Raw genomic sequence first — 144,179 nt, forward strand, 5'->3', positions numbered from 1 at the left:
CTCCAAGAACTGTGAAGAAAACACCAGTTCCAGAGCTTCCTTTACTGGATCTCTCCTAGCACTTCCTGAGGAAAGTCTGAGTGACTCACAGGATTCCTTTCCACACCACCAGCCCTGTGCCCTTCACCAGGCCCATCTGGTTTCCCAGAGCCAAAATAGCATCTTGGGGTGGTTGTCACTGAATGTACCAAAAAAAAAAAAAAATACTGAGAGTGCTGGTGGCTTTCCAGAACAGAAAAATACTTTTTTCTGTATTAGAATCCCTTCTTCGACCTTTGGACTAAAGCAGGCTCCACTCCATCCATCTGCTGGCTGTTAAGTCTTTCCCGTTACAAGATTGCCAGCAACTATGAACTCCACCTTGTCTCCATTGCTCAAGAGCTTCCCGTGTTCATTAGCTGCCCCTCTCCAAAGTTCAGTGGATTGCTGAGTGCAACTGGAGGAAGGGTTCCTCCCATCCGTGCAGCACACTCCATTAACTTCAAGTGCCATTTTGCTCCTTCACAGTAGAAGTTACGTTGGGACATCAGGGTCTTCTCTACCCAGTCAATTGATCCCACAGCTCACACAAAACTCGGGTGCTAAGGACAACCTCAGTCAATGAAACCTTACCCTTGACTAACCTTGGTTGCCCCAACATTTTAAATCTGGACTGACCCTGAGCCCGTGCCAAAGGGATTCTAAGTTATTACTTACCTGGTTCTCCAAAAGTGTCCTTGAATTCAATCCTTTTTTTCTTTTATTACTTCTTAGAGAATTTCATACACTGCACTCTGATCATATTCACTCTCCTCCCCCCAACTCCTTCTTGATCACCTCTTTTCCTTACCCACCCAATTTTGTATTCTTAAACAAAAAATAAAAACAAACAAACAAAAAAAAAACCCTATCAAGTACAATTTGTACTGACCATATACTTTTGGGTCTGTGGTTCCCACTAGAGCCTGGTTGACCTACCCATATCCTTCAAGAATACTGGCTCTCCCTTGTGGGACTCTCAGAGCACCCTGATTGTCACTGTGAGTCTCCCTACTAACACCAAAGAAGGGCTGCCATCCCTGACATTTTCTGGTACATTCCACAGTTTACTGAAGTGCCTGCTTTGTCCTTTTACAAAAATGCAGAGATTAAATGACAACATAGCCAAGTGAGGAGGAATTTTTTCTTTCTATTGTTTTCAGAAAGACCAGAAGTTAATATTGGCCAGCAGGAGTGTGCAGCCTGGCAATCTCTAAGCTGTCCTGGGAAAGCCATCACAAGACAGCTGCTAGAATGGCTCTCAGATGTGACAAATGGAAGAAGCAAGGCGTTCTGTCCTTTCAGAAATGGGAGTCTTTTTGAAGCCCCCAAACTTAGCATTTCTGAGGGGGCAGGTGCTTTTTCTCAGAATGAAAATACTGCTAAGATAATTGTAGATTCCGATGCACAGATAAACAATGGTCAGTAGAAGTTAGTGTACTAACCAATAATTACTTTATCAATAATTAATTACTAACCAAGAACTTTTAAAAATAATTTTATAAGAAATATATGTTTTGTATATTTATACATATTTACTATATTGTATTGATATGTATTATATATTTGTTTATGTATTTTATTATATATTTATATGTAATATATAATAAAAATAAGAATAATTACATTTTAATTTTATTAATATTCTACCTAATTCCCCCAAGTCTACATTTTTCAAAACTAGAGTATAATATGATAGCCAGTATACAATCTCTTTATCTTATTCAGATTTCTTCAGTTCTAGTAACTGTTCTCTGGGTGTGAGTGTGATATGTAGGGGGTGGTGTTTTCGTATATTTATCAACTCATATATTCCTGTCTTCATCTTAACAGTTAAAATACTGAACATCACCACACACTATAGGCTCTCTCCCTTGCTAAGTACACCCTCCCCTTCTCAAATCCTCCCCATCCCAAGCCAAGCATGGCAGTCACCCTACTCCACTCTTGAAATTTTGCCACACTACATAAATGAATGTGCAAATGTTTTACAAATATTATAGAAGCATCATATAGATGTTCTATTGCTTCTCATGATTGGTTCTGCTGATGTTGTTTGCATTAAGAATATTTCTTTACAGAGTCATACAACTTCCCACAAGGCTTTGCAAGCATCAGTAGTGCACACTTTGGGGTTTCCCATTGGTTTCTGTGTATCACCTCAGAATGTTTAACTATCACCGGCTGAAGTGCATCTGGAGTGATTTGGGGACTGACTATTAACCTGCCATGAGCATTTGAGTGGCTAATACTTTTAGAGCCAATAGTTGGCTCTATGCTAGCCATGCTACCTTGCTAGCTCTAGGTCCCACGTGGCAGACTTGTTCTTCAGGTCCTGTATCCAGTTTCTAATAGTTTTCGAATATTGAGTTGTGGGAATTCTTTACAGTGTTTGGATACTAATTCATCTTTAGCTATGTGGTTTGCAAGTGTTCCTGTGGGCCTATAGCTGATATTGCTATATTCCCCATCTAGATTTTCACAGACTACGTCTTTGTTTTGATGATGGGCAGTGTGCCAATTTTTCTTTGATGAGTTGTGCTTCTGATAACAAATCTAAAAATTGCTTGTATAACCCTAGACTCCAATAATTGCATAAAACTTTTGACAGAAGTTTAACATTTTTAATAATTCTAGGTTAAATTTTAATATTTTGATTCCCCAACACCATTGTAAAGCTTTCTTTTATCGAATCGTTTGTTGAAAGACACTCAGACAGGATGGTGTGGGTCTGTCTCCATTCACCTGTGGCTGTGCCCTTCCACCAATAGCACCTGGGTTTGATTACTTCCTGCATGCGAAGATTGGCTGTCAGACCCTCTTTGTCCTCATTTGTCAAGGTTGTTTTACCTATCTTAAGGACTGCTCTCTCTGTTTATTTAATTTTATAACAATCTATTTCTATTAAAATGTTGCCTTGCTAATTTTGACCAAGATACCATTAAAACTGTAGGCCCCATTGGGGAGGATGAGAGTGTCTGGTGGCTTTTGACAGTTTTCTCTCTTTGCCTTCAGTTTTCAAAGTTTCAAGAGAGGGTAATCTAAATACATTATGTACATGTATGGAAGTGTCATGATGAAGCCCATTATAGAATATTATCAAGATATGCTAATAAATATTAAGGTCACAAGTAGTGTGGCATAGATTTCTTTTACTGTTCGAGGCTTTCTCCTTATTTTGGATCCATGACTTAGTATATTTGGGGAGATTTTCAGCCGTTATTCCCTCAAATACTCTCTTTGACCACACAATTTCTCTTCTTGTATTCAGTGATGCCACTGTTGACTCTTTCCTTGTTGTCCAACAGATCCCCCACCTACCCACCCCCACACACTCACTCTTTCCCCTCCATTCTTGTTTTCCCTCTGTGATCAATACTGGGTGATTCCTAGAATCCTGGCTTCGTGGTAACTGTTTCTAGCCCCTGTTGACTGAGCACTCCCCCTGGTGGCCTATTGTTGTTAAGACTCCTCTCCTCCTTGCTCGCCTTTGTGATACATCTGATAAAGTCAGAGCATCTCTGGTTCAACTTGAGGGAGCAATGAGCCTCCCTGGGCTACCTCCTCTTGCTGGGCTGGGGATTGGGAAATGCCAGGACATCAGTTGGGAGGCAACCTGAAATTCCTCTGCCTTTGTTGCCCCACCTCCCTGTCCCTCTAAATCCCTCTTCTCTCTTTCAGTGTACTCCTGTGCTGTTTCCAGAGTTTGTGGCTCTGTTTAAGTGATGAAGAAGAAAGAGAAAATGGTTCTACGTCATCTTATCCATGTTTTGTTTTGTTTTGGTTTTTGGTTTTTTGAGACAGGGTTTCTCTGTGTAGCTTTGGAGCCTATCCTCGCTCTGGAGACCAAGCTGGCCTCAAACTCACAGAGATCCGCCTGCCTCTGCCTCCTGAGTGCTGGGATTAAAGGTGTGCACCACCAATGTCCAGCTCATCTGTGTTTTTTGAGCGCATACAAGTGCTCAGCATAAGGAAAGAGATGCCTCTAGGTGCTGGGAGTCCTTCCCCATCAGCCTACAATAAGGCCTGTGGGTCTGAAAAGTCACATATTTGTGGCATGATCAGTTGCACCCATACTTGAATGGTTGGACATACAAAGCAATTAAAAGTGATCCAGTAGCCAAAAAGTACTGATTGATGGGTTACAATTACAGATTTAGAAGAAAACAGTGGGTGAACTTTAGTAGAATACAGCAGGGGGAAATGCCACATTTATAGAATTATGAACTTTGACAACTCTAGCTGTACTGTTTGCCATTTCCAAACAAGGAAAGGTGGCCATTGAGACCAGCTACAGCCTCTAAGATGCAGATCTTGGCTTGAAGCCCATTCTTCATGACTCTAGAAACCCACTTTTCGCTGACATCTCCTTGGCTTTTCTGAACAAACCCATACTGCCTTTGAGTTCCATTGGAGGTGGGCACACTTACGGAAAGCACAGCTACATTGGCCTGTGATCTCACTTTCAGGGTCTTCTCCCTTGTTCAACTTTGTGAAACAGCGAAGAGGATGACCCAGGAGCAAAGTGGAGGATGGTCTTTTCCTGTTCTAGAAGGAAGGACTGAGAACATAGCTGTCTCCTCCCTATCTGACCACTGCACTCACAGCTCTAGAGTTGCACCAGCACCATGAGCTTCTCCTCCCAGGCCCTGCCAGCTCCACACTCTCAGAAAGGATGCCCCCACCTTTGGTGAAAGCAGAGGAAAATGAGTGAGCTTGGGATTCAGAGAGCATTGCATGGGTGGAAGTTCTCAGAAGTTGATGAAGCATCATAGATGGGGCCTGGGGAAGAGTGAGGGAAAGACTAAGAGTGTTCCTTGTTGCTAGACACTGGGAAAAGCTTGACACGTGGAGACAAAATATCTTCCAATTCTGATCTCCACTAAACCCAAATTGAGACATTTATTAAAACTGAATTTAATTTTTTGGGAAGAAAAAAAGTCACGTACTGCTGGTACACCCTATGCTGATGGCTCTGAGCAGCTTGGATGCAGTATGGCTCAGCTGCCCTCATCTCTGCAGTCTCAGCTTTGCAATACAGAATGCAGGTCTGAGCAGTGACTACACAGCTCAAACCCAAGGCCACCTCCGGTCACTTCCTCTCTTGTGTCTTTGCCTGCAATGTTCCGTGGGTGTCAACTTTTGGAAGAAATGTGGCATTTTAAAACTCAGTTCTTCCATGCTAGGCTATAAATCTTTTATGGAAATTAAAGATGAAAAATACATTTCTTTTTCATTGGTCTCATTTGTCTAATAAATGCCTTAGGGACTCACAGCTCAATCAATGCTTCCAATCTCCTGGAATTAAATTATCCTCCTTCCATGAGCTGGATAAAAATGACTTAAGTAGGTGGAATAATTTTGCTCTTATCTTGGTGTTATTGAGTGAATAGCATTATCATCAGTGTTTTTCATTGCATGTAATGTTTATTTCAAGCACACTGCAGTGTTTGTGTACAGAAAGACCTCGGGACAAAGAGACAGAGATTATTTCAGTAAGTATGTCTCCAAAATATTTGTTTCAGTAAACAGAAGGTCTCCTATTTACTCTTCAGAGAAGGCCACAGACCCACATCAAGTGAAAATAGATTTACTGCCCCCCAATCAGAGATTCACAGTACATTTACAGTATTTTTACATGAGATAAGATGAACATACAAATTAGAATTACAAAAGAAATAGCATATAGATTTCTATATCCCCTGATAAGAATAGTTTATCTTAAGATGGATATGGTGGTTCATACATGTAGCCTGAGCATGTGGAAAGTAGAGACTGGAGGGTCAGGAATTCAAGATAAGCTCCAGCTACATAGAAAGTTTAAGGCCAGCCTGGGCTACATGAGATCCTATATCAAAAAAAAAAAAAACAATAAGAGTGGCCTTTGTGCATTTCACTTACATGATTTTTTTTGTATACCTATTTACCTGACAACTGAAATGTAGTGGACTCACATTCTGGCTCTATGGTTATGAGTACAGATAATAAGGGAGCCTAGAATTCACACAGTTCACAAATGGAGAGATACACACATAAATATGTAATTTGACACAGTCCAAGAAGCTCTGGTTGAGATGAATAACTGGGTGCTAGATGAAAAGGGTTGCAGATAGGGGTCCACCAAGGTGACATGGATTCTAAAGCATCATTCTCCAGTGATGGAAATGGTCAGATTTGAACATCGTAGAGTGAAGACCACATAGTCATAGAGCTCTAGACACTGCTCATTGTGTTTCCTTTCATTTGCTTTGGTGGCGGTACTGCTCTGTTTTGGACCTTCATGTTCTGACTCATAGGTGGAGGACAAAGCCTAAGATTTGGCATCCCCATAAGGTCCAGGTGATGCTGATGGTATTGGTCCACAGATCACATTAGAGAAAGTATTGCCCTTGGTCAGCGTGAGATTGGTATGTGCCTTTCACCATGGATAGACTTCCTAGGCAGTTCCTTCAGAGCCCCTGCTAATACTCATGTGTGATATGACATAGCCAAGGACACTTAGGGAAGGTGAACTGAGCTCAATTCTCCTGCCTAAGTGGGGTATGCTTTGGTTTATAGAGTCACTCTGTCTATAGTTCTGACACAGGAAATGGTCCCAAGGATTCTCCCACCCACCCACTGTTGACCTTTTGACACTGACTAGAAAGTTTAGAGCTAGGATTGTCTCACAGGTCTCTACCTCACCAGACTTCAGCAGCATGTGTGCACGGGAGTAGACTGAGGTTTGAACGGGAGCTGTGGGAAGTATTTCCAGAGAACAGATGTTTATCCTTGTAAGTGGGGTATAGTTCTTGCAGGCATCTAGTCACACTGGAAGTCTATCAGAAATATACCTGATGATTCTAAGAACTCAATCACAAGCAAACACTATTTTTGTTCCTTTTGTATAAAGACAATGGAATAAGTACATATGTATATAAAATCTAAGGGAAAAATAGAGCTGAAAATTAGCATAATATAATCAGAAGCCATAAGTGTGCAGTTCAATAAGTAGAAAACATTTATGTATTGAAAAGTAAGTTTTAGGGAGAGAGAGAGAGAGAGAGAGAGAGAGAGAGAGAGAGAGAGAGAGAGAGGGAGAGAGAGAGAGAGAGAAGGAAGGAAGAAAGGAAGGAAGGAATCTTTTTAAAAGGTTTTTTTTTTTCCAAAAGTGGTGCTAAGCAAAATAAGACATTTGGAGGGAAGTAAAGACCAGGCTTTGGGGGTCACATGATACTTCCTTAATGAAGAATGCATCCCATAAACAAAATGGGGGGAGAATGACTGAGGATCTGGCACCAAGCAGTGACAGCAGTGGTGATAACCTAGATAATGCCAGAGGGTCTTGGTGACAGAACAGCTGCTCAGTGTTACCAGCTCAATGGCATTTCAGACATTAACAAGCATCTAAGAAAGTTTATAATCCTTATGAATAAAACTCAAAGGATATAGGCTTGAGTTTCACCAGAATCCAAAACCTTAATAACTAGCTGGGAAACTAAAAGATCCTTTTTGTAAGTCATTAATAATAATAATAATAATAATAATAATAATAATAATAATAATTCAATTCGATCAGTAACACAGTAAAACTGAATTGTCTATCTAAACCTTACCTGAGCATATACTACAAGACTAATAACTGAAGAATCAGAAGCCATAAAGAGACCCAGATGGCAAAAATATAGGCAAAACAAGATTGCTGAGTGAATGAAATATGATTTTTATGTATTTTGCAATATTACCAGGACTTGATGGTGTTTTAAATATAATTTTTAAGGTTAATAATATATTACTATCAGTTTAAATATTTATTGTTCTTGTACTTTTGTGCTTTATTTTACCCAAGAAAGCTCATAAGCTGTAACATTCCAGGCTCCACCTAACATGGGCTTGCCTTGCCCATCCCCAAATGATTGTGGAGCAAATTGAAATAAAGCTTCTACAAACAAAATGAACTTAGGAGATTCTTTATTCACTATGGCGCCTCAGTGCCCAACACACACATGGGTTCAATAAAAACTCATTACAGAATAAATGGCCAGCAAAGCCCATATTCAAATAGTATCAAGCAATTATCTGAGCTGAGCTATAGGCATCAGGAGAGAGATGAGGGGTGTATCCGGGAGAGCACTCTCCTTCCACACCCCATTTTCTCTCTCCTAATTAACCCAAATGTGTTGGTCCTGGGAACGCTCTGATGATTCTGAAGTCTCAAGCTGAAAGTGACAGTCCTTCAATTCAATGAATTCTAACCCAGGGACAGAGAAGAATGACTATGACACAGAGCACAAGTTTTATTAAGCACTGAGCAACGAGGCTGGTACCACAGAGGAGAGAGAACACCATGCCTGGTGCCCTTGGGGAGGGCTCATGGAAACTGCAGCAGAGAAGAGAAAAATAGGAAGAAGAACCATCAGGATGAGGGGCAGACACTCACGTGCCCTACTGTGAAAGGGGAAGAGAATGAAAGCCACATGCTGTAGACTGGGTGACCTGGGTGAGCCACTACTTTGGAGCAATCAGCTCTAAGCTGTGAGTGCCAGAACAAGAAGTATAGCAGCCCCTTGAGTAGAGGAAAACATTCAGAGGGAATGGGAAGACAATGAGGCTCGGAGACATTATGGAGTGGGGTACAGAGCACCTTGTCTTGGTGATTCAGAAGGTGACTTTGAAAGAGAGAAGCTAGGCCAGTGGTTCTCAACCTATGGGCTGCAACCCCTTTGGGGGTTGAATGGCCCTTTCACGGGGGTTGCCTAAGACCATCAGAAACCACAGATGCTTATATTACAATTCATAATATTAGCAAAATTACAGTTATGAAGTAGCTACGAAAATAATTTTATGGTTGGGGATCACCACAATGTGAAGAACTGTATTAAAGGGTGGCAATATTAGGAAGGTTGAGAAGCACTGAGCTAGGCAGAGAGACCATCCTGGAAGCTAATTTGCCGCTCAGATGCAAAGTCACACAGCCCAGAACTGAAAAGAAAGCACAGAGAACATAAAAGGGATGGAGCCAAAAACCCAGGGTGGTGGTGCTGGTGGTGGTGGGGGGGTGTATATAGTGTGGGGTGTGTGTGTGTATGTGTGTGTGTGTGTGAGTGTGCGTGCGTGCGTGCGTGCGTGCGTGCGTGCGTGCCTGCGTGTGTGTGTGTGTGTGTGTCTAACATTGCAGAATTCTGAGTCTGAAAGTACATACCTTCTTAAGGACTACTTCAGGCCACTTTCAGACAACACTGGGAAAACAAAGGGGTTCATCTTCACAACACACATCGACACTAAGGCTTTGAGAAAGGAAGATATCCACCTCTGGGTACTAGGCTTCCTTCAGAGGTTCCCCACAGGCCATATCACCACAAGCCCCTTCTCTCTCTACACAGCACACTCATTACATAATCAGAGTCAGGAAAACAAGAGCAAAAGGTCCACCAGAGCAGACAAAACACAACTGCTCTGCTCCTACGGCTATCTTCCAGCACTCTTTCAATGCAGCACTTCTCATGCAGATGGGTAGGGCTCCCTCCATGTACCAATCAAGCAAGTCTCCAGTGAGCACCGGACTGTCTCACCTGGAGACAGACCAAAGGTTGAGGCCTTAATCTCAAAGACCATGTCCTCCACCAAAAGCTCTCATTGTGTACTGTCCTTCTGATGCACTGGCTCTAAATCAGAAAGCTCACAATACCCTCCTTGAGTGCTGTTACTGTGCAGGTCAAGGTACTTGGAGAGACATATTTACCCATTTGTTCTGGAAGATGTTAGAAAGTCTACAGATGAGCAATCAGAAACAAGAGATGTGTAGGCAATGGTAGGGAACACGGGATTTCCATGTCTGTTCCTTTTGTGTGCCACCCTCCAGAAACTTCTACAAGACCAGTTATCCAGAGGATAGCATCTTCAAACTTGGCCTTGACTTTTGATGATACCAATTGGCCATTGGTGATCCACTTTCCTTCAGCTCCTTTTTTTTCTCCAGAGTGAAAAGTTGAGAATAAAAGTACCCATCTTACTCCCGTGTTGATCTTGCTGGTAAGATTAAACTAAACCATTTATCAGCCATCCTGAAAATACCCAGAGGTGTCCAGCCTTCAGTTATCCACTTTCCTAGAAAACACTCACCACCCCTAAGGTTCCTAGGGTTTAAGGAGCTGTGTGTAAGGAAACAGAGATGAGGACCAGCTCTCTATTTTACAGCATCACAGGTAGAAAGAGGAATGACCCCTTTAAAGGGAATCTTTTGGAGACCGCAAGTTCTCCTTCGACAGCTGGAGTCCAGATTCTTTCTCCTTGTTCTCCCAGGCAGACAAGTAATTTGAGGCCTGGGACTTTGAAAAAATCACTCCCCAGCTGTCTGTGACATTTTGATTTCTGTTTCCAGTTTGAACGAAGCGGTGCCTTCAGTTCTTACATGTGAAGGCTATTCCTTAAAGGTTACAGGAAACTGTTTGTTTCAGCTTTTCATTCCTTATTGCAACTGATTTTCTAGGCAAAAATACTCAATAGAAACAGGCTTCCACTGTCTCTGGGGAGGGCAAGTCCAGGAGACAGAATGCAAAGCCATCAAAGAGGTGACAGGCTCATGTCAGAACTTCCACAAAGAATTGGCCACTGTCTTTCTCTCCAAAAGACTGTCATGGTCATATCTAGTGTTGAACTATTAATGTACAAGCAACTCCTTCTGGATGTGTCATCCACTTCCTCCAAGTATCTGGACAGCCATCTTTGGAGAAGGTTCAAACCCTGACTATGCATAGAAAAGAAGCACTTTTATTCTAAGAAGAAAATATGTTTTCTTTTCCACATCTTGTATTTTAGCTTATACGTGTTAGTTTATTTCAGTGTTTTCTGATGTAGTGGTTTTAACTTCTTACATCTGTTAAAGACAACTCGCCACAGCTGGGGACTGTTAAAGACAACTTGCCATCAGCATCCTTCCACAAAATCAAAGAAAACTGGCCACTGCATTTTCCTCTCTCCATGAAAAGTGTTAAAGACAAATCAAAAAGGATGATATTGAAACAGGAAGTTGACTTTTGAAGCTCCTGGGCATGTTATTTAAGGTTTGAGGAAGTAACATTTAAAATGAGAGTGGCAATCTCTACTTGGCACCAAGTTGAGTTCTATTTTGGGATTTTCTTTTCAAGTCGCACAAGTGCTAACTGGATTACTGTGAAAGATGAGGATACTGGGTGCCCCATGGCGGTTACTCTGCACTGTGGGAGCACCAGAAAGATGGACCCCAGGGCATGTCAGGCAGGGTATTTCTAGAAATGCTTGACTGAGGAGGGAAGACCCCTCACAAGCATGGATGGCACTATCCCATGGGCTGGTGTTCTGGGCTAAACAAAAAGAAAAAAGTGAGCTAAGCGCTAGCGTTTGTCTCTCTGCTTCCTGCTTGAAGACACAGTATGACCAACCACTGCGTGCACCTGCTGTTAAGCCTTGCCCACCAGGATGCACTGGGTCTCTGCAAACTGTGAAGCAAAAATAAACATCTCTATCCTTAAACTGCTTTGTCATGTATTGGTCACAGCAAAGTAAAAAAGAACTAACCTATATGCTCTTTTCACTGCATGTCACAGAACATCAAATTGTGAAGAACGTAGATAGAGAGAAAGATGACAGATAGATAGATAGATAGATAGATAGATAGATAGATAGATAGATAGATTTATAAATAGATTTAAGCATAAAATATATGCATTATGAATATAATCCTTGGATAATAAAATTCAAGATACTGCCTGGTGTCCCTTTTGGCTCTACGCTCCCATAAACTGGCCCAAGTGTCATCACTCCAGTCAATATCTTTTTGAGATGATTTGCAGTGTGTCTGAAAAGTCTGCCTATAGATATAAAGATGTATAGAAAACACAATTATCAGACCTGAGCAGGGAAGAAAAGTAAAGAAAACAATGCAGATGAAAGAGTGAGTTTGCCAGCTGTGCTGAGTATACTGAGAAAACATCTATCTTGGGACTTTTATACTCTCTTTTCTGTCATCACAGAAACAGTCACAGCCAAGCAGCGCTAGCTGTGGCAGAGGCAGGAGGATCTCTGTGATTTCAAGGCAGCCTGGTCTACAGAGCAAGTTCATGGTCAGCTGCAGCTACACAGAGAAACCCTGGCTTGAAAAACAAAAACAATTCGTCATAGTAGTTTGGATTTTCCTTTCCACTGTCATTTTTTGTAAAACAAATTTGACTTCTTTTTTTTCAACAGTTTTTGATATATAATTTAGTAACAATGATTAAGACCTTCCCAGAATTCTTTTCCTACCACAAATAGAAGCTTAATGTTAATGTGACCATGAAACAACTCCCCATTCCTCCCCTTTTAAGCCTCTAGTAGCCATAGCTTTAATTTCTGTTTCCACAAATTTGCCTATCCTAGGTACTTGTGCTGGCTAGTTTTATGTCACCTTGACAAAGCTGGAGCCATTTTGGAAGAGTAAACTTCAATAGAGAAAATGCTCCCATCAGATTGGCTTATAGTACATTTTCTTGATTGATGGCTGATGTGGGAGGGTCCAACTCACTGTGGACAGTGCCACCACTGGGACTGTGGTCCTGGTTCTATAATGTGTGCAATTGAATAAAGAACCAAAGCATAAGTGGGAATGCACTATTTCAAGTTCCTTGTGGATGCATACTGTCATGCCTAAGGAAGCAGTACCCAATAAAAATGCAATGTTAATCGTGAATGCAAGTTATATAGGACTTCATATTTTCTGGCAGAGATGTTAAAAGCATAAAAGAAATAGCTAAAAATAATTTTAGCATAATATTTTCCTTAGCCCAGTATGTCCAAGACGTTACCATCCCAACGTGTAATCCATGTGAACCAAATCACTATTGAAATACTTTATAGTCTGTTCAGATGAATTCTTTAAAAGTTGTAGTGTGGTAAAGCCAGAGGTTACCCTATCTCAGTTCCTTTAGGTCACATTTCAATTTCTAACATGATTTATGGCTATTCCATGGAACAGCACCACAACAGCTGAAAATGCCAATCAAGAAGTATAGCTAAGAATACAATAAGAAAATAATGGGGTGTAGTGTTTAATATTAACTGCCAACTTCACAACATCTGGAATCACCTGGGAGATGGGCCTCTAAGCTTGCCTTTGGGAATTATCCCGATTATGTTCATTGAAGTGGGAAGACTTCCCAACGGGAGTGGTACCATTCCCTGACTGGGACTCTAGAGTTTCCAAATGGAGAAAGGGAACTGAACACTGGCCTCCTTTCATTCCCTGATCTCCGTTTCTAGCCAGAGGTACCATATGACCAGCTGTTCCTGGCTCCTACTGGCCCGATTTCCCTGCCAGGATACAGACAAGAGTCCTGAACTGGGAGCTGAAATGAACCCCTTTCTCTCAGGTTGCTTTTATTGGGACATTTCTTATCACAGCAAGAAGAAAAGAAACTAGGACAGGGATAAAAATGAAATATTTCAGAAATAAAATGTAAATATAGAAGGCTGGGAAGAAAAATAAGCAAAGAACAGATAGGAGAAATAGAATGTATAAGTGTGGTCCACTAATCTTTCATCATCTCTAGCTGGAATAGGAATAGATAAAAGTTGGATATGAAGGCTGGAGTAGCCAGTTCTGTGGGGTGGGGGGAAAACTGAATCTAATATTTCCCCCCACCTTTATTCCTTTCCATGTAGCTCATCTGTTTGTTTATTCATTCACTTGGAAAAAGAGAAGGTGACGGGCACACCTTTGAAGCTAAGTGTGGAGACTCAACCTGTAATGCCAGCACTTGGGAGGCTGAATTGGATGGACTGATGCAAATTTGACACTAATCTGGGCTTCATAGTGAGTTCCATTCAGCCTGTGCTACAGAGTGAGACTCTTCTTCAGGGAAAAAAAAATGGTTTGGATATTATCCCGAGGTTTGAATCTTAGTTCTGCCATTAGGAGACCTTGGTCAAATGACTTCATTCTCTCAACTTCCATTTCCTAGCTGTAGCAAAGGTATTACACAATACCCATATCAAAGCCATGTGAAAATGGGCATTTGTGGTTTGTTACTGTTGTTCAATTAGCTACCTCTAAGGACCATGAACTACAATTCAGACACCATCAAGAACACACTTTGCCTCTGCTGGGAAGCCACATACATGATAGCTGGTTGTCTAACTAAATGGCTATTTTGACGATGCTGCAAGAGCCAAAACTGTAGGGGGCATCAGGGGAAAATAAAAATGTTGCTACATAAGCTTTTATATTGCAATGTGAAATCTTTCCTCTTTGGAAAAACACAGCAAGAATCTTGAATAAAACCACAAACATAGATCTGACCCAGGCATTGTATCACAAAATGTGTAGATTTTTACTCTGAGAATGAATGGGGAATATATTATCTTTATCTGACTCAGGAAAACTTTTTCACATTTTTATCAAGAAACCCAAGCCTTTCAAACCTGTCCAGCCCTGACAATGGGTAGACTTCTGTTGATATTTTTTTTCTCACTGTTACTCTTTTTTAATGCGTTTACTCAATGCCCAGCCCCTAATTCACCAAGTAAGCATTTTTCTCTAATGACCGCATTTTTTATCCCAGCCACAGCAAACAAAAGCAAGACAGAGCCATCAGTTTTCTCATTGCTGTGACCAACAGCTGACAGAAGCAACTTAAGCAGGTAAAGGTTGGTTTGGCTTTTAGTTTAAGAAGGAATACAGCATTCATAATAGGGATAGCAGGGCGGCAAGAATGAGAAGCAGCTAAACACATTGTGGTCCAGAAACGGGAGGCAGACCGGGAGTGGGATGGGCTATAAAACCTCAACGTCCATCCCCAGAAACCTACTTCCTCCAGTGAAAGTACCGCTTTCTAAAGGTTCCACAGCCTCTCAAAACAAAACCACCAGGTAAAACCCAATTGTTCAAACACATGAACCTCATGGTGCCATTTCACATTCAAACTGCAACAAAGGGCTACCAGGATTTTAGTGCCAAATAGCCAACAAATACTCTCCATACACTTGACTCAAACCTGAAAGCTGTACAACGAAGTTTCACATTGCAGACAGTAGTCTGTGCCTTACCCAGGTCACACAGCAGTCAGGAGTGGGACCTGAAGCCACACACGTCTCACTCCACCACCTTTGCAACCTCTTCCTTATAAGCATCCCTCTTCTTGAGGCTTTTTGGGGGGGAGGGGAGCAATTGTTGAACAATAGTGTTACTGTTTGTTCAAGAAGAACAATGTGGTCACGTGTCTCCAGTGTCTCTTAGCAAACATCCAGAGGTTCGGAGAGACCAAGCACTGCATGCTTCTATGGAAGTGTTTCCTAGTCAACAAAACCATGCTCACCAACAAGAGCAGCAGCTGGAGCAACGTTGCTGAAGAAGTCAACTGTCCCATACAACTTCTCAGTTAATCATGTTCCAATAGAGGGGTTGACCCAAGAAAACACAGCATCTCACCTCCAGAATTCTTATTTTTTATGTATGATAAGCACTGTGTGTTTTATGGACAGCTGGCGTTGTCCTCCACATAAACTTGAGTCTCAAAGAAATCCCTGCAGATTTTCTGTGGTCACACCAGACCACAGCACTTTATCAGGATGAGGAGTACTGTGCAGGAAGTAGGGCTATAATGCTCATTGATGGCATTCTTGTGATGGCCTAAATTCCGAACTTTCATTTCTCTCATTTGAACTTAACATAAGAGGAAAAAATAGTCAATGATGATGCACAAGAATTTACAAAGGCAGAAATACAAATAAATGACCAGCACAGCATGGTGAAAAGGTATTCACTTGTGTTATTGCTGAAAGAGACATGTAAATAGACATAAGGAGGCACTAATGTTTGTCTACTGAACTAAAATGGCCAAAAAGAAATCAATAATAATGCACAACTTCTAAGGGGATTTTTAAATTGCTGAGTGTTCTTGGGCAAAAATATGATTATATGTGTCAAAAGCCTTAAAACATCTGTAATTCTTTTCACCAAAAAATTCTGAGTAATTTACTCTGAAGAAATAATCATGGTTAAATTCAAACAAAATAAAGAAATTCCCCTCAGCATTAGCTTCTGTTATTTTTCCTATTGATAGCTAGCCAAGTGTCCAACATATAAACAGATGGAGCCCACACAGCAGCAGAACACAGTCATTAAGATTGTCTAATGGAAGGAGGCAGATAGTCAATGTAAGTTGTGCAGTACAATTATGTGTGTGAGCATATTCAAATGAATTTTTCCAAGTCTCAGTGATGGAGATTATTGGATGTTGAGGTTATTGGTGTTTCCTTTCCCCCTTTCTTTGGCTTCCCTGCCTGAAAAGTTCTTCAGCTAAAATGCACAAAAAAAAAAAAAATGAGAAAAAAGAAACTGACCTACTTTTAGAAAAAGATGGTGCTGCACTTTGTTAATTTCTTGGGGTATTACAGACTCTTTGAAGAGGAGAAGCCCATTGTCTTGTCTTTTTTGTGATTGCCAATTGAATCTGGACATCCAGAAGCTTTGGCCAAAAGAAAAGCTTGTTGAGCCACACTACCTTGGAATTTCATCCACTCCATCTAAAATGTTTTATTGACTACATAATGTGCACTAGGCAATGAGCATACAATCATGAGAAGAAGAAACAGAAAGTAGCAGAATATATGAATGAGTAAAGATTTGTGGTGGCTAATTTTTTGTCAACTTGATGTGAACTAGGATCATCTGGGAAAAGGGAACTTCAGATAAGGAAATGTCTCCATCACATTGGCCTCTAGGCAAAGCTATATAGCATCTATTGATTAATAATTGATGTGAGAAAGCAGAGTCCATTGTAAGCAGTGTTATGTCTAGGCAAGTGGCCATGGGAGATAAGAAAGGTAGCTGAACATGAGACTAAAGAACAATCCAGTAAGCAGCATTCCTCCATGGCCTCTGCTTCAGTTCCTGCCTTGGGTTCCTGCCCTGACTTCTCTCAGTGATGGATTTCCCTCTTCTTCATCAAGTCTTAAGTCCAATTACAGAGTTGTTGGTTACTACCAAGGTGTTTGTGCCACCACTATAGCTTAGATTTATAGTACTATGTTATCCATTGCTGTGGTTCATTGTTGTTTCTCTCCTTTTGATGCTTTCATGGAACCTTCTGGTACCATGAAAACCAGTCCTCAGGGAGGAAGCTTTCAGGTTAATTCTAGTCCAGGGGTCTCTGGGTCCTGTGTCTGAAATGTATAGTGTTTTCAGCAATAGGGACTTACCTCCTACCTTTGTGGGGCAGCCAAGGGCAATACCAATAGCTATAATGTTTGGGGAGACTCTTGGACAACCCTGGCAAGCAACTCGAAAGAGAGCTTCTCATGCCTGATGTTGGGGTTTATTCTAGCTACCGTCTTCCAGTCCAACATCATATATAGGCAGACAGTTGACTTAAATGTGGTAAGCACACATCCTATAGTGGTATCTAGAAGTTCTGAAGCTACCCAGAGTTGGCACATACAGAAGTCAAAGCATCATTGCTTTAGCTGCTATACCTGCCATGTAAGAACCATCCCCCCCACCATTTGCCCTGTATCAGCTATCTCCCTGCTCTTTATGATGCTTTTAGTATCCCCCTGAGTTTCTCCTCGGACTTACTGTAATTCTTTCAGTCTTATCAGGATGAAACCTTAAAGCATTCTCAATTTGTGGGGTAGAGTTTTAGCTACATGTTGCTAATTTATCCCATGTTATGGAGTACAATAATTATCAGTCTTTTCAAATGAGACCTCCATGCCCTGTACCTCGGAGTAATTTCTTCTGTTTTAATCAGATGCTGCTGCAGTGTGTTGTCCTTTAAATCACTGGGAAATTGATCTAGCTGATGTACCTCTTCCCTTGAATAGCAAATGTATTCCTCAAACAAAATTCATTTCTGTTTAGAGTTTGTTATAGAATTTATAGATTCATTTAGAAACAAAATACTTTACATTTTATGTCCCTGGAGTAATTAAACATAAATAATGATAATGAATGTAGCAACAATAACAAAATGAGAAGAGACTGACATTTCATAGAAGCCTGCTATGGTTAATCCATTAGAGAAAATAGTTAATGGAAAAAATGAGCTACTGGCTGGGAAAATTTAATAGTTTGTTGTGTATATGCAGCAGCAGATATACGTGAAATAATTCAGAAAGTTCAGTCAAAGAATTCTTCGTTAGTCTTCAAATGTCTTTTTCATCTAGGAATGGCAGTTCATGCCTGCAATCCCAGCGCTTGGGAGGCTGAGGCAAGAGAACGGCTGTGAGTTCAAGGCTAGCCCAGGATCCATTGTGAATTGCCATAATGGATACAGAGTAAGAGTCTACCAAAAATAAGATAGCCAGACAGGGCCAGTGAGGTGATTCATCAACTAAAGGTGATTAGAACTAAGCCTGACAAGCTAAGTCTGACCCCTAGGAGCCATACGGTGGGAGAGAACTGACTACCACTGGTTTTCTTCTGACCTCCATAAGGGTGGGACTTTGGAATGGCTTCTATATACACAGGTACATAAACACACACACACACACACACACACACACACACACACACACACACACACACAGACACATACACACACACACACACACACACACACACACAATCAATCAATTCATGTAAATTTTTAAAATGCCTTTTTTTCTCTATTAAGCAAATTTGAACAAAACAAATAAGTAATTGTTACTTCCACTAAGTAGTGGAAGTACTAAAAATAAAAGGCCATATTTTGCTGTATTCTTGGTGCTTGGAGCTGGACCTGATACTGTGGAGATGCTTAGCAAACATTTGTTAAATAAATTATCAAGTGGATAGAAAGCAAGTTGACAAATCGGGAATTTTCTCCCACATTGTTTCTGAACTTTCTGTTGAATATATACATCTATGGCATCAAGAGTCTAAGGGAGTCATTCTGTACCTTCCTTTGAGACAAACTAGGATGGTATCAATTCTTCATGATAGTAAATGGTGTTACATAGGAAATAAGGTGGCCCCTAGACCTTTACATGAGAGCAGTTTACATTTTTCATTCAATCTAGAAGTCTAAAAAGCCTGTCTCTTCCCACTATTGTGTGACAGAAACTGAGAGACAGGGCACAGGGAAAAGGTGTCAGGGTCAAAAAAAAGTTAAGCATTTTGCTTGGTATCCAGTCATGGACACTTAGCAATGGGACATGCTCTGAGGAACATGTCATAGGGAACACTGGGCCACTGTGTGAACATCACAGGGGACATTACATAGATCTGGATGGCACTGAAGATTCATTCCTTTACATGGAGGATCTACCATTTCCAAAACTCCTTCCAAAATGCCTTGACATTGGCCTCCAGACTCTGCTCACCCGGCAAAGTCCTTCCAATCTTGGAAGCCACACGGAAACGAGAGTAAACTCAAATCTGCATTGAGTCCAGGCTTTTATTGCAACACTGAAAACAAGCTTCTTGTTTTGACCATGACTGCCATAGTGACAGGATAAATGCATGTTTGGCCTTCCATCCCAATCTCTGGATGCTCCTCCATATCTAAGATAGACCCTCTTTACATTTCTGTGAACCCCATTGCTTTAGTAAAACAGATCTTTCAATGGCTTCCTTTTATTTTATTCTTAAATCTCACACCCATGGTGCAATGGCACCTGACGAAGTAGCAATGACCACTGTCTTTCTACGTCTGTAGTCCTTAATCACTTTGAATTTGCTTTCTAGGCCAGGTGCTTCATGTAGTCTTTTACTGGCAATATTAGCAATGGATTTGTAAGGCCCTAGTGAGCGAGGCAACTTAAGATTAAATTAGCACAGAAAAAAAACAATGCAAACAAGAGTTTCGATAAACACAAGATGTAAACGGCTGCTACCACTGGCCACCTTTGTAAATCTAGTCAATCGCTGACCAATACATTGTTGTGCAGTTCTGGACTGTAATAAGTATCCTATGCCAGTTAGATGTGGATGGGCACCATTGAATACAAATAAGAATGAAGACACTGCTGATGCCAGCCTTAGTGTTCAGAGCGGCATGTAAGAGGGAGATAAAACTGATCCAAACCACCTTCCTTGTCCTGAGGAAGCACTGAAACGGAATGACTTTCTCAAGGGGTTGGATTCCCATGGCATTAGCCTCTAATTTCACAGTAAGCGGATGCAAAGGTGAACATCTTCCCTTTAAACACACATAGAGGGGGGTATGAATTTCTGGGTAAGTAAGTTCATCTGGAGGGGCTCTCACACTGCACAGCAAACAAATTAGAACATGTTCTGTTATTGTTTGTTTGGGGAGCATTATTGTTTTGAGAAAGGATATTATTATGTAGCTCAGGCTAGGCTCAAAGTCATAATCCTCCTGCAACAGCTCTTAAGGGCTTAGACTCTGTTCTTAGATATCTTTGGCTCTTCCCACCCATAGACAGGATGCTTCAGCCCACTCAGCAGCCACCCTTTCCCAGCTCACCTTGCCTCCCTTTCTCCTTCCACTCTTTGCTGTTTCCTCTCTGTCATTAGGCAGTCTTATTTTCACCCTGCAGGAAAAGGAGGGCATCACTCCCAATGTGACCACTATGAAAGGAGCAGAGTGGGAGACGGAGGGAAGGACTGTCAAAAAGCAGAGGAGGAATACAGACAGGAGCAGGCACACAGCCTTTTTAGCCGCCACTTGCTAAAGGGGGAGATGATACCAGAGCCTGGCAGAATGTTCGGTTACCATTTACATATACGTAACCATATTTTAAATAGCTATTATAAGATGATTCGAATCTTATTCTATAGTAAGGAACAGGACGTTCTCAAAAGAATTTCTGTTGTCTTTATAAAGTTTCTAGTTTAAAAACTTGTCTTTTTTGTCTTAGTCACTGTTCTATTGCTGTGAAGAAACACAGTGACTGAGGCAACTCATAAAAGAAAGCATTTAATTGGGGGCTTGCTTAGAGTTTCGGAGGTTTAGTCCATTATCATCACAGCAGAGAGCACAGTGGCAAGCAGGTGTGATGCTAGAGAAGTAGCTGAGAACTACATCCTGATACACAGGAGAGAGAGAGAGAGAGAGAGAGAGAGAGAGAGAGAGAGAGAGAGAGAGAGGGAGGGAAGGAGGGAGGGAGGGAAGAAGAGAGGAAGAGAGGGAGACAGAGACTAGGCCTGGCATGGGCTTTTAAAACCTCAAAGCCCACCCCCAGTGACACACTTCTTCCAACAAGGCCACATGTCCTAATCCTTCTAATCTTTTCAAACATTTTCATTCTGTGACTAAGCAGTCAAATGTTTGCGCCTATAGGGGCTGTTCTTATTCAAATCACCACACTTGTGTTAGCTTTTCGTCACTTTGACAGCGTGCCTAACACATATGAAGGGGAGAAAAGTGTGTTTTGCTTCGTGGCTTCAAAGGTTTGAAGTTCCATTGTTTGTGGATTGCAGTGGAGCATGCTATGGTGGGCCTGAATGCAGAAGAAACCTGATCATCTACTGGCAACTCGGAAACAAAACAGAGAGAGGGAGAAGAAGGGTCAGAGTCCCAGGATCCACTTTCAGGGCCAATCCTTGATGATCTAACTTAAAGGTTCCACTACCTCTCGACAGTGCCACAGGCACTGGTGACCAAGCACTTAGCATGTGGAACTCTAGGAGACAATTAATACCCAAACCATAACAGGTTGATTTCTGAAACAGATGGGTCATCACCAGTGGTCAGAATCAAGTCCTGGTCCTCAGTGAACAAAACAAAGAATCATGACTCCTTGAAAGTTTACTTTTTTCTATAAGGAAAAAAATGCCATCTGTCATGCAAGAAGATAACATTTTATTGAGCAATCTTCTAAAAATATATTGTACATTCTCAATGGAATATATTTCATCTCTTCCTGCCATGGGAAACAGTGTTTCCTATTGCTCTGGAGCCCTGCTGGTCTTGGCCATGAATCTGGCGAACTATGTAGAGTGCGGGTGGGGCTGTGATTAAGAAAACTTACTGTTCTGAAGCAGAACAACCAGAGACCATGGAAGAAAGAATCTTGGCTGTGAGAAGTGACATCAATGATCCCACCAGAGAGGAACAGTAGAACTAGCCTTCAGGGAGACCAACAATAGAACTAGCCTTAAATGAGGCCTCGGGCCAATGAAATGACTCAGTAAGTAAAAGTACTTAACTCATTAGCCTGGTAACCTGAGTTCCATCCCCAGAACCTACAGTGAAAGGAGAGAATTGAGTCCCAGAAGTTGTCTTCTTACCTCCACAGGCACACACACATACAGAGAGAGAGGAGAGAGAGAGAGAGAGAGAGAGAGAGAGAGAGAGAGAGAGAGCACACTCAGACACTCCACAGGGCTCCCAGGGACAATGTACTACTGACTCCAAACCCCAACACCAGAGCCAAAGCCAGAGAAGAACCAATATAAATGAGGCAAATGCCTCATTCCAGATCCTAAATGCTAGCACACAACCCTCAAAATGCCAAATGTGCCTTCTGGCTTTACCCAGCTCTGAGTCTCACTTCAGGAGCCTTCAATGATGTGCATGCTGAGGGAAAACACATAGTGACCTGAGGCTCATCTCTCCAGAGTTTAAGGCTTCACTGGGGGATGAAGACCCTAAGAAAGGCTGTTCTGGAGAGCCATGCTGTACCTCTTCCTGCAAAAGCAGGAAGTCAACTTTCAACCTAGCTTACACCTACACACACACACACACACACACACACACACACACCACTCATACCCCTGTTTCAAGTGAATGAAGACCCTCTGGAACAGTATTCAAATGCCCCTCCCTGCTCTCTGCCTTTGGCCTCTCACATTGAATTCCCCAGAGCCTACTATTTGAGAAGTGAAACCGAGCATGCCACCCATCTCATGAGGGGGAGGAAGAGGCCTTTTTATTGGGCTTGTTTAGCATTGGTCACACACAGCCCCTCACCATGAACAGTGTTGCAGCTGCCCTCCTTGTCTGGATTCTGACTTCTCCCAGCAGTGACAGAGGGGACGCTTGGCCCACTCACATGGCCTGCAGCAGTGGGGGTTTGGAAGTCCTCTACCAGAGTTGCGGTAAGGTCTTGTGAAATGTTCGTTTGGGTTGACAGGGAAATTAAAGCCTGAGCACTAAGTTGGTTGGGTGAGGGATGAGGTGAGCAGCAGCCCAGTACGTTTTTCAGCTGCAGTGAGTCTTTGAGGGCCATGGGCAGCTCTTGGGAGCTGTGAGGAAGGAAGGAAGAGGGAGAGTGGGACAGCCTGCTGAAAAGAAAAAAAAGACAAAGATTAACAGTCTAGATATGGAGCCCGGTCTAAGGGCTCAGCTCCCCCAAGAACAAATGATCATTGATCTTCCCACAAGCTTTTCTTCCCAAATCCTGTACCTGGCCTGCCTTTCCAGGGCACCCATTTCATCCAGGGATGCAAACTGAGTACACATCAAGTCATTTTTGTCAAAAGATCTCTGTTCTTGAGCTGCCACCTCCAGAGTGCTTGTCGTGTATGCTATACCACCCATTAAAGCAGCAAGCACTTCGGAAGTAGCATCCAGTGCCAGGGTTTCCCTGGGAATCGAGGCGGTTGCTGTGGTCTGAGTGTGTCCTGAAGCATACATTAGAAACTTAGTCCCCAGTGTCACTGTTTGGAGAAGAGTTCAGCTGAGAGGGCTCTGCTATTGACACCACCTGCCAGAACTCAGGAGTGGGTTAGTTATACCATCTGAGTTTGGTGCCTCCCCTTGCCATTTTCCTTCTACGATGTTAAGACACCATGGGGAGAAAGTAGCCTCAGCATCCATTTTCAATGGCAAGTAGAAGAACTGGCTTGTGGAAAGGCAGGCTTTATGAAACCTGGGAGTCTACAGGGAGGAGGGGCAAATGTGGCTTGAGCTGAAGAATGTGGAAAGGAGACACTGAGCCCCCATGTTGGCCCCACCATAAGCTGGGAGTTGTGAGAGCAACTCTTAAGCAAGTAGCTCACCCTGACTTCTGACATCCAAGGACCTGATCTGAGAAACACAGATGGTCAGTTTAGTTTCTGGGGTAATTTGGTGGGTCTGTTTATTCCTTTAAAGGGGAACATTGAAGTGCATTTTAAAAATTAAAAATAAGAAAAAGAGAATGACCGGTTGGATGGTGAGGTGCTAACCTTGCCATGCTTGCTGTTCTCAGGGTAAATGAGAGCCAGGTGATAGCAAGACCTGACGTGAATGGACTAGTTGGGGTTTGATTCTCCAGATCACTCAGTCTCACGTATTTGGCTAGTCTGTGTCCCAGAAGCCACCTCAAACTGCAGCCAAGTCTCATGTGCCCTTTCACTCACCTGGATAAGAGGCATGAAAATTGGATCTGTCGAGGGAGGAACAGGGACATAGGGCTGCCTCACTGTCTGGGATGGTGCATCCATCTTAAGGTGGACCTTCTCCGAAGAGTAATTAAATCTCAGGGATAAACCCTGGGCACTTGGGACAGAGGAACAGAGGAGATGGAGTTTCCATCCAGGAATAGTGGGGTTACCATCCAATGAAACCAAAGGACCAATGTTTTGTGGAAGGGATGTCTCAGAGGCAGGTGTCAGGTGTCACAGGGGTCATGTGATTGGAAGAGAGAAAGCTTTGGAATATCTAACATAAATTTAAACTTGAAGAATGATAAATGTAGCTGGACAAAACCTCCTACTTGAAGGGTCTGCGCATGAGGGCACGTGTGTGTGTGTGTGTGTGTGTGTGTGTGTGTGTGTGTGTGTGGTGTGTGTGTGTGTGTGAAGGACCTTGCTTAGTGCTCCATTAACATGATCCTTGCTTCATAAGTTTACAAACACGGAGCCGGAGGTGCTAGGTAACTATGTAAAGGCTCTCCAGCTAATACTGTGGAAAGTATGCTCCAGGGACACAGAGAAGACAAAACATTGAGTAAACATTTATGGAATTAAAGCCCATCCATCACTGGCCTCTCTAAATCTAAAAGTCTTGCTCTCGGTAGCCCTGGTGTGCAGAGTTTGGTTGCCGTGCAGAGTAGCATAGAGGAGCATGAAGGAGACTTCAGAGAGAGAGTATCGTGTATAAAGACAAAAGAGGCCATGGCATGAACGGGTGGAGTTCAGTGAGCTGAGAAATGATGGGCAAGATGGAAGAAGTGCCCCAGACAAGGGGAGCTGCCTGTCTTTGGCTTTGAGGAACCTCTGCTTCAGAAAGATCCCTTGGGTAGTTACTAGGGACATGGGTATTGCGATCGAACCTATTTGTGGCTGGAAGTAGGGTTTGTAAGCTGGGAGTCATGACAGTTCAGGAAGAAAATCACGACCATCGTGAAAACCATTAGGCAGTCTTTAGACTGAGAGGACGTGGGTGCACTCTGGGGTCAGCAGGGAGGCAAGGTGAAGCCTAGGAGCTCCTGCAGGGTGACGCTGACTCTGTCTTCTGAAAGGCCAGGAGCTTTCGGAGGCTGACCGGCTGAATACTCCATGACACAGATAGTCTCCCCCTCTGCTCCTGGGTTTGCAGGACAGCAGCCTCAGTCAAAGGCTGCCTGGTATGACACTCTGGCCAATGTGGTTTTGAGGCAGTGTTAGCTTCTCAGGGACTTTTGAGGTCCAACTGTAAGCCCAGAAACAGATACTGTGGTTTTCTAGGGCCATGCTACATTTATCTCTTTTTGTCTCATTTGTGATTTTAGTTCCAAAAGAAGGAGACTTTAAACTAGAAATTGTTTTCTGGATCACAGAAAAAAAAAAGAGGGACCATCAGAAGTGGTTTCTGATGTTATGAAGCCAAGTGTGGTGGTTCATGTCTCAAATCCTAATACTTTGGAGGTAGAAGCTGGAGACTGTGCGAGTTCAAGGTCATCCTTGACGTCATAGTGACTTTGAGGCCAACACAGCTATATGAGACCTGGCCTCAAAAATACAATAATAATAGTTAAAAAAATAAAAAGTCTAAACAGAAAGTGAGAAAGCTTTTCTGAAAAGCAGAAGTCTGAACTTGTTCAAGTAAGAGAACTACAAAAAAAAAAAAAGAAGCCAGTGTTGTCAAATGAAGAACATGCAGAACACACAGAGATCTTCCTACATTAATTCATAAAATAATATTTTTAAAAAGCCTAGGGATGTGTCACCCATTCCTACTAGTGTATTTACTCATATGTAGCCTCTAGTACACAAAGAAACAATGTAGATTATAAAAATACTCATGGTAAGGAGAGAGCTCAATAGCAGTGGGAGACACAGGGCGAGTGAGAGAGTAGAAGACCACGCTATGGACAGAATGTGCCTCCCACCAAAAAGTTCATATGCTAAGAGCCAATGAGATGTCTGCAAGCTTGGTAAACTTCGCTGATTCCTGGAATCCACATTGTGGTGGAAGGAAAAACTGATTCCACTGAACTCATACACTGTACCATGGGTATTCCCACACTTATGTCCACATACACACACACACACACACACACACACACACACACACACACACACACACACACAATAATAACATCCTACTTCTAAGATGATGGTATTGGGAGGTGGGGCTTCTGTAAGGCAGTTAGGTCATGAAAGCAGAACCCACAGAAATGTTTCTTGTTGTTTTTTCAATAAAAGAGACACCCTACAGTCAGAAGCCCACACCAAGAACCCAGTCATGCTGGGCAGTCTGGTCTCAAACTTGTTAGTACTTGAGAACTCTGAAAATACAAATTTGTGGTTCAAGCAACCCTGTCTATGGTAACTTGTCACAGTAGCCTGAGCCAAGGGAAACAGAAGCAAGTAAGGTCAAACACATAATGGACAAGTCAGGTGAGAGACAAGGATTTAGGATTGATCTGAGTCAGCAAATTTCATTCAAACTGCTAGGGAAGACTCTAGGTCTCAGGCCCTTGTTGCTGAGGTATTTGTCCCAGGTCATGCTCCAAGTTTCACTCTACTGACTAAAATAGAATGTACCGGGGCTGAGGACATAGCTTAACTAGTGAAGTGCTTGTTATATGACCATGAAGACCTAAATCTAATCCTCAGAACTCACATAAACATGTGGAGTGTAGTAGTGTTTGCTCGTGATCCCAGCACTAGGGAGGGAGAGGCGGATATATCCCCGGAGCTCACTGGTAAGTCAGCCTAGTCCAGTTGTGTCAGTCAGCCTAGTCCAGTTGTGAGTGTCAATCAATCAGCCTAGCCCAGCTGTGGGTGTCAGTCAGCCTAGCCCAGTTGTGGGTGTCAGTCAGCCTACCCCAGTTTCAAGTGTCAAGCCAGATGAAAGACTGTCTCAATAATGAAGGTGGAGTGCACCTGGAGAACAACGCCTGAGGCTGACCCCTGTGAGGGTTGTTCGACTCCCAAAGGGGTTGTTACCCACAGAGTGAGAACCACTGCTCTGAGGCAACCACCCTCATTCACATCTGTCTAAATAGCATTTCTAAGTTGTTGAGGTTTGCTTCGGGGTGGGCAACTTACCTGACCTCCAAAATGTCCCTTCATTATGAAAGTCTAAATCTGGTCACGCACATGCACCTGCATAATCCATCAAGGTAGTCAAACAGAACAATTAATCAGGCTTTAAGAATGCTTAACAATGCTGGCAAAATCCCCCTAGAATAGAGGGCAAACTACAAATGACCTACCCCAGAATTCAATGAACAAGGCATATGGATAAGGTGTTCACCAGAAGGTTTTAAGGTGCCCTGAGGGGCAAAGAATAAGGAAGGGGGGCTGCTTTCCCCAGAATCTGAAAATTCTGAAGTAATTGAGTTACAAAACAAGTACCAAAGAAACAACATGATCACATCAGAAAGAATCACAGGCCATGGAATCATCTAGCAACACTTTCAAATCCTGCACATAAAGTAATCTCTCTTAGTTTATGCTGTTGTGCAACTAAGGAAACTATTGAGAGGTGGAGAGAGAAAAGGAGATGAGAGAGAGAGAGAGAGAGAGAGAGAGAGAGAGAGAGAGAGAGAGAGAGAGAGAGAAAGAATATGAATCCCATGGTGATGAGTTTGGCCATGCAGGATGCAGGCTGAACAGCAGACTACCTGGAACAAAGTTTAAAAGAGAAGTTGACTTAGAAAATAGAAGAGGTTTGGTAATGAGATAAAGGTTTTGTTTGTTTGCTTGTTTGTTTGTTTGTTTGAAAGCTAGTCAGAACAGATGCTAGAAGGGAAGTAATCCCTATAGGTAGTTCCTGGGAGCCTTGAGTGGTTCATTTAATGGAAACAACTTAGAAGCCAAGCTTTCAGGGTGGTGTGAATTCTGCTGCTCACATTAAAAAGGAGATGCTAAGTAACTCAGTGAACAAAGGGAAGAAAGCCAAGTCTGCGGTTCTAAAGAGGCCTCTTTAGTGGGCAGGAAATCAGTGTGTCCTAAAAGGGCTAGCCACTGCCCTTTCCAGCCATATGAAATACCCATAGACACCTGGCTCTGTTCATGTTTGGGGAGGAGACTCCTGGGAGAGGCTGAGATGGGGTAGCTGCGCTCCAGCTCAGCAGCTGGTTGTCACTGTCAGCACATCCCCAACACCACAGGCAGCCTGGTGTCCTGAGCATGGCTCCATTCAGGCCTGGGGGTGCAGTGCGGGACATGGGACACCAGAGTCTGAGAATGTGGCCTTCAATGAAAACCCCTTTGCAAGCTCAGTCTGTACAGTGATGAAGGAGCATGCAGCTGTCAGCCATTGTCTGGACTCTAGTCAGCAGCATCCGGGAGACAGAGCAACAGATGCCCCTTAAAGACACATGAAAGGGGGCAGGGCCTTGTATAGGAAGAGAAGGATGGGATGGGCTGCTCAGTGGTTTCATGCACTGTAGGTTGGTGGTACGCCTTTCCTAGATTCCTCCTAAGGTCAAACTCTGAATCTGTACCCAGTAACTTTGCACTAGGGAATTGGAAATAGCAAGCAGGTGCCGGAAGTGTGCTGCAGTCAACCAGGAAGCTAGTGTCCACACATTTATATGAGTGAGCAATGCACAGAGAACAATGTGCAGATTAGCATACAGCAGGGGTCCCTTTGCCTCTAAACCATGAGGACGGAGTGCCCAGAGCCACCTTTGTACGATGGCCACGAGTGCTGCCCCTTTCCCAATAGCTGAGGCCTTTCTTATCCAGAAGGCTTCTCTGCATGTTAGTGACAACTTAGTTCTTTTACTGTGTTTTAACACGTCCCTTTACTGACATTTTTCTCATTTAGCAAATTTTTACAGACATGCACATTATTCACAAATTTATCAATAAAATCTCACTATTTGGTAAAACACAAAATATTTTTTCCTGATTGCTTTAAAACATTGAGTAGCAGAGAAAGTGTATAGAACTATCACAAAATAAGTTTACTGCTATTTTTCTTAAACTTGTTTCAAAGCACTGACTCTATGGGCCTCTAAATCTTTTTTTTTTTTTTCATTTTTCATCTTTGCATTGACACTTATTTATTTTCTTCTCTTCCTTTTCTTTTTTAAATTTGGTATGAAGTCTCACTAATGCTGCCCAGGGTAACTACAATCTCTTGATCCTCCTGCCTCAGCTTCCTGAGCAACTGGTATTGTGGGTATAGACCGTGGCACCAACTTGATTACTCTTTTCTACAAGGCTTATACTTCCCTGCAGTTGTAAACGTATATGTCTGAGTATTTGTGTATCTAGCACATTTCAGCTCAAAGAATATATGATTTTGACTTACCAACCAGTTGATTCTGGGCTTGGTGGCTGGCCAGTCATCAGGTTGACTTCCCTTGGCATTAATGCTCACTGCCATGACCTGAAGACCCTTCTTCTCACAAAGCTCCTTCCACTTGGCCCGTTTCTCTTTGAAAAGCACACTGAGGTTTGCTCTGTCATTGTTTTGTGATTCTGTACCCTGCTGGTATCCTAAACCTAGAAGCTTATGTCTCCTATAGACGTCTCAACAATAACAACAACAACAAAACAAACAAAAAAAATCAGGGGTCATTTAGAGGAGAGGGCAGAGTTTCTCTGCATGGTTAAGGCTCATCTTTATGAAGCAGAGCTGACTTGTGGTTAGCATTGTGTTGTCTTTCCACTTGTATATTCTGTGATTGCTGGCAGTCCAACTTTCTGTTGACGTTGGGGAAGTGTGCACCAGGAAAAGAACCCAAAGCCTGTGTGTTCCAGCTTCTTGCCACCAGCTTTACCCTTAGCTCATCCGCTGGATTTTAGATGGGACCACTTGCGCTGATCCAGCCTTCTATTTTTTTCCAAGGCTGTCTGGCTCATTCACAACTCTTTGTCCTCACTCCTACTCATGTACAAAGATAGAGATAACTTCATAGTTCTCCCTGGTCTGTCCATATGGATAAAGACATTCTAAATTCCAAATAACTGAGAACAAGGCTTCATGCACATGAAGCACTTAGGATGTGACCCAGTTTCCTTCCCATTTTTGTTGTCACTCAAACATGCTTGCTAAGTAATCCCTAGAGACGGAACCCTGAGACACAAGATCTCAGCAAGATCAAAACAGCAGCGTCATATTTCATCCAGTCCCAACAATTGCCTTGTATCGTTAACACCACTTGCCACCCTCAGCAAAGGAAAAGTCACTGTACAGTGACTTCCTGACTGGTACTCTCTGTCTCTAATAGGCATTTCAGGTCATGCTAGGACACCTGAAATGCAGACATGCAGGGCATTGGTCTATTCCGTCATAATTGTAGTGGATAGGAGATGGAAACATGCCCCCACATGCTATGAAGTACCTGAGCAGCTTTTAGAGGTCAACTCAATGTCTCCAGAGGCAAAACTGTTGGTTTTGGCAGTCTGTCTGTGGCTGCTGGAGAAACACTGGAGTGTGGGAAAGTTGTCACTTGATGACTAATTTTCCCCAAAGTCTGACATTCTTCTGGGAAGGTTAGCCTCTTGTCAGGCCCTCTGATAGGCAAACCAAGTGGTCTCTTATGGACTGGAATAAGGGCAGTCCCTCTAGACACTTGGGGATGCAGTCTAAACTACCCCTTGTTGAAAAGAGGAACCTCTGAGCTAGAAGGCAGCATGTTCTAACTGTGGTCACAAAGCCAATCAATGGAAGAACCCAACAGGACCCTCCTGGGCAAGCTCAGCTTCCTCTTCAAACAGAAAGCCACCAAGAGAACTTGCCCAGTTTCAGATCTGAGATACCACACAAACCAAGACCAGAGCAGGGTCTCCAGAAAGCAGTTTCCTCTTTCCAGGCATCTCATCTTGTAAAACAGTTTGTCCTGATCCTTTCCTGCCTAAGACCCTATAAAATATGAAGCTTTACAGTTGCAAATGATCCATGCACTCAGCTCTAGGTGAGAGCACTATAACTGTGGACATTACATGGGAATAGCATGTATTATTCCCCTTTTATCCGTGAAGGACACATTCTAAGACCCTAAGTAGATGGTTGAAGTCATACAATGATGACCTTATATTTGACTTTTTTTTACATATACATACTCATGAGAAAGTTTAATTTATAAATAGTCCCAGTAAAAGTGGCAACAGGCAACTCATAGTAGAATAATTTTAACAGCACACCCTAATAAAATTGCTACCATCACTATGCTTACACGTTAGAGCCATTACAAAGTAGGATGACAGTCATTTGAACACAAAGCACTCTGATTTAATGACAACCAATCAGATAGCTGGGACAGCTACTAAGTGACTGACGTGTGAGTTCCATATATAGGGTGGATATGCTAGACACAGGTGGGACCAAGTGGGGTGGCATGGGAGTTCATTGTGCTGCTCAGAATAGTTTACAATTTACAGTTTAGAAATGGTTCGTTTCTGGAATTTCCCATTTTAATATTATTGGTTCATGTTGCTAACAAATTGTAAAACATAAAACTGCAGATGCTGAACAGCTACTGTATTTTTCATAGCATATCAGAAGGGGAAAAGCTTATTTAGAGTAAGGGCTGAACCTTCTGTGACAGAAACCTCCTTGGGGAACCTAACAACTTAAAGTAAACACATATGGCATCAGAGGAGGTCTGTAAAAGTTATTGCGGTGGCTTGGGCCCCTTGAGCCTGACAATTTGACACCAGAGCCTGCATCTTTGTTATTTTCTCTATATATGAAAGAACTAGCTATAGACAACCAACCTCAGCCATCAAACAAATACACCACCCGCTCCACTGGGGCCATCTGCCTTAGGTCTGAATCACCAGGTAGAGGGTTCTAAGAGGAAGACTAAGTTCTGGCCAGACCCACACTGACCCGTTCGGAATCCAAGCACAGAATGGGCAGGAAGGTCATTTTCAAGTGGTAACAATGGCTTTTCCACCTCACATGTGGATTGAATTTTGACTCCGTTAAAGGGTCTTCATGGATAAATAGTGTCGGTGTTTTCAGAACATGCCTGAAGAGAAGATTGTCAGTCACTCTTCATTTATGTGATCCAGTGGTTGAAGAGAGCACAGCTGGCAGGCAAGGATTAAGGGTCCTACCAAAACTGTGCCTGAGGTTTCAGAACCAGTCAGCAGAGGGGGAAGGAGGTGCCTGTGTGTTGTAGAGCATCATTCTCCTTTTTCCTGTGGACTGACTGGCAACTCACTGCTACCTCCCTTCATCTGGAAAAGGAGATCTCATCACATTATGTCTAGATCAGGAAAAAGGAGAATGATGCTCTACAATACACTCTGTTGCTAAGCCCAGGGTGTCAATAGGTTGGAGGTATTACATGCCTTTTCAACCTTTGATGAGTTTATAAGGCTCTGGTCCCATCATAAAAGGGGGTTCACCTATAACTAATGGAGAAGGCTAATTGTGATTGATAATGTGAAATCTCAGGCACTCACCTCATCCCCAATGGGACTCTGATGTTCGCCTCCACCTAAGAGCTATGTGTAACAGTGAAGTCTGTGATGTCCTATTTCCTAATTTTTCAAAAGAAACCAAGATCTAACCCTCAGAAGCAATGTCCTAATTCACATATATGGAAACTGGCCTGGTTTTGAGCACAATGAGGATCAACAAAACACCCCCAACAGCAACAAACAATATTGCGTGCCATTATTTGTAGCCTCTGCTAAAGAGGGAAGGGTCCAGTTCTATACCACTCTCTCCCTGCAACTCTCCTAACTCTGAGGTCTGCTCAACATCTCCAAGAGCACCTTGAGGTCAGTTTAACCATCACACCATCCTTTGTATCAAGCAGGCCTCCACATAAATCCACAAGGGATCCATACATAAAATAGTTATCCATCCCCTTGTTCAGTTAGCAAGAGTCTCACCAGTCCAATAGCCCAGTGTTCAAGTCTGCCGAGTTCATGCTAGTTCCATCCCATCTGGGTACCTGAAATTACCAGCTAAATTTAGTACTAATTTTGGCCCAAATATATTAAAATGCTTCTTGATGTTTACAAATCTCGTTAAATATTTTTCTTTCCTTTTGTTTTTAAAATTAATTTATTCTTTGGCAATTTCATGCATGTATATAATACACTCTGGTCACACTCAGCCACCTTCTCTTACCCCTGCCAATCTCCACAAACTCTCTCCTCCCACTAAGTCCCCATCCCATTTTCACATCTTTTTGTTTTTGCTTCATAACCCACTGGGTTTAGCCACAAACACACCCATAGGTACAGCTGTGAAGTTATCCACTGCAGCATGAATAATTCATGTAACGATCATTACTAAAGACAATGACTGTCTTTTTCCAGCAGGCTACAACTGCTAATTGCTCCCCTGTGTGGAGCTTTGTTCCCTGAGCTCATCCCCCAACTATGACTGAACATTTGAAGGCTCCATATTGTGCAGACCTTATGTAGGCAACTCCAGTTGTGAATTCATAAATTGTCAGAACCTTAACATCTCCACAAGACAGCATTTCCATTTAGCAAAACAAAAGTAGTAGGCCTTGGAATAGGTCTCCAGTGCCTATGCCTCCCCAGCCATAGGCCTTGGAATAGGTCTCCAGTACCTATGACCTCCCCAGCCATAGGCCTTGGAATAGGTCTCCAGTGTCTATGACCTCCACAGCCATAGATATTTGAATAGGTCTCCAGTTCCAGGCAAGAATTTTATCCTGTGGAGGGGGCCTCTACATCAATCAGAAATCTGTCAGTTTACTCCATAATCATGCTACTATTGCACCAATGGGTGCATCTTGCCTGGAAAGTTGAAATACATATATTTCTTAAAAAGAATAAAAAGTAAGAAAGCAACCGTAAATTACGCTAGAGGTGAACCGCATCTGACTTATTTTAGAACAAAATGCACAGCCTGTACTCAATATGAACTTGAATATTGTTGACGTTAAAGGTTTCTCTGGAAATGGCTGCTAACACAAGGCACCGAGTACAAGCTTGTTTGAGAAATGATCCCTAGGAAACCCCAGGATGAGAATGAAGAAGTGAGATATGAATGAAAATAAGGCCAATCCAAGTGACCACTGTGATAAACAAATCTCGATCCTATAGAGAACCTCAGGAAGACCCTGTGGATGATACCTCCAATGTATCATCCACATGATGTCACATCCAAACTGGAAGAGCTGGGGTAATGGTCAGCCAACTCCCAAGAGCGATTCCCAGAGGCACTTGCTCTCAGAACTTCCACTAAACTATGCTAATGAGACAGGATTACTCCTATGCCAAGAGATGTATAAGCAGAAAGTCCTAAGAGTCTACAGAAAGAAATCCTTGGTGGTATTAGATGCTATGTGCTTTAGTTCATTCAAACTACTAAAACAAAATGTCGCCGGGCATTGGTGGCGCACGCCTTTAATCCCAGCACTCAGGAGGCAGAGACAGGCAAATCTCTGTGAGTTTGAGGCCAGCCTGGTCTCAAGACCGAGTGCCAGGATAGGCTCCAAAGCTACACAGAGAAACCCTGTCTCGAAAAACAAAAAAAAAAAAAAAAAAAAAAAGTCTTAGATTGGGTTTATTATGGGCAATAGAATTTTAATGCTTGATTATAACTTATCTATTCAATTGTGCATGGACTCCTTTCTATGGATTGGGCATCAAATCTGATCAGAAATCAAATGGTTGCCCCCATCATTCATGCCATTTTTGTACAAATAGGCATATGTTTATTTTATTGAATTATATTGGTTAAGTAGATATGGTGGCTAAGAATCCAAGGTAAAGGTAAATTTATCATTTGGTAAGAATTTGATCTCGGATTCACAGATGCTGCCTTTTGAATTTGCCCTCACTGTGGAAGGTGGAAGAGGCACACAAGTTTTGTCGGGCACCTTTCAGGAAATATTAACTAATCTCACTCATGGAGGACTGACAACCTCCTAGAGTCTTTGCCTTCCAGTACCACCGCCTTGAAGGTTAGCATTTAGACTAGAGCACTCTCCTACAATGCCCTTGAACATTTTAACTGTACACTGAATTACTGAATACACATGAACATGTTGATGAACGGGACACTGGTAAAAGAGATATTATTACATCATTCACCAAAATGATGATCTACAGGGGGGAGCTGTGTGGAATGGACAATTTACTTTCTTGCTAGATATAAGGAACATAAATCATTTTCAATGCATAGCTGAGCTTGTATTGAAAGGTCTAGGGGAGGGCTTCTCCGGGAATAAGGTCTAATACAAAGCCAAAACAAAATATAAAACAATAAAAAAATTAAAAAGCAGAGTTAAGAGAGGCTACTGGCGTTTTGAGTATCCTCAGAGAATTGGGCACTTTCCACAAACTAGAACTGAGGTCTTAATGACTGTGCGGTAGTTTGCAAGAGTGACCTGCACTGTGCAAGACAGAAAGTTGACCCTTCATGAACATACAACCTTTGACATGCAGTAGCCAAAAATTTATTTTGAAGTGAGTAAAGACAAAGTACTACTAGATGAGGAAATATGTTTAGCTCTTCTAGGTGGCTAGGGAAAATATGTGAGCGGTTCAGATATGATAACACGCAGGCTTGGACACAAATGTCTGTGTACTATCTTTCTGGTGCAGGAAATCCCAGGCCCAGAAGTTAAAGTGGTTTTTGATTGGGAACATCTGGAGTGTATTGGCAGAGAAACAAACACCCTCAGTTTATGTTTCACTGGCATACTAAAGATTCCATGAGCTCAGAGTCCAAAATCTAAAAACAGAAGGAAATAAATTATAGTTGGCAGAAAACTCAAATGCGAGAGACATATCCTAAGAGGTACTAGAATTTGGAAATACAGACACATAATACAAATAATTATATAATTGTTTAAAGAATTAGAAGTGGAATTTCAGAGTACAAGAGAAGAAAAATACAGAATCAATAAACATCAGAGAGATTTGACAAAATAAAGCCCCTTGGCATGAAATATTTAATCGCTGAAATAAAGAATAATAGCTAAGTTAAAATGGAGCTTTAAAAATAGTTGAAGAGATGTTATCAGGCCAGGTTGGAGGTGTGTTACTGGATATACATCATGGAGGAATCAAGAGACTGAAAACACAAGCTACTAAAAAGGGAGCTAAGGAAAAGGCCATTTCTAAGCAAAAACCTGGTTTCTTTTCTAGAACTCTGAAAGGTATGCATTTTCAGGTTCAGCACACACAGCAATCCCCTCATAGATTCACAAGAGGGACTCCATAGCCTGCCAAAGGGAAATAAATTACCCAACAGTAAATTAGGATTAAGCTGAGAACAGACTTATTAATAGTATTATCAGCATCCCCAGAGAAGAAAGAAAAGAACCTCCAGCCTAGAATTTTCTGTATAGTTCAAATGACCCTCAGTAATGAAAGAGAAACAAAGATGATTTAAACAAACACAATCGAGAGCACAGCAATGATCCCAGTAGTCAGTTCTGAGTGGAACATAGATCATGAGAAATAAAAATTGACCAAATTAATCAGATTTCTAAAGAAAAAAGTACCCAAGAATACCAGATTGCCTTGTTAAAATGAGCTATCTGTCTTCCAAAGAAATCAATCTAAGCTACCACTCTGCGGTGGGCACATATTTAACGGCAGAACACAAACAGCTTTTTGTTGAAAAATGTTTTTTAAAAGGCAAAAGTGTCCACCGTCACCTCTATCCAACACCCCACTGATGGCCCCTTACCAGAACAGTGAGATGAAATATGTTATGCATTTGAGAGGCAAACAGAGCATATAAAAATTTTATAATGTGCCTCCAATATGACTGTCCACATAGAAAAATCTAGTTAACAAACCAGTGCAGTGAGTGAGAGTTGAATTGATGTCTCTTTGGAGACAACTGATTATACTCTTCCAGGGGACACCGGCCATGTGTCACCTGAGGTAATTCTTTCTCAGCTGCAGGATGTGTCATTACCTGCACAGACTACAACTGATCCCTCTTCTCTTGATTGTACATTTAGACTGCCCAAGCTGTTGTCCCTATAAACTGCTGTGAACATCAATGTTCTGTTCCTTTTTTATTGTTGTTTTCGTTTGAGACAGGGTCTTATATGGTCCAGGAATGCCTGAAACTCTTCATGTAGCCCAACCTTTCTTCAAACTTATGGTCCTTTGTCCTGTCTCTGTCTCCCAGGCTTCGTGGGAACGTGCTATTTGTGTCTATTATGTTAGAAAATGCTTCCTGACCCAGGAATTTGCTTTCTCCATGTTTTGTTTTTTCTTTTAAGCAGAAGCTGGGACAAAGGTATTTAGCTATAATGACCTAAGACTTGTCTAGTGATGTTCTACACATACTAACAGTTTCTAAGTTATGCCCTGAAAATGCTTGAACAGATGGCACAAGAAGGCTGAACAATATCCAGTTACGGAAAGGATGTTAAGGAAACAACAGGGTGTTGTCCAGCTTCTTGCAACTTAGCTGTGAAGCCAAATTCATCTCCAGCCCCTACTGTGTGATTAACTGGGTAGGGTGTCCAAATTGGTGGGGCTGGAGTCTGCAATCATTCAACGGGGCATGGTTCCCCTCGGTTCATCTGAGACTCAGATTCCCAGCTTCTTTCCTATGGCAGCTTTCTATCTTTCCATGTAATCCTTCATATGTATTTTCAGCAGAACCATTTTTTTTTATCCTATAAAGAGGAAGAGAGTGAATAAAGGTAGGACTTGTTGATTGGGGAGACAGAGGAATAAGTCTTCTACTTGGTTAAGAACTTGTTTTGCTGGCAGAGAAGCACAGCCTCCGGCAATTGTTCTTTTCCCCCTCCAGCACAGGCTCTTGTAATCCTCTGTAACTCCTGCCCCCGGGACCCTGTTCTCCATGTACTTTGTTACACCAATGGTAAGATGCAATCAACAAGGCTCATTTCCCAGGGAAGCATCTCTCCTCCCTGGAAGGAAGACAATGTGGCTGAGCCAGGCACCTGGTGGATTCAGTCTGACTTGTTTTCATTGAGGTAAGAGATGCAGGAAGCGTTCATTTCCCCTCACCACATCCTGAGAGGCGTTCCCAGTGGACATCTTTAACCCCTCCAGAAAGCTTCACTATAGCTGTAGGAAGCCTGGGAATCTATACCTGGGAGACATAGGGCTATTATCAGCTATGGATGTCTGTTGCTATGATTTTCCTTGAATCCAGTGTTTCTTGGTGGAGACACTCTTCTCTTAAATCAGAGGCTGCCATGTTCACAAGCAGCGTCCTCACTGGCCCTCTGAGGCATGCTAACACAGAAAAGGAGCCTCTCACTATGAGTCATCTCCATCAACAGGACTGCTTCCTGGAAAAGCTGTAAATTGATCTTTTTCCTCCTCTGGGTCAGCTGGGGGATTGGAGAAGGCAGTGAACAACTCATTACTGGACAAACAGAAAGAACTGAAAACACATCAGGCTGGTCCCATGATCCGAAGCATTTGGAAACACAGGCCTCCTCAGAGTGTGGCCAAAAGCATGTCAGGGCCCTGAATAGAGCCTTGCAAAGATTGGAGGTGGCTAAGCATGGGCGCCAGCTGCCACCAGCATCCTTGTTCTGTGCCCTGGGTGTTAGCAGCTCCACTCACTCCTGTGGCACCAGTGGCTTCTCAGAGGCAGTCTTGTGCTGGCTCTTCAAAAGTCAAGTGAGCATGGACATTTTCAAGAATATCTTGGACTGCAAGGCTCCTGTAATTTCTCCCTTGGGAGCCCACCTCTCTAGCAAGAGTTTCTTTCAAATGGACCCCACCTGTGGAACCCTGCTTCGAGGAGACCTTTAGGTGCACTGCCGCTGTGGAAAGCAGCTGGGCAGTTTCTAAGGGAATTGAACACACACTTGCCAGATGACCCAGAAATCCCACTCGTGGCCACTTATTCCAGAGAAATGAAAACCACAATACAAAAACCAATATGTGAGTTGGTGGTAGATTTATCAGTAGTAGACAAGAAGTGGCCAAGTGGCTTGGCCTCCAGAACTCCTTTGGGAACTTGATGGTCCCTGTGTATTGTAGATCGTTGTCCTCTAAGCACACCAGCCATCACCCTCTTCATCAGAGCAGCTGTGACTCATCACAAGAAACCCTCCAGATCAACGGAACGGACATTCTTTTGTAGTAGAAGTTGAGGAGGCTCGGTAGACCCTCACCTGAGAGTCAAGTCACTACTTTCCTACACTTCCTGCCTAGCGCTATGTAACTCTGCCTAAACTGCGTGTGACTTCATGGTCTTGGGAGGTGAGAGAGCACATGGTGTGGAAGGCTAAATGCCTTGAAGTTCGTGCTGCTATGAGGAAGTCATCATCTAGGCTGGAGTGAGACTTTCCGGAATGTGGTTGCTTTGGGGGTCACCTATGCTCCTGTGAGTAACCCTATAAATAAGGGCTACATGCTCTCTAGGTAAGAGCAATAAACTAATTAGTTCATCAAGCAGAACTTCAGCGAAATCACTCTAATAGTACGTCACTGGTGACCTATCTTGCCTAAGTTCACACAACAGTGAGTGTCTGTGGTGGCTGTTATTGGTTGACAACTTGATTACATCTGGAATGAAGTGGAGGGCACACCTGTGAGGTTTTTTGTTGTTGTTTTTTTGTTTTTGTTTTTGTTTTTGTTTTTGTTTGTTTGGTTTTTGGCTTGGTTTGAAGGGGGTGAATCCACTTCTAGTCCAGCCCTGTGAGGTAGGAGGAAGACACACGCCTTTCCCCGCCCCCATTTTTATTTAAATTAGAAAAGAGATTGTTTTACATGTCAATCCCAGTTCCCTCTCCCTCCCCTCCTTCCCTGCCTCTCCCCCCACTAACTCTCTATCCCATACCCTTTCTGCTCCCCAGGGAGGGTGAGGCCTTCCATGGGGGATCTTCGGAGTCTGTCATATCCTTTGGAGAAGGGCCTAGGCCCTGCTCCGTGTGACACACACCTTTTATCTGGATCTTGCGGCAGGAAGCCACCCCTTTATTCTGGACCATACCTTCTGCTGGAAGTCTGTATAAGGACATAGAAAAAGGAAGCTTCTGCTCTTGGCCTGCTTGCTCTGGGCTTGCTAGCACACCCCTTCCTTCACTGGCGTTGGAGCCTACTTCTCCCTTCAGGATTCTAGCATATACTGGAGACCAGCTGAGACATCCAGCTGGACTGAGCATCTTTTGGGTTCTTGAACTTTCCATTCTCAGCCAGCCATTGTTAGATTAGCTGGACTGCAGCCTGTAAGTCATTCGAAAGTGAAAGATTCACTCTATGGGTTCTGTTACTCTGGAGAACCCTGACTAATACATTGTCTAAGCAAACACTCCCTATAAGTTGTTGCTCTATACTCAGAGGCCTCGATGAGCTGTGAAAGTAACCCAGGACACTTGAAGGAGACCTAGGCCTCTCCAGTTTGGCTCTGCCAGCCCCCAAGCCTCCCACTCCCATTTGTCTAGAATTTTACTGCTCCTCCATTTTCTCTGCACTGGGAAGTTCTTACAGATATATCCCATGATTCATCACTCACCACCCTCCATTGAGTCTCATTATTTCTCGTTTTAATTCTGTCTTCTCCCTTCCTGGACCTCTCACGTTAAGCCTTTCTATGGCTAGTATGACACTGGTAGAAAGTGGATGCTCAGGAAGGAAAAAGAGAATCTTTACAAGAATTTCATGTAAGCAGAGCTGTGCCTTTCTCTGAAGAATTCTGGAGAGGCCACCTGGGTAATTGCTAGGGCCCCAGTGGCTTGTGTCTAGCCTGAGCTCCTAGACACTGAGACTAGAGGAAACACTTTCTCTAGAGACAGAGACAGGGAGCCAGGCACAGATAACCAGTGGTCCAGGTGGAAGGAATTCCCAGATGATGCTTCTCAAATCTTCATAAATTCTAACAAATCATGGAGAACGGCTTACAAAGAGTTACACGTTAGGGATCTATTACAGGGTTAACCCTTGAATCTGCTGTAAAGCATGCTATTTCTTAAGACCTATCTATATGATTAGACACCAAGGAGATTTGCAAAAAGACCCATTTGGCTTAAAACAGTGGTTTGCAAATGAAATAGGTAATTGGATCACCTGGGGGCTGTGAAAAATTTCAATGCTGAACACCCAGACACAGTAAGCCAGATGGCTGAATGGGACTCAGACATGGGCATATTCACAGTGATGCCCACTTGGTAGCCATCTTTGATGGGAGAGAGCATTCTGAACCTGAACCAGAATCCTGCCAATGCAGTCCTATTTGGTTTCCTCTTGTTAGGGAATGTGTTCTAGAATCGTCCAGTGGATGTGAAGCGATGGAGAGTGCTGATGCCGTGTACACATACTTGGTTCTTACATAGATCCTAGTCACGTCCTCAGCATGTGATTTGCTTTCTGTAGTAAGAACACCCATCTTTCCACATAGAAGTGGAAAGCTTCTTTACAGCTTTTCTATGGCAGGTCTGAATTTTTAGGATTATTACTCTTGTACTTTGAGATTATCATTAAGTCAAATAGGGGTTACTTGAACAGACTACAGTCCTGAGAAAGTAGTTTTTATAACTAAGATAGTTGCTAAGTGGTGGGTTGTGTATGCAACGTGGATACGCCAGACAAAGAGCCAAGTCACCTCCCAAAGGGAATGCTTTGACATTACATCACAGAACTCAGGATGGTATCAATTTGAAAATTACCTATTGTTCGCTTTGGGGCATTTTCCATTTAATAATTTTGGACAGTAAATAATGATAAATAATGACAATCACTAAAAAACGACAGTACAGGAAAGGAGGGACCACTATATACAACCATTCCCTCCCCTGCTGGGAGAACCAAACTTCAGTTATTCTGAGGGAATAGGTTCTAAAGTCAAAGGGGCTATATATATTCCTCCCCTTTTCTGTCATTAAAAGGCTGTTACTAATGGGGCCGGGTATTGGTGGCGCACACCTTTAATCCCAGCACTCACTCGGGAGGCAGACATATCTCTGTGAGTTCGAGGCCAGTCTGGTCTCCAGAGCGAGTGCCAGGATAGGCTCCAAAGCTACACAGAGAAACCCTGTCTTGAAAAAAAAAAGGCTATTACCAATGAATTTTGTTTATTTCACAACTGAAAGGAAACTAGCAAAGGTTCCAGAATTTTCCATTAGCAACCCAAACACACCTTGATACAAAAAGCACACTGGCAAGCATTGCCAAACAGCCTAGACAGTTTGGGAGTCCTTAAGCCCTCCATTCACTTACAGTGCACTCTGATGGTGCTAATGCTGTTTTTATTACATTTGATGCAAAGACTCTTATCTAAGCCTCTCATCTGCATATCTCAGTTGAAAATACAAGCAACTGCATTGGATGTACAACTTTGAATGAGTAGATTCCCTATGAGACACTGGGAAAGAGACTTGAATGGGAATAGAACTACTATTATTTGAAAGTGAACCACCGGAGCCTTGCTGTGCTAGTCTCTAGTAATGAGATTTGACAAGTGGGAAAAAAAAAAGATCAGGAAAACAGAGCTAGAATACGTCCACCCACACTATACTTACTTTTTATCCTATTGTGCATTGAAGTGGGGAAGGAAAAGGGGGGGTGCAGACAAGATAGTAACTTTACAAACAGAAAAGATGAAAGTTGGCTTTGAGTTGCTGTGGATGAATTCTGGCACTGGTATCTGACCCAAGCCTTATGCCATCACCGTCACTGATGAACCTACAGTGACCTTTGAATGATATCTTATGAAATGATATCTTAAGACCCCGGGTCAAAAACACAATACAAGAGAGGAAACTTTCAACACATACTAGATTGTAATCATAAACAGAAACATAGGCTTGGGGAATTGGCATCCAGCCAGCCTGAAGAACAATGTCTAAATAAGATCTGTTATTATCTGGGGAAAGAATGATCAAAGATGCATAGGGAAAGTTTGCTACATCTGACCTTGGACTAGTGGCTGCTTAAGCACTCCTAGAAACTCCATCTCAAGCACTGAAGTCAATATTCTCATTGTTCTCAAGAAAAGTTAATTTACTCAAAGCATTCTGGAAACAGGCAAAAGAGATAGCTGTCAGGGGCCTCACAACCAGGCCTCTCTTGTAATCACTAGCACCTATCGAAGCTAATGGAACAAAACACCTTCTGCTGTTGTCGAATTGCCTGACTTTCTTGTCTTTTCATCTACATACCCAACCAATGGTATTCTTAGCGTGCCCACTGGCATAGACACTGGTTATCTGAATATGTATAAATAAAACACATTTCCTAACCTGTCACAGCTTATGCCCTGAAAGTGAGTGTGTCCAACTTTTGAACATTGTGACCAAATTCATGTTTGAGAATGGTGCAGTTCAAGATGGGGATGGAGAGACCTGACCATGGAGAAACAGTGGAGAACAGATGGAAACAGATGGAGAAACAGTGGACCTGACCTACTGAGAGAATGGAGAACCTAGTCATAAAGCTGGGGAAACAGCATTGGACCAAACCAAACCCTCTGAATGTTGGTACCAGCTAGGAGTCCAAGACAATCTATGGGTCCTCTAACAGGGGAGCCAGTCTTTATCCCTAGAGCACAAATAGACTTTGGGAGCCCATTCCCTATGGAGGGATACTATTGCAGCCCAGATACAGAAAGGAGGGTCTAGACCTTCCCCCAAACAATATGACAGACTTTGAAGGTCCTTGGTAGAGGGCCTTACTATCCCTGGGGAGGAGTTGGGGGGTGGGTTGGGGTGGGTTTGGTGGGGAACATGGGAGGATGGGAGGGTGAGGGAATGGGGGGGTGGATATGTAAATATGAGTAATTAAAAATAATAATAAATAAATAAAATGCAAAGAGAGAGAGAGAGAATGATGCAGTTGAGTTACAAAACAATTCAAAAAAAATCCTAAGCTGCTTAAATAAATGTATGAGTTTTTATTGAGCCACTTCCATAGCGATCTATCCTGGGCCACAAGGAATATCCTTAACTTTGATGCTGATGAAGGATGCTAAAGGTGTGAGGAAGACATATACAACAGGCTGTGGGCAAAGTAGGGACCCTGAGGGCATTCTGGAGAGGTGTGGTTGAGCCAGGTAAGAAGTGCAGACCACAGGAGAGAGATAATCGAAGTTTTACTATGTAGGATATAAACCTTTCATACGTTTATTTACTGGAAATTAGCCAAGCACATTAGCATCCTTGGCCTTCACATTAGCATTCTCCTGGGTCAGCCTGTTTTCTGCTAACAGTGCATGCAGGAAGCAAAACCAGATCTTAAGGTAAGGCGAGAATGGACAGGAAGGTTAAATCCATTAGGGGGAAAGTTGGTGTTTCAGGCCTCAGAGTGCAGTCAAGCATAAATACTGGAGAGGGCATGTGGGGAAAAAGAGAAAGAGACAGAGAAAGGGAAATGGAGGAGGCCAGGGAGCAAAAAAAGAAAAAAGAAAGGAAGGGAGAAGAGAAAGGAGGGAGAGAGCAATTGCCTTCCCAGAGCAGATAGTACAGAAGCTTGAAGCTGGCTTTAGACACATCATGAGGAAAGTTGATGGAGGTAAGATAAGAGGGGTACTACCACTTATCGTAGTAACTTTTTTTCCAAGACAGAGTTTCTCTGTGACTTTTTAATAAAAATTTCCCCCTATGAGAAAAATTTGGCCAATTTCCAACAGGCTTTTAAATCTAAGCAATAAAACTGGATGTAAGGGATACACACACACACACACACACACACACACACACACACACACACACACACACACACACACACACACACCCCTACCTTAGAGTCACTAGGAAAAGGGTCTCTACTGAGGAATAATCTAGATTAGGCTAGCCTGTGGACATGTCTGTGAGCTATTGCCTTGGTTGCTGTGCTGGCTAAATTTATGTCAGCTTGACACAAGCTAGAGTCACTGGAGAGGAAGGGAGCCTTAACTGAGAAAATGCCTCAGTAAGATCAGTCTATAGGCCACATAGAACTTTTTCTTAATTAGTGATTGATGGGGGAGGGCCTAGCCCATTACGGTTAGGGCCATTCCTGGGCAAGTGGTCCTGGATTCTATAAGACAGCAGGCTGAGTGAGCACCATGGTGAGCAAGCCAGTAAGCAGCACCCCTCCATGGCCTCTGCATCAGCTCCTGCCTCCAGGTTCCTGCTCCATTTAATAGTGAATTCCTTTGATAATGAACAGTGATATGGAAATGTAAACTAAATAAATCCTTTTCTCCCCAAGTTGCTTTGGTCGTGGTGTTTCATCACAGCAAAAGTCACCCTGAGACAGTTATCAATTGATTTATCCCATGTGGGTGGCAGTTTCATGAGCCAAAACCTGAATTATATAAGAGTTAAGAAAGCAAGTTTTTCAGGACGTAGGCAAGTAAGGATCCATTTTGTTCCTTTTATTCGTGGCTGTAGATGAGATGTGACAGCTGCTGAGTTTCTGCCTTGACTTCCCCTCTGTGATGGGGGGGAAGTCTAGAATCTGGAACTGTAAGACAAATAAACCCCCCTTTTTTTTTCCTATGTTACTTTTGGCCAGAGTCTTTACCACAGTGACAGCATGAAACTAGAACACTGGAGAAATGTGAGTGAGTTCTGTGGACTAAAGCTAGCCAGCAGGAAACACAGAGGAGTATACAGAATCCAGGACTTGATGACACATCCATTGGACTGCCTGAGACAGAGCCAACCAGAAGCCCAGAGGGTTGCCCCTTACCAGCATCCTCAGCTAAAAAACTGCATTTCCAGAGTCACTTTTATTTCTTCCCACCTATTCCAGTTGAAAGCGCCATCTCCCCCAAACACACACTGGCCAGAAAGTACCAAGGCAAGGATGCCAGCTTCTGAGCCTAGTCAATCCCTAGTCAATCCGGCCCAAGAGATTCCAGAATATAAGGCATGAGAAAGACTCTGGAGCTGGAATTCATTGAGACCTCACACTCTTTAAGCCCTACTGGTTTCTGAGACTCTGTTCCACAAATATACCAGAATGTCTGGAATGGAAATGGTACCATTGGCCTTCGTGAGCCAAACAGATGCTGTGTAGGCCACCCATTGGCGCTTGGGAAACATACCAATGCAGTGTCATTAAAAAATGAAGCTCTCTGGGTTGAGAACAGCTTAGGTCTATGGGTGTAAAATACTAAGGCCGGCTCTACACCAGGGCCTATGATCTCCCCAGCCACAGGGTTTTGACAAGAAATACAGGACCAAGCATGAAATTCTTCCCAGTGGAGTAGCCTTCAGTTACCTAACAGTGATGTCACTATTACACCAGTAAGCATATCTTACCTGGCAGCTCAGTGTTGATTCCAGCACTGGGTAAACACTAATATCTTTTCTTTCCATCAGCCCATCTAGTACTTTCCAGAACTATGAAAGCTAGCCAGCAAGAAAGATACTTCCTGGTCAATTTGGGACTGATTTCTCTATATCTTGTAGCCAGAGTGTGTGATGTCAGTAGCAGTAAGGTCCATCATAACTACACGGTAGTTATAGGGGTTTCCCTAGTCAACCGTTCCTAAGGAGATCTTCCCATACCTTGTGAAAGTGACACTTTTTTGGAGGAGGAGCATTGTCCACCAAGGCAGGTGTTCTGCTTGAATTTTCATTGTTCGGTTGTATTTATTAGTAAGAAATTATCTTACTAACCAGGGGTTTCTATGAGGCTTCTTCATACAACCTTAGTTTTGTTTTGGGGGTTTGTTGGTTTGTTGTCATGTTGTTTTGGTTTGGTTTGGTTTTGGTTGACCCACCCACTCTCCCTCCTCTTTCTCACTGCCTCCTCCACCCCTGCGTAATGCTCTAATCCTCCGCATTTCCTCTCTTCTTCCTTTTCACATGTGTTCTACTCTCCAGCTACTTATTTTTTTTAGGTTGGGCTGTGAGATAGTAGGGTTCCACATGCCTTTTTATACCCTCTTCCTTTGGGTTAGTCCTCCCTTTCACCCCTGGTTCCCCCAAGCTCCCACAATTTTCCCTGCTTACGTCTTGCTGCCCCTAGGACTCCACCTCACGCCTTCGGCTTTATTTATACCCCTGTCCCTTAACTTGCCTGGAAAGGTCCCTTTCTACAAGGAAGCAGTTTTTGAAGTCAGTGCCCCCTCACTAGGGGTAAGTTAGTACCCTGTGGATCATGGGGAGGGTGTTGTCAGCAGTTTCTGTCACACGATGGATTGTCACGTGGAGAGCATCTGGAGATGCTGATTGCCATCCTGTGATACAAAAGATTACATGGGACTAAATGACAACAATCATGAGGTTCAGTTATTTTGCTTTAAGTTTCTCAATGGTATTATTCCAAATAACCTTCAATATTTTTTCATCTAACAGTTACTGGGGATCTAGTATAATATGCCAAGTCACCCGTGGTTCTGGGAGCCCATGTTTAGTAGAGGAGGGACAGGATGTGCAAAACACACAATACAGAGCATGCTATATGCTCAAAAGGAAACATAAGGACATGAGGGTAGGACTAAAGGAAGTGATGTCACTTTTTCCTACAGGCTTGTAGACAGCATACTTATATCCAAAGATATCACTCTTGCATATAAACTTGAGAAAATTGCCAGGGAAGCTCGGAAAATCTCTAAGTACTTTTAAACTAATCTTTCTGTTTCCATATACATTTCCTTAGAGAGAAGAGACAAATGACCTACTGATCCCTTTGGGCCTTTGTTTCTTATTAAAATTATTTTTTTAATACCAGGAAAAGGCTTTATTTCTTTCTCCTCTTTTTAGTTTACCCTATGTATAGCTTTAAAATATTGATAAGCACTCCCTGGAATTCTGTAACTGCTAACTGAACAATACATAACCCTTTTTTTTTTTGATTTTGCCTTGGATGGCAATTTAAATTAATGCACAATTTCCTAAACGTCTGTTGTTTAGGTAACCTGTTTTCTTCCATGTTGAGTGCTAAGTGTGTAGCAGGAGCAATTGGCTCCTCCCTACCAGCACTGTTTTCCAACCTAAAAAAAAGTCCTGAGACAGCATAAAAATGTTTAGGAAGAAGTCAAGTGAGCGTGAGGGGCATCTCCCTCAGAAGACTGGAAAGCAAACCAAAAGGAGTTTGATCATAGGGACACCCGTGTTAGATTTGCCAGGCTGGGGTTTCATAGGGGCCATTTCCATCACAAGCATCAGAGACAATGATGCATCACCTCTCAGGTCAGTATGCGGATGGTAAACTCACTGTCTGCACCATCACCTAGAACCTCACAGCAGAAAGCAGAAAGGTAGAAACTGAAATACCCAATGCCATATACCTGCACAGAAAATGTCCCCGGCAGTCCTACAAATTAAATTAGCATATATTTCCTAGGATTTACTGATTGATTACAGTGCACAATACTTACTAAACAGCAACATTGCTTTTGTTTGTGCTTTTGTTAACGCTGAGTTTATGTCTTGACTCGGGCACTTTCTATGTTGGGATCTAGTTAGGTTAATACATTTCTGAGTCTATATGCTGCAATCTTTGAAAGGAAGAAATCCATACCTATTTCTCAGATTGTTCCTTATTTTACCAGTCTGGATCCTATAGAGGAAGTAATAACTAATCGATCAATCTTAATATAAATAATTTAATATAGGGAATTTGCTAATTAACTGAATTGAAAAAGTCAAAAAGCCAAGAAGCAAAATCACAGTGAAGAAGAGTTGCCTGGAGAGCAAAGGGTGGAAGCTGGCAGGATGAAAATTTGGATGCTTGGACCTTGTGGCCTGAGGCAGGGAAAGGGGTAACCACTTCTGAGGCACTGTTTTGCATAGATCTGGGAACGTGCAGAGCTTAGCCTGGCTGGTTCCAGGAAGGTGCAAGAGAAACATGTATTGGAGCCAAGCACCATTGGAAACTGATGAAAAGCAAGCCCAGACCCTGGCTCTGGTCTCCATGTCACTCCAGTACCCTGACAACTTACAACAGAGGAGTGACTGCAGAGAGGCAGCCTCGCAAAGCAAAGTGCAAAGGCTGGACTTGGAATTGAGATGTGGGCAGCTTAATAGATGACCTATACTCATTCATTATGTGTGTTTGTAGGGTACCTATCTGTCATATGAGCTGAGCATTGGGGAGTCTGGAAACATAGATTGAAGATCCTTACAAAGTTCTAAGCTTAAGGTGGCTTTCCTCCCTTAGGCCCAGTGAGAAGCAGAAGGGAAAAGGAAATGAAAAATAAATGACAACAAAAATAGTTTCTGCCTTGAAGGGGCCTAAGTTTGCAGTAGGTGCTGTAGGGTTAAGGCACAGAGCAAATTACCAAGTAATACAGTTAGGTTTCTATAGCCACAGTTGCCACATCCTCAGATTCAATGGAAAAACAGATCTTATGTATTTGAATGTGAGTATACTGAGCATGTGCAGACTTCTTCCTGTGTTTCCAGAACAAAACAGTATAGCAACAATTCACACTGCATTTGCCTTGCACCACGCAATTGCATCACACTTACCACTATTGTAAGTCTCCTAGAAATGACTTAAACTCTTTGGTGCAGGGGGGCTGAAGACAGGACTCATTGGAAAACCCACTTCTGATTTCTAGAACCCATGTGGCAGCTCACAACTCCAGTTCCAGAGGGTTCAACTACACCTTCTGTCTGCCACAGGTACCCATCTGGCACACATACATGTAGGCACTCACACATACACTTTAAAAAAATAAATGAATATATATACACAGGAGGATTGCATAGGTTCTCTGAAAATATGGTATTTTATATCAAGAACTTGAGCATCTGTGGATTTTGGTATCCATGGGGCAAACAGTCCTGGAATGAATATTGAAAGATGATTTAGACATATTTACACAGTTAGAAGAATTTATGAATCCAGAGAAGCAAAAGACTATTTTCAAGACTATGGGAAAGCCTTCACAAAAGGCAAGAAACTTTTGAAATGAGAGAAAGTATATAAGTGAGTCAGAGGGCTGGAGATTTGTACTGTGAGTGTGTGTGTGTGTGTGTGTGTGTGTGTGTGTGTGTGTGTGTGTGTGTAAGTCCACAAAATGGACTCAGGATGCGAAATAGGCTTGGGGTAGGGGACAGTAGTCTCTTTTTGCTCTTTATTCTGGTTCATGAGGGGCTGTTTAAATAAGCAAAAATTACATGTAAAATACATTATCTTTAGCCCTTGAATGTTTAGCATAATGCCTTGCACAGAGCAGAATATGGGGGGAGGGGTTCCGTTGAATGGGATGAGATAGCATAAGATAAACCAGGATTGTAAAGGGACAATCTTAACTGAGTGTCTACACACATCTCCTTCTGTCAGCAAAATGAAGGTCAGGGACTCAAAGAACTTGAGCAAAGATGAAAAAAATGTAAGCAATAAACTTGTCATCTGTGAACTGAGGCATGTCATCAGAGAGAAGGTGACAGTGACTGCAGACAGGCTGGGAGGAGCTGCTGAAATGCCACAGGCCTTTTTAAGTGCAGGGTCCTTTAGTGAGGACTGCTAAAGCCATTAGTGCAGACTTGCAGATGAGTTCTCCCTGTGCTCATGACTAATCTCTTGGTGTCCTCTTTGGCAGATCCCTTACAGGATTTTGGCCTTTCCATTGACCAGTGTTCCAAGCAGATCCCACAACAACTCAACATTAGATTTGGCATCATTCTGAGTAAGTAGATGTGATTATCTCAACATAAAGTGTAAGAGAGCCTCCTCTTCCTCCTCCTCCTCCTACTCTTCTGCACAGTGACTCTCATTGACAAGCACAGCAGACTGCACTGAGTTCCCACCTTCATCTCTCATATTCCCTTCTCCAGTTAATACCTCGTGGTCATGGAATGCTGTGCTTTGGTATTAAAGAGACTCCTGATGCTCATTCAACACTGTCAGCCCCTGGTCACCATAAACAATAACAACAACAACAAAAAGAAGTGATTGTCTTGTGGTTACATGGACAAGATTGTCACAAATGAATCTGCTGTACCCCATAAGATCATGGTCTGTTACTCACATTATTTTTTTCTCAAACAATAAGGGAAGTTCTTATAGTTTGGGGGGGAAAAAAGAGGGGGCCAAATCTTTCTTCCCAATCTAGGCTATGAGACCACATGCTTCCTGGCTTCCTGGTCGTTTCTTGGTTGATCATGTCATTAGAGTAAACCAGTATGTCTGCCAGAGATACTAAAGTTTCTCTGTTTTTATAAGACCAATTTTCTCAAAACAGAGCAGAAACATTCAGTAACTGAGCATCTAGAATCAGTCTCAAAGACGAAGGACTCTCACGTGACTTGGTCTTCCTAGAACTCTGAGCAATATCTAGTCTCACAGCATCCGAAGAAATGCCATGGGCAAGGAAACCAAGCAAGGGGGGTGAAAAACAAAAGAAAGGATTGGGAAAGAGGCCAGAGAGAAATGAAGCTGCCAGAAGAGCTGGCTGAAATTCTCTAGGAAACCATGTGCAGTATCTATCAGGCAACAGCAGTGGGAATATGCAGATCCAGCCATGCCCTGCTACTATCATGGGGATAAATTACACTATGGAACTAAGGAACTCTAAATGCCAGACTTGTAGACATTCTATTGATGGATAGAGCACTGAGCATCAGGAAGGGAGTGTAGCCAATGAGCTGCTATATCATGAATTAATAAAAATAAGACCAGAAAAGCAAAGTGGCCAGCCACTAGAGAGTTCTCACCTCAACCAATGCTCAGACCAAAGGGGTCATTCACCAAACCCCAGACAGCTCCCGACTTCACTGCTCCTCAGATTCACTCAGACTGCAATGCTCTCCACCAAAAACCAGACTGCTCTCTGGGATACCCGGCTCTTCCTCCCTTATATTCATTCCTGTGTGCCCAGCCATATCACTCCTGTCTCCATCTCCCTAGTGCTGCGATTAAAGGTGTGAGCTCCGTTTCTCTTTTAGACTGATTCAGTCTCATGTAGCCCTGGGTGGCCTGGAACTCACAGAGATCCATCTGCCTCTGTCTCCTGAGTCTTGGGATTAAAGAAATGTGCTGCCCCTGACTGGCCTCTGGCTGACTAGTCTGGCTGCTTCACACTCTGATCTTCAGGTAAACTTTATTAGATCATAAACAATATATCACCTCAAACTGCCTTACCCAGAACAGGTAAAACTTAATCTAGAAATGCTGTTTTCTCAATAAGAGATGCCCTCCCAACCCCCACATGCATCAGGCTGAAGGCTGTAAAGGCTATTTAGACAGGGCTGTTGGGTCTTGAGTGACTTTGCAGGACAGATGCACAGTGCTGAAGTTATACTTTTCTCTAGGGGAGGACATCAGAGAGCTGTTTCTGGATATAGCTCTTATCTCAAGAGGCTCTTCTATTCTGAACTTCTCCTACCCCATCTGTGAGGAAGACCTGCCCAAATTCTCTTTCTGTGGAAGAAGAAAAGGAGGTAAGCTACTGGCCTTGCTGACTGCTCGCACTTGACACCAGGGTCCTGGTGGACAGAGCCCTGGCTCTCCCTGCTCATCTTTGGGCAACCCACATCCCACACATTAGCACCCACTGCATACAAATACCAGGCAACTCTGTGCAGAGGGCCTCCTTAGACAGATGTTGTGAACAAGGATGGGTGAAAGGTGCATAGGAGATGGTTCTACTGGAGGCTTTTCCCACACATATAACGGTATCTTACTCAAAAGATTGGCAGCAGAAAGGGCCAATAGTTTCCAAAAACCCACACGGAGTCAGTTTATTTCCAGGCTTTCTCTAATGATTTCTGCAGTGGTAAGGTCTCTCCCATACAGCAACAACTCAGAAAAAGAAAACAGAACAAGGCTTGGTAAAAGTCACTGCTGTTCCCAGGGGGCCGATGACTGGTGGGGGCATCAGGTAGCTGCACTCCAAGTAGAGAGGCAGAAACCACGTTGGATGAACTCCCTTGTTTCCAGTTCTACGCCTCTCAGCAGTTAACTAGTTGTCTGTAGTTCTTTGTCTAGGAGTGGGACCCCATGAAATTTTTCCCTTCTACATTACCACGTTTAATGATGTTGCCACTGTTGCAGCCTTGTTTGTACAGCTGTTTCTAGGACGGGCTCTTTCCTAGCAGAATTTCTAGTGTTCTGGCTCTTAAGGTCTTTCTGTCCCTCTTCCTTGATGTTCCCTGCACCATAGATGCAGAAGCCGTGATGCAGATAAATCCACTGAGGCTGGGTTCCCATGATCTGTTGACCACTGAATTGTATCTAGCTGAGGTTTTCTGGGATCATCACGGTCTGCTGTAAAGAGAAGTTTCTTTGATAAGGGGTGGTAGCTACCCTTATCTATCTGAGTATAAGTAAAAGATTTAGAATGTAGCAAGAAATTATGCTCGTTTGGGTAAGTGGTGATAGTCGGTTCTTCTCTAAGGGCCATGACCTCACTAGCCCTGAGAAACTGGCTAGGTTTCTAGTATCAGGTGTGATTTGTCTCCTGTTGGATGGGCCTTAGGTCCAATTAGACAGCTCTTCATTGCCACTAACATGTGAGTGCCACTTATTGCACCTTTATGCCCTGGGGGGTTTTGATGAGTTGATTACATCCCTAAGTTTCCTCAACATGATGGATACTTCAAATCAATTTCTTTTCGTTTCAGTATTTTTTTAATGTGAAAAAAATTGTATGAACGTTCATCTTTTGTGTATATGCCTAAGAGTGGGATTGCTGGATCTTGTGGTAGACTGAGTCCCATTTTCCTGAGGAATTGCCATACTGATTTCCACAGTGGCTGTGCAAGTTGGCACTCCCACCAGCAGTGGAGGAGTGTTCCCTTTTCTCCACATCCTCTCCAGCATAATTTATCATTGGTGTTTTTGATTTTAGCCATTCTGACAGGAGTAAGATGGTATCTCAGAGTTCTTTTGATTTGCATTTCCCTGATGGCTAAGGATGTTGAGCACTTTCTTATGTGTCTTTCAGACATTTTAGAATCCTGTATTGAGAATTCTCTATGTAGTTCTGTACCCCACTTTTTAATTGGATTATTTGGTGTTTTGGAAACTAGCTTCTTGAGTTCTTTGTAAATTTTGTAGATCAGCCCACTGTCGGGTGTGGGGTTGGTGAATATCTTTTCCCATTCTGTGGGCTGCCATTTTGTCTTGCTGACTGTGTCCTTTGCCTTACAGAAGCTTCTCAGTTTCAGGAGGTCCCATCTATTAATTGTTTATCTCAGTGTCTGTGCTACAGGTGTAATGTTCAAGAAGCTGTCTCCTGTACCAATTCATTCAAGGGTACTTCCCACTTTCTCTTCTAAGAGGTTTAGTGTAGCTGGATTTATAGCGTGGTGGTCTGTGAACCACTTGGACTTAAGTTTGGGCATGGCAATAGATACGGATCTATCTGCAGTCTTCTACATGCCAGCATCCAGTTATGCCAGCACCATTTGTTGAAGATGCTTTCTTTATTCCAGTGAGTATCTTAGGCATATACCCAAAAGAAGCACATTCATACAAGGACATCTGTTCAACTATGTTCATATCAGCATGATTTGCATTAGCCAGAACCTGGAAGCAACCTAGATGCCCCTCAACTGAAGAATGGTTACAGAAAATGTGGTACATTTACACAATGGTGTACTACTCAGCAGGAAAAAAAAAAAACAATGGAATCCTGAAATTCTCAGGCAAATGGATGGAATTAGAAGAAACCATTCTGAGTGAGGTAACCCAGTCACAAAAAGACAAACATGGCATGCACTCACTCATATATGGATTTTAGACATAGAGCAAAGGATTACCAGCCTAAAATCCACACTGCCAGAGAAGCTAGGAAAACAAGAGGACTCTAAGAGAGACATACATGGTCCCCCAGAGAAGGGGAAAGGGACAAGATCTCCTGAACAAATTGGGAGCATGGGGGAGGGGAGAGGGAGTTGGAGAATGAGAAGGGGAGAAGAAGGGGGTGAGGAGGACATAAGGTAGCAGGAAGGTTGTTTAGGTGGAAGAATAGAGGAGAGCAAAATAATAGATACCATTGGAGAGGGAGCCAGTATAAGTTTAAAGAGAAATCAGGCACTCCCTAGTCTGGAGTTCTACAAGGATGACACTAACTATCTAAGCAACAGTGGAGAGGCTACCTAAAATGCCCTCCCCTGATAATGAGATTGATGACTAACTTATATGCCATCCTAGAGCCTTCATCCAGCAGCTGATGGAAGTAGAAGCAGATACAGCTAAACACTGAACTGAACTGGAATCCAGTGGCAGAGAAGGAGGGGTGATGAGCAAAGGGGTTAAGACCAGCTGACCTGAACAAGGGAGAGCTCTTGGTTCCCAGACTGATAGCTGGGAAACCAGGATGGGACTGATCCAGACCCCCTGAATGTGGGTGTCAGTGAGGAGGCCTGGGAAATCTATGGGGCCTCTTGTAGTAGATCAGTACCTATCCATAGCATAGGAATGGACTTTGGGAGCCCATTTCACATAGAGGGATACTCCCTGAGCAGACACCTAGGGGTGGGCTTAGGCCCTATCCCAAAGGATATGACAGACTCTGAAGACCGCACCCATGAAAGGCCTCACCTTCCCTGGGGAGCAGAAATAGTTTGGGATAGGTAGGGTGTTAGTGGGGGGCAGGGGAGGAGGGGGCAAGGGGAGGGAGAGGGAACTGGGATTGTCATGTAAAACTGTAGGGAGACACCCTAGCCCCGCCCAAGAGTCCTGGGTCCAGGTACCCTGTATAGATTAGAGTCTCTTTATTCATAAAACAATATTGTTTCTAATTTTAAAAAATGGAGAAAAAATTGTATAAAACCAGGATGGCACAATCTGTAGTAAATCAGCAGCCAGAAGGGGAACTCCATCAGGAAGTGAATCTGAAAAGCAATTCCTAGAGCATAATTAGGAATGTAAAATTTCTCACAAATGGTCAGATGCTAATCCAACCAGTCAGGACTCTGGGAGTACTAAATACATGATAGAAAGGTTGGAAGAATTATTGCCTTCCCTAGAGCCCATGAAGACACATAAAATATTAGAAGCTAAGAGACATATACAAGAGAACATAGGGTGTTTGTCTTTCTGAGCCTGGGCTACCTCCTTAATATAATGTTTTCTAATTCTTCCCATTTTCCCAGAAATTACATAATCTCATTTTTCTTTATCTCTAAATAAGATTCCACTGTGTGTATGTGCTCCATTTTTATTATCCATTTATCTGTTGAAGGACATCTAGGCTAATTCCATTTCCTTGCTATTGTGAATAGAGCAGTCATAAAAATGGATAAGCAAGTGTCTCTTCAGAAGGATGTAGAGTCTTTTGAATAGATGCCCGTGAATGGTATGACTTGGGTCATATGGAAGTTCTATTTTTAACTTATTATAGAAGTGCCCCCCCCCACTGAAATCCATGATGGCTGCACCTGGGTGTATTCTACCAACAGGAAATAATGGTCTTCTTCCCTGCATCCTCTCCAGTATTTATTGTCATTTGTTGTCCTGGTGACAACCATTCTGACAGCTAAATAACATTCCACTGTGTAACAGCTAAATAACATTCCACTGTGTAACAGCTAAATAATATTCCACTGTGTAACAGCTAAATAATATTCCACTGTGTAAATTTACCACATTTCCATTATCCATTCATCTGTGATGGCCATCTAGGCTGTTTCTAATTTCTGGCTATTATGAATAGGGCAGCAATGAACATGGATGAACAAGTGTCTCCGTAGCGAGATGTAGGGTCTTTTGGGTGTACGCCTACAAGTGGTGTAGCTGCATCTTGAGGTAGATATAGTCCCAGTTTCCTGAGGAACTATGACACTGATTTCTATAGTGTCCGCCCAAGTTCACACTCCCTCCAGCAATGGATAAGTTTTTCCCTTTTCCCACATCCCCACCAGCCTGAGCTGTCATTATTTTATTGACCTTGGCCATTCTGACTGGTATAAGATGAAATCTCAAAGTAGTTTTGATTTGCATTTCCCTGATGACTAAAGATATGGAACACTTCTTTAAGTGTTTCTCAGCCATTTGTATTTCATCTTTTGAGAATTCTCAGTTCAGTTCTGTGCCCCATTTTTAAATTGGGTTATTTCCAGCATTGTTCTTTACTCAGGATTGCCTTGGCTATCTAAGAATTTTATGTTTCTAAATGAGTCTTTAAATTATTTCAGTGTCTGGAAAAAATGGTGGCATTTTGGTGGGGACTTAATTGAGTCTTTAGACAGTCTCAGGTAAGATGGAATTTTCATGATATTGATTCCTCCAAACCACAAGCATAAGAGGTTTTTCCGTCTTTCAGTGTCTTCTTCAATTTGTCTCTTGAGAAATGGGCCCCTTTTTGTGTTTTGATATCTTCATTATAGAGCTCAACACTTCCTTCATTGTTTTTACTTCCAGATATTTCACATTTATGATGGCTATTATAAATGGGATGATTTCCATCATTTCTTCTTCAGCATGTGTGCCATTGGTAAATAGGAGGGCAATAGGTTTTTGTATGAATTTTTTATATCTTGTCACTTGACAGTGTTAATCAGTTCTAAGAGTTTTCTAATAGAGTCTTTGAGATCTCCTGTATAGAATCATATCATCTTTAAATAGAGATAGTTTGACTTCTATCCTTTCTAGTTACAACTTTTTTTATTAGTACCTCTTGTCTTACTGCTCTAGCCAAGACTCCCATCACTATATTTTAAAAGTGGGGAAAGTGGATATTGTATTATGTTCCTGATTTTAATAGAAATGCCTCAGGTTTTTCCCACTTAATATAATGTTGGCTGTAGGTTTGTTATATATAGCCTTTATTATTTTGAAATATGTCCCTCTGTTCCAAGTTTCTCCAGGACTTTTATCATGAAAGGATGTTGAATTCTGCATCTATTGAAATACCCATGTGATTTCTATCCTTGAGTCCTTGAGTCCACTATATGATGTGCTGTGGTTTAGTTATCTTAACTGCATTAAAGTTATCTGAATCCTGTTACAAAGTGTTTAGTTATATTGATATACTCGTGTTGAACCATCCTTGCAAGCTTGAAGTAAAACTGACTTGATTATGACTAATGAAATTTCTTATGTTTTCTTGAATTCAATTTGCAACTGTTTCATTGAAATTTTTTCATCCAATCCTTTCTACCTGCTCTTGTCTAGGCTAGCCTCCAACCCTCCTAGCCACATTTAGCAGACCCCTCCCTCTATTTCTTCAATCCCATCTCTTCTGCCTCCCTTTCTTTCTTTCCTTCTTTCTTTTGTGGTCCACTCCATCTTCTTCTGGCTCCATTTCTCCCTGCCTCCCTCCCTGCTACACAATGATTAAGGCCCTTACTTGATGCCAACTACTCTGGGGAACCTAAGATGAGCCAAGGATGTTTTCTGCTATCTGGGACATTATTGGCCTGAGATAAGAGCTTTAAAAAAAACCCACAGTTCTAAGTTACCACACGTGCTTCCATTGAACAGGAATAAAAAAAATGGCAGATCAGCTTATGAGGTAGTTCATCCCCCCCCCCATGTTCCATCTCTGAGAACATGAACAAACTAGGGAATTGAATAAAGAATTGCTTGCCTGTCTTCCTGCCTTAAAATTATCTGAATCCTGTAACAAGGTGTTTAGCTATAAGTATTCACATTTGAGTAATATTCCTTTGTGTATGGGTCATCTTTTCTTTATCCATTCATCTGTTACTGGAAGCACAGGTTGATGCCAAAGTCTATATTCTGTAATGAACAGCATGCGTCATAGCCTTCACTGTCCCAATTCTTCAGTTGCATCCTGTGCCATCCCCCATATGTACCTTCAGCATCTCAGTAAAAGGCTCCCGCTTTCTGACATACACAGCCTGTATGCTAACAGGTGCTATGTTTGGGCCGTCCCATTGGCCTGTAACACCTGCTCCTATTTGTCTTCCATGCCGACTTAACCCAAGAATCCTTCCTCCAAACCCAACCAGATTAATTGCTTCAGACATTGCCAAAACCAGGGAATTGTGTGGGGGAGCAGATGGCAGAGATGCTGATTAACCATTATGGGGGTGCAGTTGGATAGGAAAAATTACTGAATGTTTTGTGATTGGCAATAATTCATGGTTCCTATTTCTGGCCTCACCTCAGCTTCAGTGGTGTGGGGTGTGTGTGTGTGTGTGTGTGTGTGTGTGTGTGTGTGTGTGTGTGTGTGTGTGTGATGAGACTGCACTCCCTGAAGGCATGAGTATTTCAGCTTCCTGTCTCTGTGGACATGGCAGATAAAGCTGTATCACAGAGTGAAGAGACAGTGAACACTCGTTTTGTTGAATTTGGTAAGGGCAGGTGATAGACTGGATGCAAGGACACCAGCTCACATCAGATGAGAGTGTGTAGGGGTGATTCTGCATTACTAGACACAGGAGGCTCATCAAATCCTTGTGTGGAGGAAATTGTCTTAGACTTCCAAGACCAAGGAAGCCTTACTATTTATCCTGTGCGTGGTTTTAATAGAATTAATAAATAAAACAGGAGAAATATTGTTCCCTCAAACAGTTTAAGGACTCTAAATCTGTTGAGCAGCTCAGAAAGCTTGCCTCCAACTTATCTGAATGCTGGGCAGGCAGCCCACAGTCATTTACTTTCCTTATTGCTATGGGGACAATGACTGCAGAAGCAAGCAGAGGGGTGTGCATTTGGGGAATTGCCAGGAAATTTTATTTAGTATAAAACAACCAAATAAGGGAGACACAAGCGCTGAACAAATTATTATGTAAATTAAATAAGCCAGAAAAGTGAAATGTTAAAATTCAGAGGCCTCTTGGGTCATTGTATTTTTTAACCTACTGCAGAAAGGGCGGTTGCAGTGATTAACAGTGTGATCGGAAGCAGCAAAAGACACTAGGGAGACCTAGTCATCAAACCCAAGCCCAAGCTGCTGTTTCCATGTCAGGCATGAGACAGAGACCCCGGGGCCTTGCAGTTCTTAGCAGAGGGGGAGGAAAAGTTGCCGTCCACTGTGGGTGACACAGTCTGCAGCCAGCTGCAAGTCAGCTGCTGTGTGGTGCTTACCACATAGTCTTTTGCAAACTGGATTCCTCTGGCTGTTCTCCAAGCCAAAAAAAGCTACCTAATGGGATAGGTCGAGCAAAAGTTAATGAATAAAATGTAGTTTTCTTCTCTGCTCTACCTCAGCTACTAAGGCAAGAGGCACTTTGGAGTAAAAGGCCAAGTGACAACCCTTGAACCCAAGGATTGCCCATTGTTTATGTGTTTGAGGGGATAATTTCTCCTCCCCCACAAAAATCCAAGAAAATTCAAGGAGAAATAGCACAGTTCAGATTCAGTGATGTATGGAATTGAACACCTCAGTTTATCCTAGCTCACGTCATGGCAGTTGGCAGAAACGTGTTTAACAAATTGAAGACTTGACAGCCCTTGACCAGCAAGTCTCTTGACAACATTTCTCCAACAGCATGTACTCACTTTGTGTCTGTGTTTCACACTTTTTTGGCAACAGGTATTTTTAAACTAAAGTACATTAATCTTTTTTGTAGATGCAGGCTGTTGCACACTGAACAAACCATAGCACAGTATAAATGTGACATTTATATGTATCCAGATGGTGTGATCTACAGTCAAACCAGCTGTTTCCAGAAACATTGGTAGGAAGTTCTGAACAGAGTTGAATAGACCATCAAGGGATTATCCAATGCCAGCTCTTCCCTCTTCCCCTGAGACTCCTGAGCCTCTTCATCCAGGCTCTGAGCTTAGAGAGACAGAGATAGGGCATGAAGCATCTTCAATATCACATACTCTCTAGCTTGGGTAACAATTCCATTTGCTTTCAGTGCTTTGAGACAAGCTGCATATGTGCAATGACAATATTTAAGATTAAAGTGTGGTTGACAGCATGCTCTTAATGACCATTCCTAATTACTAACCTTAAGGAGGCAAGCTGGAGAAGTCCCCACCACCCTCAGGGAGTGTCACACAGGTAAAATGTCCTGCTGTTAGGTAGCTTAGCTCTGGTGATGGTTATTCATCATAGTTACCTTATCAGATATTAATTTTGGTTATATTTTAGTTAGACCCCTGCTGTCCTGTGCTGGGATCATAAGCCGCTTGTAGTTACAGAGTCTCTGAAACTGTGTTAGTCTGAGCTGCAGTATGTTGTAAGTCTAAAGTACAGGCCCAATTTTTAAAACAATATGATGTAAAAGCACATATGTCACCATCATTGACAGATGTTTGTCTTCATTTTCTGTGGCTCTAACATAATATCTGAGACCTGGTCATTTTTACAGAACTGGTTTGTTTGTTTGTCTTTGCACTGCTGGCATGGAACCAAGAGCCTTGCTTGTGGTAAACAAGTGCTCTACAACTTAATGATGCCAGATCCTAGAGGTTTATTTGACTTGTGATTCTAGAGGCTGAAAACCCAAGTCTTACTGTTCAGCATCTGGTCAGAGCCTTCCTGCTACATCAGGACACATCACATCAGGACAACAGAACAAGTTGCTAGCCTGGGTTTCTCTTCCTTCTCTTCCAAAACAACTAATTTTATTGTGAAGATTCCACTTCTGTGACCACCCAATCTGAATTACCTCCTAAATTACCTTCCACATCCAAATGCCATTCATAAACTACTTCAGAGATTTAATTCCCAGCACAAAAAAACTTGAAAGACATATTCAAACCACAGCAATGTTGAAATAATGTCTGGGACATGGTCAGCATGTTTGTCATTTTCTATTACTACATCACAGTACTTGAGATAATCAACTTGAAAAGAGAAAGGGTTTCTTTAGGCTCACAGTTCCTGAGACTTCAGTCCATGGTGGTTTGTTCTATCATTTGGGGGCCAAGAGTATGTGATGGAGCAAAGCTGCTTACCTCATGGCCACCAAGAAACAAAAAGACAAGAAAGGGCTGTAGTCCCTGTATGCCCCTGAAAAACACACCCCCTAATGGCCTACTATCCTTCCATAGGGGCATTGTCTTCCATCAGCATCACAGGCTGGGAACCTTCAATGCATGGGTCTTTGGGGAATATTTAAGATTCAAATCACAAGACTGAGTTAAGTAAAATATATCAATGTATTATGTGTTTATTGATAAGGATATGTTAGCTTATTGTGAAAACTACTTGTAGTTTTTCAAATGTGACTTCTCAAAAACAAAATTAGGGGGCTAGGGAGATGACTCAGTGGGTAAAGGTACTGTCTGCGAAGCCTGATGACTTGAGTTTGTTTTCTGGAACCCACACAGTAGAGAACAAAAAGTGACTTCTGAAAGTTGTTCCTCTGACTGCCACAAGTTGCTGTGGCCTCTACACATCCATACATGTGCAGACACACATACATACAATCAATCAGTCAATGATAAGAAAATTTTAAAAACAAAATTGTACATGCATGATGTTCATGATAATTCTACTGGGCAGGGTTGCATATTAATATATCACATATATATATACACACATATATATATTATATAACATTATTATATGAAATAATATAGTATAACATTGTCCAATAGAACTATAATGAAAGTAATATATTACAAGTGGCATTAATATAGTATAACATATTCATAAAATATGTATTTATACTGTATAACATTGTATATAGCATTATATATTACAATGAATATCTTTATCCTATGTATCAACTAGCATAACATTTATATAATATTTATTATAATATGTAACATCCCTTTAAAATGGTGAGGATCCCAACATATAGATAGTACCCCAAACCAATTAAATAACATTCCCTGGAGTCAGAATCAAGCCAGGTTAGTCCAATCTCCACCACGGCTAAAAAGCACTCCCTTCACTTCAGGAAGTCGTCACAGATAGCAGTCAGCATTATCATAGCTCTTGACTGTAGTAGGCACCTGTGCCAGAATGTCATATGTATTAACCAACGTACTGCTTCTGTCAACCTCACCCAGTGTGGAAGCCTTATTATTGCATCTGTGGTACTGTGTCTCACAATTTGCATTCTCTGTCCTTGGTTCCCAGCAGCTTCTAAGCCCTTTGTAACTTCCTGAACCACAGAGGAACCGGGAAAACATTTTGTTTTCGTGTTAGTCATGGACACAGATACTAAACCCCTTAAACTTTCTTTGGGTGATGAGTATCTTTGTTCTACTGATTTAGTCTTGGTTGGCTCTGCAGCTGGTCATCAGAAATGCAAAGTCATATTACAAGCCAGGAACATCCTATCGCACCCTCTTCTATCTTCTGATAAGGTATAGGAGACTGAGTTAATACAAAATTATGTCCACGTAGGGGGAGCAGCTTCAAAGTGATCCCTAAAGTGTGAGTGTAGGTCTGTGAGGGGTGGAGGGAGCAGTGTGCCTAGAATGGACAAGGAAGCTCCGCACATCTTTCCACATAGCCTGCCTTGTGTGTTCTCTTGTATCCCCTGTAATACCTTTCAGAATGAACAGAAAATGTTAGCAAGTATTTTCCTGGGTTCTGCAAGCTGTTTTAGCAAATTATCTAGCAAAACAAAGGACTCAGATGAATCCCTTGGTTGCAGCCACAATTTCAAAGTGAATATTCTGAGAGCCTACTGCTTGTGGTTGGTGTCTGAAATGAAGGGGGAAGGCAGTCTTGTGGGATCAAGCCCTTGACCTATGGGATTATCACTAACTGATTAGTGTCAGAACTGAGCTGAATTGTGGGATACCCAGCTGAAACTGAAGAAGTAAATCTCACACATTTAGCAGCCAGAAGTATAATATTTTGAGAGTATAAGAGGAGAAAATGCTTTGTGTTGTTGTTGCTTTTCCTAGCTTTATTTTAACAGATAAGGTAGGGTTTCAGAGAGCCCCAACAAGGTAACCCCTTACCCAACTGACATAGGAAATCTCCCCCAAGTTTGGCTTGTGTGTGTGTGTGTGTGTGTGTGTGTGTGTGTGTGTGTGTGTGTGTGTGTGTTTCTCCCTGTCTCCTCTCAGTAGGGTTAATGCTATTCAATGCATTTCTTAGAATATCCCATCTCAGGACAGTGAGAGTGGCATGTTAAATAGAACCAAAAATTAATTATGAGCCTTACTGACCATGAAACTAAATTAGTTTGGAAGTAGGAAGAAGCCTTCTTCATATCACACTCCACCCAAATAAAATTGGGAGAAATTACTCAAAGGAGTATGGTAACACATGTTCATTATATAGGACCATATAGTAATGAGTTTTCTCTTCTGGAAATGAACCTAGAATTTTGAGCAAAGGCCCAGAACAAGGCCATGAAGTAAACAATGAGTGTGTGATTTTTCCACTCCTGATGATAACTTGCACATTACTGTCAAACTTGGTTCTGACTAAACCTCTGTGAATTCTAGTCAGAGCGGTCGAGATTGGCATTGATCTCACAGCACCAAGTGAGTAATTGACTTTAGAAATAACTCACTGTTTAAAGAACTGATTTGTGGGTGTCTGTTATACCCAGCTGTAACAGTTTGCTTTAAATGTCCTTGAAAGATCCGTCCTTTGTGTGGGGCTGTTGGCTCATGATAGAACCATTCACATGTGGGGTCTAACATGAGGTCATTGGAGGTGTGGAACCCCATTTCTCTTCTTTCTATGGGTTCCTAGCTATGAGTGAAATGGATTTGCTCTGAACGTGCTCTCACGGGCCCAAAGGACCCACCTGATCATGGACTTGAGCCTCCAAAACCCTGAGCCCAAATAAATATTTTCTCTTTCTATGAGGATTAGCTCAGATATTTGTTACAATGAATGGAACTCTTAAAGCACCAACCTATTCCCCAAACCAACTAAAATTAAAATTTAAAAACTGGGAGAGACAAGAATGAGGGTTATGTGTAAAAGCACTGGGTACATCTGTATACATATAAGTGAGTCCTTTGGGACATCTCTCATAGACACGGCACAACACACTGGACACCAAAAGGACTTGATAATGTCACTCTCATGTTAGAATCTTATAGAGGTGCAGGAGACAGTGCCTACCCACAAGAACTGCTGATTCATGAGGCCCTTGTCCCTGTCCAAGACACTTTTCATCAAAAATACACAACTGAAAGCTATTCCAAAATACAACAGATGTGAACATATGTCACTTTGTGCACCGTGTAAGCTACAGGACAAAATCGAGTTTGGATATTAAACTCATTAGCTTTAAACTCTTAGGTGGCAAGTTTAAAATCCCTGGTTATTAGAACCCACTGTCACTGAAGTAATAAACCAATCAAACAGAATTAATAAATCCAGGTTTAATAAATCCAGGTTTAATCTGAGCAAAGCATTCCTAGATGCCCCAGGGGAAAATGAGAAAACCACAAGGGAACCCAGAGGTAGGGGCTTTTAATGCTCTCAGTTGGTGGAGCCACCAATGGTAGGCTTTTTTTAAGGGCAGAGTCTGGACTGAGGCAACTCCAGGGGAGGGGCCCACTGCTTGGAGCCGCCCACTGCTTGGAGCCCTGTACAGGGTTTGAAACAAGGCCAAGCTGGAGACCCCCAAAATCTCAACCTCTTTGAATAGATGTAGATACTGGTAGGGCTTCTACCTAAACTTTACGTTTCAAAGAAATACCATAGTGCCACTTCTTGCAGGGTAACAAATTGTTGGGCTTTTGGTTGTTTTCTTGGGTGTTTTTTGAACTGGTTGTTGTTTATATTTGAGGTGAGTTCTCAAGTATTCCAAGATGGCCTCACACTCACTACATAGCTGAGGATGACTCTGAACTTATTCTCCTACTTCTATGCCCTGAGTGCTAGGACTGACTACAAGCATGTGCCCAGCTTATGCAGTGCTAGGGACCAAGCTCAGGGCCTTTTGTGTGTGCTCCACAAGCATTCTACCAACAGAGCCAAATCCCAAGTCCCTGAATAGTTCTTTAGTCTAGAAAATAATTGCTCTCTGGCTTATCTTCTGCATAAATCAACTTTCCTATTCTAATTGTTTGTCCAATATGGTAAATACATCATAATTACAAGAATTTCAATATCTAGTAAATCCACTGAGAGCTATATATAAGCATGATATTGCTCTTGGGGTAGATATTAGCCCTGACAGTAACTAAGGGCTTAGACTATGGTGCTTACTGATTTTACATATGCAAATAAGTCCAAAGTGGAGATGCAGTAGGTGCTCTCTTCTGACTACTTGTCCTCCTTTCCTTTCGGTCCTGGGGGGTGTTTCCTGCTGTCCTGGTTCTCATGGAGCATCTGCACCTGGTGATCATTAGGATACCATTAACCTCTAAGATACCTCAGCCTCACTGTCTATACCTATCCAAAATTCATCTTAACATTTCTAGCAAAATCTACAGGTCGGGATCCATTTGCTTCTCTAGTTGCCTTCATTACTTCTGTTTCAGCATGCTGCTTTCCTGGGTCTGTGAAAGAGGGGGTGAGTGATGAAAATAAAATCTCTATATTGCCTAGATTTGGAAAAATTCCCATTAAGTGCTCTCTGTAAAATGCCTTCTACTTGCACTGCTATAGTAGAAGACAAGGCCAAAAACTACCTTCCAGGCAGGACATTGAAGAGCATTAATCTATGCTGACAACCTGACACCTTCCATAAAGCATGCTGGAGACACAGCACGTCACAAGCCTCATTATTCACTTGTTTAACAAATGCAAGCTGGAGAATTTGGTCACCGATTTCTGCCATAGCAGAGGGAGATTAAGCAGCTCCATTTGACGCCTCAATTATGAAATATGTCACCCCTGCTCTACATGTTCATTCATCTGGCTTCTGGGGCCATTTGAGACCACTTGCTTCCGCAAACTCTATTGCTGCAGGCTTTATGCTCCAATGGTCCCCATTCTTTATTCTCAACCTCTCCTCATCCCAGCTTCTAGTCCTGACCCTCATCAAACCTCTCAATAGCCTAAGTGACAAGATGTCTCCATTCCTCTTCCCATGGATGAACCTACCTAGGAAATTGTACAATCTCTCCTGCCATCCTTGTTCCCACTGTCATTTTGTAACCGCAAAAGCAATATTATTCTGGGACAATGTCCTGCTCCCTGCCTCATTACCCTGTCTGGCTACTGGAGAATAGAATGGGATCAAGCTCAGCCAGCAGCTCTCATTACTGAACAGGCACCAACTTTGCTTGGAGGCTGTGTTTAACTGCAGAGGATGGGCCACACTTAAGTTTCAAGCTCATGAAGAAAATTCTGCGAAGGCGCATGCCTTGTGTAACCCTGTGTCTAGAAAGAGGGTGCTCACCTCACATAGGGAAGCCATAACAGACCAACTTATTGAACCGATAAGTTTTGGGGGTTACTTACAGAACTGTGGGTGAAAGGCTAATCTCAGAAGCAGGGATAACTCAATAATGCCTTTCCAGACCTCTCCTGTGAAACTGATGGTGCTGGTAAAGGGACCATACCCTGAGAACCACTATCCTGGTGGACAGTTGTGGGTTCTGGAGCCAAACCTACAGATTTAACTACTTGCCAATTGTGTAACCTTGGGCAAGCCACGTACCTCCCCAGCCTCAATTTCCTGTATGTGACTGTACCCATTGGATGATCAAAGGGAGACGTAGGCTAATGTGTGTGAAACCTTGTTTCTAGGGTAGGCATTCAAAATATCACCTACAGCAGCTACTCAAGCAGCTAATGAGAGAATCTCAAGCCAGGGCTGGAAGCCCCTGGGGAATCTTCAGCCTCAGAGTGGAAGCCTGAGTCTTAACAAGGCACCCAGAGAGACACTGGAGGCCTGAGGCTTAGAAGCTGAAGCTCTCTCTTCCTCACCAAAGCAGCAGGAATAATGCCTTTGCTCCCAGTCTGTATATTCCCCAGAGGTCAGCCAAGCAGAATCTCCCAAGCCTTCCTGCAGCCCTGGGGAAAGCCCCATTTGCATTTCTGTCGCCTGGCTTTCAACCCTTTCTTATCTTCATGTTTTATTCCTTGTCTGTAGACTTTAAGTAGCTCTGGGTTTTGTGGGCAGCCACTACTGCTGCAAACTCAGGGAGAGTCAGCAAAGGCAATAGCCTCCTTATTGAATGAGTAGATCGACTTTACTCTGGAACTGCAGAACACAGAGTTAAGAACAATGGTCACGAAAGAGTGGATATGAACAATGACTAAGCAAAAGGAGACCCCTCTCTGTTAAACAAAATGAAAGGAGAGCCCTTGATTGTGAAGGGATGGTGTGGATCTGGCATTTTGTCTCCATCCTCAAAGTTAAGTGCAGCTGTGAATGATCCAGTTGTGGGTTAAAACTGTCCTTTAACATCATCAGCCTGTTAGTTTGAGCCCAATATAGTATGGCTAATGATGGCCTAGGACCAGAAGCAATTTTAATTTTCTGAGACAATGCTTAGCTTCTTTCCAAGGCCTTACCCGGTTATGAAATTCCATAAATCTAACTCAGTGACTCACACTCTCACGCAATAATCATTTAGGAAGCTAATTTAAAAGGACAACTCTCCCTTCCTCTGTTCTAGCGCAGTCTGACCCTACGGTTACTGGTATTTGCATTTTAACTAACTAAACATTCCTCGGGCTCTGCTGTGCAGGGCCCCAGAGTTTCCCAGGCCAAGACCACAGGCCTCCTCAATGCTTAGGTTGTATTCTCCTAGTGTTCTTGCCAGACCCGCCCAGGTTTCTGCAGATTAAGTCCCTTTCTTTTCTCTCCCACGTTCTCGTTTTACCTGGGAATCCAGTCACTGCACCACTCGATAAGGTGGATTTGAGTGTGGTATTTAGATTCTACAGAAATCCAGGAATAGGTTGGTAAGAGGAGAAGAAAATAATGAACAAGCTGAATTCTTTTTTCTGCTTCCCAGAAGTTAGGCATTTCTTCCATGAAACTTGAGCAGCAAAGGAAAACAGACCTGGCAGGAGGAAGGAAGTTGCAAATCAGTCTTCCTACTTACAGGATCCTCTTTTTCATCCATGACTGCCCAGTGCAGTCATCATTGGCCACCAGATCTGTGAAACCCTTGAACCTGACCAGTCCAAAGTGAGACATGCTGTAAGTGTAGAGCACATACTAGATTTTAAACTTTGTGAAAAAAAAAAAAAGAATTAATGTAAACACCTCATTCTTATATTGGTTACATGCTAAAAATGGTAATATTTTAAATAACTTGCTTAAACAACATATCTCATTAATCTTACTTGTTTTCCTTTCCTTTTTTAAATGTAGCCACTAGAAAAGCCTAAAAGGCCCATGTGGTTCACATTGTATTTCTGTTAGTTTTGACCCAGAATTTCATTTCCAGTGAGGTAGCAAGCCATGTGACTATTTAAAAAAAATGTTTCTACTACTTAAGCAAATTAAATTTTATTTAAGTAGCTGGGTGATAGAGGAGCAAACTTTAGTCCCAGTACTCGGGAGTTAGAAGCAGGCAGATTTCTATGAGTCTGAGGTCAGCCTGGTCTATAGTCAGTTCCAGAACAGTCAGAGATACACAGAAAAACCCTGTCTCGAAAAACAAACAAACAAATTCTATAAAAGTAAACTAAAAGCCAACTCATCTGTTGGACTGCTCACAGTGAAAGCTGATGGCAGCCATATTTGATGGGATCTTAGCAGAATGTTCTATTGGGCAGAACCAACTTACTGCTTCATATGGCTCTGTATTGCTTGTAATTGTCTGTCCTGACCTCATTGGAATAATTTGCATTTGAAATCCCAGCCCAGTTCAACCCCGAATATCTTCTCTGGTGCTCAAAGTCTAGAACACGTTTCTGTCATGGCTCTAAAGTACCCTTTTGGAGAAGCACAAATGCAAAGGAGGCACCACTCAAAAGTGGCTGCATTTTTTTTGCCTGGCCTCCTGGTTCCTCTGCTCCTAATCCAACACCACTGTATTGGCTTCCTACTGCTGCTGTAATGAGTTGTCACAAAATACACGATTCAAAGCATTGATTTGTTCTCTTGAAGTCTGGATGCCACAAAACTAAATCCAAAGTGTTAGTAGAGCTAGCTGTATGTCCTTAGAAGCTTAGGAAAGCCTCTCTCTTATCCATTTCTGTCGCTGGGACTGTTACATTCCTTGACTCACAGCTACAACTCTGTTTCCTGCATGTGGCCTCTCCTCTTCCTTTTCCCATCCTTCCTCCCTCTTATCGTCTAGTTGCACCAAGTCTAACCCAGGGTCATCTCTCTATCTCAAAGTTTTAATTGAATTACATTTGCAAAGTCCCTTTGGCCACATAAAACGGCACAGTGACAGTCTCCAGGGAACAGGGTGTGGACATCCGTGAGTGACCACTGCTGCCTATGCAACGCTTACTGAGAAAAACAGCACTTTTTCTGACTTCTGCTTGCCATGTCAAGAGCCCAAGTCGCTATGTATAGTCAATCCAAGGAAACCTTGAGTGAGCCCCATGTGTATTTGATTAAAATGACCTTGTGAAAAACCAAACAACTGAGAACTCCCTAGATCACACACTTGCCCACAAGCCCAGGGCAAGATATGAGTTTTTCTGTTAGGAAGACATATCATTGCTTCATATCAAAACCTTATCTCACTGGGACATTACTGTCACCCCTTCTCAACTCATAACCACCTCTGCTTGCCATATTCCTTACCCAGAAGAGAAACAATCTGGCCTGAAGTCAATGATGTAACTCATGTGTTGAAACCATTCCTAGTTCAAAAAAAAAAGCTTGCTATCTAAAAAGAAAATTGATTATGAGCTGGCCTCTGAAATTGCTTGAGAGGTGTGAATAGAAGGCCATGATTGATTCGACCCTGGAGAATTCTTATTTGACAATTTTGTAATGATCCATTGCAAGTTCACAGTGAATGTTTTTGAGTTGCCAATAACATTTGATTTCTCTACATAGTACAATTCCATAAGGGGTCAGAGGTCTGGCTGTATGTGTAGAGGAAGATATCAAAATAGAACTTACTGAGCAAAAATGAAAATAACTCATACAGAGGGAAAGTAGCCACTGTTGCTATAAAGCTGTGGGCTCTAAAGTAGGACTGTGGTTTCAGAAAGGAAGACAGTAAGTATTCCCAGGGCACCTGACTTTGCACATAGCCAGTGGGATCAGTCAAGATACTGGGTATTAGCTGGGGATGTAGCTCAGCTGATAACATGCACACCTAGCATACACAATTCAGAACACGGAAATTCACCTTCCTGGTTTTCGGCGTAAATGTCATTAAACCAACTCCAAGCTATTTCCAACATAATAGACTGGATGACCTATCATCAGAACCTGTTCCAAATGACTCAACAGCTGGACTTGTTGGGCCAGCACTAGCTCAAATGTAACCCTGGCATGTGGGCTGGCTAGTTTTTTGTCTACTTGACACAAGCTAGCGTCATCTGAGAGGAGGGCACCTCAACCGAGAAAATGCCTCCCTAAGATCTGCCTGTAGCCAAGCCTGAGGATATTTTCTTAACAAATGATTGATGTGAGCAGGCCCAGCATACTGTCGGCTGTGCCACCCATAGGCAGGTAGTCTTGGGTCATACAAAAACAAACAAACAACAAAAAAAAAAAAACAGTCTGAGAACTCTATGGGGAGCAATCTAGTAAGCAGCACTATTCCATGGCCTCTCGTTAGTTCCTGCTTCCAAGTTCCTGGCCTGGTTGGGTACTTGTCCTAACTCCCTCAGTGATGGACCATTAACTAGAAGTATGAGATTAAATAAACCCATCCCTCCCCAAGGAAAATAGGGCACTGACATGACCTATTTTCTAGTTCTATAGCATAATCCTTGAGCCCAGGTACTTCATAAAGGAAAGAAGTTTGTTTAGATAGATAGTTCTAGAGTTCAAATAAGGATGCCCACATCTGCTGAGGGACTCATGCTGCTTCCTAACATGACTTAGGAGCAAGAAGAGGAGATTAAAGATACTATTCAAAGCAGAAAAGCAACTGTGATAACCAGTGTAACTCCTACAAAGCCAGAGCACCAATCTTCTATGAGAGTGCTATCCCTTAAGACCTAAACTCATCTCAAAGATCCCACTCCCTCTCAATGCCATGACATCACATGGGTTTGGATGGAGACAAACTGCAATTGAACCATATCAGGTACCTTCTACCAGGGCGTACTCTGCACTCAGGATCCTCCCTGTGTAAATACAGAAATGAGGGACTCAGAAACCTAACACTAAGCAGGAGAAAGGGGGTGGGGTGGGGGAGTCAAGAAGGAGGAAAAGCTAGCCATCACTGTATCATAGATCTGATCACCAGTTTGGAGGAATGTTGGTCAGTATTTCAGGATTGTTCTTCTCAAGGTCAGGAGGCTCCAGGTCAAGGGCATCCTTTGGGGTTTCCAATCACTGATTCCCTGGCTCCTCTCCATGTCATCTCTAACACAGAATCCTATGCCCAGGTGGCAATCCCTTGACCTGGCATGACACCAAAGGGCCACAGCAGCCTCTGGATTTCTGCTTCTCTCATCCCTCACCACATACTCTCTGCAGGCATGTGGTAAGGCTCCTGCAGGCCCATCTGAGACTTGAAGCAGATGTACAGCAGAAACTCCCAGGGTATCCTTCAAAATAAAATTAAAATGGGAAGCAGCAATGGCTGAAGAATGAAACTGCTCTTCCAGAGGGCCTGGATTCAATTCCCAGCATCCAAATGGGGACTCAATACCATCTGTAACTCCAGTTACAAGGAATCCAACTGCCCCCACCCCGACCCTGCCACAGTCCGGCCTCAAGGCACTAGGCACAAATGGTACACAGACCTCTACACAGGTGAAACACCCATATATGCTAAATAAAAATATTAGTTCTCAAAAGTGAAAGAGAAACAGCTCAAACTCTACAAGACAGTGGTAAAATCACCCAGAAAAATGTAGAGCCCTGGTCTAATTCCTAGCATGAACACATGTGTGAACACACAAACATATATACAGAGAGAGGGAGAGAGAGAGAGAGAGAGAGAGAGAGAGAGAGAGAGAGAGAGCGACGGAGAGAAGGGAAGGGGATGGGAGAGGGGGACGAGGAAAGAAAGGAAAGGGAGCAGATGGGAAAGAAGGTCATGGCAGAGCAAGAAAATGCAGAGGAGAGAGGAGAGGAGAGGAGGAGAGGAGAGGAGAGGAGAGGAGAGGAGAGGAGAGGAGAGGAGAGGAGAGGAGAGGAGAGGGCCTGGAGTGCTGGCATGAAGAGCTGTGTTGGAGGAGCCTTGCTCAGCCTTTGTCTAGATTTGGCTCAGGAAATACCCAGAGGTATGGAGAGGGAAAAGGTTTTATTCACAACTCATTGGAGTGAAGTAACGCATTCCCTTCCTCTCCCTCCAGAGACAGTCAATGTGCTCCACTGACCTTTGCCTCTCTCTTGGTTTGCCTATCATCTAACCTTTGTTTTTGTTGGGCTCCATCCAACAGAGCAAAAGCTGCATCTCCCAGATGCACTGGTCTCCCCTGCATGCAAAGAGTTCTGCTGGATCATGGGTCCGAAGGCATCGACTTTTTTTTCTCTATAGTTGTACTATACCCCAACCAAGAGTGTGCAAGGGTTTCCTTTCTTCAAAACAGTATTCAAGTAGACAAGAAGTAGAAACATCAACGGGTGAATGAAACCATTACGATCAAACTACACAGTAGAGTGCTATTCTACCTTAAAGAAAGAAACCCCATCATTTCTTAACACCATGGGTAAAACTAGGGGACGATGAGACAATGTGTTAAGGGAAATAAGCCAGAGGAAGGACAGATATGGCATGGTTTCCTTTATATACAGAAACTAAGTTAAAAAAAAAATTCAAATTCATCAACTCACGAAGGAGAAAACAGTTACCAGCTAGGGCCTAAAAAGTAAAGAAATGACATTGGTCCAAGGGTGCTGCTTTGTTAAAGTTAACTTTTCTCACTGCTGTGATCAAAAGTCTAACAAAAAACAACCTAAAGGAGGATTTCTTTTTGTTCACTATCTAGGACATACAGTTTATCATGACAGGGAAGAAGAGGTATCTGGCCACACCCACAGCCAAGAAGCAGACCAAGGTCATGCTGGTGCTTTGCCCGCTTTCACCTGCTGTTTCAGCCAGAGACTCCAGCCCATAGAATCATGCCACCCACATTTAGAGTGGCCACCTCAGTTAACTCAGTGTAGAAATGCCATCATAGACATGGCCAAAGGCCATTTGCCCTGCCAAAGCAAGAGGAAGTGTACCTAGAGAACCAACGCAGAAAGGAATTACTGCCAGGACTGGGTGAAGTGCCTAGTGCAGACTCAGAGGTGGATTCCATACAGAAACAGCAGCTACACCCAAAAAGACAGCTATTAACACATCTAATTCAGCTTGAGGCTTTCAATGGTCAGCTGGAAAGTAAATGCTCTGGCTTCTGCACCTGAGAGAAAGTCTGAGTAAACAAAGGTGCCCTGAGAGTGTGGCTCAGTGATCAAGCACTTGCTTAACATGGAGAAAGCTCTAGGTTCAAACCCCAGCATAGCACATAAAAATAATCATCTTTTAAAAGGAAGCCCTTGTTCTACATAAACTAATAAACTTGTCATCATAATTGTTAGTCTATGTATTTTCATATTGTTAAAACACTATAATGATGCTTAAATGTTGAGAAGGGGAAAGAAATTCCAATGAGGTTCCAGCAAGACCTGAGAAAGGATGCAGCTGCTGCCAGTAGAGTTCAACACTCGGGGAGCACCCCCACTCTGGGAGCACCCCCCACTCTGGGAGTACCCCCACTCTGGGAGTACCTATGCTCCAGCCTCTGCCTTGTTTCTGAGGAAGAAAAGACAGAACAATTGGCCAAGCTCAGTAGAACCTGCTGAAGAAGGGGCCCTCCCACATACCAGCAGAACAGAGTAATTAACTGGACCTACCAAGGACTTGATCAATGCAGCCAGGGCTGCCAGAACTAAAGAGCTTGAAACAGAGAGCTAGCCCCAGTATACCAGCTTCTCCCTGAGGTCAGTGGGACTCATCCAACAAGGGAGCAAGGCATAGTCCTTTACCCCAAGCCTGTGTCTTCTGGACCCTGTGGAAACTTAAAATCCATGCTATAGAAGTGAGTTTCTGGGCTAGGAATGGGGCTCGGAGGTCCAGCATTTGCATAGTAAGCATGATGTCAATCTCTGGCCCAACCAAAAGACAATCAAATTAAGTTCAATTGAACTAAAGTCAATTTACTCTCTTTAATAAGGAAAAAAAACAAAAGATCCATATTTTAGAAACATTTTCAGAATCAAAGAAGTGAATTTCTTCTATCGTCTGCACATTAAAAACAAATTATTTCAATGAGGGAAAGGAAGAAATGAGTGCAAGTATCCTGGGGATCTTTTTATAGTATGGAGAGTGAGAATGTTAATTAAAGGAGTCTCAGAAACGAAGAGGGCCTGAGAAGGAAAGGAACGAGAGTTTAATTTTAGGTGTTGTTTTTCCGAGTTAACAACAAAGAGTCACTTCCCTGAGTTACTCGCAGATATTCTCTGGAATTTCGTGCTCCCCACCCCCCCCCAAAAAAAAAAACTCCAGTTGAAAGTGTGAAGCATAGAAAACCAATTTAGTGAAAACTTCTCCCAGAGAAGGACCTGTTAAGAGTGAAGAGCACAAATTAGCAAACCCTCGGGCACTAAGTGATCACCGGAGAAGAGCAGGAATCATCTAAACAGTGTTCTTCACACCACTGTGTGTGTCCATCTTTGAAGCTGAAAATGTGAAAAAGGAAAGTGGATGTCTCTACACGAGACTTCCAAAAACTGAGTGCCATTGTACCTGTCAGAATCCATCAAATGACACTTCTCTGAGGTGACTAATAAACAGCTAGTGACAACTGTCACTACCCTTCCTGGGGACCACACTCTGCCCAATGAGGCTACAGACAAGGACTCTAATCCTCCTTGGGCCCTGAAGGAAGTTTTTCTATTTCTGTTTTGTGAGTCTGGAAGCTGAGTGGTAATATTACCCACTGTCACTTTGCTAGTGACCAAGAGAACTGGACCTTCCACCCATCTCTGCTTCCTAGTTCAAGTCATTTGCCCTGGGCCACCCAAGACCGTTAAAGTAAGCATGGCCCATGCCCACAGGGGGCCAACCACACAGAGAGAAGCACAAGGGCTTTGAGGGTGGAAGGGGACCAGCAGGAAGGCAGATGAGAAGGGAGGAAATGGGAGAGGGGGGTAAATATAAACAAAGAACCATAATGTATGTTGTAGGCATGCACCCAATTCCAGAGGTTACTTGATATGATTTCAAGATTCCTATATCCAGAAACAAAGAATTGGACCAGGAACACTGATAGTTTAGAAATGGAGACAGCCGATTAACAAGAAAGTCAGGACTGGAGAGATAGCCCAGTGGTTAAGGGCACTTACCGTAGGAACAGAATGTGGTTTCCAGTACATAGACAGCTTACAAATGACTATCACTCCAGCTCCACAGATCTGATATGTGTGTGTACAGAGAGACATGCATACATTAGGTTTTAATATGAGAAAGAGAAGGAAACAGACACAAACAGGCAGATACCCTGAACTTAGCCCAGGCCCCTAGATTCTGACTTAACAGTCATTCACATAGCATCCACCGGTCCCAGCTTTTGAAAGTATGTTCTCACACATGCTCTGTCCCTTACATGTAGCCCTGGTGAGGAATGGTCTCCAGTCATTCTGCTAACGGCTGTTTGTTGTTGTTGGGACTGTTTCCCATGATACTCTTGAAGCCTATAGAGCCTCCCTCTCCATCTTATTCTCCTACCACCATAAGCATGTGTGAAAACTGACATGTTATCTGGGGACAGTGTACCTGCAGTCACGGTACTTGGAGGGCAGGAGGACGGGAAATTCAAGAGCATCCTTAGACTCTTAGTAAACCCAAGACCAGACAGGCTTATGTGAGACCTTGTCTCAAAATAAACAGGAAAAAAAATATGTCAGTGTGGAACCCATTGTTTTGTATGCTAACTAAAAACAAGCAGTTGGTCTGTTTTAAAATAGATTTAGAAAAAAAAAAATCCGGCTCTTCATGTGACTGAGATAGGAAGCCTGTGAAGTGGGGTCGGAGAAAGATGGGTTTTTTAGCACAGTGAAAATACTCACTGTTCTTAATCCAGTGATGCAGCGTCATGACCATTAAGACAACCACCACTACGTGAGGGACCAGAATTCTTTGCTGTTCTTGTCTTCAAAAGAGGACAGCTGGCACTTCACCTCTCCTGAATGTGGCTAGACTTATTTCTAATAGACATAATAGACATGACACCATGTGATTCCTCCAGCAATAAGCAGCAACAGACACAGTGTTTAGAGAAGAGGAAAAAAACACAAAGTGTCTAGAACCCAGCCCTTGTCTACAGCCAAGCTACTCAATGGTCCTCTTGGGACCGATGCACTGTCTTGGAGTTCCTGGACACAAACCTCAAAACAAAACAAAGCCTTCAGTGCATCCTAGGAATCTTGCTGCTTCTCAAGGAATTTCCTTCCACATTGTTCAGAAGGAAAATTGTAATAGCTTCCTTTGCTTCTCGCCACCCAAGGCCTTTGGCCTCCATGTTCTGCCTGTGACTTTCAATGAGAAAACCAAAAAGTCAGGCTCCCTGACTTTACAAATCAGTCAACACTGATCTTAGTCTGCATCTGCTCTCCTCATTTACAGTTATGTTTGTGCTTCCCTCAGGGTGAGTCTTCTTAACCTCCTCACTCCACTCATTCCTTCTCTTCTGCAGTTCAGGCATTTTCTTGAATGCCTTTCCTTCTCCCAACTTCCGAATGCTGGAGAGCCTCCTGGTTGCTTCTGGCCTCCACGCCTCTGTCTGTCAATTTTTTCTGTCTTGAGGTTTCATCTTGCCTCATGATTTTAAAGCTAGCTACATGTTAATGACTCAAATGATTTGTAGCCACATCCCCAGTTCTCCCCCCAAATTCCAAAGACCCTTTCATTGGTCATTTTAGAAAGCAAGCCCTTTCATTCCCCTGACACGTTTTCCTTCCAGGCCCCTTATCTCAGTGAATAGCACTCCTATTTTCCCAGATGCCCAAGCCACGTCCTTCTCAGGCCTTATGCTTTCTTAGATGCTTTTCTACATCAGTGCCTTTGTCTTTATGCTGTTGCTTTAAAATTCTTTTTCTTGTTCCTCGGGACTTAGTCAGTTGTTATCACCATGGCCATACCTCCTCTGACCAACCATCCTGTAAAACATCACTCCCTTCTTCCCAGATGTAGTAAAAGTTTACCACAGGCTGCTCTTCAGGTGTTACGTTCATTAACTCTTCATTCTTCCAGGCCTAGGAAGTGGACATGGTTTTTTTAATTATAACACCTATATTAGGAACAAGGTAACAGAGTGTAAAGAGCAAAGGGCTGGCCAAACCATTAGAACAGGTGGCTTCAGAGTTTCACCCTGTATCCCTGCATCCCAGCAGTGGACTCTTGGCCACTCAGTTCACTCAGTCTTTCCTTCTCGCTTCCTTTCAGCACTTTTCACTCTGGAGGCAGCACTCTGTTCAGATATTTCTGTACTGTCAGCCTCAGCATTGGAAAACAAGCAACATATGGACAGAGACTATTGTTCATAAATAAATAAGATACATTTGGAGTCAGGAAATTAGAGCTTTTATATCAATGGCTACTCTTGTTTTGTTACCCAGACTTGACCTACATCTCTATGGCCACAAATGATATGGACACATTGTTTTGGGGTTTGTCTTAAATAAATGAGTGATGTTATCTATGCTTTATGTATTTTTCAGAGCAGATCTACTATGCTGGCCCTGTCAATAATCTTGGATTTGATGTTCCCCAGGTGAGGTTCTAATTTTCTGTTTTTAGTTGTTATGTAATTATTGTGCTGAAGGATAGATCTTCAACTTCTGGAGGAGAAAAAAGAGGAAGGGGAGAAGGAATAAGAGGAAAATGAGGAAGGAGGAAGAGGATGAGGAAAGACGAATAAGAGGATAAATAAACTTAAGTAGTTGAAAGTGTTAGCACATGCCATAATTGGGAGACATGCTTAACATTCTGGCTTTGTCCTTCTGATGCTTTGTATTGGTGTTCTGTTGAAGGCTTTGGGGTGAACCAGAACAAACCCAACTGAGAGTTGAAATGCGGCATCTCGTCCACAGGATTGGGAGTATGACTGTGGGGACCCCAGATGGCTACAGTTGCTTGGGATGTGTAGAAGGCAACTAGCTTCCGGCAGAAAGGACAGTTTACAAAGCCACAAGGGCTTCAATGTCTCACTAGTTACCATCCTCTTAATATGTCTTTTGGGATTTTAGACTGCCTTTATTTACTGTGTAATGTATAAAGAACAAGGATAGGGAGATAGCTCAGCTGGGCAAGTGCTCACATTGGAAGCATGAGGACCTGAGTTTGATCTCCAGAGCCCACATTAAAAAGTGAAACAAGGTGGCACATGCTTATAATCCAAATGCTAGAAAAGTAGGAACAGGCAGAACCCCTGGAACTTCCTGGCCAGCCAGCCTAGCAAGTTTCGGGTCAGTGAGAGATCCTGACTCAAAAAAGGAAAAAGGTGGATGACACATGAAGAGTGGCACCTACGATTCTCCGTGTTCTCCACATGCATGTACACACACAATTATGTATACATATTCAACACACACACACACACACACACACACGCATGTAACAAACATGACCACATACATATGTGTACACAAAAGAGTAAAGGTGTACTTAGCCCACCACTCCAGAGTATGGTACATCCAGGATAAAGGGGGAACATCTGTGAGGGTCTCCTTGCAGTTGAGGACTTTGCAACATCCTAAGTCTGCACAGGATATTAGGGACAAAAGGAGTCAAAGTGGTTTTTATAACATACCCACTCCCCAGAAAACCCATTGACTCTTTAACTGATTAGTCCATGAATGAATGAATCTACTCACAAGGGCGATCCCTCTTAAAGGTCCCACAAGGTCCCACATCTTCTGACCTCATGCTGGGGATTAAGTTTCAACAGACTTATAGTGAGGACAGTCAAGCTACAGTGAGGTATCACCAAGTAAATGAAGAGGCCTGTCCTGAGCATTCGCCAGCAAGACTCAAAGCTAAGACAAGGATTTCCCATAAAGTCAAAATGACATTACTTCAGAAACCTGTGGATTTAAGTGACTCTGACATCACCATGCATTTCCCTCCTACTACAAAAAAGAAAAAAAAAGAAAAAAAATTGGTATGGAACACCATGAAGAAAATGTAGCCATTTAAACATCTTGCTTTCAGCTTCTTCTTTTCTGTCATCTGAAACCTGAAGGAGACAGAGTCTCTTCTATAAGAAATCTCTTCAGCTTTGTTTCAGCTGAGTGGATTTCCCTCCTGTCCCACACTGTGAGCTCCTAAGCCTTGAACAGGCCCTCTTGGGTCTCCATAGGAATCCTACTCACAACTGGAGTCTCCAGCCCTCCCTCCGTCTTGGGAAATTCTCCAGTGATCTTCTGTAGGCCTTCTGTGAAATGCACAACTTCTGCCAGGAAGAGAAACCCAATCTCTCCTCACTCTTAGCATGCACGGCCTGAACTCTCCCAGGGAGTGTTTCTTCAAATTGTTGCTACTTGAATGCTTTTTCTTTCCTCGTTTTTCTTCTGATACCCCACTAGAGACTGATGTAATAATTGCTAACACTTGGATTTCATTTTGCTTTGCTGGCTTTTAAAAATCAGTTACCCTTAGCAATTCCTATGAAATGAAGGGGGCAGGGTCTTAAAGTCATAGAAGCTCTTGGACGGGAAATTTACCCTCAGAGATGTGAAGGGACTTATAGATGTTCCTCATCTAAACTCAGGGTTACATCCCATAAACTCTGCATGAGTTGAAAACAGCATAAATTGAAAATACAATGATTTCACCCAGCCTACAGAAGAACATCATGGCTTCGCAGTATGGGTCACAGAAGAATGCTGGTCATTTGATCATGTATTCTGATGCCCAGGCACTGTGACTCACCAACACTGCTCAGCGTGGAAGGAGGTTTGAAGCGTGTGACACGGGCCTGGAAAAATTAAAATTCAAAATGCAAAGTATAGATTCTACTGAGGCCATTTTTATCTCCCACCATTGTAAGTGAGAACCATATTGTAGTCATCTATGGTGCTTGCAGGAAACTCCTTCCCTGCCTTCTTCAACCAATAAACAACTCTCCAAGAGATACATTCCAATGTTAGCCAGAATCATAGTCAGGAGTCCTGAGCCTGGTTCCCCTCCTCTTCTGGGGCCTGTATTGGGAAGCAGATACCTGGCAAGCTCCTTACCCACACCCAGCCTGGAGACTCAGCAGAGGACATAGTCTCCTGGGACACATTCCACACAGGCCTATCCAGCAGAATAGCTGAGGACCTTGATCTCAAGAGGGCTGACAACAATGGCCACAAACAGCCACAGTGTGCCCAGGGCTCCCAGCTCACAACCAGGGCCCACACGGAGAGCCTCTGCTTTCCTAAGAGCAGTTAGTTGAGAACATGTTAATGAAGGGCCTATTCATATCCCCTCCTTCACCTAGACCCCCAGAGATGGTCTCTGAACTAACAGAGGTTCCTCTTTAGCCAAAAACTTTTCCACTCAGTATTTACTTTCCAGTATCTTGGTTATTTTTCCTCTTTTTTGAAATGTGTTTACGAATTTACTTATGTGTGTATGTGTGTGTGGTACATACTTGTTAGGGTAGGTGTGTACTTATGTGCATGCAGGAGGATGTGTAAAAGGATGTATGTGTGTGTAGAGAGACCTGAGGTCTCCATTGGATGTCTTTTCTTGATCTTATTCCATCTCTATTTTTCACATTTAGTGTGTGTGTGTGTGTGTGTGTGTGTGTGTGTGTGTGTGTGTGTGTGTTGTAGGCACATGTCACAGTGCATGTGTAGAGCCAAAGGGCAACTTGCAGAAGTCAGTTGTCTCCTTCCACCATGTGGGTCTGAAAATCAAACTCAGATTATCAGGCTTGGCAAAGGCACCTTTACCACTGAGCTATCTTGCCACCCTACACCTTTATTTTCTGAGACAATGTCTCACACTGAACCTTCAGCACATCAATTCAGCTGGACTGGCTGGCTAATGAGCTTCAGGGATCCACTTGTTGCTGTGGAACAATCCTTGAACAGTGTAAATGTGTATTACACTCATTGATTAATAACAGAACTGGCTGGCCAATAACTGGACAGGTAAAGGTTAGGAAGGACATGCAGACAAAAACGGAACATGAAGAAGAAGGGCAAAGTCTCGGGAGTCAAGGAAATGAACTTGGTGCATTGAAAAAAGGTACTGCCATGTGCCAGAGTGTAGATAATAAATATGGAATAATTTAAAACATATGAACTAGTTAGTAACAAGCCTGAGCTATCTACTGAGCATTTATAATTAATAATAAGTCTCTGTGTGGTTATTTGGGAACTGGCTGATGGGACAGAAAAGTCTACTTATAACTTTTCTCCACCCCCCACTCCCACTGCTAGGATTTTAGGGGCACACTGCCACCTCTGGATTTTTGCAGAGATTCTGGAGATACAAATTCTGCACATCAAACTTTATACCAACTAAGCCACCTCCCTAGTGTAAAACGTATCTTTTAATTGATAGGTAATAATTATGCAAGTTTATAGAGCTCAATGTGACATCTCAGGATACATGCAGAGTATATATTAACCAGATCAAGACAATTGGCATAGCCATTGTTATCATTTCCTTGTGCTGAGAAAGGATAGCACCACCTTATTTATATAAAGCCCTCTCCACCAGCTTGTTTTCCTTTCAACACAACAATATCTTAACCCAAATTAAAGTCCTGTATATAATCCTGTATTTTTCTGTGTCTTCTCTTTTCTGAATTAAAAGTGAGCGATCCTTTGATCTTCCAAAACATATGGACACTTTCTTGGTATAGCCTGAACTATAAATTGCCAAGGACATGGATACATACTTCTATCCCGAACTTTTAGTGCCCACCTCAGCCCCAGAAACAGATTGATCTCTGTCCATTGCCCCTACCCTGGCCTATCATGTAGCCCATGTCTCCCTCTGCCCTCAGAAAGGTTCTCTGAATGAGTTCACCCTTTATATAAAAGCGTGTGTGTCTTGCCATTCATAATCTAGAGCCCCTTCCTTCAAATGCTGTAACTTCTTTCAGGCTAATGGCACTTACCAGCCTCTTTTAAACAGCAGCCAGAGAGATATTCCTAACATGCCTGAGAAAACTGTCACACCTGAGTCCCTTTCAGACTTGCAGCAAACACCCCATCATGTCTGCCAGGCCCTGAGACTCTGGTCTCCTATGGGCTTCCAATCTCCCTTTCTCTCCCTCCTCCCTGAAGTCTCATTGACTCTCATCTGTTTCTCAGATATGGAGACATTGGCACCATAGTCACCTGGAACTCTTTTGCATTTCCTTCAACTTTTTGCCTAAAGGTCATTCTCTCTCCAAAGCCTCTCTTTGATCATTCTACTTAGAGTTGCAAGCTAACATCAATCCCACTGAACCCAGCTGACTTTTGCATTCGTTTCCTGCATGAATTTCTCTATAGCAGCTGCATCTGCAGCATTCCTTACCCTGGGAACTTTTCATCTCTCCCAGTGAAATAAATGCAAGGTATACAGGGCAGGGAGTTGGTCTGTGTTGTTCTAGTTTATCTGCAGCATCTGGAACCATGCACATATAAGGTGCTCAATTCTTCAGTACTTTTGAGGGATAGGTTCCAGGACCCCCTCAAACAACAAAATCCACAGATATTGCCAGAAAGATGGCTTAGCAAGTAAAGGTGCTTAATGATCTGAGTTCTGTACTGGGGTTGGTCCCACATGGTGGAAGGAAAGTACCAATAACCACAAGTTGTCCTTTGACATCCCCCAACATATACAACCATACACTGTGGCAAGTATACATACATTAAAATATATAGAGATAGATAAATATATGTAATTGAAAAACATTTAATACAAGATTCTCAAAACCTTATTTAAAATAGCATAGTCTTTGCAATATAACCTATGCTCATGCTTGGGTTCACTTTAATTATTTCTAGATAACTTATAATGTTTGATATCATACAAGCCCCATGTTGATCATTATACTAGACTGTACAAAGCATCTCAACAAGACAAAGAAGTCTAAACATGTTTGGCACAGAGACAACTTTTTATGTATGGTGCTGTCCTTGAATAGAGAAGAAACTGGCTGTATGTATTAAGTGATTGATTGTATTGTGGATCAGATGCCTAACGCTTTGCCTGTGTCCCTTGCAGGGTGAATACCAGGTTTTGTTGGAACTGTACAATGAAAACCGTGCTACTGTGGCTTGTGCCAATGCTACTGTCATCTCCTTCTGACCATGGCCTGCCAGAAAATGCACACCAAGTTCAGCCTCAGGGAAAGCCAAGGTCCCCAGACTCAGCCACCTGTAAGAAAAATCACTGATGACCAAGAGGGGCTGTACAAAGAAATTCCTCATGGGTCCCGCTGCCATTCTAAACCCCAAGAACAGATGCTCCCAGCACCCACAAACATAATAAAGCCTCCAAAATGATCTGTTTCTGAGGGCCCTAAGTAGTCTTGAGACCCCATTTGTAATGGCTCTCCTTATGTAACTACAGCTCATCAAATTTACCTCCTTGTCTGCTCCTTAGGAACACTCCCTTACAGTTGCCCAGGATTTAAAAAAAAAAAAAAATCTGACTGACATCTGTTCATTGTGGCTTGTTCAAAGACTCTTAGTGTAGTCTGTGGTTAAAGAGTTATTTTCCTCAGGTACAAGTGTTGGCCACAGGTGCAATACAAGTGGCTCTCAGAAAGCCAAGAGGATGCTGGCCTGCCTAAAATCAGAGCTCTAAGACAATGAATGTGTCATTGCTGCTCCTGGGCCTTAAGACCGATACAAGGAGATGCTGATGAAACCCCACCAAGAGTGACGTCATCTTCCACTCATCCACATACTCTTTACCTTTGTCTTCTGTGTCTGTCAGCCCTCCATTTCTGTAGCAAATCCCTAACAAGGGAGAATGGATGCTTGGTTCACAGCTTTGGAAGTTTCTGCTGGTAGCTGTGGTCTTTATGCTTTAACCGATGATGGGGTGTCACCTTGCAGCAAGAGCATGTGGCAGAGTAAAGGAGTGACAGGATCCTACAATCCCCTTCAAGACAACAACTCCAGTTACCTGAAGACCTCCTACTAGGCTCCTTCTCTTCAAGGTTGCATCAATTCTAAATAGCACCTCTTTAGGGACCAAGCTTTAACTCATTGACTTTCCAGGACAGTCAAGATTCAAACTTAGCATCCCCAAAGCCTGGCTTTGCCTGCCCTCGGTGCACCTGGTACTTATTCTTGAATTCATTCATTCATTTGGGCAATTACATAAGGCTGAATTCTTTACATATCAGATACTGTGTTCTAAGGATACACTTAGAAACAAAAGACACTATCGCTACCTCCTCAGAATTATCAGTCCCCTGAGCCGCTTAGAAGCCACTTGTCCAGTTGTGGGCCCATTCACTCATGTCACTCACATGTCCCTCCTTCAGTACCTCAGTAAGTGAGCCAGTTGGCATCCGCTTCCGGCTCCCCAGAAGCCACACCTTTCCATTTCTTGAATGTGCAGGTGGCTCACAGGCTCTGCAGCTGCTTCATTCCCATCTCCTCCCAGCCTCTCCTAGCAAGATCCCTGCACCTCCTGCTACACAGTTATGGTAAAGGTAGGTGGGTTGACTTATCATCTGCCCATTCTTAACATCTATAAAAGTGTCTTTCTGTCAGATTAGAAGAGGTAAAAGTTTCCTAGTCAAAAGCATGTTGATTGTTTTGAATTCTTATAGGTATATAACTAAATCTCCGAGAATGGCCAGCTAGTCAGTTAGCACTAAACCAACTGGGATGGCCAGCCATATATGCACAGTAAGGTAGAACTTTAGAAGTGGTATGGAAGTCTCCTGAGCTGAAAACAGACAAAAAAGATAGCAGTGTCCCTGTGTGGGCCCATATGCTCCCAAGAAAAACACAGCCATGCCAGGCCTAGAAGCAAGCCTCTAATTACACAACCATTCTTTTTTTTAAGATTTTATTTATTTATTATATACACAACATTCTGCTTCCATATATATCTGCACATCAGAAGAGGGCACCAGATCTCATAACGGATGGTTGTGAGCCACCTTGTGGTTGCTGGGAATTGAACTCAGGACCTCTGGAAAAACAGTCAGTGCTCTTAACCTCTGAGCTATCTCTCCAGCCCTACACAACCATTCTTACCCTGCTGTTCCCTCTCTCTCTGAGCATGTGCCCCATTCCTTTCTCGGTGCATTCCTGTGACTGACTTAAAAAAATAAAAACAACTCAAGAGACCATGTGGACTCATTCACATGTCCCACCAGCTCAGGACAGCTGTCACAGTCTCCCAAAGGCATGAGCAGATCCCAGCCATTAGTTTCCCTTTACCTATCTTGAAACTGGCAGCCTCTGTGTGTGTGTGTGTGTGTGTGTGTGTGTGTGTGTGTGTGTGTGTGTGTGTGAGAGAGAGAGAGAGAGAGAGAGAGAGAGAGTGAATGCTTAAGCTCACATGCAAGCATAATGCCAGAGACATAGACATTTATTGAGATTATGTATGTTTGAGATGAATTTGACTGTCATGTATAGAGCCAATCCCTCCCTGGCATGGCTGTGAGAATATACTCAGTTTCAATAAGAACATGATTTGAAGCCGGGCGTTGGTGCACGCCTTTAATCCCAGCACTCGGGAGGCAGAGGCAGGTGGATCTCTGTGAGTTCGAGGCCAGCCTGGTCTCCAGAGCGAGTGCCAGGATAGGCTCCAAAGCTACACAGAGAAACCCTGTCTTGAAAAACAAAAAAACAAAAGCAAAAAACAAACAAAAAAAAACATGATTTGTGAGAAAACATTCCTCTGTCCCCACTTATATATTTTCCTAATGCCTTATCCTAACCCTTGGTTTTCACCGTGAGTTCCATTTTCGAAAGTTGAGGGGGAAAAAAAATTCCAGAATTTAGGAGTCTCTTACAAACTGCAGTTAGACTGGTAGGAGAAATGGCCAGACTCACTCTGGTGGAAAACAGTGATGTCTGTGGTGTGGTGGAAGATGGGGTGTTAAGAAGCAGCTCCTGGGTAAGTGTAGGTCCCACTCCTCATCAAAAAGTCATCTTTCGGCAGCACACAGAGACTATGACATAAAGCCACAGCTACTGAAGTGTCCCGCCCCACAGGACTGACTGACTGCAGAGCCCCGCCCCAACTGAAGATGCTAGGAATCAAAACTGCTGAGGTGTCCATTAACATATCAAAGCAGACCTGGCCACCAGGTTCTCCCGCATCCTCCAGCCCCTGTCAGTTATAGAGTATAGCCGGCACACCCTGCCCCTGCCCTGAACTTCTCCTTCCCCCAGATGCCCTTCCATATATAATCCATTCATTTTGGTTTCCTACCCTCTTTTTTGGTCTCTTGGTCTGGCTCTCGCCTCTGCCCCTTCCCTCTCCCCTCTCTCCCTCCCTCTCCTCACATGGCCGGCTCGGTCTGGTTAAGTTCACCCTGGACTCTCCCAGAAGAGCCTGCTTCCGGCTGTACTCTCCCTTTTTTATCGCAATAAACTCTCTCCTCCACCACACCTAGTCAGGACCTTTCCTCTTTATTTCTTTTTTCCCCATTCATCTGGTGCTGAAACCTGGGACCAGTCCTGTCCTTTCCTTTTTTATTTTTCTTCTCATTCAGATACATATACAACACAACCCCTGCACCAAAGGCACAGGGAACATTGCAGAGCACCGGGCAGAAAGTCTGTAAGAGCCATAGGCCCAGGAAGTCTGCTGCAAGATTGTTTTCTAGATCTGACAGAAAGGTACACCCATGAAATGTCAACATCACGGCTGCTTAATCAAGACCCAATCAACAACAACACCCCTTGACAAGCTAACAGTGATGGAAGAATTCTCCTGGGACCCTAGATAAAGAGCTGCAAGCAATTAAAGGCTGCTGAGAAAAAGAGAAAATTAATCTTCCCCAGGGACTTTGCTCCTATATGGTTATACAATCCCAAGGGGTCAGTCATAAAAATATATACAAACAAGCAAAACTAAATAGACTTGGCAGGTGGCATTTATATATTTATTTGTATATATATGTAACAATACAATAACAATTATATTATTAATTGGAGAGAAAGAGGCCATGAATTTGAGGAGGAAAAGACACGGAGGAGTTGAAGGCTGGGGGCGGGAGGGTGTGAGGTAATGCAATTATATTTTTTTTCTTTTTTTCTTTTTGCTGTTTCTTTTTTTTTTTCTAGACCAATATGGCTGTTAATTTTTGTACAATGCCAGTTCAACACGGTAATTGCTGTTTCTTTTATTTTTTATATATATTTGAATTACAAACAAGATTGAATTGCATGGCGATCCCAGTTCCCTTCTCCCTCCCTTCCGCAATTATATTTTAATTAAATAAAGAAGTTTCTTTTAGAGTGGGTACCCAGAGCCAGAAATCTTGGTGATATGGTAAAGAAAGGGCAGGGGAAGGGATCCAGATTGCCTATCAGATAATTCCAGTTTATTTCTCTTCTCCTAAAAAGACTTCGCTACTGTTTCGCAATCACCAAGGAAAACTCCAAGAGTTTGTCCAGCCTCTGAGGTGAAAAAGAAAACCGGTTTCGAAAGAATTACACTGTTCACCACAATCAAAGGCCTCTTTGGGAATCGCTAACCATGACTGTAGTCCCTTACGAGCCCTTCTTTATATTTTGAGGGAAATTTCAACCTCTCTGCATAGAATATTATTGAAGTGTCTTTTAAGGGAGTTCAGAGTCTTGGGCAAGCTATAAGGCACTGGTCTGGGTAAAATGCCCAGCAGTTCCCTGGGACAACGTGATCCTCTTCTGGGAACAGTCACTCCCTGAGTCTAACATGTAGGGGGCGGGGGACCTAGCTGTCCCCTGTGACTACTGACGCCCCGGGGACTTGGCTGTTAGTCAGGTTTGCTTTTGTCAGCCCTTCACCAATTTCTCTTCCGTGCTTCCCTTCAAGCCTGCCTGAACATGGGCCCCTCCTCAGGCGGGGTCTCCTTTCCGAAACCCAGAAGAGCTGGTTTGCCTTGAAGACTGTTGTTTGCTCTGATTGGACTGGCTTGTGTCACATGACCATTCAGGCCAATCAGTTTGAACCGGCACTGGTTGCCCCGGGACTTGCGTCTCCATCACAGCTAGTTCAAGTGGGAACCACAGCTATGCCTGAGACATGTCTCGGGGATTAGAAGTATGTGAAGGAAGAAGTACAAAGATGGTAGAAGTTGAAAACAGCAGTTGCTACGATATTGGGTGTCTCTTCCTCCGCTACTCAATGGGCGATGATCAGTGTCTTCACACTGAGATTCTACCTGTGTCTCTAAAGCGTAGCCATGATAAATACGTACCCTGTAAAGATGGGATTGGTGTTTAAATGAACAGATACATACTGGCCACTTTCTGTCACTGACAACAAACCGCCTGAGAAAATGAACTTGATAAAGAAAAGGCTCGTGGGGGCCCGGGGGGGGGGCGGCGTAGTTCAGCCCACGGTCACTTGGTCCCCTTGCTCTGGTTTCTGTGGTGACCCAGTGCACTGCAGTGGAGGTGAATGACCAAAGCCACTGCTTACCTCATGGCAGCTGGGAAGCAGAAGAAACGCAGAAGGGACCAGATCCCTATATTCCTCAATGGGAAAGCCTCAGTGGCCTGTCTTTCCCCCACTACGCTCCACTACCTTCCAACAACACTGTTCTTGGGAGATATCGAAAATTCAAAGGACAGTGCATGTAGAGTGTAGAACGGGGCTTGGAATGCCAGTCAACATCATTATTGTGTCCGTATGGGTACTCTGCAGCGGAGGTAATGACTCATGTCCTACTATCACCTTCCTTATTTTATCCCTCCTGTGCCCCATGATGCCACCAAATAATGGTTAATTGTAATCGGACTTTCTTTGGGCCACCAGCTCCCAAATAATGACAAGGAGACTTCTTAATACGTGTGAAAGCTTGGCCTTAGTTTAGGCTTGTTCCGGACTAGCCCTTAAAATATAAGTTAACCCATTTTTATTAATCTGTGCACTGCCACGTGGCTCATTACCTCTCCTCAGTATTGTACACCCAACTTCTCCCACATTTCGCTGATGAACCCCTGGCCTCTCAGCAGTTCCTCTCTCTCCTTGGAAATCCCGCCTATCCTCTCCTGCCGAGCTATTGGCCATTCAGTTCTTTATTAAACCAATCAAAAGGTACCTTAGGCAGGCCCGGGGAAAGACAGAGACACATCTTCACACAGTGTGATCTAATATCTCACAACAGTAAAAGGCCACCCCTTTCAGGATCTGTGCCTTTCCTAGTTGCTTTCTGTTGCTATGAAAAAAAAAAAAAAAAAAAAAAAAAAAAAAAAAAAAAAAAAAAAAAAAAAAAAAAACTGATCCAAAGCAACTTGGGAAAGAAGGGGTTTATGGGTTTACACTTCCAGATTACAGTCTCTCATTAAGGGAAGTCATCAGAGACTACAAGAGCACTCCTTACACAATTGCTTTTTCATCCAATCCAGGACCACCTGCCCAGGGGTGGCACTGCCGACAGTTCACTGGGCCCACCTTCACCAGTGAGTAATCAAAAAAAAAAAAAAAATGCCCCACAGACTTGCTTACAGGCCAATCCTCTATAGTAGAGGCATTTTCTCAATTAAGGATCCCTCTTCCCAGATAATTCTAGCTTATGTCAAACTGACAAAAAAAACTGTCCAGCACAACTGACCCCATGTCAGCTTGACACACATATGTATCACTGTTTTATCTAAGCATGCTATGGCTAGCTTTCTTAGACCAAAAATGGTGGTGTGTTTCATAGGTTACAAGCTGGGTCAGTGAGCTCTCTAAAATATTTAAGGAAAACGCTTTTCCCCAAAAGATAAATTGAAATTTCCCCCAAAATGGAAATATCATAATCAGTCCAAAAGGATCTTTGGAAGAAAGTGTGTGTATATTTAATTCAATTTGTTCCCTGCAAATAAAGACACACCTTGAAGACGTGAAGAACAAAAGGTAGCAACTGCCAGTTTAACAATAACTTGACAGCCAGAAATAGCTGCTGAGAGGTGTCAACAGTTCTTAGCCTCATTATAACACCAACTGCCTGTCATCTGGGTGGCTATGGCTCAGATGTAAACTAACTGGATGTTTCCCAGTCAGCAAGGCCAGTGCCTCATCTACCCTCTTCATCACTGCATCAGGCAGACAGGGCATTATGGGAGTTGAAAATGAGTTATTTTTCTCTCTAGTCCACATGTAGCTGCAGTGGTTCAGTTTGGAACTGAAAGAAGCCTTCTACCACTTTCAAATGTATCTATGTAACGTTTTTCTTCTCCCTGGTATAGCTTTCCCTTAATATGTGCCTTGGTTTGGTACATGCATGTCCCCCAAAAACCCATGTGTTAAAGGCCTGGACCAAAGGTCCTTTTATACTGTTGATGCTGTTGAGAGATGTGGTGACAACTTAAAGAGACAAAGCCTACTAAGGGACCTTTAGGTCATTGGGAGCGTGTCTTGGGGGACTGTGGGCTCTCAGTTTCTTCCTCCCTTCTCTTCCCACTGATGATATCAGTGGATTCACTTTATCATGTACTCCACCATGGCTTCCTCATTCCCAAGGGGTATGGGGAACTGTAACCAAGCCACCAGTCATGCTTCTTCTGTGACTTGCTGCCAGTTCGTCCACCTTCCAAGAGAGCACACAACCCGCCCTTTATTCTGGTCACATCTTCCTCAATACAACTCCACTCCTTAGGCCAAACTGTCCTTCAAAATTGGCCAGCGGAGCAGTGTGACACCTGAACCCAGAGCAGTTTAGCAGCTTCATTCTGCCTTATGAGTGTAGTGCACTGTTTTTGCCTGTTAATAAACTATAGCATGGGACCCCATTGGTCGCCTCAATACCAAGGGCTGCTGTTCAGTCTCTTATTGTAGGGAAGACACCGTAGCTAGAATGGCTCTGATGGCTGCAGAAGCATGAGACTGCTTACTCACATCTGGGTAGATCAGGGAGCAAAAATAAGACAAGAAGTAGGGGCAGGCTATAACCTCAAGGCCCACCCACCAGTGACAGATTTCCTGCAACACCTTGGGCCTTCCGAGCAGACTCAGAGGGTGCTAAGACACATTCATCATTCTGTGGGGACCCACTGATCAAGTAAGTAATGCATGTTCCATGAACACAAAGAAGGGAAGGGGAAGCCAGGCCTGAGCATGGGTATCATGTTGCTCCCAGTAAAGACACTGGCAATGAGACTTGACCATCAAGGAGCTTCAAGACCTTGAACAACTGTGTAAATGATTTCTCTCCCACCCACCAGTTCCCAAATAAACACTCAGAGGCTTAATATTAATCATAATTGTTTGGCCAATGGCTCAGGCATACTACTGACTAGCTCTTACAATTAAACTAACCCATTTTTACTAATCTGCGTATCACCATGTGGCCATAATATTCCGCCATCTTACTTACAGATAGACTCGGCTACATGGCATCTCTCTGACTCTGCCTTCTTTCTTTCCTTGTCTCTGTTTGGATTTCCAGACTAGCAATATTCTACCCTGCCACAGGCCAAAACAGGTTTATTCATCAACCAATAAAAGCAACACATATTTGCAGCACACAGAAGGACATCCCACATGACAACTGCACGGGGAAGAGGATACTGAAGAGCAGAATGAGAAAGAGTCACTATTACAATGACAAGAGGCTCCTAGGACTAGCAAAGGTAGAAAGTAAAGAGTGCCTAAAGACATTCCTTGACACTCAGGTGGGTCAGCAGCAGGTAAAAGGGGGCCCTTGTTCAAGAATCTTCAAAACAACCACAGACTACAAGCACAAGATTCCCATCCTCCTTGGATCCCCAGCAGAATGAGGATCCCATTTCCACTCCCCGCACCAGCTCCTCCTACTCTCCCATACTGCCATCTGGAAGTCTACTTGAAACACCCTGCGCTGTCGCCATGGTGCTGTGCTTCCTTCTGCTCTAAGACAGACAAACTCCTGTTACAGAGTACCTTCTTCCTCCTCCTGACATTAAGCCTCAGACCCTACAATTTGTGCTACTCTGAGCCAAAGCACATGCCAGGTCCTATAGTCTATCCACTTACCTCACTCCAAATCCAATCTAAGAAGTAGAAGAAGAAAATGCAAATTTGGAATGATTTATTAAGTAGTTGGTTTTAATAACATAACAAGGATGGAACTTGACAGTTTATTTCTTTTTATTTTATGTGCATTTGATGTAAGGGTGTTAGATCTCCTGGAACTGGAGTTACAGACAGCTGTGAGCTGTCATGTGGATAATGGGAATTGAACCCAGGGTCCAGGACAGCCAGGGCACACAGAGAAACCCTATCTCAAACATTGACAGTCAAAAAAAATAGGGACAGTGACAGAACATTTGTGTCATTTAGAATAGAACACAAGCAAAATATTTACCAGATAGTGTGTACCACAGGGAAGGACAAAACACAGCAAACTTTATACACAGCATCTCTCTGGCTTCCTCAAGTAGCAGCCCTAGGGATAGTGCCATAGTTCAGCAGAAATGAGGCATGGGTCTCTGTTGTGAGATATTTTATTACACCGTGTAAAGATATGTCACTGTGGTGAGTTTAATAAAAAGTTAAATGCCCAATAGCTAGGCAGGAGGTATAGCCAGGACTTCTGGACAAAGAAAGCTCTGGGAAGAAGAAAGGCAAACCCACCAGCCCAATGCAAAGGGACAAGACATTCAGGAGGAGTGGTAAAAGCCATAAGTCATGTGGAGCATATAGATAAATCAAAATTGATTGATTTAAGTTATAAGAGCTAATGGGACAAACCTTGGCTGTAGGCTGAACTTTCATAATTAACAATAAATCTTTGCAAAACAGCAGCCCACAGAATGGGAAAAGATATTCACCAACCCCACATCTGACAGAGAGATGATATCCAAAATTTACAAAGAATTCAAGAAGCTAGTCTCCAAAACACCAAATAATCCAATTAAAAAGTGGGGTACAGAACTAAATAGAGAATTCTCAATAGAGGAATCTAAAATGGCTGATAGACACTTAAGAAAGTGCTCAACATCCTTAGCCATCAGGGAAATGCAAATCAAAACAACTCTGAGATACCATCTTACTCCTGTCAGAATGGCTAAAATCAAAAACACAAATGTCAGTTCATGCTGGAGAGGATGTGGAGAAAGGGGAACACTTCTCTTCTGCTGGTGGGAGTGCCAACTTGTACAGCCACTTTGGAAATCAGTATGGCGACTCCTCAAGAAAATGGGAATCAGTCTACCACAAGATCCAGCAATTCCACTCTTAGGCATATACCCAAAAGATGCAAATTCCTACAACAAGGACATCTGTTCAACTATGTTCATAGCAGCATTATTTGTAATAGCCAGAACGTGGAAGCAACCTAGATGCCCCTCAACTGAAGAATGGATACAGAAAATGTGGTACATTTACACAATGGAGTACTACTCAGCAGAAAAAAAAAATGACTCTTGAAATTTGCAAGCAAATGGATAGAACTAGAAGAAACCATCCTGAGCGAGGTAACCCAGTCACAAAAAGACAAAAATGGTATGCACTCACTCATATATGGATTTTAGACATAGAGCAAAGGATTGTCAGCCTACAATCCACACCTCCAGAGAAGCTAGGAAACAAGGAGGACCCTAAAAGAGACGTACATGGTCCCCTAGAGAAGGGGAAAGGGACAAGATCCCCTGAGCAAATTGGGAGCATGAGGGGAGGGGAGAGGGAGCTTGGAGAAAGAGAAGGGGAGAAGAGGGAGGGGAGGGGAGCACATGAGGAAGCAGGAAGGTTGAGTTGGGGGAAGAATAGAGGTGAGCAAGGTAAGAGATACCATAATAGAGGGAGCCATTTTAGGTTTAAAGAGAAATCTGGCACTAGGGAGATTTCCAGAGATCTACAAGGATGACACCAACTGGTAATCTAAGCAATGGTGGAGAGGCCACCTTAAATGCCCTCCCCTGATAATGAGATTGATGACTAACTTATATGCCATCCTAGAGCCTTCATTCAGTAGGTGATGGAAACACAAGCAGTCACATACAGCTAAACACTGAACTCAAGTCCTGGAATCCAGTTACAGAGAGGGAGGAGTGATGAGCAAAGGGGTCAAGACCAGGCTGGTGAAAACCACAGAAAAAACTGACATGAACAAGGGGGAACTCATGGGCCTCAGACTGATAGCTGGAAAACCAGCATAGGACTGATCCAGACCCCATGAATGTGGGTGTCAGTGAGGAGGCCTTGGGAATCTATGAGGCCTCTGGTAGTAGATCAGTACTTATCCCTAGTATGCAAATGGACGTTGGGAGCCCATTCCACATAGAGGGATACTCTCTCAGCCTAGACACATGAGGGAGGGCCTAGGCCCTGCTCCAAATGATATGACAGTCTTTGAAGATCCTCCCATGGAAGGCCTCACCTTCCCTGGGAAGCAGAAAGGGGATGGGATAGGTCCTTAGTGGGGGGCAGGGGAGGAGGCGAGGGAGAGGGAACTGGGATTGATATGTAAAACAAGCTTGTTTCTAATTCTAAATAAAAAATAGGAAAAATAAATAATAAGTCTTTGTGTTGTGATTTGGGGACTGACAGTCCAAAAAAGCCTGCTACAGGTCACTGCTTACCTTCTGCGGAAAGCAAGGTAGCCAAACCCAGGCACCTTTGTGTCTGAAGAATGCCTTTGTGACCTTTCCATCCTCTCCCCTAAGACAGCATATCACGAACGTGGTAGGAGTATCCAGAGGACAGCAGCCTGGGTCCCCTCCCCTCTTCTGTGGTGTTTTATTGACACATCGCTCTACACTTGTCCCCTCCTGATCTGTGCCCCTTCACTCACTATGTCACAAAGATAGGTAGCAACAGCAAGACTACTTCAGAATGACCAAAAATCTCATACTCCTTTAGGGGTCCTATGAGATAAACAATGTCTAAGGTCCAATGACAGACAATTGCGCCCTTAAAATTCCCCAAGAAAACAAAACTCATACTTTCTTTGGTTGTTCCTTTAAGTAACTAATAAAAATAACACCCAGTTCTAAGTTCACAGTAATCTGAGTCTTTCTTCCTTTGGTTCTCCCTTACAGCAGCCTAAACCTGGAACTCATGGGAGAAAGGAGGACCTGGACATGCTGGCCCTCATCTGTAATCCCAGCAATCTGGAAGCTGAGGCCGAAAGCTCGAACATTCAAAGGCCGCCCAAATGTACAAAGATGAAAAAGTTCTGGGGATGAACAGTGGTGACAGTCACACAACACTGCGAATGTGTTCATACCAAAGAAAAGTTTTATGTCCTACATATTGTATCTTAATGTGGAATAGTATAGCTAAAATGTCTATATTAATTTAAGTAAAAGCAAGCTTGGTCTGCATTTCTTTTCCTCTGAGGGCAAGAAAAGGAAATGGGTCCCTGACTGTTTCACCTGGTGTGATTCTCCCAATCCTTGGCCATTTTTTACAAACTGTCTGGCCACTATTGTACTAGTCTCAAATTTCTTTGTTCCTGAAATGTTGGCAGGCATTTAAACTATAACTTTTTTAAGTTTGTTCAAGTGCATTCTCTAATTTTTTTTCTCAAAATGATTTATTCTTTATAAGGAGAACAGTCCTTTTAACTGAGGCTTGGCTCAGACTAGAGCTTCATAGTGGGACAGGCAGGTAGGTGAGTATCCTTTACTGGAGAAGCTGGACTTTGAAACAGTGAGAAAGCCCTAGGACCCTGCTGGGTCTCTGATACAATGTAACAAATGAATCGGTTCCAGTAAAACATTGAGGATGAGTGAACACTGGCAGTGGTAACAGGGATGCATTCTCCTACCTTTAAGCACTTCTACCCGGCGTTCCCCTTTAGTGCCTTATTTCTTCTATCTCATCCTAAAATACTTATTACTGGCTTGCTTTCGAGGGCACTACGTTAGGTGCTGCCCTGTGAAAACTACTATCTCCATTAAAGCCTGTTCTAGGGGTAAGGTAGAAATCGGTTAAGTAAATTGCCTGTTAACTGGGACTGAAGTTAGAGTGGTGGCTGCAGGAGGTACGCTCCTCCCAGAAAACACGTTTTTGATGAAGCATAGAGAACAGGTGTGCCTTTCTTGAGACCAGGTCTGCAGCCCTGGAAGTGGACCCTAACTCACTTTGTGTGTGTGTGTGTGTGTGTGTGAGAGAGAGAGAGAGAGAGAGAGAGAGAGAGAGAGAGAGACAGAGAGACAGACAGAGAGAGACAGAGAGAGAGACAGAGAGAGAGACAGAGACGGAGACAGAGAGACAGAGAGACAGAGAGAGACAGAGACTGTGTTCTGAATGGCCAGGCTGGATTACCCATCAGCCCCTCTGCTGATACACAGTATAACCAAGCACTCCGTTTTCCTCGGTGCTGCTTCATTAAGCTGCTTTCTGTGTGTCATAAGCCAGGTGCACAACGAAAAGAGGCCAGGAACACAGCGTGAGCAGTGCCTGCAAGGGTCCTTCCATTTTGACACCAGAATATAAGCAAACAGAACACATGGCATTGCGTTTCTCTTTCTATTAGTGTAACGGAAAACCTGAGACCAGGGATGGTAAAGAAAAATTAAGAAGAAAAGACATTTACTTGGCTGACGCTTTTGAAAGTTCAAGAACATGGGGCTAGCCTTTGCTTGGCCTTTTGTAAAGATCTCATGTGGAGCGCAGTGAGCACATGCAAGAAGAGTAATCAGGGGCCAGACGTCTCCAGTCACTAACACGGTTTGGCACCCATGAGGATACAGTGCTCATGACCCCAAATCCCTCCTGAATACCCCACCACTTCTCCACGCCATGGATTCAGGAACTAAGCTTCAGTGTAAGCTTTGATGGGAACAAATAATATCTTTTTAAAGTACATGTATGTCAGGCAGTGGTGGCACAAGCCCTTAATCCCAGCACTCAGGAGGCAGAAGCAGGCAGATCTCTGTGAGCTCAAGTCCATTCTGGTCTACAAAATGAGTTCCAAGACAGCCAATGCTGTTATACAAAGAAACCCTGTTTCAAAAATATAATAATAATAATAATAATAATAATAATAATAATAATAATAATAATAATAATTCATGTTGTAGGAGCAGGGAATGAGTGTGCTATGGCCCACAAGTGGAAGCCAAAGAACAACTTATGGGAGGTGATTCTCTCCTTTCACCTTGAGGGTCCTGAACACCAAAACCAGGTCAGAAGCCTTGGCAGCAGGTACCTTTATCTACTGAGCCATTTCACCAGCCTGTGGTGAAATTTTGTTTGTAATCTAACAAATAAAGCTTGCCTGAAGATCAGAGTGCAAAGATAGCCACACTACTTAGCCATAGAGGCCGAGCAGTGGTGGCATACACCTTTATCCCAGCACTTGGGAGACAAGAAGACAGATCTCTGTTAATTCGAGGCCACCCTGAGCTACACGAAATTGATCCAGTCTACAAGAGAAACAGAGCTCATAAATGGTGATCCCAGCACTTGGGAACCCATACCTTTAATGCCAGCACTAGAGGGGAATATAAGCCAAGACACAAGAGCTCAATGCAGTGTGAGATTTGGAGATGCAGTCTGAGGACAGGATCACCCTTTCGGTCTGAGCATTGGTAGATGGGAGAACTCTGTAGTGGCTGGCTGCTTTGTTTCTCTGATCTTCAGCTGTAACCCTAGTATCTGTCTCTCAGTTTTTATTATTAATACCAACCAGAATTTGTGCTACACCAGCCTAAAACTATATCTTGATCACAGCATCCATTATTTGTTAGTAATCTGCCACTGCTGTAGCAAAGTACCACAAACAATGATTTGTCCAACATAAATTTAACATCTTTTTGTTCCAGAGATCAGAAAGTCAAGATAGATTTCAATGGATGAAAACTGGGTCTCAAGTAGGATTGGCTTCCATCTGGAAGCAATGGCCTTTGCCAGCTGCTTAAAGCCACCTATATTCTTTTGGCTCACGTCCCCTTCCTCCACCTTCGGAATGTTGCAGCTCTTTGTGCCTTCTTGCCACAGCCAACCCCCTTGTGTGTCTCCTACTCCCACATTCACCTCTACAGACTTCATGACGATGGCAGTCCCATCTGGGTAACCCAGGATTCTCTGCACATCCAAAGGTCCAAACTTTAATCACACATCCAAAGTCTCTTTGCTATGTAAGTAGCAGGCTCCAGTAAGAGGGATGTGGACATTTGGGAAGCTGTTTTGTTTTTTTACCAATTCATGCTGGCAGATTCAGGCCAGAGGAAGCGCTGAGTTCTTCAAAGACTCTGCCTAGATGTTTTACATATGGGTTTCTTTTTTTTTTTAAGATTTATTTATTTATTATGTATACAACATTCTGTCCGCATATATGCCTGCAGGCCAGAAGAGGGCACCAGATTTCATTACAGATGGTTGTGAGCCACCATGTGGTTGCTGGAAATTGAACTCAAGACCTCCGGAAGAGCAGCCAGTGCTCTTAACCTCTGAGCCATCTCTCCAGCCCCCCTGCCTAGATTTTTTAAAAGGTAAAATTTTTAATGATCCAATTAAAATATTTAATATTGTTGCTGTCAAGTAAGAGCAATTCCAGGTAAGTTTGACTACGTCTAGTCCAGTACAGAGAAGTAATAGGTTTGTCTGAGTTAGTGTAAAAAATCTTTGTGCATCTCCATTCTTGGGAATTTACCCATCCCTTCATCAAAATGAAACTGGGGACATGTACAGCCATTTGTCCACCCATATTCGTGGCAGCATCATAACCAAAGGTAGGGGCAGTCACCAATGATGAAAATAAATGGCGTGATACCTGCATTCAATGGACTATTGTTCAGCCTTTTAAAAAGGAAGGAAATCTTGCGATATTCTCACTGTATGAATCTTGAAGATAATGTGTCCAGAGGAATAAATCAAACAGAAAAGGGCACGTGGGCTTGTTTCCTCTTTTCTGAGGTATCTAGGGTACTGCATTGAGGCCTAGCATTTAACTCAGAAGCAATGCACCTTCAGGCAGCATTTTAAAGTCTTGAGATTTATTTTATGTGTATGAATGTTTGCTTAAACACACACACACGCACACGCACAAACGCAAGCGCGCACGCAGGCACACATGCTACCTACGGAGACCAGAAGAGGGCATCAGATTCCCTAGAAGTGGAATTGCACATGGTTGTGAGCAGCCAAATGGGTGCGGGGGACCTGAACCTGGGTCCTCTGGAAGAGCAACAGTGCTTTTAACTGCTGAGCCATTTCTCCAGCCCCAAGTCAGCATGTATTTAAGCCAAGAACAGATCCAGCAGATTTCCCCTGAGTGAGCTTAATAAAAAAGAGGAATCAAATTTTGTGTCTCTGAAAACTGAACCAATAACAAAGTCCTATTTGCTCGGAACGAGGAATAAGTCCTGGCTCCATGATCGTTTATCAGCTGCTTTCTCACATGGAGTCCTGAAAAGGCGGGTAGGGGCTGGAACTTTGGGTCCTTGTATAAAATGGGAATTGAGGGCCAAAGTTTAAGTCCCAACCTTGCCATGGACATTATAGCCTTAGTTGGTATGTTAAAATGACTAGGTCTCAGATTCTGGAACTAAATTACACCAGGGCAGTGGTGGCACATGCCATTAATCCCAGTGCTTGGGAGGCAGAGACAGGTAGATCTCTAAGTTCGAGGCCAGCCGGATCTACAGAAATAGTTCAGAACAGCCAGGGTTACACAGAGAAACCCTGTTGTAAGGATTCAGGCATTATGCTGGCCTGCCCTTGTCACCTGGCAGAATACACTCAGGCAGAACCCTGGTCCGCCCCAGGGTTCCACGGTTGCATAGTCTGCACGCAGGTGCAAAGGACCCCTTTCTGGCTCCTCTCTTTCTCGCTGTTCCCCTGGGGCAGGCAGGATTCCTCTTCTCTTCTGTCCTCTCTGTGTCTCTTCACCTCTTTTCTCTTTCCCTCCCCCACCCCATCCCCTTTCTAATAAAACTTCTCACTAAGCTCTGTCTGCCTGGTATGTTTGTCCCCCGCCTCAGTCAACCTTGTCTGCCATGGAATCCACCAAGGTCCCCTCGTGCTTTATCATAACACCTGTCTCACAAAACCAATAAATAAATAAATAAATAAATAAATAAATAAATAAATAAATAGCACCAATTATCTCTTCAAGCATTTCAGCAACTAGCAATATTTTTCAATCAACTAAATGAACTCAGCATTTTCATTTTATGAGTAGGCCCTTCTTGAGTTTGGGTAAGTCACTTCCTAGAGTTCTAGTTATTCCATGGAAAAGTATGAAATTTTAATTTATAGATATATCATCCTAAAAGCAGAATGTCACCTAATGGAAAGGATCTGGAGGCTCAGGCTTTCAGTCTCGGAGTCCTCAAATGTATAAGGATAGACCTATCTTATCCAGTGAATAAAACTGAAGTCAAACTCCAATGTGCAAAGAATGCTTGAGTGTTTTATTTGGGGGGGGGGTCATGAGTTATACAACTGTATAAACAAAAGTTACACTGTTCGTTTATGAGTGTCTCTAGTTGCAAATTTATACTCTCAGTCTGATTGGGTCTATAGGGTCTGGATTTCCCTCTGAGCTCCCTCCATGTGGTCCTCAAGCTAAGTAATCAATTCAATCTACTCTTCTACCTCAGTTAGATACAGTAACTGCAACAGCCCCTCTGGGGTTCATTTAGAGGGAAATTCTGTCTCAATTTCCATTGGCCCACAGCCACCCCTGACAAGATGGTATCTAGTACACAGCTCTGTGGCTTCCTGGTGTAAAATGAGGGATGTAGGCTTGGCTTGGTCTAGCTGGCACTCAGATGGAGTTGACTTGGCTTTGCCTATTGGATCTGTCAGTTGAGGAATGAAGTCTGAGGCTCACAAACCTAGGACAATTTCTTAACAGTGTATTCTCCTATTGAGTTAGGTGGGGGGAGTCATGAGTTATACATTTGTGTAAACAGAAGTTTCCACAGCCTGTCTTAGTTCTTTCTTGCTGATCTGTGGAGCTCTGAGTACCTACCTACTCTTTAGCCCAGGCTTTGTAGTAGGACCCTTCATCTTACCATTTATCTGCCTCCATGGCAGAATCTGAAGGTTTACAGTCAACATTTATGCCACATGAGAAACAAGAGCAGCTTGGATATGTCAAGAAGGCTCTTACACACTAAAAATAAGTAACATTTTAAAATTAGAGTAAAAGACTCATTCTCAGGTCTGGCAAGATTGATCAGAAGGTTAAGGAACACGTTGCCAAGCCTGGCATCCTGAGTTCAATCCCTGGAACCCACATTGTTGAAGGAGAGAAACAACTCCTACAAGTTACCCTCTGACCTTCACACACCCACTGTGGCACCTACACAGACATACACACACACACACACACACAGAGAGAGAGAGAGAGAGAGAGAGAGAGAGAGAGAGAGAGAGAGGGAGAGAGAGAGAATAAATCAATAATGCACTTCATAAAAATGAAGGCTCATTCTCTATCCAACTGTGGCATGCCACCATGTAGGTTCACCCCACGCTGGCAAAAGTCCTTGCACACCACATTGTCCAGTGTTCTAAGCAGTAAACATGGGCAGCATGGCCCATGCCCTACATGGTCTTGGGTTCTTTCTAGCAGACTCCATTGTTATGTTATGCTGGTAATTTAACAATAGTCTCTCCAGAGATTGTGCAGTGCTCAATCTAGAACTACTATTTAATGATCAGCTCACCAAGTTCCTGAAGTATCAATACTCAGATGCCAAAAACTGGTGGAATCCAGCAGTAACTCCAGTCTCTGCCACCAAAAGCCAGTGGTAACCCTCCACTCTCTGCCACTCTCCACCTCTGAAGCACAGAGACAGAAAACTGCAACCACCTCCTCCCAATAAGATTTCCTGCCTCTTTCATCCCAATGATTCCCCCATTGTCTCCATTCTCTCTTTTGCCCAGAACAGCAAGTTGCACAGCCTTTCTTTGCATGAAGGTACAAATTGCCAGATGTGCACTATGAAGAGTTGGGTCCTGGATTGGGATTTTTATTTTGGTGTGTATGTGTCTGTTCTTTTGAGTCAGGCTCTTTCTTCTGTTTCTATGGAATCCATTCAGCACCCTCTCTTGCTGGTGGATCACATGGTGGCTCCAGAGCAGAGAGCAGGAGCAAGAGGAAGAGCAAGAGAGATTTCCTGCTTATATTCTGAGTCTGCCTGCTATGTCACTTCCTGCCTGGATCACAACACTTCTTTACTACATTTCCCAGAATCCTCCTTGACTCCTAGTCCTGCCTAACTTGCTTCTTCATTGGCCAACAGTACTTTATTCAACAACCAATAGGATAAACATACACAGAAGGACATTCCCCCATCACTCCTAAAATGGCCAGTTGGCTCTTTTTTTTTTTTTTCCTTTTAGTATGGCCTTGTTCACTGACCCTATCTTTCCTTTCATTTCAGAAATGTTTGCCCTTACTGCTAAGAGCCTTCTTCTAATCACAACTCTAAAATCTTTGTGGAATAAATCCAACACTGTGACATCCCTCCTTTAGCATTTCTTGCAGCCCCCACCCACAGGAAAGCTGTGTGTTAATAAAAGTTGAATGGTCACTATTTTGAATATTATGCCACAGGACTCTAGATAATATTAAAACCCTTTGGAACATGTTGATGCTTTCACTTAGGCAGGTGTCTTTAGCCTTCATGCAAAGAAAGGCTGTGCAACTTGCTGTTCTGGGCAAAAGAGAGAATGGAGACAATGGGGGAACCTAGTTCTATTGCTGAGAAGAGACACCATGGCCACAGCAGCTCTTATAAAGGAAAATATTTAATTGGGTGGCTCACTTCCAGTTTCAGAGGTTCAGTCCATTATCATCATGGTGGGACATGGCAGCAAGCAGAAGACATGGTGCTGGAGAAGAAGCTGAGAGAGCTACATCTTGCAGGCAACAGGAGTGGTCTGAAACACTGTGTGTGGCTTGAGCATGAATGAGACCTCAAAGCCCACCTCCAACAAGACCACACTTCCTCCAACAAGAACACACCTACCAACAGTGTCACTCCCTTTAAGGGCCATTTTCTTTCAAATCCATCACAGCAGGCAAACTGCTTTGTTCAGCAGACTATGTTGGAGCTAGGCTGTAAGTTCTGGCCAACCTTCCACAGATGTCATCTCAGTGCCAATACCATTTACAAGTGATTTCAATGAAAGGGTGATAGCCAAGGTGTTTGCACATGCCCAGTCACCCAGCAGTGAGTGTGGGTCTCAGACTATGGTCTAGCCCACAGTTTGCTTCTCCATGTCTTCAGCAGTCTGAGTAGAGTCAACTCCAGGCATGAGGAATCAAAGAGTTAATAGCCTGCTTTATGAAGCTGCTTCCCGGAGTTTCCCCCGCCCCAGTCACAGAGGGAGTCCCTTGGGGTTCACCATTTCCAGTCTCCAGATGGAAATGCGGGACCATGACTCATTTCAGCACATGTTTGCTGCATGCAAGCGCATACCTGAGGCCAAATAACTTAAGAATGTTTTTTTAAAAGCGATGAGGGCTTCTCCCACGCGCCGGGGACCACTGTTCCTCCTATCCCAGCAGATGTTTCTCCTTCCTGAGATTGTTGGGCTTCTATAAGCCAGTGTTGTCAGCACTGTCCCTAACTGCCACCTCAGCATTTCTCTGGACGGGATTGCAACTCTTTCTTTAATATCAGAAACACCTTTCCCACTCATCACACTTCTGGATCTGTTTCTCCCCAGACGCTCCCCTGGGTTGAGGCTCTAATGAAAACCAGGAATAGTCCTAGAGGAGAAAGAAATGGAGACACACTGGTGGTTCGCCAATATTTCAAATCATCTCTTCCTGGTCCATCTGCTACTATACACTTTCCAGAGCTCGCATGGCTGATTGACATCAGTCCTGCCCAGGTTTTCTAACTGCTTCAAGGGAAGACACAGGACTGGGTTCGCCAGAACCCTACAATCTAACCAGAGAGGTCTCTCTAAACCACAAACGAAGTCATTCCCTCCCCTGCTTAAGGTCTATAGAGACTCCCCCACCCCGTGTCCCTAAACCTCCATGATTGACTTATCTCCTTTTCTTTCCAGCTTCTGGCCACTACTCTTGTCCTCAGCAGTATCACTGGTCCATGTGCAGCTCCTAACACATAATTCCTTCGGGAACCCCAGCATCAGTGGCTCCCTTGCCAAGGGTGTGCCTTTTCCTTTTGTCCCTGGCTGCTGTCCCAGAAGTCTCAGGAGAGACCTTGCCTTCTCTAGGAAACTGTTCTTTACCCATCAATGGATTTCTTATCCCAGCCAAGAGTTTCCCAATCAGTGGACTTCTTTTTTCCCAGCCAAGAGTTCCCGCCATATTCTATTCTAGCCTGTGGTCATTGTGTGAACTAACTGCTCAGTCCCCTGCCTTTGACACTAGGCAGTGGGCACCATGAAAGCAGACACTATATTTTCTCCAGCTTCTAATGGAGGAACTAGCATCTGCTAGGTTGGCAAGTGATACCCACAGAGTTGAGTCTGAGCCCCAGCAGTGCCTGGGGCAAGCAAATGTCCTGCCCCTAAACATGGGCCTCCTCAGATAACAGCCTGCTGTGGTTCTTGGTTAACAGTATGCCCACTACACATCCGAGACCCTCACCTTGGATCCTGCACCTCTGTCTGAACCATCAGCTCTTCAGTCTGTCTTTAAACTCCTGGGGTTAATAACATGCCTGAAGTGACCATAAAGTGACCTCAGGCGTTGGCTGTGGGGTGCATTGTATCAGTGCTCACAACCCTTGGGAAGCAGCCTCTGCTACCTTTGTCTAATTCCATAAACCCAAGACACTGGTAAAGCAGACTGTGATTTCCTGGTTCACCTTCATCCTGCCCACTCCCATGCCTCCCATCAACATGGGCCAGCGTTTTTTCCATCAACAATCTGGCAGGAAACACAAGGCTTGGAAGTTATAATTTTCTGATAGCTACTTTTAAAAGTAGAAGTGGGTAGAATTATTGGTAAGAATATATATTAGGAATAGCACAGTACATTAACTGTGGATGAGAAGACACTGAATAATACAAAATAACTAGTAGGGAGCATCTGGAATATTCTCAATATCCTCAATCCAAAGAAAGAATGACAGGACATCACGCTCTGAGCACATGTATTGGCATGCTCCATGAATATGAACAATTAGTATGTCAATTAAAAATTTTAATACGTGCCAAATGCCAATAACCCAGCTACTCAGAGCATAATCATTTCAGTATGGAATCAATATTTTTGTAAAGCATTGGCAAGTTATTTTGCATTTTTGTTTTCATACTAAGAGTTCAAACTACAGTCTGAGATGGCTCAGCTCTTTAAGGCTGCTCGTACGAAGGACCCAGGTTCAGTTCGCACGACCCACATGGCAGCCTACAGCCATCTGTAACTTCAGTTCTAGGGGATTTGATGGTCTCTTCTGACCTCTACTGGCAACACACACACACACACACACACACACACACACACACACACACACACACACACACTGCACATATATACAAGCAGGCAAACAATCATGCACACAAAATAAAAACAAATAAATCTTTTTATAAAAGTTTTAAAAACAGAATCCCAGCTTCCTCTGTAGCCCCGGCTGTCCTGGAACTTGTTCTGTAGAGCAGGCTGGCCTCCAACTCAGAGCTTTGCCTGCCTCTGCCTCACAAGTACTGAGATTAAAGGATCACACCACCACAGCCGGCCTATATTTTGTGTTTTTATTGGACACTTTTCTTTTGTGGCAGGGTCTCATTTAGTTCAGGCTGATCTCCAACTCATTTTGTAGGCAAGGATGGCATTGAACTCCCGGCCCTCCTGGTTTCACTTCCCAAATGCCGAGATCTCGGGTGTCCACCACCTATCCAGTGTTTTATATTTATAGTGCATGTCACTTTGTCTAACCTCGTTTCAGCCTCAGTGGCCACAGGAAGCTGTGGTAGCTGACACCACTTTGGATAGCACAAGAATGGAGGTTGAGCACTGCTATAAAAAAAAACCACCAGTTACAGCTAATCATCACTGCATGCTACAGTGTTGCTGTGTGCTCATAGCCTGCCTCCTACTCTACTAACTACTCTGTGTACTCCTCAGACAAGCCACACCAAGGGCTGTGTTTATTTTGTTCCCAAGCTCCCAGAGCTTCAAGGATTAGTTTAGGGAAAGCTGCTTTTCTAGAGCCTTGACAGACAGTTCTAATCAAGCTGCTTTCCTTCTCCCCTTCATACCTTTCTCTTAAACCTACAGGGCCAATGTTTCTCAGCCTGGCTGAGAAACTATTTTCTCCTAGGCTTCCTGAAGTCTGACTAGGAAGAGTGTTGATAGGTGATGTCCTTCTGTATATGTGTTTCTCTTACTGGTTGATGACTAAAACACTGTTTGGCCAGTAGAGGCAGGAAGATAGGTGGGACTAGGAGATGCGAATTCTGGGAAAGGTAGGCAGAAGAGAGGTGCTCCAAGGACACCACGTAGCAGAAGAAAGGGTAACTAGTCCAGACCCTACTCCAGTAAGCCAAGACCATGTGGAAATAAATAAATTACTAGAAATGGGTTAATAATCAAGACAGAGATAGCCAATAAGAAGCCATAGCCATCGGCCAACAGTTTAATAATTAATATATAGCATCTGTGTGTTCATTTGGGGCTGAAGCAGCAGGAGCTAGTGGGACAAGAAACCTCTGCGGCAGAGTGTCCTTCCATCAGTGAGAGGGGGGAGTCCACTAGCGCCTTCATGGTGGTGCAGGCACAGCAATTACCATCTCCCAGTGATTGTTCTGGGTAATTGAGCTCTTCATTTTCATTCACATTTCTTTCGGGGCCAGGCTAGGCTGAGCGAGTTACACCACCCAGAAAGCCCCATCACTGGCCCTCAGTTTTTCATTTGATGTGATTTACCATCAGACTCTTCAAATAAAACTTTGCCCCCCCCCCATTTCAAAGAGACTGCTATTGTAATAACAATGTTAGCTCTGACTTACATAGTCATTCCATAGTGACCCCTGTGAGAGGAACCTGAGATTTGTTGAAGGTGAGAAACAGGTGGAGTAAGGATCTGTGTCTGTATCCCTAACACGGTTCAGAAATTCTTCCCCTCATTGCATCACTTTAACCATTAAATATAAAATACAATTTCTTCCCAAAACAGAACCTACATACCTGGGAAGGCCATTTCATGTCTTCCGGTATACATGTATGAGAGGTCTGCTCTGCTAAGTCTTTACCTAACGGAATTTACCTCCCTGGAAGGTAAGTGTGGCCCAGTGTATAAAACTAATACCAAATGATACAGAGGGCAGGTCCTGATAAACCAGCCTGCCTCCATCTTGAGCTTGAAAGCTATTCCTGTTTATGCTTAAATCTGTTTCTCAAGGACTGGGCTATGCCCCACCTGTAATCTTAACTACAAATAGCTCTCTGTACTGCCTGTTCCAGGAAATGGCAAACATGCCTGTTTCAAAAGGTTGCTATGACTACCTTGTTATGACCCCCTTGTTATGACTACCTTGCAATCATGCCTTTGTTTCAGAAGGGGTTTTTTTGTTGTTTGTTTTATTTTTTGTTTTGTTTTGGTTTTTTGTTTTGTTTTGTTTTTTTGTTGTTGTTCGAGACAGGGTCTCTCTGTGGCTTTGGAGGCTGTCCTGGAACTAGCTCTTGTAGACCAGGCTGGTCTCCAACTCACAGAGATCTGCCTGCCTCTGCCTCCCGAGTGCTGGGATTAAAGGAGTGCGCCACCAATGCCCGGCTTTCAGAAGGCTGTTATGACCAACTTGTTATGCTTATGTTCTGTTCCTGTGACACCTGCTTATTTGCCAGCTAAATACCCCATTTGGAAACTCCCTACACCTGAGCTATAAAACCCTTTTCTTCCCCAAGCCCAGAGATGACCACTTGAGCCCCACCTTTTGGGACCCATGTACATTAATAAAGCTTGCTTTATTTAATTAATTTGGCTCTGATTTTGGTCAGTGTTCTTTCTCCTCACATTTGTGGGACTAACAACCCAAAATCTTACATTATTTCCATTACTTGATTTAGGGGTACCTAAAAAAAAACACACCAATATATATTGCAGCTTTTACTCAATTCCTGACTTTTGCACTAATTTTTCCAACATGACTCCTAGATCGCCCTACACAGGAGTCTTGAAAATTCAGATTGTGCCCAACACTTACTTTGGATATAGAAGAGTAGCAGGTGTGATGGTCACTCTTGATGGATTTGGAAGCACAGGTATGGCTGCAAAAGTATGGCTAAGGGTTTCCAGAGAGGTTTAACTTAAGAGGGGAGAACTGCACTTCTCTCTGTTTCCTGACTGTGGACACAGGCCACCAGTTACCTCCAGCTCCTGTTGCCTCCAGCTCAAGCTGATTTTGCCCCAAAGCCTTTCCTACCTTCATCTCTCAAGATGAATGTAAATGAAGCTTTCCTTCCCTAAATTATTTTTTTGTCAGGTATTTTGTCACGAAAGCAACTCATGTAGAGATTTAATAAGCTGCCCTGGTAAGCCTACTGTAGTTTCTTCTTCTTCTTCTTCTTCTTCTTCTTCTTCTTCTTCTTCTTCTTCTTCTTCTTCTTCTTCCTCCTCCTCCTCCTCCTCCTCCTCCTCCCCTTCTCCTTCTTCTCCTTCTTCTTGGTTTTTCTCTGTGTAGCTTTGGAGCCTGCCCTGGAACTAGATCAGGCTGGTCTCGAACTCACAGAGATTTGCCTGCTTCAGTCTTCCGAGTGCTGGGATTAAAGGCGTGCGCCTCCACCGCCCGGCAATTTCTTCTTTCTTATGTTTATCTTTCAAGGGTAAGTGAAAGATGAAAAATAATTCTTTCGTTTCCCTTTCGTGCCCCTAAGAACATATAGAAAGCAAGCTTTCTTAGTTTACCCGCAATGCCCTGTAGTTCTCAAACTCTGTCAGGAGATGGCGGTAGTTACCAACGACAAAATCCTGTTACTCGGGTCTCGTTAGCTTCTCATTGTCCTGTGGACATTTCCTTCATCTAATCTGATGCTTATGAAAACCATTTCCTCCTTTGAAAAGCACAAGCCCAAACAGAAAGTAACCTCACCCTGTAGATCAAGGATGTTTGTGCCTTTCCAGTTGTCGAACCCTCCCAGCTATGGCTTGATTGTCAAGTATTTTCCCAGCAGCTACATGTCCGTTCCAGGAAGCAAAGTGAGAAAAAACTCTGGACTTTTCCTCTGTGCTGGTGGGAAGGTGTGTCGAGGGGCAGCACCCATCCAGCCACTACATACATCCCAACTCCGGGAAGAAGAGCGGGTGGAAGGATGCTGCAGTGAATAACCCATTCTGTGAGAGCGACTTTCCCAAGACCTGAGCTGTTCAATCTAGACACTTGCCCAGATATAGCACCCAGCTGTCCTGCGCACGCAAACACAGGTCTCATGGCATCCTTCCTGAGACGTGGCGTTTAAATGGCTATCACAAACTGAAACAATGCAGAACAGCTGCAAGGCAACACAGACAGGGAAAGTTTGGAGAAGCCACGGTAAGGTGGCCAGACCTTATTCAAGGTTAAGCGCACGCAGATGGGGGAGGGGTCACGTGATCACAATAGCTTAACTTAGAAGTGACCATGAAAACTCAAGCTCGTTTTATCCTGGAGTCTCGGCATTCGGTCGATCCTGTGGAACCTCTGATAGTGTGTATCCGGAAGAATGTTGAGAAAAGTCTAGAGTGTTCTCAAATCTCCTCTCTCCACCGCAGGAAGGAAGCAGCTGGAGCACCAGTGGGCCTTGGCTTTGGGATTTGGAAAAGCAGCGAAAGCTCTGGAAACTCCATTTCCTCATTCCCTTGCATGTTAATTAGAGAAGGCGGTCCTGACTGGCAAACTGTCAGGAGGCAGAGCAAACGGGACAGCAAAAGATGTTCGAGCCAGATAATTAGGAGATAGATAATTGCGCTTATAAATTTGAAAAGCAGACTTAGAAAAGAAGTTGTCAGTAATGATACAAAGAATCTCTATATACCTTTTACAGGATCTTCAAACATTAAGTTGTAACAAAAGCATGATGCAATGATCAAAATCAGAAAATAACATTAATATGGGACTATTACCTAAACGCCAGACCTCATTGAAGATTTTACTGAGTGTCCTTTTCTAGCTCACGGTGAAACAATGAATCTATTGTCTGAATCTCTCCAGTCCTCTTGAACTTGAATGTTGCTGGGTCCTTTTTGTTCATGACCTTGAGGCTTCTGAAGACTGCTACCAGTCTTTTTGTAAACGATGTCTGAGTTCGGGTGTATCTGATGCTTCCTGTTGATCAAATTCAAGTCAGGCTGCTTTGCCTGGAGTGAGGTTCTAGCATAATCACACAGGAAGGCTCTTGCTGTTGGCTTAGGTATTGCTGGTGATCGATTTGGTTGCTTGTTTAGAATGGTGCTCTGCTAGGTCCTCAGCCAAAATGTTACAAACTGTGTAGGTGTCTTGATCCTCAGCATACAATTGCCCTCTAATTTTAGCCCATCCATAATCTCCACCTAAAATAGTTACTACCATGGTATTTACCAAATGGCTATTTTTTTTTAAACTGCCATAGAGATTTGTACTTGAAAAACACATTCTGTTGATTCTGGGGTACCGTTTTCAAGAGTGTGGGGGGGGGGCTTTGCATAGGGTAGGCAAGTAGGCTATCACCAAGCTACATCCCCTGACTTTCTGATCTCTTTAAAAAGAGGTGGAGAATATTGGGCCTCCCAGAGTCTCTCTCACTTCTATTTTATGCTTTTATTATTTTATAAAATGTTTTATTTCATGTCTTAATAGATCTTGTAGGCACTCATTTAACCTCAAGTCTATTCCGTTGCCACTAATACTAGCACACACACACACACACACACACACACACACACACACACACACACACACACACACAGGAACACATACACACAGAGACACACAAATGCACACACGCACGTGCTCAGAGGCAGCATCCCTCCTCTAGCCCGGAATCAACCACCTTCCCATCCCAGAATCTTTCTCCCCTCCCCCGTGTGTCGTTGTCGCCCCCCCCACACACACACACACACATACACACACCTTTGCTAAGACTTGCTAAGACTTCTTTGTTTCAGCCAGGAATTTCTGAGACCCTTTTCTCTCAGCATGAAAATGCATCAGCATACCCCTGGAGTTCAGCTTCTCAAACTCAGCTCCTGGGGTGGCCAATTCCAGGCTCCCCCTGAGCAAGCCTTTCCTTTTATTGTAATCAGAGAAAGGTCACCCGCTGACTTGGATAAGCATCACTGAGGAGTGTTGGCTTCCAGGGCACCAGGAGACACGGGTTTAAGGGAAGGATGAAACAACATTTCAACTGGCCGGCAGGAAGGGGGCCCTGCCCAGGTCAGGAAGGTGTCGGGAACTCAGGGAAGCCACAGAATGAAAAGCCACTGGTGACAGACACCAATGTCACACCTGCTACCCCAAGGAATGACCTTGAACCAGTCCTGGATATCATTTGCAAGTGTACTAACTAGGTGTGCCACTTGGCAAGCCCTTGCAATGCGGTGGCCTGGCTCTTACCCTGAAGTCTTATGGGAGCTTGTACTGTTTTCCAAAGCCAAGTCACAGTGTGTCTGCCTTCTCCCAAGCTTGTCCCCAAGTCAGAGTGTGTCCGCCTTCCCCCAGGCTTGTTCCCAAGTCAGAGTGTGTCCGCCTTCCCCCAGGCCTGTTCCCAAGTCAGAGTGTGTCCGCCTTCCCCCAGGCCTGTTCCCTGTGCCTTCACAGACCAGCCGAACCATCTGTATAGAACCCCCAAAGTTCTAAAAGGCCCAGCTGTCCAGATGCAAGCTGGATTCCTTTCATAACACATGTGCAGGTCTGACCTTGTGCACCTTGCACTCTGAAGTAGGTGTGGAATGCTTGTTCTTAGAACAATGAGGCTGGGGTGGGTGTGTCCCCGGGACCCTCTCAAAAGCCAGGGGGGAAAGTCCCTGTGCTAGCAGGAAAGCTTTGTGCATTTGGGGAAACTGAGCCATATGCAGAGTGGCTAGACAACTCATGAGGAAGAGATGGAAGATGCAAAGAAGACCAATCTAATGCTGAGGGTACCGGGAGCTGTGCAAGGGCTCTGGAGTGTAATCGTGGCACATAGTGCTGGCTTTCAAAGGACATCCCCTGTGAAGCACATGACAGCATGCAATGTGCTTTGACCACGTTCCCCACATGCCACTTCATCTTACTTGTCCTCTCCTCCCTACCATTGGGCCCCTCCCTGGCTCTAGTGAAGGGACCAGCTCCCCATTTCCGCAGCCATAACAGCCGGACACGTGCTTTTCTGACCTTGCCTTAGTCACTAAAGGTCAGAAGCTGCCTCGTGTCAAGGAACCAATCAGAAGTTAGCTGGTAGCGCTATGCTTTACGAATCTGGGTGTACTTTACCGACAAGCGCACAGCAATGACCGCAGAGCATAGCAACCACCCTGGGAGGGCCTATGGGCCACAACAACCAGTTGGCCAATCAACACAGGGCAAGTCCTCCAAGCCTGGAGGCACACCAATCCTGAGCCTGTGCATACCCCTAGACATTCCCCTTATGCTGCCCTATAAGATCTCTATGTAGACCCTTTCGCAGTGTCTTTTGCTAGCCATCCGCCATGGCGGATGGGGGAAAGACCGGAGCTAACATGGGGTTAACTCGAAAAAAAAAAAAAAAAAAAAAAAAAAAAAAAACAATAAAGCCTCATGCAGTTTGCATCAAGCTCTCGAATCTGCCTGGTGATTGGGGTGACCGAGGTCATGGGCTGAGACCCCAGAGGCCTGAGTTTTCCAGGGGTCTAACACTAGTCAGTTTTGTTTCTACTCATGTAATATATGCATTCACGATTGTGTATACTGGCATAAAATCTGGGACCCACATCAAGGAAACCTGTATTATTTGTCTTTCTGATCATAATTTAGTTTGTGCCACTTTTTGATCTCCACTTACATCATTTTTTTGAAAAAATGTAATTTTATTATTCTTTATGGCTAAATAATATTCCATAGTGTAGAGCCACCAGGCCAGGAAAAAAAAAAAAAAAGATTGATTGACACTTTTTCTCTCCAAGGCATACAGCAGAGGCAGCAAGACCCAGACCTTGAAGTTACAGAGGCTTCAGGAAAACAGAGAGAATTGATGGGAGGAAGGTGTGAGGCCCCAGGGGTGTGGAGGCCTCTCAGGGCTTCAGCAATGAGAACCAGAAAGTCACAGGGAACAGGAGAGAGGTTGCTTGAACAAGAAGCCCATGGACATCAACTCCCAGGTCGGAAAGCACCGTTTAGGGAGGGCTCTGCTTTAATGCCATTTCCCAGAAACCGGAGGGTCTCCGCATCCTGCTTTCTTGAATGTGGTTTTCTGAGAAGCCCAGACAATGCCAGCAGCCAGAGACAACAGTGACAGTGGCCCTACTCAAAGTAAAGCTGCAAATCAAATGATTGGATCCTTTGTTAGGGAACATGTGTTGTTCTCTGGAATGTGGCAAGAACGGAAGAAGCTCGTCATAAGGCCAGCAGGTCCTGATGTTTCCTTACATTCAGACTTTCACTGCATGGAACTGAGGTCTGGGGGAAGAAAGTCCAGCTAGAAATAATGTTATGATCTAATAGTGTTTTTTAAAAGCAAATGTAGTGCCCATGCTTACACCTGGAGCACCAGTGATAAAGTAAATACATTAAATAAAGTAACCATACACATGGGACAAATGGAGAGAACTAAAGGAATATGGATTCCCAATCCCAAGTCACTCCCCATGCCAGTGAACAAAAATGCTCTTACGAAACTCATACCAAAGCTGTACACAGTGGTGTGAGCCTCTGATCCCAGCACTCAGGGGGCTGGTGCAGGAGGATCATGAACTGAGTTCCAGGCCAGCCTGACTTGCAAAGCAAGAAAAAGCTATTCCAATGTCATTCCTTATTTTGCACACTTTGCAATAGGGACATTTTAGTTTTTCCCATCGCCTCCCTGTTTATTGTTTGGGTACCTATTTTGACTCTAGAATAATGGTAGTTTAACAAAGCCTTCACCAAAGAGACATTCAGAGACATCCACTGACATTCCCCTCTCACATGCAGGGGTGTCTTTTAGCTAGCTGGCCAGAAACATTGACAGTTTTCCATCAAGAATAGCTTAATGACAAGATGGCACTCATATTTTTCCATGAATACATTAGAAACAGATTGATAACTATTGAAGCATAAGGAATAAATCCTACCACATCCCATGGAATCTAAAACTCCATCTGTGTACCACACCCTTATTTCCCAAAGGTACAAGGAAGGGGAAATGACAATCTGAAGCCAGGTGTGTCACACAGCATCGTTTGGACTTAGAATTCCTCTTTTCCACATTTTGGAGACCATGGTGAGATGGCTCTCAGCAGATAAAATTGCTTGTCCCTGAGCGTGGTGATCTGGGTTTGATTCTCAGCCTCATGTGGTAGGATAGGAGCAATTCCTGCAAGCTGTTCTCTGCCTTCTGCATGTGCTCTGTGGTGTGCCCACACACACCCATGCATGCATATGTGAAAAATAAATAATCACACTGGGCCTCGATTATAAAAAAAAAGTCAATTATATACCACTCTCTGCATATACAAAGGGGAAATGCAGGAAAACAAATGGGGCACACTATACCTAATGCCCTTACATTGGAACTCTGAACCACTTCAAGGTCATTTTTATTCATGTCTTCCCAGATGCTATTGTGCTGCCTATGAGCCATCAAAAGCTTCTTGGAGATTTTAAGAAGGGTGTGTGTCTTGGTTAAAATGATCCACAGTGATCCCAGAATTTTGGAGCCACGGGCAGAACTGCAAATTCGAAGCTGGAGAGCTACAGATTGCTCTTCAGGATTTTCTTCCAAACCTGTGGCACCAGCGCTCAGAGCTTTAATGTTCTTGAGCGCTCGTAGTGGCTACAGCTATGCCACATAGAATACCAGGTTGAAAGCAGTATGGATTCTTCGGACGGTGAAAGCATTCCTCACACCATCAGTAGACTGAGCACTCATGCTCAGCAGTTTCTTCCCTCTTACCTTCTACCGCCACTCCCCGGCTTCCCTCCAACCAAGTACATTGTCAGTTACCCAAAGACAAACTCTAGGAAGGGAGGAAAACCTGTCGTCCATAAACAAAGATGGGAAGAACCAGAGACAAACCCATGATTTGAGAGCATCATGCCTAGGACTCTCCAGGATATCTCTGGCTCACAGGCAGGGTGAGTCAGCTGTGCCGGAAGCTAAACACCAACGGTTAAGAAAGCCAGGGAGGCTCCTGCACGGGGGTGGAAATAGCACAGGCCAGGGTGGGGCTTCCCAGTGACACTCAGCTCAGCTCACCTTGCTAAAGTCCTGCTTGCTCATCTATAGAGGATGGATGACACCAGTGCATGTCTCACGGGCTGTCAGAAAGGGGTTAGTAATGCATGTAAAAGCCATTAATACATGCCAAGGACATGCCAAAATGCAGTGCCAGGCATCATTGCCTGTGTCTAGTTCCCTGGGCTTCACGGGTGGGAGGGCCCAAATTGTCTCTTGATAGTTATATTCTCTTCCCCCCACCCAATATTACAGAAAACAGCAGCTTAACATTTGGGGGCAGTTTCAGTATCGTTATCTCATTATCTTTTGCACTTGACTGGTGTCTTAAAGAACAGTATTTGGACAAGACGGAGCCCTGCCCTATGCTGTTGATGATGGAGTCACAGGCTCTTCTGTGGCAGAGGCAAGTCCAGTCATGGGAAGGGAGAAGGCAGGAACTCGACCCACCACACCCCAGAGAAGCTTGCAACTCATAACTCCCCTCCTCTCCCCTCCCTTTCTCAGACATGCCAACTGCAGCTTTCTCTTGCTGTCTTGTGAAATGTCCCAGTCCAGTGCAAGGCATACAATGCAAACCTCTGCCTTCCAGGAACCTAGCAAACCATCTGCCCTGGAGTCAGATCCAGTAAAAGGTGGGGCCAGGCCACAGCCTCAGCCACAGAGGGTGGGAAGCCCAAAGTGTAATCCCAAATTCAGCAAGATTTTTCTCTTATGGCTTTGGCAGATCAACCGATCATTTCGCCTTGGTTTCCCATCTCTGTAATGGGAGCTACAGGTTTACGTCCTTTACAAGTTGCTGTGGAACTAAGAATGTGGGAGGGTGACCGTTTCACATGCACTGATGGATGGAATGCGGAGGGAGTAGTAAGTACCACTAAGGCATAATTGTGGGCAAACTCCCAGCCCCGCCCTTTAGCAAACCATATTCCTGGGAGACTGGTTTCCTCCATTGCTCTCGGCTGTTTTAAATATAGTCGATCATCTCTTCCCCTTCCTTTCCTCGGGCTATTTTTAGCCCATGTTGGTCTGTTTCTCCACTGTGGCAGCAGCATCCTTTCCCTTTGAGCATCTGCATCTTTTTCGGTACCCCCACAATATCCCATTACATCTTTCTCCTATTTAGGGGGCCCAAAGACCTAGGATCAAGCCTGCCTGGTCTGCCTGAGATAGGCTTTACCGCAGAGCAGGCAGGCAGATACACAACTCAGGAAGCCAGGACAGTGAGCAAGAGTGAAAGAAGAAGCAGAGGCATATGTGACTTGTCACATTGGCCACTAAAGAAAGTCTGGGGACATCTGGGAATTCAAAGCAACCTATCTTAAACACTTTAGTATCACCAGCCTGAGGGGTGAGGGAAGGGGAATCCAACCCTTGGCTGCTGTCCCCAGATGCGTTTGGCTCCTGATTCCAGGATGAGGATGTGGGGTCTCTTAGCCTTCCTTGTGTGGTAAGAAGGATGGCAGGAGGTTGGTAAACACAGCTCAGTGAGGTGCTCTCAGCCAAACCTGTGACTGAGATCAGGCATGAATCTGAGACATTAGAGGCAAGGCAGACATTAGAGTTTGGATTTTAAATGTCTCACAGAGTCCTGGATGTTAAAGGTTTCGTTTGCAACTTGGGTCCTTTTTTGCAAGGCTGTAGAAATTTTTTAAACGGTTGAAAGGTAGGTAGAGTAGAAGTTAGGTTTGGGGAATGTGTCCTTGACGGTCTACTGGGACCACTGGCTGACTCCTCTCCCTCCTCCTCTTCCTCCCCTCTCCCTTTTCTCTCCCTCCCCTCCCCTCCTCTTTCTCTACTTGGCTGTCAGGAGTTGAATGGCCTCCTTATCATGACCTTCCACAGGCTTAAGAGCAATGAAGCCTGGGGACCACAGACTGTGACATCTGAGCCAAAACAAACGTCTCCTTAAAGGTGCTTATCTCAGTCAAGGCAGACTTTTCAGACCTGCAGTCCCAGCTGTTTAGGAAATGTGAGGCAGAAAGATCTAAACTTCAAGACCTGCTGGGCTGCAAAGTGAGTTCAAGGCCAGCTTGGACAACTAAATGAGACTTTGTCTCCAAAATTAGAAGTAAGAAGAAGAAGAAGAAGAAAAAGGCTATCGATATGGTACATGGTATGATGCATAAACATGGTAGGGTACATACAGGCCAGAGTTCAAGCCTTAGTACTAACAAACAAACAAAGCAGAAACGCTGTTTATGAAGTATTTCATCACAGTGATAGAAATCCGATTAACTCAACACATCATCAAACCTCTATCTAGGATAAAATCCCTGGGTCATCTTTCTGGTAATTTCCTTTTGTTCCCATACTAGTCCCAGTCAGCACGTGTTTTATGTACAAGCTTGGAAAATCCTGACAGTGGAGTGTTGACTGCTCCCCAAACAGCTCACAGGGTCAGAACACCATTAAAGGAAGCCCAGTCCCCCCTTCCCCCCCGCAGGGAGTACTATTTTGCAAGCAGCAATTAAGGAGCCCTTTTTAAACTTGTCTTTCGAAAGAACCCAAGAGTTTCAACTTCTGGCTGTTGCGGTTGGGCCCCAGTACACATGTTTAGAAACCCCAAAACAAAATCTTATTTTACTACTTGTATTTATCTGCACTTGACAAAAATGACAGATCTATTTCTTACTCCATATTTACCAGCCACGTCAATGCTTCTTATGAAGTGTGATCATAGATACAACCTTTTGGGTAGGAAGAAGACAGAATCTCATTAGACAGCCCTGGGTGGCCTAGAACTCACAGAGTAAACCAGATTGGCTTTGAATTTATGTCATTCCCCTGCATCATCCTCCCCAGTGTTAGCATTAGGCCTGAGGTAATGGATGAAAAGTACCAGAGTCAAGTAACTTTAACCAACCCTGCAGGTCCCTGCATTCCTTGGCTCTACCGCCTGTTGTTGTTTGCTGCAGCTCCGGGTTATGAAACATGAATCACAAAACTCAACAAAACCTACGTGGAGTTGATTGGGGAAAGGGAGCAAAGAGAGTGGTAGGTGTTCGCCAACCAGGAACAGAGATGGAAAGGGGGGGAAGCAGGTGGGAGGCACTCGCTTAAAAGGGAAAGCTTGCACATGCGTACAGAGTCCTTACACAGCCATATAACTCGGCAGCCACACAACACAGAGCCCTTTGAGCTGTCTAAGTATCTGCCTGAATGCCGGTATGCATACTTTGTCAGTTGTCAGGGGGCGGGGTCAGCATAATGCTAGGATATCAACACTGCCCGCATTTCCCCTTTCTTCCGCATGTCTAAAATCATAATTCATCTTGAAATGTGTGTGCCAGGTCTCCATACTGAGAGTTAAGGCCTGACCTGTGCTACCCTCAAAATGCATTATGTAGATTCTGTGATATTTTGAATGTAATTGCCCCACATAATCGCATAAGGAGTGGCACTATTAGGAAGCGTGGCTTTGTTGGAGTGGGTATGGCCTTGTTGGAGGAAGTGTGTCACTGTGGGGATGGGCTTTGAGGTTTCCTATGCTCAGAAAACCACCCAGTGTCTCAGTTGGCTTCCTGTTGCCTGCAAGATGTAGGACTTTCAGCTACTATTCCAGCACCATGTCTGCCTGCATTCCACCATGCTCCCTGCCATGATGACAATGAAATTATAAGTGGGCCACCCCAATTAAATGTGTTCTTTGTAAGAGTTGCCATAGTCAAGGTTTCTCTTCGTAGCAATAGAAATCTTAACTAAGATTCCTTCTCCTAGAACCTCAGAATGTGACTGTGCCTTTGAAGGGGCAATTCTTTTAAAATGATATCACAAAGTGACCTGTGAGCCAACCTGAGTGGCAATCTACTAAAAAGAGGAAACTCGGACAGGGACCTCATTTCCAAAGGACAGGCCATGTCAAGACACAGCAGAAAGCTGAGCCCCTGGGCTCAAATGAGAGACCGTATGAGAAGTCACATTAGCCATGAGCAGTCACAAATTCTGCCATACATCTTAGCCCATAAATCAGTACATAAACATTAGGTGTGGACTATGATCAGTGACCAACCACATCACATACACTTCTTTCCAAGTCTGTTGATGACCAGTCATGCACAGACAGCAAACAGTAGCATATACTCCTTTCTTGGCTCCAAATGGCAAATCCATATGAGGCTTTTTTGTTTTTAAATGGGAAATCCAAAAGAAAAATTGTAGCCAAAGAGAAAAGGGATGCTGCTGGAAGTGAACAAAGAGTGTGGAATGGATTTTCCCCCCCCCCCCCCCCCCCCCCCCCCCCCCCCGTGAAGCTGAAGCTGTTGCTGTCTTTTGTGGGATTCTGAGGTGAAACCAGAGGATGCCGACTAAAGATGCTACCATGCAGTTCACATTAAAGGAGATTTGGGGCTGTTTCACGGCACTGAAAACACAAAGGACAAAATGTTATTGGCTTACCCAAATGTAGAAGAGTGTGACAATTCACCAAACCACTGAAATGCTATTTGGGTCTGTCTGAACTATGAGTTCTGTGGTGAGGGGAAGGTGCTGTTCAGTTTATTCTCAATAAAATCTTCACAAAGAATTAAAAGAATAACAAACCACAGCTGCAGAGAAGAGATAAATCCTGGTGTTCTGACTACAGCTCACAGTAAGAGGCTACCCAGTCTAGAAGAGAGATGGTCAGAGGCTCCAAACATAAACAGGGAAATGGGGATGACCCTGGTCACCTGACCAGCATTGTGTTAAGTGCTGAAACACCACCCCGTTAATATGTGAAATAAATATATGTTAGTGAGAACCAGATAAAATTCTGCAATTAGAACTCTAAATTATTATCAATATAGATTAAGGGTGACTAACTTGCTTATTGGGAAAACTTGGGGTGAAAAAAAATTCCAGAGTATAGATGTATCTGTGAATGTCTTCTATTGTGTCTGCTAGCTCAGAAAAGGGATTTATTGCCAGATCTTGCTCCATTTTTGAGGCTTTGGGCTAGATTTCAGCTGTATATTGCAGACTCTAAATATACATTACAAAATCTAGAGTCTAGATGTGCATTATCTATTATATATATTATACATGTATATATATATATTATATATATATATATATATATATATAAATTACTTGTGCATTTTTGACTCTGGATAAACACAAATACTTCCCATCCATGATGCTTTACTCCTATAATCCCAGTTTATGACCGGAGGCAGCAGGACTGTGAGTCTAGGGTCAGCCTCAGTTACATAGTGAGACACTGTTGAAAGGAAGAGGAAAGGACAGAAAGGAGAGAAAGACACTCCACACTCTTGGTTACTGCACACAACTTCTCCATATCCCTTAAGTCCAATTGCTCCTCTTCCCAGTGAAGGGAACGTGGGTGAGGCAGGAGTCTGGGTATTTCCACATAACATCTCTAAGCATTCTATCAGGGACATAACCTAAGAGGCTTGTTAGGGTCTTGATTATGTCATGACGATAAGTTCTGTTAAATAATATGTTACTATGAAACTTAAAGTGATTCTGGGGCAGGGGTCACTACTTTTTAATGTCCCTCATGCAGTGTTCCTCATCCTTCCCAATGCTTTAGCCCTTTAATACAGTTCCTCAAGTTGCTGTGACCCCCCAACAATAAAATTATCTTCATTGCTACTTTATAGCTGTGATTTTGCTACTGTTGTGAATCATAATGTAAACATCTGTGTTTTCCAATGTTCTTAGGTGACCCCATAAAAGGTTCTTATGGGGTTGAGAACCACAGCTCTAATGCTATGAAAGATTAATTTACTTCCTTTTATTTCCATATATATTTACAACCACCAATAAGAGGATTTTTTATTGTTTTAACAGAAATTTTGAACAGTGTCATCTTTATTTTAGTTTTCACGAGATCGCTCATAATTTTCTTCATTGCTTTGTAAAATTGTTCCCCAAACTCTCAACTTGTATGGCCCTTTTCACAATAGTAGGCTACTGTGCAAAGCAAAGACTGTTTGGGGCACTGTGATATAGAGCCCTACTCTCCAGCTCGTAGTCATTTGACACACGCGTGGCAGAGTGATATACAAGATCCAAATTCCAAAGTGAATGAAAAGTGTTTCTGGAAGCATGACTGCTCCCCATGTATTGAAGGGGACCCTATACCATGTCCAGATAGGTTCTCTGATAACACAGAAACCATCTTTTCTTTCCACATGTACAGGACCCAAGACAGATTCAAGGATGGTGTGAGGCATAAGATATTCAGCACAATTGTGCCAACCATGGGATCATTTGAGAAGACAGTAGTGTGCTGGTCATGGGATCCACTTGTGTGACAGGCACTGCCTTTCCATCACTGTATAATATCAGAATCCGCCTGTTGTGAATGCTAGGCATTCTTTTTTGTGTCTTTCTTCTACTCCACGTGAGCACATTTCTACAGGTGAGCCATTGCAGAGGAAATGCAGCAGGCTTTAGAAAACCTTCTAAGCATGAAAACTATAAATGAGGGATCCATATTATCTTCAAATTCCAACAATCATCGCTGTTAGTGACGTCACTACTAGTGATGTCTTTGCTGCATCCTGCACCCACAGCACTTGCACAGCTAAGGAAGAACAAAATCTGGAGGGTCATGCCAGTGAGACTGTCTTCAAAATGAAGAAGGATTGGGGGAGGAAGAGGGAGGTGGACCAGGAGGGAAGGAAGGAGGGAGGAAGGAAAGAGGGAGGGAAGGAAAAAAGAAGGAAGGAAAATCTTAAATATGACAATGACATAATGTCTTTATCAGACCTTAACATCAGCACATAGGCTTTAATTCATGGAGTAACCTGAAGCTTTACAGATTCTAAAAACTTCATAACTCACTACTGCAAACACTGATGGCAGTGTGTGAATGTGTATATTCAAGTGTGTTGGTGTGAGTGTAAATGTATCTTAGTAGACACCAGACTGTTTTGAAAAGAACAGATTCCCATTCTTCCCAGAGATGCCCCATGCAATTCTAATTAGTGGAGAGGCGGGGGAGAAAAAAAATATTCCCTTCATCTTCCTTTTACTTCTAAAGTTAGAGGGCTTAGATGTCATGGCATGACATTTGTGGCCTTCACCTCTTTGACCCCATGGGACTGGAACCCTTGGAGGGGCACACACCCTTTCCCTTGTCCCATAGATTCTTCACACCTCCCCACCTCCTCACCCACTCTATTTCTACACATGTACATCCAACTTTTTGCTCTTTTTGCCATGGTTACCAAAGCCTCCACCCTTTACTTTCCTAAATTAAGAAACTGGCAAAGAACCCAAGGAGATGAATATCTTCCCAATGGGCCCAACTTTTTGCGATATACTATTTGGATAATAAATCCTAATAGAATGCCCAGAAGTCATGGAATATATTCATTAAACATAACTTCTAGTTAAGCCCTGGAAATACCTTAGGATTCCTAATGAAAAGGTGGGGTTTTTTTTGGAGGGGTGTTTTATTTTTTGTTTTTGCTTTTTAGAGATAAGGCAGGCAAGAAACCAGCTTCTGCTTGGGAGTAACATTTCATTTGGAAACCACCAGTTCTGCACTGTGCTAAGAATGTTTCAAGGTCTGAAAGCACTCCAGGCCAGGGGGTTAGGGGGATATGGAATGTTTGTGCTTTGGCCCTAAAAAAAGTTGCCCATGTTTTCCATTCTCAGTAAAATGCATACTCAGGACTTGCCTTGTGCAGCTCACATGGCTTCCTTTATGGTAACAGCCCATATTTCACCATTTTTCAAGGACACAAGTCAAACTGAAACAGGATCCACCCTGATGACCTAAACTTCATTTAGTTATAGATGCAAAGACTGTTTTCAAGTGAAGTCCCACTCACAAGTCCTGGGGACAAGGGCTTCAGCAGATCATCTTCTGGAGAACAGAGGCCAACCTACAATAGTCCTCATACAAGAGGTTAATGTTGGACATTCGCTCAGGCCACCAGGAAAGAGGGAAGACTCAGTGAGTTCCCAAACCAGTGGCCAGTCTTAGTAAACATTGACATGTGAAGACCTTAAGTGCCATTATGACCCTCTATCCCCACATTATAATGAATACCCAAGCCAGGTACTAGATAGAATCATGGCTAATGTCCTGCTTATAATGCTCCTATTAGATCAGAAACATGTGGTAGACAAACCCTGGGCCCTAAGTACACAATTGCAATTAGCATACTCAGTAGTTGGTTAGCTTCTGCATCAATTCCATGGGCCATGGTGTAAGATCTATCATAGTAAAAGATACCAAATAGAAACCCTTGGGAATACCTCAATATGTCAAGACAGTACAAAAACAGCAATAGTACTAGCTCAGTTGGTAGACCATGAGACTCTTTTTATTCCCCCATTTTTTATTTGAATTAGAAACAAGATTGTTTTACATATCAATCCCAGTTCCCTCTCCCTTCCCACCTCCCCTACCACTCACCCCCAACTAAAACCCTACTTATATCAGGGTTCAAGAGGTCTGGGCATCACCGGTAAGCCTAAACCACATGGTGATATATAGATTAATAGTAATGGGTCAATAATTAAGAGAGAGCTAGGCAGTAAGAAGCTTAAGCCAGTGGCCAAACAATTATAAATATATATTAAGTCTCTGAGTGGTTATTTCATAAATGGCTGCCAAGACTGGGTAGGTGGAGAGAAATTGGTCCAGTGGGACCAAGATAGATGGAGAAAGTCTCCCATTACACATTGTCATGAGTTTAAGCCTCGTGTTGGGTGCCAAAATGTAGTTTTTTGTTTTCTTGTTTATTTTTTTACTCTCTGCCCTCTGGGGGCCCACCACTCAGCTCCCAAATAAATATACACATGGAGACTGAGTCTTCCTTATGAATATCTGGCCTTAGCTTGGCTTATTTCTAGCCAGCTTTTCTTAGCTTGGAACTCTTGGCCTCAAACTCAGAGATTCACCTGCCTCTGTCTCCCCAGTACTGGAAATCATGAGCCACCATGCCCAGTGTGTTTTAAATTACAGCAGATGGGGTGACATCATGCTCTTTCAAAGTTGGAGGCTGTGTAGGAGGAGAGATGGTATTCCTTGCTGAGTGGGATCTCCTTGATTGCTCCTCGAAGGGCCTCTTTAAGGACAGGATGTAGAAGGCAAACATGGAGGGAATGTGGAAAGACCTAGGAATGAGGTGGGGTAGTTCTCTCTGGATTTCCAAGTCATCAACATGAAGATTCCCATGAAAAAAAACTACATTAAGGATTATTGACCTTAAAGAACTGTCAATTCAACCATCAAACTGCTGCTTCCTGGACCAGAGCAGAAAGAGACAGATAGTGCTTGGCCATGAGGAAGGAACCTTCATATCAAAAGTACATTAGACACATATGTAAGTACATCTTGTCTACCCAGAACACAAAATCATTAGATTTGAACATCTTATTGTGTAGCAGTTTTCTCTAAATTTGATTATTCCATCCTGGAGGGAAAATCCTTGTAGGAGACAGGAGGTGGGAGTAAGGGTGTCGTAAAACAACTCACAAGTGTTGAGAAGTTCTTGAAATCAACAAGATACACAGGAACCTTCCCAACATTATGGAAGCAATAAATAACTGCTGGGGGAGGAGGCTCTTCAATCGGGAGAACCACCTGGAGATGTTCTGGCCTGTCAATCTGCCCACACATCCTAGAAATGGCTGTAGGGATGCAGCTTTTATGGGTCTGTGCCTAGGCTGGAGTTGGCTTTTTGATGATGCAGCTTCTTTTGAGCTGTCCCTGCTTCTGTGAGTCACCTCTCACCTATGCTACTCTAAGGAACCCTAATAAGTTAGTTGATTCACCAAGTTGAGCTTTGGTGTAATCATTACTTCGGTCCGCTATTGGTTCTGTTTTGGGGTAAGTAGACATTTGCTTGACTCTCCCCAGCAAATGTGTTACCCACCACTCATCCACTCATAACTCTAAGTCAACCAGTCGCTGTACATTCCACACAGGCTGTGCATTTTTCCATACATTTTAAAAATAAAATCCTTTTTGTTAGACGGAAGAGCCACAAAAATAGCTTCCCTGAAGGTGGGGTAAGGTGCTGCTTTGCTGTAGGCTCAAGGACAGCAGGACCAAGTGATCATGAACTGAAATCATGATCCAAAATAAACATTTGCTCCTTATAAATTCATCAGCTTGAGTATCTTGTGATAGTAAAGGAACGCTGATGGATAGAGACTTGGCGATAGGTGGCACGTGCTTGTAAAGAGTCTCTAAGGGTACAGACTTGGATCTGAGCAGCAATGTCTGCAAAAGCAAAACCCCTGTGGTACCCAGTCTGAGGGCAAGCCCAGAACTCAGTCTTTGGCTTTGTGTGCACGACCTCCAGCCTGATGCTGCAGGGCATTCTACTAGGCTCATTGCAGAAGTTTTGTACAGCTCTGTACAGGACAGCCTGTGAGGTAAGAAAGGGAAAGTGCTAGGTTGAGGCCCACACAGAGATGAGATGCACTCAGGAAAGAGGAAGCAGGGGAAGACCTGGCAGCTTGAGGGAGAAGCCAAGTTACTGGGAGATGTTTTGTCATTTAAGAAAGAAAAGACATAAGGTCTAATCCAAAAAAAAAATTTTTAATTGAAAAAGGAAGAAAAAGAAAAAATCCATTGGTGAGAAAAAGACCAAACTGTACAGAGGGAGGATTAAGAGGGTCATTGCTCCAGAGGAGATGGTCAAGGAGGGTAGAAATCCAGTCATGGGAAGATGTTTATTTTCTAAGAAAAGAGAGAGAAGGAGGCAGACTGGGAAATGTGGAGAATGTTGAGGGTGGGGGCAGGAAATCCAGGCAGCTCACAACAGATGGCCTCAATCTTCTAAGTGAGAAAGTTAGGCTGGGTGATGATGGGAGACAGGGCTGAAGAAGTCCCTAATGGCCACTGGGGTCTGGGCTGGGTCCTGGGCCAAGCACAACTGTGCTTCTCAAGCCTCTCTTCCCTGTGAAAGGAATAGCTAACAGTGTGGCAGTGCAGATCCCCAAACTCCTCCCAAGGGGACTGCATTCTGCAGAACTGGGGTGGACCGAAGTCTGTGTCATCAGGGTAAGCACCGTTGTCTTCATGCTCTTCAGAGAACTCATGGGTGTGAGAACCACTCTTCTCAAGGAGACCCATAAATGGCTGGAAAACACAACCCGAAGGGAATCACTTTGAATCCCTTCATCAGCCAAACTCCTCCACCAGGAAGCTGTGAGGGGAGAAAACCAAAAGTGAAGTATATTTGTGTGTCTGGGTGTCCATCCGGGAGGGATGAGCATAACCAGGTCTGCCCAGAAAGGTGAGGTATATCCCAGAGGGAGGGGTCTAACTAAGGCAGCAGAGCCTAGGAAATAGAGTGTGGCCTAGCCAGGGGGGTGGAATTGAGTCAGAAGGAAGAGAACTTCCTTTTCAGAAGGGCGAGGTCTGGAAAGAGATTGACCTAGATGGAGTGGGGTGTCTAGTGAGGACATGAGGTCTAGCCAGGAAGACGGAACTGAACCAAAATGGTGGGTGGAATTGGAACTCTATCTCCTGGAAGATAGGATCTACATAAAAGGACAGTCTCCAGAGCGGTATGGTTTGGAGTTCTGGGATGCTGCATTCAACATGTTTGATCTTGGGTCATCCTTAGCAGCGACCAAAGTGAAGGCAAAAGAGGTCTGCCAGGCTATAAGGAAAGTTGAGATAGAGAAGTCAAGGAAGATGAAGAAGTAAGGGGAGGTGGAATCTCAGAGTCGGGGGACAGGATGTTCAGGAGGTCCCCATCCAGCTAGGAGGGGACAGACCTAGGAACATACTACTTCCACCAGTTACATCTTGCTGGGGCCGGTTTAGGGGGGAAATTAGATTTATATGGTAGTGAATACATTCTACTGACTTTCAAAAAATGAACAAAAACAACAAACAAAGAACCTTGAAAATATTTTTCTGAGGCTATTTCCCAAGATTCTTTGTCCTTCTATGGGAAAGGCAACCCGAGAAAACCAGCTGTGGCTTGTAAGCAGCTAGCTACCTGGCTTGATTCAGCTCACCTCCTCCCCAGCACCTCCACTTTGTGGCCTCAAGAGGGTGCTGCTCCATTTCCTAAATTCCCCAAAGGCAAATGCTATGTTCCAGAGGCCTTATCCTCAATGCTCCAGCAAAAGCATTTAAAGGGGAACACTCACAGGGAGAAACAAGAATACAATGGATGAGCTCCTGGGCCCCTTACCCATAGTCCCCAGAGGAGCAAATGGCAAAACCAACCCAAAGCTTGCAGAATACTCCACTACCACTATTTCCAGAGGCTTCTGTTTGAAATTATGAGCATCCTGACACCTCCACCCCCAGCCCTCTATATGCAAACCCATGTTGGAGAAGCAATGGCCTAGGCAACGAGATACTGTTTATTGGTCACCTGCTCGTGCCTTGCCCCAGCAACTTGGGTACTGTGTCTATAGCAGCCATTCCCAGAAACATTATCTCAGACCTACCACAGCTCAAACTCAGCATTTAGTCAGTCCCTTCCAGGAGGAAGGCACTCCCTTTAAAAAAGTTAGTCACCCCCCACCCCCTCCAAGGAGTATATTCATTACTTTTGCTGTGACTTTAGTTACTTTTATTGTGGCTGTGACAAAGCATGGGACAGAGGCACCTTAGAGGAGGAGAGGCTGATTTTGGTTCAACTTCAGAGGACAGTCCCACTCGACAAGGAAGGCATGACAGCAGGAGCGCGTGGCCAATCATCACATCTTGGATGAGACACAGAGACGGGCAGGCCTAAGATGGGACTGGGCTGCTCCTCCTGGCCCATCCACCAGCTGGGTCTTACTGTTCAAAGGTTCTACAGCTTCCAAACAGCTGGAAACCAAGTCTTCAAACATATGAGCCTGTGAAGGTCATTACAGACAGATGGTAACAAACCCCCAAAACTGAATGCTTCAAAATAAGAAACATTTATCATCTCGTGGCTTCTGTGAGTCGGGAATCTAGGTGTGGTTTAGCTGGAGAATTCTGACAAGGGCTGAAATCTGCATAGGCTGGGGCTGTAGTCATGACAGAGCTGGACCAGAGGGCAGGTCATGTGAATTCCAGCTCACTCACCCAGGAGCCAGCAGGCTTCAGGGCATCACTACTTCACTTCCCTACCACAGAGCTGTTCATAACTGTTAGCCGTTGTCCCTCAGAGCTAGGAAAGGGGCCCCGAAGCAAGAGACACAGGACACAAAATCTTGAAAGTAACTTCCCATCAATTCTGACATATGCCCCTGGTTAGATGTGAGTCATTAGGTGCAGCCCAAGCTTACAGGGAGGAAATTGCACAAAATCATAAATACCGGGAATTGGGGCTCACAAGTTCTCTTCCTTTAGGGGGTGATCTCATAGCGAGGGCCAAGCCTCAACAGGGCAACCGTCTCAGCACACAAGAACATAGCCTCCACTGTCACAGGGTGAGGCCATCCCACAACCTGTAACAGGACACTGATTCTCCTTTAATAGTGGTTTTCCATGTAAGAAGCTAATAGCTGCAGCTTCTTCTGAGCATGCGCAACTTCCCCTTGAGCCAATTGGGAGCCTGCTGCAGAGCGCAGAGACTGAGGATGCCATGCCATAAGATGGCTTGAGCCAATGAAGGAGAGACAACACAGTTCCAGATGACACCGCCCCTCTGGGTCCTGGGAGGGGGTATAAAGATCTGCCTAACCAGCAATAAACAAGTCTACTTTGCCACTTGCCTGACTCCGAGTCTGTGACATTGACTCTGCGCCATGTTACCCCCACCCTCAGGGTGTGGTAGCGAGAGGCAAGCAACATCTCCACATTAGATTATCTAGGGAACTAAAAAGAACCACTGTTTCGGTCCCACCCAAGACCCTTGAATCAGAATCTCCAGATGTGGATATTTTCTTGATCTTGCTGTTTCTTTCTAAATTTCCTGCCTGATTCTTTTGCACAATTGGGATTAAGATGACAATTTTAAATGATAATTAACTACTGGGGGCTGCAGTGATAATCACTGAGGGAGAAGACGTGGGGCCTGGGAGCTTAGACTTCTATAAGTGGCCAGTTGTGTGTGTGTGTGTGGGGGGGAGACAAGTCTTAAGGAGTCCTGGGACATTTGGTGAATAAGCAGATAAGAAAGCAGAAGAGTAAGTTGCTACAATTGCCACCAAAACAAGGCCACCAGAGAATTGTGATGCCAGGTGACACTTGCAAAAGTCAGAAGAGAAGGGGTAAGAAGGGGGAAGGGAAGAAAACTGTGCGAGCTGGGCATGCTGGATCATGTTTATATTCCAGCACTTGGGAGGCTGAGGCAGGAGGATTGCTGAGTTCAAAGGCAGCCTGGGCTCCATGGTGAGCTCCAGATCTGTGAGACCCTGTGTCAAAACAAGCAAAACATAACAACAAAATAGAAAGTTATCCGAAGCCAATCTGCAAAGGCCACACACTATGATTCCAACCACATGGTGTTCTGGAAAAGGCAAAACCATGGAGACAGGAAAGATCTCTATTGCCAGAGGCTTAAGGAGAGGGAGGAGGAACAGACAGGAATTTAATGGTGGTTGATACATATCTTTTTTTTTCTTTTTACTTTTTTTATGGAGTGTGTGTGTGTGTGTGTGTGTGTGTGTGTGTGTGTGTGTGTGTGTGTGGTATGTGCATGTCTATGTTTTGCTGTGTATTCCTATACTCATGTGCAGAGACCAGGGGATGATGTTGGATATCCATCTCTTTGTCTTTCTCTCTGCCTTATTTATTTGAGTCAGGTCCTCTCACTGCACCTGGAGTTAGACTGATGGCCAGCAATCCCATCTTCCTTTCCTCACCACACCAGGGCTCTAGGCATGCATGTGGCCACACCCAGATTTTTATGCTGGTTCTGGGGGTTTGAACTCAGAGCCTCATGCTTATGCTGCAAGCACTCTTATCCACTAAGTCCTGGTGGATACATAGCTTAATTCATTCTTTGCAGACCCATAGAATCAACACCACCAGGATAGAGTCCTGCTGTAAACTATGGCCTTTGCATGATCACAGTCTGTCAACATGTTTATCAGTTGTAACAAATTGGCCACTCTGTTAGGATGGCAATCATAGGGGAGGGTGTGCATGAGGGCTATGTAGGAAATCTCTGTGCCTCCCATTTTCGGTTCTGTAGGAGCTTAAAACTGCTCTAACAGAAGCAAAAGATGGGAAAATTGAAAAGGAAATCTATTGACTTGTCTTTAGCTGGACCTGGTGGTTTCAAAGAAATACAAGGAAGGAACAAGAAGACTCCACAACAGACGTATCTCCTGGTCCTTTATTCCATGGTCTTTAGATGCAGAAGGTCAGAACTGGAGCTGGTCCTCTTTTTACCTCAACGCCAAACACCTTCATTTCAAGAAGAGGAAATTGATGTGCAGAGAACTCAAGCATGGAGAGAGAATGAGTCAGTGCTAGGATTAGAACTCAGCTCCTCAAATGTGAGCCCAGGGCTTCAATTACAGGCCACACATACACAGAACATCTCTTTTTCAAAGTGAAGAAATGCCTTGAATTAGAATTAGGCACACAGATCTTTAAATGTGATTGCATACGGCCAGTAAATCAGTGGTTAATTCTCTCTGAAATCAGCAGGTCAGTGGGTTGATCACATTCACCGGAGTTTAACAAACTCTTAGCTCTAGCTATACCTGCTTGGAGAAAGGAGGAGCTTGAGATGGTCTACTAGTAGCCCCTGACTGAAGTAGCTCGGTTCACAATAATAAAGGGCTCCATTCTTTAGGCAAAGCCAACCTTGACCTTCCCTCCCTACCCCTTGCCTGCCCAATCTGTATCTTGGCCACAGTTCTTACTCCCAGGAACTTGGTCTCTCCCATCCTGTTGCCATGGCCACGAGCCTCACCCAAAGCATACCAAGGCTGCAGTGTGCACAGATCTTTGGCCAGAGGCCAGGCAGATGCAGAGCGGGGGGGGGGGGGGGTGGGTTGGGGGGGTGGGGGGGTGAGGGAGTGCCCTCCTCTAAAAGCTGTCGGTCTAGGACAAGTCAGGGGCCTCTCTCTTTCTCTCTCTGCTGTCCACTTGGGTCTTTTGGGGCTGTCCACTTGGCTGCCCAGCTGTGAGTGAGTAGTGGTTGTTAATTTCTCTTCCCTGCACCAACTTCTCAGAGCCTCTAGCCCCAAACTTAAACAAAGAGCTGAGTGAGGAAGGCTGTTCCCAGGGCTCCGGATCCTGGCTGTTTACCAAACACTGAAAACTACCAGTTGCCACCAGTTCCAAACCTCTAAGCTCTTAAGAGAGCATGAAGAATGCTGTCCCTGGAGTTCCAGGGCTATCTCTCCCCCCCCCCAATGCTCTGGCATGTTCTTTTCAACAGTCCCCATCCTGTGATCTAAAATGGCTCTCCCAGAGAGAAAGAAATGAGAGACAAAGGGAGCGCAGATCACATCACCAGAGGACAGAGATTCAATCTCTTCTAAAACAAACAGAGAAAACCCTTCCCGGGTGTGTAGCACACCATGAAAGCATGGTTCCTCCCTGATCATTTGTTTTGGCCCGTACTTGAGCTTGCTCCAAAGACAGAGAAGGGGAGAGTATCAGGAGTGGTCCATGAATGGCAACACTCCCTACTAACATCTATCCCTCAGGGTAGACAGTCTGCTTTGTCTGCTTCAGGATGCTCCCTGGAATCCTCCACCATGAGAACACACATAGGAGCACTTTAGGGTAGGCAGTGATGATGCAGTACCCATCAAAGCACAATGTGGCTTTCCCTCTGCTCCTCTAATGGCACATGCCAAGTAAGAAAAACCTTCAGGACCCTGCCCTAGGGCACAGTGTCCTGGAGTTCAGATGGGAAAAGACTCTGATGTTCTTCCCAGAGAGTTTTTGCTGGTCTTTGCTTCATTTTTGCTAAGGTGCTATAAAATAAAAGAAAGGATTTAAGTACTATTTAGATTTAGATGCTTGAGAAAAGAAGGTGCTTCTCTCTTCTTCAAAAGTGATATAAAAATGAATAAATAAAAGTAATATAGAGATTGGACATGGGGATACACACCTACAGTCTCAGCACCTGGGAGTCAGAGACCACAGTACACTAGAAATTCAAAACCAGCCTACTCTCCATAGCAAGCCAGGGGGAACCTGTACTACACAGCAAGACCTTCTCTCTAAAAATAAATGAAAATTAAAAATGAAATATAGAGAATTACCCCTTCAAAGCAGATTAAATATAACCATAAGTAATAACTTGAAGTCAAGGAGTAAAATGACAAATGATAATGTGTCTTTAATTTATCAATTTTGTGCCTTAGAACAACAACAACAACAACAAAAACCCAACTTTTGTGCCTGTTGAAACAATTTCTTCACTTTATTATTTAGATTCCAATGTTTTCAAAAAGAGTTTGGGTTTAGTTTTGACATTGAAGGGTGGTTACTATGTTTATCTTACAGCTCACAAAAAAACTGAAAAAGTCTTGAGAATAAACTTTAATATTCAGCTTACACAATCAAGCTAAAGTCACCAACCAACTTCATTACCACCAACTCTTAGTGATGAATCTAAGAGCAAGATATACAGATACAAGTCCTACCTAAGGCTGAAACACAAATATTCAAAAGGACAGCAGGTACCTTATTTCCCTCTATGGGATCCAGCAACTGAAACACACCATAAATGATGTGTCTGGGGTCCTGGCAAGAGTGGACACTAATCCCATGTTTAATCTAGCGGTCTCATCCATAGGTCCAAGCTTTTCAGCATCTATGTAGGCCCAGTTTGTTCAAAGTGGCTCCCTCTTTTTAGAAGGAAGATGTAGGTTAACTAGAATCTGAGCAGTTCTTATGAAAATCCCCAGCATACGATTAAAAAGACCCCAAATTGCTTCAGAACCGCTGTTACTTTTAAGAGATGCAGGGTCCTCAAAAGATAAAGGCAATTGAAAATGTCTTATACAGATGAAGGTTGATATCCTGATGTCTGATGGTTTCTCTCTCTGTGGCACATTTGTTATCTCTCCATCACTGGCATTCACAGGCATAGCACTCTGCCTCACCCATGTCCCCGAGGGACAGCTGCTCCAGGATCCACCCAGCAGCTGAGCAACGAGATGAATAGTATTTTCCACTTCAAGCAGAAGACAGGGCTAACATTGCAAGCCATGAACCACAACACCCTGAAAAGGAAGGGAGGAGAACTATGCTCAACAAAGACTATGTCCCCAGGAGAACAGGCACAAAGGGGGTCCATCCATTTTCCAAATGAAGAATCCCAAGTTCTGTTTTTGTTTGAACTGAGTTTTAACTCCTTGAATAGTTTGTGTGCAGCTCCTGACTTCCTGGGCCTTCAGGAAAAATTAGACTCCTATTACCATGCAAAATAATGCCTCGAATAGCAGATGTAGAGTTAAAGGGTGTCCGAATGGAAGTAGCCCTGCTTCTTAGAGCTATGTTCTCTTCTTTGAAACTTGGTAGAACTTCTTCAGGCTTCTGAGGAAAAAAACAAACAAACAAAATTCCACTTCATATGAAACATCTCAAATTGGGCTGGAGAGATGACTCAGAGGTCAGGAGCACTGGCTGTGCTTTAGAAGACCCAGGTTCAATTCCTAGTAGCCACATGGCAGCTCACACCTGTCTATAACTCCAGTTCCAGGGTTTCTGACACCCTCACAAAGACATACATGCAGCCCAAACACACATGCACATACATAAAATAAAAATAAGTTGTTTTTTTAAAAAGTGTTATTTTCCACTTCCAAAAAAAAGCATATGAAACTCTTCAAACTGAAGAATCTGCCCTGAGTGGGTGCAGATATTTTCTGTGGACATGGTACAGTAGTCACTCTGTAGGTGTTGATTTTGTCCCTTTCCTTTGCCAGCTAAGCAGCCTCCATAGTGTAGTGTATTTTCTGAAGCTCCAGTCTCAGTGGGGCCCAAAATACAGGTTCTCAGTGGGGGCCAGGCCATCCCTCCAAAGCAGTGAGGGGGCAGTACTTACAGCTGGCTTCCAGCCTCATCGTGCCACTAGCAAGGTGTTCCCTGTCACTAGACAGGGTGATGACTGTCTCCCCCTCCCGACCCAGCCTGAATAAACCACTGTTTTCTCACCCTTCCAGTGGAAGCTCTAGCTTACAACTGCAGCTGTTGCTAATTGTCTATCCTCAAGCTCAGCACACACCAGTGCTCTGACATGGAGCGCCAGTTAAAGAAAAGAACTGTGCAAAGCCTAGAACCGGCTCTGCTCAGACTCCCAGCTCACTTAGGCTTAGGCACCGAATGGAAGGGAACTCCCTCCAGAGGAAGCTTCTAGAGCTCTTTGGAGCACAGTTAGAGAGAAATCTTTGGCCTGAATTCTCTCTACTGCCTTTCTCAGACCTGACATTCGCTCCTTCTAAGCATTTGTGGGATAACTGGGGCACATTTTCGAGCTGGATCAAATTAGCTCAAGGCTGATGTGGAACATACACAAAAAAAACCAGGGAAGCTCTCCTTTGTCCTCAGCCCATCATGCTGCCTGGCCAAAAGTCACTTGGCAGGAAGCCTTTCTGACTGGTTTCAACCAGAGTTTCAGTGGCTGTGACTGACAGCGTTGAAGCTTTGTGGGTCAGGGAGGAGTGGGAAGTAAATGAGGGAAAATAAAAGTGTAATCTTATCCTCAAGACAATGTCCTATGAACATGAACCAATTAAAAGGCCCCACAGCCAGAGGACCTGCAATAATTTAGGATGAACAATAGGGGGTGGTGGGCCAAGAGGTCACTGGGCAAGAAGGGAGGACACCTAATCCCAGGTCAGCAGTAACTGCTTGATCCTGAGCAAATCACACCTGTTTCTACCTCAGTGGAAGGGCTAGGCTGGGTTCCTTCAATTGGGCACTTGCAGCCATGCACTTCTCTGGTTCTGAGAATTGCAGCCACTTAACAATGTTGATAGCAGTGTTATCAAATTGGAGTGTTAGCATTTTCCAGACGTGTTTGTTGCCTATAAATATTCCTCAGCTGTGACACTACTGACCATCTTAGGCCACGGATAGGGTTGTAACCAGACTACTCTTACGATCTTTGAAGGGATGGCTTTGTAAAAGCACTCTGAGCAGTACTCCCAGAGGCCTTTGTACTATGCATTGTGTTAAAGCAATCCTGGCACAGGTGGGCACTTATCAAGTCTAGGAAAGGCAAATTTGCAGGCTGATAGAATTATCTGCATGGATTTGCTTGCCTTACAGCCAAGTCAATGGCTTCTGGGGTCACATTGCCAGGTCTGTCTTCGGTTTACTTCATCAAAGTGACTCTAAGTGGAATCCATGAAGAATTGACACAGAGAAGTCCTGAGACTCCAGGGTTAACTTTATCCTAGTATGATAGGACTGATCTTTCTTTCTTTCTTTCTTTCTTTCTTTCTTTCTTTCTTTCTTTCTTTCTTTCTTTCTTTCTTTCTTTCTTTCCTTCCTTCCTTCCTTCCTTCCTCCTTTCTTTCTTTCTTTCTTTCTTTCTTTCTTTCTTTCTTTCCTTCTTTTCTTTTTTTTCCAGGTTACAAGAGGCTCTTAGAAGGTAAATTGTTACCTGAAGAGGCAGTGCTGGAAACACAGCCTCTTTAGGTGGGAAAATATCTTGACTAGGTTGTTGTTCAAAATGCTAGATTGGCATTCTATGTGGAATCTGATTGTGGAGCCTAATTCCAACTCAGGCCCTTTAGTCTTCTTTAGCGTTTGAGCTCCAAAGTGTTACTAGAGCCACCTACATGGCTCCTAGCACCACCTAGCCACCCTTGTCTGACACGTAGAACAGCTGGACATGTGATAGACACCTATAATCCCAGCACTTGACAGGAAGGGGTGCAAGTTCAAGACCAGCCTGAGCTACACAGGGAGCAGACCTTACCTCAAACAAACAGTATAAAAGACATAAAGACAAATAGAGAAAAAGCTGTGCTATTATTACTATGAACCAAAGTTCCCAGAAAGAAACCATATCTATCCTGAGCATTCTACAAAAGCCTATTGACTAGAACTTTAGTCATTGGGGCTGGAGGGATGGCTCAGTGCTTAAGAGCATTGGCTGCTCTTTGAGAGGACTCTGCTTAGATTCCCAGCACCCACATGGAGGCTATTAACCAGCTATAACTCCAGTTCCAGGGAACCCAGTACCCTCTTCTGGCCCCACAGGCAATGCACAAACGAGGTGCACAAGCATGCAGGCTTGTGTTGTGTCCTCCTGTGATCTGGCATGTCTTCTTATTTGCTTCAAATCACCTCTATGCTGCGTGATGAAAGATGGTGAAGGAAAAAAACTGCATGTTTAGTATACAGGCGGATTTTTTTTCCTGATTACTTTCAATCCACAGTCAGTTGGGTGTGCAAAAGTGGAGTCTGTGGGTACAGGGTGCCAACTGAGTCACTGCTCATCCCCAGCCCTCATTTTGAAAACAAATGCCAAAGAACTCCCTTTGCCAGCCCATCCTCACACACCCAGAGCCTCACCCCTGGCTGGCCTTGCTGCCTGCCAGACCTCCTTCTTTCCCAACAACTGGCTTTCCAGCCCATGCAGAGGAAAGGAAGTGGGTCACACGGCTAGGGGTGGACACGCCCACAGCAAGCCGTGGAAGGACAGGGCTATAGTGGTTTCTTCTTCCTATTTCTTATAATTTTGCAATTTTCCAAACTGGTTCAAGAGTAGGCCTCTTCTAGAATTAAATTCTCTTTGAACCAGCGAAAGGCTCCATGGAAGCCAGAGCCAAGACCTGGGCCACCATGCTCACAGTGTGCTCACTTGGTCTGTTTCAACAGCACTGTCCTACTCCCCAGAGTCAGCCTTCACAGTGTGATAAGACCAAAATTTTAAAGACTTTTAAATTATTATATACTGCTTGTACAAAATAATGGATTTTATTATGAAATTATCATACATTTCTAGTATACTGAGATCATATTTGCAACCCCATTAAGCTCTCTTATCTCCCTTCCTCCACCCCAGTGGCCCCCTTTCTCTACTCAAATAGTCCCTGTTATATTGGGAGGCTGTGGAACCCATAAGAAGTGAGGTCCAGCTGGCAGAAGTAGATCCCTAGCAGCACCTCTGGCTCTGGTCATATTCCCTCCGCTTCCAAGCCTACCTCTATATGAATGATCCCTGCCAATTTCTTCCACCACTGTATACTGAGTCCTTCCATGCCTTCCCTGCTATGATGGAGTGACACTTAAGAATCCACAAGTCACACACACACACACACACACACACACACACACACACGAATCCACAAATCTTCCTCCACTAAAGTTATTTCTGCCACAAGTTTTGTTGCTGTGATATAAAAGTCACTAATACAGTCATCATCTTCTTTAGTATCTTCCATCTTACATGTATGTTCTTCATATACGAGAAAGCATGCAACATTTGACTTTCTGAGTCTAGTGGATTTCATTTAACACAATGATCGTCAAGCACAGCTGTTTTCCTACAGACAATACATTTTAATTCTTTATGACTGAATTAAAATCTGTGTATACATATTTTTCATTTCCTTTGTCCATTGATGGGCACCAGGATAAGTCTATAATTTGGCTATTATGGGTGTACAAGAGCCTTTGTGTGATGATTCAGATTCCTCTAGGTCATATCCAGGAGTGGTGTAGCTAAATCATTTCGTAGTTCTATTTTTCATTTTTTTTAGATTTATACTATTTCCATAGTTGCTGGACTAATTTATATTCCCATAAACAGAAGACAAATTCTTATCCAGAAACTATACCAGATAACTATTCTGTCTTAATTTCCTCATTGCATCTCTTTACAGCAGAGCATTGCTATAAGAGTCAGTCCCTGTTAGCAAAATGGAACACATGTGTTCATTTACTTATAGACTAGAGAATGACCTGGCATTAGCATTGTCATCTAGATGGAGATTTTCAGTTTCATCACTGTGAACTTTTTGGGTAGAATTCTTCTCTCTCAGGTCATCTTGCACATCTGGGGTCCTGGAAAAATAAATACAGACTTCTGTAGAATTCTGAAGCAGGACGCTCCACATATATGCTGACCTTTTCATGCAAAGGCAAAGGGTATTGTGAGGAGAATTCGGAAGGAGACTTAAAAAATCTAAATTGATGACTGCAAAGTAAATAGCTTTAGGAAGATGATGGCAGGATGGTACTGGATTCTCAGAAGGTAGAAGAAAAACAAGCCTGCTTACTGCTTACAAACCTTGGACCATCTGGTATCTCATTTGGCTTGTCTGTCCAGAGGTTGAGAATATTACAGAAACAAGGCATGGGCCCTAAGAGTTCCTTGTCAAAGAAGCTTGGAAGCATATGGTGAAGATGGGGTAGGATGGCTTAGTAATGCAGCAAACAGCAGAGAAGGCTCTAGCACTACTTAAACAAGTCCAGACTCTCAGGTTTGGCCTGTTGATGGAGCAAGGAAATAAATAGGAGCTCACATAGTTTGCACTTGACAGGCAAAAGGAGGTTTGGAGTGTTGTGGGATAATCTTTTTGTATCCTGTGAAGATATTTCTTTGCCAAGGCACCTTCTGATTGGTTTAGTAAAGAGCTGAATGGACAATAGCTAGATAATAGACAATAGGCGGGACTTCTGGAGAGAGAGACAGAGGACTGGTAGATAAATCTAGGTATGTGAGAGATGCCAGCAAAACACAGGGGGAGTCAGACATACAGAATGGAAGAAAGGTAAAAAGCCACATGGCAGAACAAGATGAATAAAACCAGGTTAATTTAAGTTATAAGAGCTAATTGGGACCAAGTCTAAGCTAAAGGCTAAGCTTTCATAATTAATAATCCATGTCATTATTTGTGGACAGGCAGTCCAAAATAGTCTGACAAGAAAGATTACTACATTGGAGATTGTGAGGAGAGCAAGAACAATGAGATGGTCAATGACAACCATAAAAGGACAAATATGCAAGGCAGGAAGCCAGGGACATCAAGAGTGTGCCCTACGGGGACACAAAGAATACTAACAGTCCAGTTGGAGAATATTTTTTCCAGAAATCCAACTAGTTGAACCAAACAGAAAACTGTGCTGCTTAGCATGGGGTTGTCATAAGAGAGAAAAAGGTTCAGACACAAGTTTTGCATGATTAATTACCAAATTCTTCACCATAGATATGGCTTGAGAATTCCTAGGGAAGGTGGCCAGAAGTAAAAAGTGATAACTATGTGCTATGTTCCCTTTGGTGCACCAGGAAAGGAGTGGGGCACCTACAGGTGGAGCTGGTTATCTCTTCTTACACATTAGTGTGGACATAAGAGGGATGGTCCCTTTGACATAGGAGAGACAGACTTAATGGACTTTTTATGCTTTAATGTATTAAGGTCAATGTTCTTTTTGTTTACAATATCTCCAAGTATCTTTTACCTCAGGAGGTTCTTGCAGGAGCAGATTACCTTGGTTTGATGTCCTGTACTTAGTTATGTTCTACAAGTCATTCATTTGCCCTGTGTTGACCTAGCCCATACTACAATGGAGTCTTCATGTTGTTGCAAGGGCACTCTGTGAAAACAGATGTTATATTTTTAGACAATACCCCTATTTTCTTGCCATAAGCCATTAGCAAAATTAGTAATGGGTATGCCTTGACATCTCCTCCATAATGTCTGTGGAACTCAGCTGCCATGGTAACAATATTAGAAACTGAGACCTTTTGGGGGTATCTGAGTCATGAGAGTTCTACCTCATGAGTAGGTCAGTGCTGATATCAAGGGAGTAAAATCAGTAGGTTAGTTATATCAGGAATGGTGTCCTGCACACAAAGGATGCCTTTGGCTACTTTTCTCTTCTCCTGCCATGTTATGATGCAGCAAGAAGGTCATCAAGAGATGCCAGCACCATGCCCTTGCATGTCATGGGACTCCTAAATGGTGAGACAATAAACCTCTATTGCCTTGTTATCTACCCAGTCTATCATTTTACAGTTACAACAGCAAACAGGCAATAACAGAGACAGAGTAGTTCAGTCCTCAAGAGTCATGAGTCTTCCTTCCCAGTGCTTTCTATTCTGTCTGCAGTTAGAGTTGGGTTCATCTCTATTACTTGCACTCTCACACACTTGACCAAAGGAATCAGTGGGACTAGATTTAAAATTCTTTCCAGGAAGGGTTTATTCCATAGCCCTTGGGGTCTTTCTGATTCTTGTGAAAGACTTCATGAAGAGCAGCCCAATACCTCTTGGCTTTTTCAAATCATGAGATAATCTGTCTGGACCCCACTGAGAGTTACAGACATTGCTATCAAACCCGAAGTTCAGGAGGGAACACTCTGACAACCTAGCAGATTCATCACTAAATTCTTCCACAGTCTCTCCGTTGAGAGAAATTTTTAACAATTTCATGTTGTCTTAGTTAGGGTTTCTATTGCTGTGAAGAGGCACCATGACCACGGCAACTCTTATAAAGGAAAACATTTAATTGGGGCTGGCTTTCAGAGGTTTAGTCCGTTATCATCATGGTTTGATATGGTGGCATGCAGGCAGACATGGTGCTGGTGAGGTAACTGAGAGTCTTATATCTTGTGCAGGCAACAGGAAATGGTCTCTGACACTGGGCGGTATTTTGAGAGTGTATAAGACCTCAAAGCCAGCCTCCACAATGATGCACTTCCTCTAACAAGACCACACCCACTCCACAAGGCCACACCTCCTAATAGTGCCACTCCTTTTGGGGGCCATTTTCTTTCAAACCACTACAAAAGAGATTCCTGTCTCCTTTCCTCCCTCATAGATAATGAAATTACAGAGTGTCCCTGGAGGTGCCTGGTATAGGGTTGCAGTCCAATAAAGCAAGCCATGGGCAATAAGATTGCACGAGAGAGAAAAGACATGCCTTCTACTGGAAATGGGGTGTCTTAGAAGGGTCCTAGAAAAGTGCAGATTTGCAATTGAGAAAAGAGTAGACCTATACTGGAGGTCATATATACATCACCCTTAGGTATGATTTATGGCTATTTTAACAGCCTTCTTTGAAACATATGTAACATACATAAAGGTAACATTGTCTCTATGTAGGCAGCCCTCACATAAAACGCTAATTGTGCTGGAATTCTTGACGTGAGGCTGGTGAGAGATGGGGTGAAGCTCCCCTTTCAGTTCCCATGTCATCCAATTCCCTGGCTCTCTACCCTTCCTCCTCTCTGTGTTCAGTCCATCAAGGAAGGCCTGAAGGCAAGTAAACAGGAAGCTTCTTCCAGGGTGCCCATCAAGATCACCCTCCTACAGACACACCGGCAGAGGCTGCCTCCTGTGTGCTTTGGATATCACTCTCCTTGCTCCCACAGTGGAGGTTTCTCTTTCTGAGACTCTTGGACCCCCCCACCCCACCCCCCCACCCCACGCCCGCAACCAAGAAAGTGTCTGTCTGTAAACCAGATGTAGAAGCCCCTTGCATCTGATAATATTTTGCACCTAACTCTCCTCTGGGGGGCACTGGAGTCCCATTAACCCCAGGAAAGTTGGCACGTATCTGACATTTGAACTCCTCTGTTTTCGTGACAAAGGTGGACATGTTGAAAGAGCAAAGCAAACGGATTCTTTCCCAACGGAGTGGAGAAGAGGAGGAAGGGGAAGGTCTCTCCGGGGCTTTGGGCCCAGTGAGAAGTGGGGAGGCTTTCCTAGGAGCCAGCAGAGATCCTCAGAGAGAATCTGAGGGAACTGGAGCCCCATACTCATTAGCATATGTTCTGACCCCCCTCCCCCCCTCTTTCAAGGCTGCTCTCTTGGCCTGAATTAAACTCTCAGTGTGGAAATCTGTTAGGAAATGAGATAAATGCCAAGAAGGCAGGAGAGGAGAAAAACAGGGCAAGGTGACAAGGAAGACACTGCAGCCACCCAGCCCTCCCCACGGATGCTCAATACTCATTGCTACCCTCTCAGGCTGCCCACACCAGCAGCCTGGGGTGGAGACCCAAGGAAGAGGATAAGCCAAGTAGAGGCCTGAAACTGCCCTGGAAGACAGAGGCCAGGCCCAGAGTCTTGAGTGTGTTTTCTTTTGGGAGAGATGCTGCTGCGAGTTTGCATGCAAAAGTGAGCAGTGATGACTTGCAGGAACCCAGCAGCCAGGACTCAATAGACTCTCTGGAGGGCAGGAGGCTGAGCTGGCTGGCTGTGGGGGAATCACTGCACAAAATGTTTTTTTTATAGCTCTATTTGGCTTCACAGTTCTCAAACACAGACAAGCTGGAGGATGGATGACTTGAAGATCCACTTGTGTGCCATTAAAGCACCCAGATTTGGCTCTCTAAGGGTTTCTGCACTCCCAACTTCTTAAGCAACAATAGGAAAAAGTCCAGAAAAATGATCGCAGTCAGAACATCAGGTTTTCTTTGTTTCCACTAAAAATGCCCCCCCCCCACACACACACCATGCCAGGCATGTACCTTCCACCAAAATGTGGTATTGACTTTTAAAATATAAAGGCAGCAGAGGCAGCTGAAGCAGCAGATGTAAAAGGAGGAACATGAGCTGTGGTAATCCTGGGATGTTTACAGCCTCAGGTCCACTCCCACTGTGGAAGTCAGAATAGAGCCCTTCCACACCCACTGTGGAAGTCAGAACTGAGCTCTTCCACACCCACCATAGAAGTGTGGAAAAACCTGGGCCATTGTCTGAAAATGTTTCATGAAAGCATTCACAAAATTCATCTCGGCCCACTCTTGCTCGCATTAAGATCAGCTAAAGAAGACGCTGGATTAACAAGTACAGCTGCAAAAATCGGGGTGCTAGAGACAAGAGAAGCACATTCCTCTATGAATTATGACCCTTGAATTGCAGGGTCTGCATTATCCTAATAACTGATTGCAGCAAAGGGCCATGCTACACAGGAGCACGCCTGGCCTGCATGGGAAGGTGGTCAGCAAACAGCTTCACAACTGGGTGAAGCTTCATGGCTCTGCCAAGCCAAGCCTCAAAGATGCTGAGCAAGGGAGTAACACACACACACACACACACACACACACACACACACACACACACACACACACACACACACACACGTCTCTCTACTGCAGATCCAAAACACTGAAACATCCAACAATATTTAGTAGCCATGTCCTGAGATCTGAAGAAGCCAGCTGTGTTTTCAAACAGATCCCTG

At 43.6% G+C, this 144,179-nt stretch overlaps 1 protein-coding gene across 1 annotated transcript; it reads left to right on the forward strand.

Annotated features, from left to right (window-relative positions):
• The first annotated feature begins 22,824 nt into the window (after positions 1-22,824).
• Ly86 (lymphocyte antigen 86) lies at positions 22,825-84,193 on the forward strand. Its single transcript, XM_027410368.2, has 5 exons — positions 22,825-22,996; positions 50,649-50,735; positions 52,360-52,488; positions 78,613-78,665; positions 84,110-84,193. Exons 1-5 carry the CDS (start codon positions 22,870-22,872, stop codon positions 84,191-84,193), a joined length of 480 nt encoding a protein of 159 aa, XP_027266169.1. The 5' UTR covers positions 22,825-22,869.
• The last annotated feature ends 59,986 nt before the right edge of the window (positions 84,194-144,179 follow it).

The sequence above is a fragment of the Cricetulus griseus genome, chromosome 3 (assembly GCF_003668045.3).
Source record: "Cricetulus griseus strain 17A/GY chromosome 3, alternate assembly CriGri-PICRH-1.0, whole genome shotgun sequence".
In the NCBI taxonomy this organism is placed as follows: domain Eukaryota; kingdom Metazoa; phylum Chordata; class Mammalia; order Rodentia; family Cricetidae; genus Cricetulus; species Cricetulus griseus.

Excerpts from the sequence above, each read along its gene's own strand:
- Ly86 (XM_027410368.2), top strand. The coding sequence starts at position 22,870 with ATGAACAGTGTTGCAGCTGCCCTCCTTGTCTGGATTCTGACTTCTCCC. Across the intron at positions 50,736-52,359 it reads TAGATTTGGCATCATTCTGA|GGGAGGACATCAGAGAGCTG; the intron begins GTAAGTAGATGT and ends ACTTTTCTCTAG. Across the intron at positions 52,489-78,612 it reads CTGTGGAAGAAGAAAAGGAG|AGCAGATCTACTATGCTGGC; the intron begins GTAAGCTACTGG and ends TGTATTTTTCAG.